The sequence below is a fragment of the Notolepis coatsorum genome (genome assembly GCF_963971535.1).
Source record: "Notolepis coatsorum genome assembly, chromosome: 16".
NCBI classification, from domain to species: domain Eukaryota; kingdom Metazoa; phylum Chordata; class Actinopteri; order Aulopiformes; family Paralepididae; genus Notolepis; species Notolepis coatsorum.
The window spans coordinates 68,937,855-69,082,033 of NC_140180.1; the positions used below are offsets into that span (position 1 = coordinate 68,937,855).

General features: G+C 43.7%; 2 protein-coding genes across 4 annotated transcripts; both read right to left on the reverse strand.

Annotated features, from left to right (window-relative positions):
• Positions 1–23,647: 23,647 nt before the first annotated feature.
• smad5 (SMAD family member 5) lies at positions 23,648–46,314 on the reverse strand. Of its 2 annotated transcripts, none has more exons than XM_084332260.1 (7): positions 45,697–46,314; positions 41,497–42,495; positions 35,266–35,514; positions 31,680–31,787; positions 29,638–29,859; positions 28,689–28,945; positions 23,648–24,777 (listed from the first exon to the last, which is right to left on the reverse strand). In XM_084332260.1, exons 2-7 carry the CDS (start codon positions 41,897–41,899, stop codon positions 24,634–24,636), a joined length of 1,383 nt encoding a protein of 460 aa, XP_084188386.1. In that variant the 5' UTR covers positions 41,900–42,495; positions 45,697–46,314; the 3' UTR covers positions 23,648–24,633. The 2 variants fall into 2 exon arrangements, with proteins under 2 accessions (XP_084188386.1, XP_084188387.1); XM_084332261.1 differs by lacking the exon at positions 45,697–46,314 and adding an exon at positions 44,998–45,134.
• Positions 46,315–51,722: 5,408 nt separating this feature from the next.
• On the reverse strand, positions 51,723–72,572 carry ap1ar (adaptor related protein complex 1 associated regulatory protein). 2 transcript variants are annotated; one of them, XM_084332265.1, is made up of 10 exons: positions 72,270–72,572; positions 71,562–71,610; positions 71,451–71,477; positions 67,884–67,909; positions 65,386–65,482; positions 65,039–65,137; positions 62,529–62,584; positions 59,116–59,189; positions 56,998–57,120; positions 51,723–55,012 (listed from the first exon to the last, which is right to left on the reverse strand). In XM_084332265.1, exons 1-10 carry the CDS (start codon positions 72,338–72,340, stop codon positions 54,738–54,740), a joined length of 897 nt encoding a protein of 298 aa, XP_084188391.1. In that variant the 5' UTR covers positions 72,341–72,572; the 3' UTR covers positions 51,723–54,737. The 2 variants fall into 2 exon arrangements, with proteins under 2 accessions (XP_084188391.1, XP_084188390.1); XM_084332264.1 differs by having other exon boundaries at positions 62,529–62,590.
• Positions 72,573–144,179: the final 71,607 nt, after the last annotated feature.

Sequence of the window (144,179 nt, forward strand, 5' to 3'; positions counted from 1 at the left end):
TCACCGCCACCTGGAAGTAGCCAGCCGTGAGGTCGAGGGATGAGAAGATTGGCCTGCCCGAGGGCATCTAGGGACTCCTCTATGCGGGGTAGAGGGTACGCATCTCGGTGTGTCACATTGTTTAGTCGACGGTAGTCGCAACAGAATCGCACGGAGCCGTCTTTCTTGATCACTATCACTGCGGGTGACGCCCATGGGCTACAGCTCTCCACTAGGACGCCCTGAACGACCAGGTCTTGCACGTGTCGTTTCACCTCCTGAAAGATGTGAGGCGGTATCCGGCGGTGCCATTGTTTGATGGGATGCGCGTCCCCGGTGGGGATGTAGTGAGTGATCGTGGTAGTGTATCCATAGTCTCCATCGTCGAGGGAGAACACCGTCTTGTGTTTCTCCAATACCTGGTTCAGTCGGTCCACTTGCCCCTGGGCGAGGTCTTGGAGGTTCGCTTGCACGGGCACGGCTAGTCGTCGGGTCTTCTCGTCGGCGGCCGCCGGAGTCGGGTTGTCTCCGGTTTCAATCGCAGTATTTGACGGGGGCGGTGGAGTTCCGCCAGTCGGGACCGGGGCCGGAGCACGATGGCTGTGTCGGTCGGGTTTAACAGACGCACGGGCACCCTCCCATTTAGGGCGTGGGCCACTACGTTGGCCACCAGTAGGCCGGGCGGTAGGTTGGCACTCGGAGTACTCTCGAGCATTACGGGCCGTTGTATCTTCGCCGATGTTTCGCAGCGGCCCTGGACGACCACTTCACTGCGGGGGGGAATGACCACCGGGTCTCGGCCGGCCACTTTCACGTACCCCCTTCTCCCCAGGGCGGTGCACCCCTGTTCCTCGTGAGCAATGGCAGCGATGATGCGGCGCAGGGCGGCGCTCCCAGCGTCGGAGCGATGGCGACCAGTTGGGCGTATCCCCTCCATTCCGATGAAGACGTCGTACACCCCGCTGAGTATGTTCATCCCCAGAAGGCCCGGGACGGCGTTTCCCGCGGAGCTGCAGTGGGGGTCGTCTTTTACTATGAACACACATTTTCCAGGGAACTTCATCCCTAGACACTCCATGTCAGCGAAGAGGCACCCCACCACTGGGATTTCTAAGCCGTTGGCGGCCGTGAGGGGTCACAGGCGTGTCTCTCGAGGACGGCCTTGGCTAAGGCGAGGGCTTCTCGCTGGTCGCTCCGGGCCTGCTCCAGGTACATCGCCTGTTGGTCCAGGAGGCCTGCCTGGTCGTGGAATCGACCCCTCAGGGCCTCCACTTGTGCGGTCAAGTCCATCATTGCTTCTGTTTCTTCTTCTTTTACCTCGGGGAGGCGCGCCGGGCACGTGTTTGCTCCCATAGCGCCGCCTGGGCCCTGCACTCTTCCTGGAACGCTTCATCTTTCGCCGCCGTTTCCTGCGCGGCGCGGGTCTGTTCTTCGGACATCGTTGGTCTCTCTCTCGGTCAGTCAAGGAAGTGGGTTAGGATGTTGATCCTGTTCGTGACGCCAAATGTAGCAGGGTGGATTATCCCTGCTTTATGGGAGTGGATGTACACTGCCACCTGGTAGTGGGAACGCAGCAGATCTGGGTCTGGCTGAGTCCCTGACTGTAGGCCAGGTGTATTGGAGTGGAGGTTTAGCAGAGGGAGTGGATGGGGCCTAGGATTCACTAACCTAGGGGTGGTGCGCTGGTCCTTCTTGCCCTCCAGGGCGACTCACAGTAGTTCCCTACACACCCACACATCCCTCAATACTTCCTGTGCCCTCCCACACCCGATGACAGTAATGATGGATGATATACTTTCTCCCCAAAGCAGTACCCTTCCTGATTGGCGAGTAGAGACCTGTCCCAATGATGCATAGGCAGGGGGTGGGGAAAGGGTTAAACAATAATGAGCATTACCCGGAAAGGAAAGGGTTAGACAGAATGCACATTAACAGACATGCACACAGTGTTCCCATTTAGCTCTCTTTTACTGAAAGATTTATCTCTTAGACATATATTTACACAAGGCACAAGAAGCAAAGCTCTTTCCACACTGGTCAAGACACAGTAATAGAACCCGTCCCTTTAAGGCAGTGTTTCTCAAAGTGGGGGGCGCGCCCCCCAGGGGGGGCGCAGAGGCATGACAGGGGGGGCATTGAGATTTATTAAATTTTTTTTTTTTTTTTATTACAGAAAATTAGCACTAAAGTGCTATCTGTTGCAGCTGCACTGTTCTCCATGAAAATGAAAATACCATTTCTCAAAATCTGAAAATCATTATTTAATAAAACACAGAGGATCACCAAGTTACTCTGGATAAAAAAAAACTTTACAGACAACATTGAGACAAAGCTTCCTTACACATCTCCATCCAAACTCTTGTAAGAACTCTTTGAAATCTCATCTGATACCACCTGGAGAGCTAGTTTCAGAGTGTGGTGCTGCTGAGTACCAAGTATCTCATGATGCAGCAGTTAAGGTGTTGATACCATTCAGCACCACATACAGTATCTGTGTGAAGCTGGCTTTTCATCCATGACAGCTCTGAAAACAAAATATAGGGCCAAGTTGAGCCTTGAGGATGACATGCATGTTGCCTTGTCAAAGACTGAAAGCAATAAAGACTGTTTGCTTATTTCCTATGTTCGCTTTGTAAATTCCCAGTCACTGAGTGAAGATCTGCTGTTTTGCAAATATGTCAAAAACAGAGCGACAGCTGATGAGCTCTTCAAAATGATTGACAGTTACCTGACAGAACATGGACTGAAATGGGAGAACTGTGTGGGCTTTTGCTCTGACGGTGCGCAGGCCATGGCAGGGAAAAGGAGGGGGCTACAGGCACTCATCAAGGGGGTCTCACCAAACGCGCAATGGACGCACTGTAAATTCACAGAGGCGCTAGCGTCAAGACAGTTGATGTTACAAGATGTCTATATTTTTTTAAAAGCACAGTCTTTGAGTGTGTATTGGACTGTATTGTTATGTTGTTGCACAATTGCACAGTTGTAAAGTGGTTGCACAATTTGAAATGTCACGATATTTCAATACATTTAAACATGGCCCATTTCATGACTATTTTGTTGGAGCGAGGGGGGGGGGCCCAAAATATTTTGGTCCGCCAAAGGGGGGCCTGACAGAAAAAGTTTGAGAAGCACTGCTTTAAGGGTTTAAATACTTGTTCATTCCCCCGTAGGTGGGGAGAGAGGGGATGAAGAGGGAGAGGGGTACTGGAGCTACTCAATGGGAATTTTATAAAGGAACACACGTTATCACACCACATTCAACCAAAAGACAGTGGGCCCACATTGAAAACAAAAGGCCTATCTATAGCCGGCTTCCCAAAAATAATAAATGTCGGGGCGCCCCTAATCACTGCTACCAGTGTCAGTTCAAAGTACTGCTTCTCTTCGCCCTTAAAGAGCCCGCTCCGCACAAAGAGAATGTCTACCGATAAAGTTCCAGCACTCGGAGCGCTCACTGTAACTGGCTTGAGTGTACTTAACCAAGGGCGGGCCTGCTCTCACCACCGAACGTCCGTGTGGTGAGATGGCCGTCGAGAAGTCCCGTGATAGCAGTAGGCGGGGCTGGGTAGACGTTAGGCAGGTGACTGCTGTAGGGCAACGGCTCGGAGGGGCTGGAGGTGCGTGCAGAGCAGCGACGTCCACTGCTGGGCTGGAGAGGTGGAGCGACACGCGGGCTAAACTGTGGTGCTAGGCCTAACTGAAACTAAGCTGTGGGTCGGGACGACCCCCTGTCCTGTCGCCTATACTTTAACTAAAACGCAACGTGTGCAATATCTACCACACTCTTCGGCAGTAGCACGTCTGCTTCTTTGTTCACAATGTCTCTTTAGCATTAACTGGAAGCTAAGCTATCGCATATTCCATTACTAACCCGCCTCGTAACTGGGTTTATATTCCACATGCTTGATGTCTGGAGCTCCAGCTCCAAGCGACCTCTTGCTTCTCTGGAAAACGATGAAGAGGAAGTTCCGCCGCAGGCGCCGTGCCCTGAGCCCATTCTTCTTCACCTGTGTCCCCCTGCCCAACGTCGCCACCAGCTCCCCCTGGCGGTACCTGTATCATGTCCCACTATTAAGTGTCAATGTTAGGATATGGAGGATCAAGAGGGGTCAGCAAGTTACACAACGTCATCGCGAACACAGAGAATGCAAGGAATTAAAGTTAGACACATTGAATTATTGTTAGACATATTCAGGTGTCTACATTTACATCAGGGTCCCCCATTTTCAATTCATCATAACTTATATGACATACATGACAGATAGACAGTACTGCTACATCTTGTTTAAGAAGCACAGTGAAGTTACTGGTTTTTATGTGATTGATTGATTGATTGATTGAAAATGTTATTACCAGATTGCAGTGTGAGGTTTCTGTCCTTGCTCTCTCACTCGTTCTGTTCCTTTAACCACCCTCGCTCTGTTTTCATTTGTTTTTCTGTTAATTATTTCAATTCCCTCATTCACACGCTTCTCCCCAGTGACGTCATCAGAGACGTCGCTGATTGGTTCTCTCAGGACCGCACGCTTTTCAATCACATTCCCCAGCTGTCACTGCCTTTCAATCAATCGATCCCTTATTATTTATACCCCGTTTCTCCACTCTAAGTTTGTTGGATCGTCTTGACTTTTCTCTGGTTGCATTTCCCCGTGTTGCTGCTGCTGCTGCTTTTGCTCCTTGTGCTATCTCCAGGAATTTCCAAGAAGCCTACCCTTGGACACCTGTTCCCGTGGCGCGCCCTCGCTCCGCTGTTTGTTCCAGCACCATTACGCATTACGTCTGGGTGAGTTTTTATTGACTGTCTTGATCTATTCCGTTTTTCGTGTGTAACTATTACACTGAAGACTACCACCTTTGTCAGACAGTCACTCACCCAGCTTTTCTATTTTTGCTTGTTCCCTTATGGGATAATATTTTTGGGACCTTCCATCTCCCTCTGTGTGTTGCTCACACCGAAGATATTATTTCACTATTGGATTGTTTTGGACTTCACTAACTGAGTGTATATTACACGAAGATATTCACTGGGACTGTGTTTGGATTTTTGCTAACGGTGTGTACATTACACGAAGATATTCACTGGGACTGTGTTTGGAGTTTTGCTCACTGTGTGTATTACACGAAGAGATTCACTTGGGCTGTTTTGGAATTGTGCTCACTGTGTTTAAATTACACGAAGAATTGTTCACCCTGTTCTCCTGCTCGTTCAAACTGCACTGTGTTGACTCGTTCCCTCTCTCCCTCTCTCGGTCTCACAACACATCTGAGATTCTGCCGAGAGAATTCTGCAGAGCGGTTCAGACGTCAACACCTGCTATCCCCAAGACTACCATCACGGGAGAAGCTGCAGAGCAGCAGAACTTTGCCCCTTGTCCTATGTACCTGTCTTGTTGACTTGCCTTTCCTGTACTCTTTATATTTAGTATCAAATAAACAAGCCCTCGTATTTGGCAACTCTGAATTCCTACTCTCTTGTGTCGTGCGTTTGGGGTCGGTATCAAACCATAACACGTATATTATCGTTTTTTTTTGTTCCAAGTGTTATTTTTGATTACATCACTAACAAAATAATAAAAGAAAAAAGACTAATTTAATCAGATTAATCACTTTATTCAAATTGAGGATTTAGTTTGAGGATATAAAAAAAAATTATAATAAAGAATTTATAAAAATAAATTTATTTATTTATTTAAATGTTTTAATTAAAAAAGAAGGTTCGAACGTGCGTTCGAAGAACCCTGACGAAGTTTGAATCCCAAAAACAGGCTTCGGGGACAGCCTTACCAAACATTATTTATATTCAAATGTCTCTCAAACATGTTATGTTGTGATGTCACAGTATGATGTCATAATCAAACATTCTAGAACATTTGTGATGTCACAGTATGATGTCATAATCAAACATTCTAGAATATTTGTGTTCTTTTTTTTTGTATTTTATTTTTTTATTATTTTTTTAAACATAACATAAAATTAGACATACAAGCATTAACAGTAAACATCCAATGAAATCACCATTTAAATAAATGTAGTATACGAGATATACACCTAATACTTGCTATCTAATACCCTACATACATAATTATGCTCTTGCTGATACGAAACCTCTCGATGTCTCTCTTTCATAGAAGAATTTGTGATATCTGTGGTGCTCAATTGGTATCCTTAATGGGACTCCATGAGCCTTCAAACAAACCAATAACTGTGCGTAAAAATAATATGTGGAACTGGTGAGATCATTTTTTTTATGTATGTCTTTATAGCTACAAAAACCCAGTTTGTTGAAAACATCTCCTAATGTGTGTATGCCCTGCTTTTCCCATTTAGGGTATCTTATAGGTCGTTTTCCAATCAGGAGTGCGGCTTGTTCATGTGGGAGGATGGATGGTGAGAGGTGCGCCGAGTGGCGGCGTCTGCGTCCGTCGGAATTGTGCAGCGAAGACCTGTGTGGGAGTAGTAGTCGGTGGTGGGAGGCGGAAAAATTGGCTGTGAGAGATCAGGAACAGCGAAGGCCTTGCGATTGGTGGCCCCGGCCTGTGAGCGGCTGTCCAGGGTATTGGGAGGATCGTGATGGAAGTAAATGGTGTGAGAAGGGCGAGGAAGATAGCGATAGGGGTAAGACTGGCAAAGGGAAGGAGTCGGGTGGTGACAGAATGGAGTATAGTGGGGAGGAGAGTGAGAAAGAAGAGATTGAGAAAGAGGTGTGGGAAACGGCGGGGAAGAAGAGGAAGAAACAGACGGAGAGGAACGACAGTGATGGGGATAGCCAGGGCAAGGGTAAGGGGTCGGGTGAGAGTAGGGGGGAGGAGAGTGGGGGAGAAGGGTGGAAGAGGAAGAAAGTGAGGGACGATAGCTCAAGTGGGCTGGGAGGCGAGGGTGCTAGTGGTCAGGCTTGAGGGGGAGAGGGGAGTGAGAAAAGTAGGTGGGCTCGAGTTGCCCAAACTCATTGCCGAGCAATTAGGTGAGGTAAAGTATGCGAGAGTTTTGTGGGATGGGAATCTGGCCGTAGGGTGTGGTAGTGAGGGGCAGGTGGAGAGGGCTAGGAAGATGAGGAGCATTGGTGGGGTGGGTATAAGTAAGGTGGCGAGAGTAGGGGAGAAGAGGGAGGGGGGATGTAAGGGGGTGATAGCTTACGCAGCACAAGACAACAGCAGTACTCCCAAGGTTCCAAACCAAGTCACCTATTAGCTATGCGATTAAGAGTCAACGCAAAATTTGCAGATATAACTACCATTAGAGCACAACAAGGACTTGTTACAGAACCCAAAGAGATAAACACGACATTCAAAGAATTCTACTCCAACTTATACAAATCAGATACAACCTTCGATCCAAACAAAATGGACACATATCTTAATCAAATTAACCTCCCTAAACTTTCAGAGGATGACGCTAAACAGTTAGAAACACCAATCACACTAGATGAACTTAGGGAGGCCATATCTGAAATGCGAAGTGGTAGGGCTTCTGGAAGAGACTGTGAGGTTTGGTTGGTTCCCCGCCACACGCTCTCCTGAGGTATGGTGCTGATTGGTGCATTCCCCGCCACATGCTTTTTGAACGATTGCCACTTTCATCACGCAGCTGTCATAGTTTGTGATTAGCGCCCCAGTGGGCTTTATATACCGGGACCTTCCTTCTATCGTTGTCGGGTCGTTCTGGAATACAACTGCATTTGCCTGTTTTTTCCCCGTTGCTGTTCCTGGTCTACTTTCTCTCCAGGACCTTTCTGTGGAGAACCGCTGTTGAGAACCTTGTTCCCCGTTTGGAGCTGCGCCTCGTTTTGCCCGCTTTACACGTTGCGCTTGGGTGAGTGGAACCAAACCCCTCTGGATAATTCTGATTGTGTGTTTTAGAAGAGACACTGAAGACTTCGTTTTGTTTGCACTGACTCAGCTAAGTTGTGTGTTGTGGGGAACACTGAAGACTGTCACTGTCAATTGGTTCTGGATTATTCTGATTGTGTGTTTTAGAAGAGACACTGAAGACTTCGTTTTGTTGCACTAACTCAGCTAAATTGTGTGTTGTGGGGAACACTGAAGACTGTCACTGTCAATTGGTTCTGGACCCAGCTAGGAAGGAGGGAACCACACTGCCTCTGTGTTTCGTTGGACTGTTTCTGATATCTCTCTCTCTCTCTCTGTTTTCCACCTTGAGTAAAAGCTGGGAGTATCTGCAGAGCCGCTGCAACGTCACATGCCAATTCCCCACCACTATCACCAGGAGGATTCTGCAGAGCGGCAGATGACTCTGCCGAAGGCAGTCTCCCTGTTTGTTTGATTATTGTACTTTACCCTTTTTTTGACTCTGTAAATAAATACGTCCTAGCATTTGGCTAACTCTGAACTCCCTGTCTGTGCCATTGCGTTTGAGGTCGGTTACAAACCATAACATTACGACCCGACCATGACGACCTCAGCCGACACAGACAGGGTCAGAACAGCGTTGGCGGTCCAGATTGAGTTAACCAACGACCACAGCCTACAGCTAGGTGCGGCTGCGGCTGCTGTACAGGAGCTCCGAGACCAGGTCCTGCCTATTCAGGAGTCCCTTGGCTCTCTGGCTAGCCTGCAGACAGCCCAGGGTAATCAGCAGACTAATATTCTCCACCAATTACAAGCGCTGAGTGAAGCCGTTAACACCTTGCTTGTAACCCCAACTACTACAGGAGCCTCGGCCGGAGCATCACCCGCAGCCGTGGCAGGCCCCGCGCCTCCCGATCCCGCACCTCGGGAGCCCCGTCTCTCCGAACCACGGTTGTTCAATGGTAACTTCGAGGATTGTGCCACATTCATCATGCAATGTGAGTTGGTTTTTCGTCATCAACCCAGCCGATTCACTTCAAGGGGAGCCCGAGTGGCTTACATGACTAACCTGCTCTCAGGCCGGGCAGCCCAGTGGGTTACTGCCTCCTGGGCAATGGGGGCTGATTTCTGTTTTTCCTACCCAGACTTCGTGGCTGAGCTCCGCAGGGTTTTCCACAACCCAGCCCGTGGCCAGGACCCTGGAGCTCGGTTGGGCACCTTCCGGCAGGGCAGTGGCGGGGTCACCGACTACGTGCTGGAGTTCAGACTGGCGGCAACGGAGAGTGGTTGGAACGATCAAGCGCTTCGTCTCACCTTCATGAGGGGGCTCAACGACGCTGTCAGGGACCAGCTCGCGACCCGTGAGGAACCTGAGTCCCTCGAAGACCTATTCAGCCTCGCCATTCGCATCGGCGTACGCCTCCAGGAGAGAAGACGTGAGAGAACCCGACCGGGACCTCCAGAGGTTCCCCAGACCCCCCGTACCCGTGACGGTACTGCGGTCCACCCTGCTCCCAACACAACTGGTGGTTCCTTCCCCTCCCGTTCGGTGCCCGGGGAGGAACCCATGCAGCTGGGAAGTTCACATCTTAGCCAAGCTGAACGGGAGGCGAGGTTCAGGTCCGGCCTTTGCCTCTACTGCGGTCGGGAGGGACACCGTATCGCCAACTGCCCCACCCGGCCAAAAGACCAGGCTCGCCGGGACCCCGGGAGATCCTGGTGAGCCGTTTTTCTCGTTCCCAGAGCCGTGCACCACCTAGCCGTCTGATGAGCGTCACCCTGGCCTGGGCGGACCAACGGGCCACGGTGGAGGCACTCATTGACTCGGGTGCTGACGAGAGTTTCCTAGACTTCGAGTTTGCTACCCGGGCCAACGTTCCACTAGAGGACCTCGTGAGGCCATTGGAGGTGTTCGCATTGGACCAACACCGCCTGGCTGACATCACTCAACGCACCTGTCCTGTCCTGCTCACCATTGCTGGTAACCACGTTGAGAGACTCCAGTTTTTTATCACCAGATCCCCTCTTGTCCCAGTAGTCCTGGGCCGGCCCTGGCTCGCGCTGCACGAGCCCCACATCGCCTGGTCCTCCGGTACCATCAGGGGGTGGAGCTCCTCCTGTCATGCCCAGTGTCTTCAGGCGGCGTCCTGTCCCTCGCCCCCGAGATCCGTTTGTGAGCCGCCTCCAGACCTCTCGACCATACCCCCCGAGTACCACGACCTCGAGGAGGTTTTCAGTAAGTCCAGGGCTCAGGCCCTTCCGCCTCACCGGCCTTACGACTGTGCCATCGACCTCCGCTCAGGGGCTCCCCTTCCCGGCAGCCGCCTCTACAGTCTGACCGTCCCTGAGAAGGCAGCGATGGATCAATATATCTCTGAGTCCTTGGAAGCAGGACTCATTCGGCCTTCCTCCTCCCCTGTGGCGGCCGGTTTCTTCTTTGTTGGGAAGAAGGACGGAGACCTTCGACCCTGCATCGACTATCGCCAGCTCAACGAGATCACCATTAAGAACAAGTACCCTCTTCCTCTCATGAACTCCACCTTCGAGCCTCTCACCCAGGCTACCGTCTTTACCAAGCTGGACCTCCGGAGTGCCTACCATCTGGTCCGTATCCGAGAGGGCGATGAGTGGAAGACCGCTTTCAAGACTCCCAGGGGCCACTACGAGTACCTGGTAATGCCGTTCGGCCTCACCAACGCTCCGGCGGTATTCCAGGCGCTCATGAACGACGTCCTTCGTGACATGCTGGAGGAGTTTGTGGTAGTATACCTAGACGACATCCTCATTTTCTCCAAGACCCTCGAGGAACACATCCAACATGTCCGCCGTGTGCTGGAGCGCCTCCTCCACAATCGGCTCTTCGTCAAGGCAGAGAAGTGCCGATTCCACTCCGACTCCGTCGATTACCTGGGCTTCATCGTGGAGAGAGGCTTGACCCGAGCTGACCCTCGCAAGATCCGGGCCGCGGAGGAGTGGCCGGAACCCACCTCTCGGAAGGAGTTACAGAGCTTCCTCGGGTTCGCCAACTTCTACAGAAGATTCATCCGGAACTACAGTCAGGTGGTGGAACCGCTTACCAGGCTGACCTCTCCCGCCCTGCCTTTCGACTGGTCCTCAGCGGCGTGTGCTGCGTTCCGCTCCCTCAAGAAGAGGTTCACTTCCGCCCCGGTCTTGCTCCATCCAGACCCCAAGAGACAGTTCATCGTAGAGGTGGACGCCTCGGATACTCGACTAGGAGCTATCTTATCCCAGTGGTCGGCAACGGACCAGAAGGTACATCCGTGCGCCTTCTACTCGCGTCGTTTCCTCCCTGCCGAGAGGAACTACGACATCGGCAATCGGGAGCTGCTGGCGGTTGTGGCTGCCTTGGAGGAGTGGCGTCATTGGCTAGAGGGGGCCGAGGAGCCACTTACCATTTGGACGGACCACAAGAACCTGACGTACATCCGTGCTTCCAAGCGCCTCAATGGCCGGCAGGCAAGATGGGCCAGCTTCCTCAGTCGGTTCGACTTCTCGCTGACGTTTTGCCCTGGTTCCCGCAACACGAAGGCCGACTCCCTGTCCCGGTTACACTCCAAGGGGGCTCCAACCACTGAGGACCCGACTCCCATCCTCCCAGAGGCCAGGGTGGTAGGAGTAGTCACCTTGGGCATCGAGGGGGTGGTAAGGCGTGCCCTACGCTTCCATCGCGCTCCAGGCAATGTACCGGTTCATCGTCTCTTCGTCCCCGACTCAGTCCGGTCCCGGGTCCTCCAGTGGGGCCATACCAGCCGGTTCGCCTGCCACCCAGGCGTTCATCGCACGTTCTCCTTCCTGGCTCGTCGATTCTGGTGGCCCACCATGAAGAACGACGTCAAGGAGTTCGTACTGGCCTGCGCAGTCTGCGCCCGCAGCAAGGCCTCCCACCAGGCACCCTCCGGGCTATTGCAGCCGCTTCCCATTCCGAGCCGCCCTTGGTCCCATGTGGCGTTGGACTTCGTCACGGGTCTTCCTTCTTCCCAGGGGAACACGTGCCTACTGACCGTGGTGGATCGGTTCAGCAAGGGGGTTCACCTCGTGGCCCTTCCCAAGCTTCCCTCGGCGGCCGAGACGGCGGACCTCCTGACACGCCACGTGTTTCGCCTCCATGGGTTTCCCCAGGACGTCATCTCGGACCGGGGGCCCCAGTTCACTTCCCAGGTATGGCGGGCTTTTTGCAAGGGATTGGGGGCAACGGTCAGTCTTTCCTCTGGTTATCATCCCCAGACTAACGGACAAACGGAGAGGATGAACCAGAGTGTGGAGTCTGCTCTTCGGTGTGTGGCTGCCGAGAAACCCGCTTCTTGGAGCCGTTTCCTTCCCTGGGTCGAGTACTCCATCATCCGCCACCGGCCTCTCACCTTTTGAGGTATCCCTGGGCTACCAACCCCCTCTTTTCCCTGCACAGGAGTCGGAGGTGGCAGTTCCCTCCGTACAGGACCACCTCGACCGGTGCCGTCGGGTCTGGGAGATCACCAGGACTGCGCTGCTCCGGTCATCGGAGCGCGCCAGTCGTGGGGCTGACCGGCGCCGGGTCCCTGCGCCGACGTACCACCCTGGGCAGAGGGTGTGGCTTTCCGCAAGGGACCTTCCGCTTCGGTCCTCGGCCAAGAAGCTTAACCCCCGGTTCGTCGGTCCTTTTGAGGTTCTGAAGGTACTCAGTCCGGCGGCGGTGAGTCTTAAGCTTCCTGCGTCCATGCACATTCACCCCGTTTTCCATGTGTCCCGGGTTAAGCCTGTCTCTCTCAGTCCCCTGATGCCTCCTGCTCCGGAACCACCTCCTCCCGTGATGGTGGACGGTCACCCCCAGTGGCAGGTCCGCCGGTTGATGGGCGTTCGACGGCGGGGTCGGGGGTTCCAGTACCTGGTAGACTGGGAGGGGTACGGCCCAGAGGAACGGAGCTGGGTCTCCCGCCAGCTCATCGTGGATCCCGGCCTAATCACCGACTTCCATCGTGCCCATCCGGGCGAGCCGGGTCAAGCTGGTCGCCGGGTGGCTCCCGTGGAGGGGGGGGTACTGTGAGGTTTGGTTGGTTCCCCGCCACACGCTCTCCTGAGGTATGGTGCTGATTGGTGCATTCCCCGCCACATGCTTTTTGAACGATTGCCACTTTCATCACGCAGCTGTCATAGTTTGTGATTAGCGCCCCAGTGGGCTTTATATACCGGGACCTTCCTTCTATCGTTGTCGGGTCGTTCTGGAATACAACTGCATTTGCCTGTTTTTTCCCCGTTGCTGTTCCTGGTCTACTTTCTCTCCAGGACCTTTCTGTGGAGAACCGCTGTTGAGAACCTTGTTCCCCGTTTGGAGCTGCGCCTCGTTTTGCCCGCTTTACGCGTTGCGCTTGGGTGAGTGGAACCAAACCCCTCTGGATTATTCTGATTGTGTGTTTTAGAAGAGACACTGAAGACTTCGTTTTGTTTGCACTGACTCAGCTAAGTTGTGTGTTGTGGGGAACACTGAAGACTGTCACTGTCAATTGGTTCTGGATTATTCTGATTGTGTGTTTTAGAAGAGACACTGAAGACTTCGTTTTGTTGCACTAACTCAGCTAAATTGTGTGTTGTGGGGAACACTGAAGACTGTCACTGTCAATTGGTTCTGGACCCAGCTAGGAAGGAGGGAACCACACTGCCTCTGTGTTTCGTTGGACTGTTTCTGATATCTCTCTCTCTCTCTCCGTTTTCCACCTTGAGTAAAAGCTGGGAGTATCTGCAGAGCCGCTGCAACGTCACATGCCAATTCCCCACCACTATCACCAGGAGGATTCTGCAGAGCGGCAGATGACTCTGCCGAAGGCAGTCTCCCTGTTTGTTTGATTATTGTACTTTACCCTTTTTTTGACTCTGTAAATAAATACGCCCTAGCATTTGGCTAACTCTGAACTCCCTGTCTGTGCCGTTGCGTTTGAGGTCGGTTACAAACCATAACAGAGACGGTATCCCACCAGAAATGTACATCTCTTGTTGGGACATAATTGGACCCTTATTACTAAATATGATTTTATACTCAGTCAAGGAGGGGAACTTCCATAAAAATGACAATATTGCACTCATAACAGTCCTCCATAAAAAAGACAAAGACCCCACCGAGTGCGGTAGTTATAGACCTTTAAGCCTCCTCGGAACCGATATCAAATTGTACTCTAAGGTATTAGCCATCAGACTACAAAAGCATATGACGTCTTTAATTCATCCGGACCAAACTGGCTTCATAAGAGGTCGCTTGATCACTGATAACATAAAACGATTACTACACATACTAGATGCCAACAAGGAAGACAACACACCTAAGGCGATACTGTCCCTGGATGCAATGAAAGCTTTTGACAGGTTGGAATGGTCGTATCTATGGGCAGTATTAGAAAGGATGGGGTTAGGAAAAGGATTCATTGATATCATTAAAGTATTATACAAAGACCCATCGGCCATGATTACAACAGGTACAATCATCTCCGAAATCTTTCCGGTATCACGCTCAGCTAGACAGGGTTGCCCTCTTAGTCCCTGACTTTTCGATCTATCATTAGAGCCTTTAGCACAATATATAAGACAATCCCAATCCATAGAACCAATCATAATCAAGGGCACACAACACAAAATTAGTTTATATGCGGACGACGTAATACTGTTCATGCAAAACCCCAACACCGCATTGCCTCATCTTCTCAAGCTGATTGAGGACTTTGGAGATCTATCGGGATTTAGGATAAATTGGCCAAAATCGGCCTTCCTCCCACTTAACGCCTGTTGTGAAGGGCCAGATTAAACTGAATATATATATGTATCGTTTGATATACTTTGTATATTATTTATATATATACACGGAATATCCCTTTACCTGCGTTCAGACCAGAGTAATATTCGCTCTCCTATTGGACAGCGCCCCCAGGCGCCAGCGCGCAAGCCCCCAGCGGCAAGTTCAAAGACAACTGCAGGCATGTCAGAACATGCCCAGAGTCAGCGTAGTAATACGAGACAAGGACTGAGGTTGGGACTAGATATTCACTTAAGTATATATATTGGTGCAGGTGTAAACAGCAGTACCTTACCCACCTTCACCACGAGTCAACGTGCAGTGAAGTGAGCAACCTTGCGTCTAAACAGAGCATTGAGAACCGCGTGCGAATAGAATGTTAAAGTGTCAGAGTTTAATGAAGTAACGTTGAGTTCGACTTAATCTAATGTGAAGTAAATAGTCGATCATTTATTGTATATCGTGCGGCCACAGTTCTTCTGTGTGTAGCATTACCCATCGGTTCGTCGTGTCTTTAGCTAGTGCACTTAACCAGGCTGTGTGGCCTAAATACGTCGCCCACACCCGAGGAGTCCTAGGCGGAGAACCGTTGGACATGTACACAGGAGAATCGGCACCGGCGATTGCAGAACCATTCCTGGTTGGATTATATTGATTTGGGACGTGACTACCGGAGAAGAGCATCGTTGATTTCCACTATCGTTTGGGATTTAACCTCGTGAGGATTACAACTCGGGCCTGCCTCTTGGACGGGGCTGGCTAGCTGTCATCAATGCTGTCGAGCATTTTGGATTACAACTATTGCTTTTGCTGCTGATCAAGGGAGTTTACAAGAACCGACTCCTGTACCTGGAGTCTCTTTATTCCTCATTGAATCAGACAGAGTACCTGAACATTCCTCTACCCTCCAGGCCTTACACCCCGGAGGGAACCCATTGTCTCCAGTTGGTACCAGTGTTGCCCTATATAATTGCTACTATACAACAGGTGGCGTCAGCTTAGACCCATCGTAGGATTCCTGCTATTCTTAGTGACTTATGCTCTTGACTGACTTTACGTATATTCTTCGCCATACAAGCGCGACCCTAATTCTCATTCTGTAACCTAACGTTGCCTAATAATAATAAATTACCCTCCAATAGTATTTCTGTGTCAATGCCGTGTTCTTGTGGGTGTTCACCATCTATATTTGATGTACTGTCTGGCCAGTAATTAAAGTACATAACTAGCAGTGGTTTAATCTATCACAATCTTTAATACAGTCAGGGTTTTGTAACCCCTCAGTTACAACGCCCCTGCAAAAAGAAATATAACCCTCCCAAAAGAGATACAGATAAAACACTTTAGATGTTTGGGAGTTGAAATATTCCCTACCATAAGCCAAACGGTGAAACACAATTACATAAAAATCCAAAACAAAATCAAAGACGACCTTGTCAGGTGGTCAAAACTTAAAAACTCAGTACAGGCACGGATATCAATAGTTAAGATGGACGTCCTACCTAGAATCAACTTCTTCAGCTCAATGCTACCGTTACCCCCTCCAAAGGGTTACTGGAAAGAATTACACTCCTCCACATACAAATTTATTTGGAATAACAAACCACCACGTATAAAAAGATCCACCGCACAGAGAAACAAAGCAGACGGAGGTATGGCATTCCCAGATTTCTACCACTACTTTAAGGCGTACACTTTAAGACAACTAACAACATGGTTTGATCCCCAAGCATCAGTGTCCTGGAGAAATTTAGAAGAAAATATAGTAGCTCCACATAGGATGAAGGGCATAGTATACACCAAATTATCAATTAAGCAATGCAAACAGAAATTTGGCCCCATAATCACTCATGCGATCAGGACATGGCGTGAAACACAAAAAAAATATTCTATCCCACATAAATGGCATAATCATACTCCCTTATTCAATAACAATGCACTCTTGATTGGAAAACAACCTATAAGATTCCCTAGATGGGAAAAGCAAGGCATACACTCATTAGGAGACGTTTTCAACAAACAGGGTTTTTGTAGTTTCAATGAAATACGCAAAGAATTTTATCTCACCAAGTCCACATACTATTATTACGCACAGTTATTGGCATGTTTGAAAGCTCACGGTGTTCCATTAAAGATACCGATTGTACACCACAGATACCACACATTTTTCTATGAAAGAGAGACATCGAGAGGTTTTGTTTCAGATTTTTATCATCAATTACTAACGGCCTCGTATGAAACCCTCCATCTAGACTCAGTCTGGAGGAGGGATATACCAGACCTGGAGACAGACTTTGACTGGCAAGAGGCCTGGGTAAATGTACGACTTGCATCAAGGAACCCGGACCATCAACAAATCAATCTTAACTATATTCACAGGCAGGCACGTGCACACATAGAGGCCAAGGGGTGCCTGAGCACCTGCCTTTTTGAGCCTCATCAAAAAAGTTTTTTTTTTTTTTTTTTTTTTTTTTTTACTGTTACGCATATAGACTGCCCTTCCAACTGAAAAATGTCAGGATAGAATGAAAATATTAGGTAAAGAGAGAGAGATGCCCCATATTCCATTGCAGTTTGCAAGGCCTCCTCAGCATGCCTCTCTGCGGACCTATATATTTTATGCATAGCGTGGGTGGTGATGATGATCATGATAGAAACCGCTGTTGAATGCTGGTATTACACTCATTGAGGGACACAAAGAAGTCAAGTCCGATGGGATTTGGGAATCTCAAATACAAATCGGGATTGGAATAAAAAATGCATTTATATTAAACAATACAGAATATACAGCACTTCTTGGGGTCTGTAGGGTAAGCACTTATTCCCTCCCCCCTGAACATTTATGGAGATGTATGGGCCTTTTAAGTCAGTGATAAAAGTGTCTTTCAAGGATAAGTGAGCTCCTGCACTGATTATTATAGTTCAATATTCAAAAAGTATAAAAAGGGGCCCCCCCGCCCGAAAAGGGCCCTTACAAATCGCGCTCTGCGCGCGCTTAATATATACACACAAGTGTAGTGCCCTTTTCAGCCTTTGAGCACCTGCCCCTCTAAAGTCCTGTGCACGTCCCTGTTCACAGGACATACTTAACTCCTATAAGACTGAACAAAATGGGTCTTAAACAAGACTCCAAATGCTCCCTATGTACAAATGGTGACGAAGGGACATTTATGCACATGTACTGGGACTGCCCACCAGTTAAGATATTTTGGAAAGAAGTGACCCAGCAATTATCAAATCTCTTGGATCTGGATATACCTGTACACCCCTCTGTATTACTGCTGAATGATGTCTTTGAACATGCAGTACCTCCACAGCTAAAGAGATTGGTTTTATCCGGTATCACAGTGGCTAAAAAGCTGATAGCATCACGATGGTTTCAACCGGAAAAAATGTGCCGGAAGGTCTGGACTCTTACATATCTCGATGTGATTTATCAAGAAATATCTACAGCAAGAATTTTGGGTCTCAATGAATCCAAAATGGTTAGAAGTGGTGGAGAGAATAAAAGCTAGCATATAATGGTAGTGTCTGGTTAGGAACAAGTTATAATGGTTGGATTATCCAATGGGGGGTCCGGGAGGGGGGGGGGGGTACGAGCTAGAGCATATGTGTGTAGGTTTTTAGATAACAGGTATTAGGGGTATATCCTGTATAAGACATTTGACTAAATGGTAATTTCATTGGATATGCACTGTAATTAATGCTTGTATATCTTATCGTGAGTTGTCATGTTTGTTTATATGTTTGTTTAAAAAATAATAAAAAAAAAAAGAAAAAAAAAAGGGGGTGATAGCTGGGGTACCGGTCGAGGTTAGCGTAGAGCAGCTGGTGGAAGAGTTAAAGGAGGACGGGCGTAATGGCATAGTTAAGAGTGCAGAAAGGATGAAGAGGGGAGCAGAGAGGGAAGTGACGGAGACGGTAGTGATTAAGTTTGAGGGTGGGGTTGTTCCTAGTGAGGTGTTTGTAGGGCGTAGGATGTATAGGGTTAGGGAATTTGTTCAGAATCCTCTTAGGTGCTATAGGTGCCAGGAGTTTGGCCATATAGCTACCACGTGTAGGAAGGGGCAGAGGTGCGCTAGGTGTGGCGGGGAACATGACTATGGGAAGTGTGGAGAGGGAGTGAAGCCGATGTGCTGTAGTTGTGGTGGGGAGCATAGTGTAGCGTTTAGGGGGTGTGAGGTGATGAAGAAGGAGGTCGCGGTTCGGAGAGTGAGAAGGGAGGGTAAGTTGTCGTATGCTGAGGCGGTTAGCAGGGTAGGACAGGGCAGCCAAGAAAGGGTGCAGGGGGTTGGAGGAGGGCATTTGGCAGAGAGGGTAGAGCAGGAGGATAGAGGGAGGGTAAGGGAGGAGAAATTAGGTATTGTGGCCTTCGTGGCAGGGGTAGTTACTGGTATGGCAGAGGCTAAGGGTAGAACAGAGATGGTGAAGATGATTGTTAGGATAGCGGTTCAACATTTGGGAATGGAAGGTCTGGAATGGGAGGAGGTGGATAGGGAATTGGGTGAGGGGGCTGAGAGGGACCAAGCAGCCCAGAATAAGATCGCAGGGGGCAAGGAGGGTCCCGCGGAGGGGGGCTCAGACAGGAAGTAGCAGCATTAGCTGCACTCCAATGGACAATGTAGGGGATGACGGGTTCCAGTAGACTGCGGGAAAGGAAGAAGAAGAAGAGCCCATCAAAAAGAATTGCGGAGGGCAGTAATACGCCACGATGCGTCTACACTGCCGGAAATTCAAATGAGAAGAAGAAGAAGAAGAAGAAGAAGAAGAAGAAGAAGAAGAAGAAGAAGAAGAAGAAGAAGAAGAAGAAGAAGAAGAAGAAGAAGAAGAAGAAGAAGAAGAAGAAGAAGAAGAAGAAGAAGAAGAAGAAGAAGAAGAAGAAGAAGAAGAAGAAGAAGAAGAAGAAGAAGAAGAAGAAGAAGAAGATCTCATTGTGCATCTTTGAACAGTACTGAACAGATAGACAACATAGATTGAAGCCTGCATTTTTCAACCAAGGTGCCTTGCCTACCGTTTTGCTGTGGAAAGGTGAGTGTCCACAACGGCTAGCTAGCTGTTCTACTTGAATACTGAATGTTAATATTGAATCAGACAATATTGAATACTGAATGTTAATATCAGACCATATTGAATACTGAATGTTAATTCAGGTTGACAGTTGACATCATTTGACAGTTGACAGGGGGCTGGAAAGTTGATCTAAAGGGGACATGCATTATAAATGCCTTTTTTCTGTGTTTCACAAATTCAGCCTGAGACGTTCAGAGTCACTCCGGCCCGTGCGCACACACTATTGTCACCTGTGTGTCGTTGCGCTCTGGGTAGTGTATCTGTAGTAGAGCGCTGTGTAGGCTACATCATCTGGATGGACTGTTTCTGTGCAAGCAAGCATGCATACTATGGAATTTAATCCTGCCGGCGCCACTGCCGGCCCACACACCGGCCCACATACTAGGCCACATACCGGCCCACACACCGACTCACACACTGGCCCACACACCGGCCCACATTAGTGGCCCACACACCGACTCACACACTGGCCCACACACCAGCCCACACACCGGCGCACATTAGTGGCCCACACACCGACTCACACACTGGCCCACACACTGGCCTACACACCGGCCCACATTAGTGGCCCACACACCGACTCACACACTGGCCCACACACTGGCCCACACACTGGCCCACACACCGGCCCACACACCAGCCCACATACCGGCCCACACACACCGACTCACACACTGGCCCACACACCGACCCACACCGGCCCGCCGTACAGACCGCGTGAATACTTTCCCTAAGGTGGTTGTCCTTCCGCGTTCGGTTTGCGCGATCAGATTGGCCACTGACGTTTCTGGTCATGTGACATGTGCACCAATCGTGAGACGGCAAGTTCTGCGCCAATTTCCGGGTCTAACAGCCTGCAAACTACCTAACGCCTAGTTTATCACTGGTTAAGCTTAGGCGACTTTTTCGAAGTTGGTTAAGGTTAGAGTTTGGAATCAGGGCTGGTGTTCTATCGCCATGCTCTAAGACAAACTCTAACCTTAACCAACTTCGAAAGAGTGCCTAAGCTTAACCAGTGAAAGAACTTGCCATCACACGATTGGCCGCAGATGTCACATGACCAGAAACGTCAATGGCCAATCAGATTGCGCAAACCGACAACCACCTTAGGGAAAGTATTCACGCGTACAGACCATGTAGTCTGGGAGATGACTGAAATCACTGCAAGAGCTAGTAGGCTATTTTTAAGCATCTTTCTGTGTCAATTTTCATTTTTACATCTAACTTTTTCAGCCCTACCCTACCAAAGTGGGCCGATCGGAGTGGACTAAATGGGCCAGTCGAACCCCCCCATCAAAAAAAAAATTATTACAAAAAAAAAAATTTTTTTTTTTTTTTTTTTTTGGACCAGCCCACTTTACTTCCGGCCCATCGGGATTCGTCCCGAACGTCCCGATGGCCAGTCCGGGCCTGCTTCCGGGTTGGCCGACCGTCCATACTAACACAATTGGCAGTGTTAGCGGGTGGGAAACCCAGCCAGGGTGGGTCCTGGTCGTTGTAAACAGCGACTCCTACAGTTCGGTCGGGGCGCCTGCACAGCAAGGGAAGGATCTGGGAGAGGTAGTGTGACCTTCCACACGTTACACTATCCCAGTGAGAGTCCGCGCTGCCAGGTGAAAAAGAAGCGGTGGGCTGGGTACACATGTGTCGGAGGAAGCATGTGATAGTCTCCGCCCTCCCGGACCGACGGTAGGGGGTAGAGTGCGCAACAACCTGGAAGGGGATTGGGAATTGGCATAACGACTAACATTGGGATGAGAGAAAAATCGGAAAAAGATAATAAAAAAAAAGAAAAGAAGCAGAGTGAAGTTACCTGTTGTTATTTGATTGATTGATTGAACATTTTATTAACAGATTGCAGAATGGGTACAATACAGTACAGCTCAATACACACAATTGTTAAGGGGATGCAGACCAGAGAAAGACTTTCGTCTTGTTTACATCAGGGTCCCCCATTTTCAATGCATCATAACATATGACATACAGTACTGCTACATCTATACATTTATGACATACCAGATTTACAAATACAGTACTGTTTGTGATACAAGAGTATAAAAAAGAGAGTATATACATTTGACGAAGAAACTGTACATTGGAGGAGGTAGGAGATTGGTAGGTGGGGTGGAGGGGTATTTCGTATAACACACTCCACGTGACCCCAGAACCTCAATGTAAATAAATACACCATAATCACCCTACAAAAACAGTACTGTATTTGTAAATCTGGTATGTCATAAATGTATATATGTAGCAGTACTGTATATCTGGGTTTAACATGGTTTGTGGAGCTCCCTCTGGTGTCTACTAGTGGATCTACTATTGGATCTACTTTCTCTGTGGATGGTTTTGTGAATAAATCTCCATTATGCTTCAATAACTGTGTGTTTATTCTATAGCAATAAGGTTGGGTGAATTCGGCCATTGTATAAAAGACCACTTGTAGTCGTGTGTTATAGGAATTAGATCATGCCTAGGGGGGTCTAACGACCCTCCGCTGCGCATCAGGCCTAACAACCACCCCTAGGGCATGATCTAATTCCTATAACACACTCCTGCGAGTGATGTAATGCTTAATTACAATACACAGGCATAAATGTCAAGTCGAAGGACTTTTTGAGACCACAGGGGAACATTTTAGATGAGAAAGCCTTTATTTTAAAAAGTTGCCTTTTAAAAGATTTTGTCTTCACCTGAAAAGGGTTGTTTTAAGACTATTGACAATTATTCACACAGTGGCCATTTTGCTCTTATGTCATGCTCAGGTTGGGATTCCTTTCCTCCCTGTTCCCACCCTGGTGGCCACCGTATGAATATGGTCAATTGTTGCTAACCTAATCACATATTTATTGGGGAGGAAATAGTAAGTGAATGAGGCATCATTCAACAGCCACTGGAATGAGTCGCATATTATGGAAGAAAAAGCTGGTTAAAGGAATAGGTCAGATTTATTTTTACCCCTAAACCTTAACGTGTGGGTAAAGCAAATTCAAAGATTTGTTTCTAACCACATTATACATGTTAGAAAATAGTTGCTGAAAACATGTGAAAGGACTTATGTAGTACTGTACTGAATTGTTAAAGACGGTTAAACAGTTTTTCTTACCTAGTTTGCTGGTTAGTCAATTAGTCAAGCTTTCAAAACAAGTAGATTTGATAGATTTTGTAGTTCATAGCAAAACGTTTTAGTGACCGAAGTGTAAAAATAAAATGACACTTAAGCTGAAAGAGAACGGTGAATCAAACGTGATCTGACCTGGCCCCCACAACCCAGATAAATGGTCTCAGCAGCCAGATGAGCCGTTTTTGAGCTGAGTTTTAATAAATCAAAGTTGGCTGGATGGTTAATAAGTTATAACACATTTGTCTGTGGTGTGAGAATTTTCATTTTACCCCAAGTTTAACAATGATAATGTTCAATGGTAGACTAGAGTCCTTGCTCAACACAATCCATGCTATTCCACATACTAGTTACAGTAATACTGTGACTATTTCTTCCGTAAAAGGAACATGCCAACATTATGTTAAAGTTCAAGTTCAAGTTAAATGTACTCACCGTCTTCTCCAAAGACAAGATGATAAGATAACAATTTCCTCTGTGTAGAAAGCCATCTGGCTGCAAGCTAGCCTAGCACAGCACAAATGAATGGAATACGAGCCACTAGCCTAGCTTGAAACTCGGGAGGTGTTTTGAACCAACAGCTATGCTACCTGGTCCGTATCCGCTTCCATTAATTTGTGATAAGCTACAGCAGGCTAGCTTGGAATATCTTTCAGCTCAACAGGGATTTATGAAAATGTACATTTATGAAAGCACCATTCAATAATTTGATGGAGACACTGGTTTTAGCATTACTTTCAACTCATTAGTTTCTACCCAGAAACCAGCAAGAGGCCAACACAGGACCAGCCCTCGCCTGCTTCCATTACACTGCCAAACACCTTTGTCAAATAATTTTTTACCATCGATAATTAGACTTTACAATAGAAAACAGACGTAAAAAAAAAACAACAGTCACCAAATAACCTGTTTATTTCATTGTGCTAATGAAGTCAATTACCTATCTTCATAATGCCTTGGGTACCCACACCGAAATTGACCTTGCATCCACAAAATCCAACGAGTGCACGATATTGTTACATATACAGTGAGTTTGTAAAATACAGTCACTCTTTCACTTGATAGTACAAAAGAAGAATGAATCGGAAGTCCATTTTCTGATCATATCACAAATGACTACTTTCTATTGCAGTAGGTGTGTAACATTCAAGATGTTAGCTTATGACATGTTAAAGTGATTGATTTCCCATATGCAAGACTATCGGTTTGGCATACATACTTTATTCAAGAAGGCAGTAGCTCAGTGTTTTGTTTCTAGCAGTAGAGACTCTAAAAAAGAAGCACTTACAATATCTGAGCCTAATAGTAAACATAACTGTATCTATACCTTTAGGTGTAAATATCATGTGTAGACGACAATTTAAGAAGGAAAAAATAAAAGAAGTTTCTTTTGACTGATGTAAAAGTAGAGTAGTGATACACAATTCGGTTTCATTCAAAAACTACACATACAGAAAGAGATAAAATCATATGAAAAACAAAATGTGTAATCAAAAAAACAAACAAAAAACCAACAGGTTAAAACGCGACAGTGTCTTGTTCTTAATGCAGATGTTGGTAGCGTCATCAAGCAGTAGTGCGTCCATTTCGTTGCCGTTCCATTCTCTAAAAAGGTGTTTCGCATTGTAACGTTATTTTTATTTCTTTTTAATTTTCTTTTTTAACAATTCAAATCCTGGTCGGTGCTGTTGCTGCTACTGTTGCCGCTTCCCAGGCCAGAATTCAACATCCCCTCCCACAGTAAGTGTAAACAGTTCAGCCATTAAGACCACCTTAAATTATAAAATCACGGAGGGAAAAAAAAAGTTTAAAAAGTTACTCGTTAAAAAAAAAGGTGAAAAGAACCTCCCGAGCTCCCAGAGGGGCAGGGGGGGCCGTCATTAGGACACAGAGGAGATGGGGTTGAGAGGAGAGCCCATTTGCGTCAGCACCTTATCCAGCCACTGGAGGGGCCCGTGCAGGTGCACCTCTATCCAGCAGGGGGTGCTAGTGACATCCTGCCGGTGGTACTCTGCTCCCCAGCCCTGCGGAGAGGAGAGGCAGAGAACCAGTTAGAGGGGTGGGCAATCTTTTGAGGCATGACATTTACTTTGCCCATTTCCGAGGCTTTAAAGATCTACCATCCGAAGCCAAGCAGTCAGAGAGAAAATCACCACCACTTTAAGTCTTATCATAGCCTGGCTAATAAGAATAATGCAAACATAGGATTTGTTCATATTTTAATATATTATGATTATCATTTCACATCATCATTAATAATAATAATGTGTAAAGTCTTACTATCTGGGTTGACAAGCATATGCACATTGATATTATGAAACAATAAAAAGAAATGATGGGACCTGGTGATTGTAGTACTTGCTCCAGTTTCCTGATTAGACCCCTGTGGATTAATTAGCCCATTGCAAAATATTCTACAAATCTAAATATCCCCAAAGGGATCAATAAAGGAATATCTTGTCTTATCTTAAACATTGTGGCTACTTTTTAAATTAAGTTTTAAAATGCTGCACAAAAATGCAACGAGTGCAAGCATAACTTTCAGACCCCTGTCTGTATTAAGCCTAATACTGTTATTCTCACAGAACAAATGGCACTCGGTGTCGACTCATAAAAAAAAATAAAAACATTTAGCTTATTATATAGGATGGGTGGCAACCTTCCCTCTCCTCGAAGAGCACTCAGACAGCCACCTCTCCCGCCCGGAATAGAACATCCATCACCGCCCTCATATTCTATATCTTTATATAATTTTATAAACCATATTTGGAGGTGGTTTGAAATGAAATTCCAAAATCGGATTTCTACAGACGTGTCTCAGGCCATGGTTAGACTAGTGTATTTGTGGCGTTTTTTTTTATACGTTTTTGAATACGTTTCATGTCCCTATTACACAGAAATGCGTTTTTTGGCGTTTTTTTGTGGATACGGCTGAAACGCAAAATTGTGTTTGCGTTTTGGAGAAACGCTAAAAAACGTGCAGACAACAGCGTGTAGTCTGCATGAGCCGTTGTTGCGAAAACGCCCATGCGCAGTAGATACCATCTGCGTGCCCTTCCAGTGACAGAGAGCTGTCCCAAACCAAATAGCTGCAGCTACTATGTGTTGTCAAGTTATTGTTATAAGGACCCCAGTCCAAGCTACAACAGTCTGCATTCCCTTAACAATTGTTTGTATTGAGCCGTATTGTATTGTACCCATATGCAATATGTTAAAGAAAGTTTACATCCATTCATTCTGCTAGCATTACCGATTGGCACTGCCACTGGATAACATGAGCTAGTGTTAGCCATCAAACCCTGTTAGCTCAAAGCTCCTCTTTCAACTTAACAAGCATTAAACAAAATGGCCCAGTCATCTATTCACCTTTGTTTAATACACACAGCGTTGTCTCTAATGTTATCTAACCACTGATAGCTCCCGATATCATCAGTTTGGTGCTGGCTAAGTAGCGTGAGCTAACGTTAGCTTCTAGCCACAATGCTATACTGTTATAATGGCAAATTCCATTGACGTTAGCATGCAGCTAACAATGCTACCGATCGTTTTTTAGACTAAACTATCCGCTCTTGGTGGTCACTTGTGTTGATGTTAGTTTTGTTTCATCAACAAATGACAGGCAGAACACACAGTGAATGTATCCGTTTTGTTTATTGCACTTTTATTAGGCTTTGCTGAAAAAGAATTGCTGCATTGAGTAAATAGGCAAGATGGTGGCGCGGCATAGGCGCCTGCCTTATTGACATTTTCTTTGCTGGAGCTTCCAGGAAGTGTATTGGCACATTCAAGTTCTGATTGGTTGAAATTGCCTTCATGTTTGCCACCTACTGCCACCTACTGCTTTGGCAGTGTACTACATCAGTGTGCTCGGGTGACAAAAACGGAAAAAAAACTAAAGTGTGACTCGAGGCGCACAACGTCGTGGCGAAACGCATATGACAATGATACGAAAATGAAACGAAAGGTGTAACCGCACCCTCAGTCTGGTCGCTCTGGCCTCAACGTGTCTTTTGCATCACTCACAACTCGTAAAATCATATCAAGAGTCCATCAGAGCGGCTAAGGTTAGCGGATAGTTAGCTAACCTAATCAGTTTGTCCAATGGCAAAAACGAAATTACCGCCAACGATAAGCTTTCATTACCCCATCATTAATGTTAGTAACGTTACATATCGTTGGCTAACAGCCTATCCTTATAACTAGGGATGTCCGATATTATCGGCCGATATCGGCATTAAAATGTGATATCGGAAAATATCGGTATAGGTTTTCAATTATTATTATTTTTCTTTTTACATTTCTATAACCTTTATTTACCCAGGCAAGCAAGTAAGAACAAATTCAGATTTTATTTATAGTCAAAAGTATGCATAATGTTGTGTTAATTCCACAACAAGAGATATGTAATGTTAATTACCTGAAGTTATTCCGTTTTTGGGGGGGGGGGGAAACCCTGCATATATCGGTATCGGTTGATATCGGTATCGGAAATTAAGAGTTGGACAATATCGGTATAGGTAAAAAAGCCAATATCGAGCATCCCTACTTATAAGGGGTGTCAACTAGCTAATATCATTACCACAGCAACCCATGCAGAAGGTTGGTGATGTCTGGACACACAAATCCGATCTGATCACTTGCAAGATTCGCCTGCAGTATGAACAATGCCTTATTGACCCTCAACACCTACACAGGGTTCCTGCATGTTTCAACAAGTTAAAGACTTTTTAAGACGAAGAATTGAATACCTATTTGAAGGATTTGGGGTGCTTTTTCAATGTATGTGATGTATAGATTGGGGGGAGATGATCACAGCTAAAACGGGGAGATCGAAATGGACGGTGGAAGCAGGAGACGGTGGTTCAGTAGAGCAGGGTGATTGTTGTGAGCCACACTGTCAGCGAGAGAATGTTTGTTGACATTCCTTGGAAGAACATCTGAGATAAGAGCGAGTGTCTCCCAGAGCAGGAGGGAGAGAGGTTCATCTGAATGAAACGTTTAATGGTGTGAAAGGTTATTAACGCAGTTGTCATGACAACACGTCGCATGACAACCAGAAGGCGGGGCCGTCGTCGCGACGACGAACATCTATAAGTCGAACGGTGTTTCTGGGTGTAGGGCAGAGTAGAATCTGACCAAGAGCGAGTAGGACTGAGATCACACAGAGGACACTCTCTCCTCTCATTGAGAGGGGGGGGGGGAAGGAAGAATGCCACATCAGCATTAGCTTCGGCTACCACGAGGATAAGTTAGGGCCTGTTCGTTAGCCTAACCGTTAGGCTAACGAACAGGCCTGAACACTATTGGACTGAATAACAAAAGGACGATAGACGAACACACCGAAAGATCATTAGAATAGACTCTTCAAGGACGATACAATTTGATAACATCTGATAACATCTGATTATGGGGTTCTGTTTATAGCAATAAAACAACGCTTTTCCTCATAAGGTATTTCACGGTGTCGAAGTGTCGAATTCTTACGGAGGTGGAGAATTAGTATGGTTTATGGATTGCACTAACGGGGGAGATAAGGATCTTATCTGCCAGTATCGGAGACGTCAGGACCATTAAAATGACACAACGCAGAGGAATTGGATGGAGGGCCAAACAGACGAAGACGTGATACTGGCCAGTTTGATCAGGATCTTACAGTTTCATGGCCATACTGGCAAAAAAGTAAAATTACTATTAAAGAAGCAATTGGGGGGGGGCTGATAGGCTATTACCGTACTGCTTACTTTGCAGCCTGGACCTTTCCCCAATACACATTTAAATGATAGATAAGTTATTGCAAAATAAAAGTAACTTCCTAAATCTAATAAATTGGATATTTTTTACAACTTTATATTATATATAATATTGCATATTTAAGACCTTTTTAAAACGTGTTAAGGGCCAACGGTAACCCTGGCTACACGAAGACGGCTCTCACCTTGACGAAGCTCATCCTGATGGTGCACATCTTGGTGAGCTCGTAGACGGCCTCGAAGCCGTGGTTCACAGACTGGGCCAGGAGCTGAGCGAACTCCTGGTTGTTGAAGATCTTGAGGCTGCAGCCGCTGGGGATCTTGCAGACGGTGGTGGGGTGGAAGCCGTGGTGGTAGTTACAGTTGCGGCTTTGAACGAAGATGCTGGTGTCGCTGAGGCACTCTGCGTAGACCTCCCCGCCCACGTAGTACAGGTGCACCCCTGGTCAGAGAGGACAGATGCCTGCTTATCAAAGTGTCTCTCCACACATCCAAGAGCAGCACTCTCCATCGACTAGCACTCTCCATCGACTAGCACTCTCCATAAACTAGCATGGTAACATCTTTTAAATTAATGGGTTTTTTTTTCAGAGAGTGAGTGAACAAAGCCTAATCCTCGAGGCAAACTTGTGCTCAGAATGCCTTCCTATGTTTCTAATGTGTTGTCTATAGGGCTGCCTGCAACTAACAAATCTGTCGACCATTACTTCCATTAATCGGATTAAAAGAAAGAATATTATGCACAATGCTCTTTCAGACAACTTGCAAATCGATGGTTATGAAACAAAAAGCAAACATACATGTATGCTATACAGCTAGAGTTTGAAAGGAGTTCAAACTGTTTAAATAAGAGTTTGAAACAAGTTTAAATGATAATAAAGGAAAACATAAAAACACAAACTAAGTGTTAACACAGGCTTTGCTGTGAATCAAATGGCTTCAACAACAGGCTATGGAGGTGCATCATGACACAGACCCAACTAATGGATTATAAAAATAGTTGCCAACTATTATTTATAATCGATTAGTTGTCGATTAGTCGTTGGAGCTCTAGTTGTCTGTGTCCTTTAGCGAGTGTATTACAGGTGTACTATGTATATAGTATGTGACGACAGCAGCGGCAGGAGGACGTACCTTTGCCGATGTGCCGGCGGGTGTTCTCGATGGTGGAGTTGCGGTTGACGTTGGACAGCAGGCCGAGGCAGAAGCGGTTCTTGTTGTTGGAGGGGTCTGTGAAGCCGTCCACCAGTACGCTGGTGGAGGAGGCGTGGTAAGCCTCACCCACGCGGTTGTTGAGCTCGTAGTAGACGATGGAGCACCAGTGACTGGGCTCTTCATACTCCACCGGCTGCACGTCTGGGGATGTGGACAGACGAGGTTAGACGTGGAACAGGAACGCAGTACCACCATGCGTTTTAATTTTTTTATTTAGAATTTGCAATGGAAGCTTGGGGCCAGCTTGGAAACAGACATATTATCATTGTCTAATATGAGATTGCTCTGTTCTCTGGTCCACTGGGTGTGGGTGTTTCTTTTCGTGTTCAACGTTAAACTATTGTGCAACCTTATAGGCTGTACTTAAATCTTTTTTTTCTCACCCTGGTGTTTGTAATTTTATTGATACGCGTTTTTAAGTTGCAGGAAATTATTGCAAATGTTGCCCCCTCCAGACCACCCCTAGTTGCGACTCAGTGTCATCTTCTTTTAAACCCCTGGGCCCAGGAGTTCAAAACTTGTAATCCCCATCTGATTGCATCAGATTTGTATTCATTCATTCATTTCAACTCATTATGAATTGAAAATGGGGGACCCTGATGTAAACAAGACGAAAGTCTTTCTCTGGTCTGCATCCCCTTAACAATTGTGTGTATTGAGCTGTACTGTACTGTACCCATTCTGCAATCTGTTAATTAAAATGTTCAATCAATCAATCAATCGGGATTCAATGTTTTGAACTCCGGGGCCCTGGGGGGGGCCTGGGGAAACCCAAAGGAAGGATCATTTAAAGCTGCAGCAGGTTGTTTTGAGGACAACAAAATGTTGTACCTCTACAATAACTAGCTACAAATGCTTGAAAATGTTAAAGAAAATCTCAACCCACGCCCCAGCCTTTGAAACAAAGTGAACCAACATTGCTCATCATGAACATTGCTCATCATCAACATCATACTTTATTTGTGTGCAGAGCAGCTGGCAGCACCGCTCCGACATCTCTTCAACCTCTGGAGAGGGTGCCCCAGCTCTGGAAGACCTCCTGCATTGTCCCGGTGCCCAAGAAGGGACGACCCAGCACCCTCAACGACTACTAGTACAGGCCAGTCGCTCTGACGTCACAAGTCATGAAGACGTTCGAGAGACTGGTCCTGCAACACCTCAAGCCCCTGGTGTGACTCCCTCGACCCCCTGCAGTTTGCATACCAGGCAAACATCGGGGTGGAGGACGCCATCATCTATATGCTCCACAGAGTGTACACGCACCTGGAGAAGCCGCGCAGCTCAGTGAGGATTATGTTCTTCGACTTCTCCAGTGCCTTCAACACCATCCAGCCGTCACTGCTAGCGGAGGTGGCCTGGATCAAGGACTACCTCACCGACAGACCGCAGTATGTCAGACTAAAGGACAGTCAGTCTGACGTACAGGTGAGCAACACCGGCGCCCCCTAAGGAACTGTGCTGTCAGTCACCCTTCCTCTTCACCCTCTATACCTTCTGCCACAATTCAAGCGGGTGTCGCCTGCAGAAGTTCTGACGACTCCATCGTAAGCTACATCACCGACGATGATGAGGAGTATAGAGCCCTGGTGGAGAGCTTTGTGGGGTGGAGCGACAGCAACCACCTCCAACTCAACACCAGTCACAGACTCGAGCACAAAACATTTAAGTCCCACCGCACGAAAGGAAACACCTGCCGATGTCGCTACAGGAACAAGAACCACCATCCTGCCTTCAGTGAGCTACACTATTAGTGACGTTGCAACTATTAGCCCACGGCGTTGCAGTTTGCATGCGCTGTGGGAAAAAAAACATACTTGCCACTCTGTAAAACTCTTCATCTCGACTGACTAAGCTTCTGTAACTGATTGCACATCAAAACGGAAGAACAAGTACAGTAATATCAATGTCTTTTGTATGCTGTGCAGAGGGAGGGGAGGGGAGGTGTGTATGCGTGTCCTCACCTCCTCTGGGCATGTTCTGTGGCACCACACTAGTGCTCGTCTCCATGGACTGGCCCTCCTGCCCCACCTGCTCATCAGGGGGCATGTAGGCTGGGGGTGGGGTGTCAGCTGAAACACACACAACACACACACACACACACACACACAATAAATCAGATCAGTTAAGAGAGGATGAGGCCAGTTGCTTCTTTTGACAAATGGTTGCGCTCTCTCTCTCACACCCAAGTCTCCAAGGAGCCAAACAATCATGGGAGGATCGGTCCCCGGAACCAGGTGTCAGATTTCACACATCCGTCTCATGCTGAACCACACATGCTATTCCAAACAACCACTGCCGACACAGAGCCGCAGCTTAAAGCTTTCACCAAACCCTGTCCTGTACACCAGGAGGGGAGGAGAACGGGCCTACATCCCGAGCCCCCAACTCGGCAGGAAGTGGGGAAAATGTGGCGATTACAGTGCATGAATTTAGACAATGATGAAATAGGGCTATTCAGCACAATTAAGGCCAACCAGAGTTGGAAGCTGCCATTAAACCTTCAGCTTGCTTCTGCCTGACTGCCTGCCTGCAGCCACTGGATGTGTGCATCAGCAGATCTAGGAGCCAGCAGAACAGAGGCAGCCAAACACACGCGGGGCTCGAAATTAAGGTTATCCTAATGTCCCGGGGATGATAAAAAAAGATAGTGTCTGGGACAGATGGTCCCTAAATCAGCTGTATCCCACAGTAGCCTAAAACACCTTGTTAACGTCCATTAGTTTGCAGTGTTCTTCCTATACGAGCGCAACTCTCATTGCCTCTTGCCAGTCTCCAAGATGAGTCTCCCCACATTTGTCCAAATTCAAGTGTTAGGTGCGTTCACACCCAAGTTAATTTGAAATGGTTATAATCAAAAGTGAAATTGTTACTTTTGTTGCCATTTTTATCGGTTCAGTTATGTTTCACATAAATGTAATCATAACATGACATAATAATAATGCAATACTATACATTTAGCATTACATTTAGCATTTAGTTTCTTTCACACCTCAAACCAACCACTCCAGGGTTAAGTTGGAAGTGGAGCGAGACCATCTCAGACAGATGAACCAGCGTGTGGTTATTTGGACCTGTGTTTGATTCCGGTGTTGTTCACACCAACCCAAATTAAATGCAATGCACTACACTACAGGGATAAACTCTCCAGTGTTCCATTCAACCAGAATACACAAGGCTGGTGTGGAAGCACCCTTACAAATGAGTCAAACATATGAAATAGATTTGTATAGATAGGCATTAGAAATAGCCTTGTTGGCTCCACCTGGTGCCTTGTTGGCTCCATCTGGTGCCTTGTTGGCTCCATCTCATGCCTTGTTGGCTCCATCTGGTGCCTTGTTGGCTCCATCTGGTGCCTTGTTGGCTCCATCTGTACCAACTGTACAGAGCTTTTGTTTCGCTTCAGCTTGAAATTATCCCAAACTTTGGGCACTTTGTCATGTTCACTGCCTGTCTTTTCCCTCTATCTATGTCCACACATAGATATTTCTAAAAATGCATTTTCACCCCTCCATTTCCAAATAAATTTCTGTCCACACCAATGGTTTTACAAAATCTTTTTGTCCACACAACACAAAAACGCTCATATAAATAGACCTGATGGCAGGCTGCAAGGGATCTCTCCATGGTCCTGAATGCAGAGAAAATAAAAAGTCTATATACGTGGACAGGGGCATTGGTCACAATGTTCCTCCGTCCACAAATATAAAGGCAAAACGGAGTTTCAAAAAAATCTCCACACTGGAAGGCTCTTCAAAAAGCTCAGCTTTCAGTGACCCAAAAATCAGAAGATACGTTTTTAAAAATATCTGTATACAACATATCTCTCTCTTCCTCCATTTTTCAATCCCCACCATCGGGGAACAAAATAAGCACCCACCAAAGGCGTGTAGATTTCCTCTTTGGCTGGTAAATTACAGAAAATAATTGGGAGCCATATGAGCATATTAGAGTATTATATCAGGGCTATACAGTGCAAGCATTTCACTCGCATTTGCCTCTAAAAATAGATTTGTGCGAACCGGAAAAATCATTTAGGAGCACAGTGTGCGAGTAATAGTCTTGCGTAGTGGGCGTGTCAACAACTGCGCAATTGTCATTTCATAATAGAGACGAAGCAGCATGGATCAGCTCTGTAACAACTCATCTCGAGTCACGCTGCTTCTATGTGCAACGAAAACTCTGCGAGCAGCAGTTACAATTGTCTAACATGCTTTGCATCCTCGCCAGTTATACCCACGTTGCGTTAAAAAACAATAACTACTGTAATGTTATCTGCTAACTGAGTACTCCAACTAAGCTAACCTGCTAACGCTAATCACTGGGGACGCTCAGAGGCATAGTGAGGGAAGGAGGGGCTGAGAATCTGTCTCTCTCCGTCTATCTCTCTGTGTGTGTGTGTGTGTGTGTGTGTGTGTGTGTGTGTCTCGCTCTCTCTCCCTCTCTCCATCTCTCTCCTGAACCCATTTCATTCAAAAGGAAGATATTGATGGACAGTAGCTATAGTATAGCTCAGTAGCTGTAACAGAATAATTGTATTAATTACTATTGATTAACTATTATTCAATAGCGTTTAAATTATAATGAATTCAATAATTGTATAAAGAATTTTCCATGTTCTGTCATCTAATAATAATATATTCCATTACCTTTCCTATCTGTATCAAATGTTGGTATTGTGACAACAGTACAACATACAAAAGCAGCTTGACAACCGATATCCTTTGTGTCTAGTAGGCATGGGCCAATGTGGGATTTTGGTGATATGTGCTATTGCACAGATGTTGACCCTTAGTATGCACACGCACGCACAGTATAATATGCATGTAATAAATAGTTTGTTAATAAACTCGGTTACTTGAAAAAATGTCACTGTGCTCCTAATTTTTATTTTATTTAGGAGCACATGTGCTCCCTGGGGAAAAGGTTAGCGTAGAGCCCTGTATATAGTAATAATAATTACACATGGTGATATACTAAAAAGTGAGTTCTAATTTTTGGCTGGTAAAAAATCTGCCTGGCTGGTAGTTTTTTTTAATCTACCAGCCACCTTGGCTGGTAAGCCAAAACGTTAATTGTTCCCTGGATCACGTCTTATTCGCGTATCAGACAGCGTAGTGGTTGTGTGACAGTAATAACAATCTGTGTGAAACACAAGCTCGCTCCCTCTCTTTCAATACTCACCTCTTTTTTTGGTTTCTCCTGGGACCAAGTAACGGAGATCCGTCTTGAGACAGAGAAAATGCTTTCTATTTGACATTTGCGTCTGTGTGTGTACATGTTGTACCAGGGAGCTGGAATGGGCAGTAATGTGTATATATATATATATATATATATATATATATATATATATATATATATATATATGGCAGTAATGTGTGTGTGTGTACATGTTGTACCTGGGAGATGGAATAAGTAGTAATGTGCGTGTACTGTACTGTACATGTTGTACCTGGGAGCTGGAATAAGTAGTAATGTGTGTGTACTGTACATGTTGTACCTGGGAGCTGGAATGGGCAGTAATGTGTGTGTGTACATGTTGTCATGTACCTGGGAGCTGGAATGGGCTGGAGGGTCCCGAGCTGGCGGGGGAGTTGGGGTAGGTGCCGCTGCTGGCCGGGGAGGGGGGGTAGGGCGAGTTGGGCGAGATAGGGAAGGAGCCCCCCTGCTGGAAGGACTCGGGGAAGGTGGCATTCAGGGGCATGTGCGGCTCGTTGTGGGTGAGGTTGCGGAACTGGACCAGCAGGCTGTGCTGGGGGTTGAACTCGCTGTGACGTGGCACCAATACAGGAGGGAGGACTGGATGGAGGGAGAGAAGGCAGAAAGAGAGGAGGAACAAGAGAGTGTGGGGGCGGGGAGGAGATGACAGGTAGAAAGGAGAGGTTGAGAATTGACATTCTTATCAGTTAGAACGCTCACTGGGCTCTGGGCCCATGTCCACCGAAGCCCACCGCTAGTGGCGCTAAGCACCATGGCTCCAACAGTTTTTTCTTCCCTCAAGTTGAAATGTTTTAAGTGTTAGTACCCAGCATGCAGTGCTAAAAACACACTCAGGTCTTAGCGCTGTCAGTGTCTATATGGCCAGTGCCCAGAGATTGCGTTGCGGTTCAGACCCGTGCATCGAGAACCACAAGCAGCACTCTGCTGTAAACACACCTGCTACACACTAAAGAATGAAGCCAAAACAAACACTCCAGACAGCGTTCATGCCAATGCCTCCTGGCCACATCGCTGGCCTTGATGGACATCTAGCAGCTCATATCAAGTCAAGAGCACATATCTCTAACCATGACTAGATTGGCCTCATGGTCCATTGTCCCAAGGCCATCCCCCTCCCAGACACAACCCAGTGAGCGGGGGGGGGGGTTATGTTGCTAAAGAGAGTGACATGTGATCCCTGGCCTTCAATTCGGTCAATAGAGAACTGCCAATCCCCATGCCAGTTAGCCACTGTCGCGAGGCAAATGTCAGGAAGCCTGGTCTTAAGCAGGAGACCAAGTAATGTGGATAATGTGTGTAACATATTCTGTTTCTGGGTCACCTTTGAGACTGTGGTGTATATGAGTGAGTGAGTGAGTGAGTATTTGTATTTATTGGTTTAAAATACAGAGACAGTGCATATTAAGAAACATTTGACTGTAAATATGCCAGTTTAGCCAAGTTGGCTAATTTTCAACTGTAGTCTCTGGGGCAGGTGACATGAGCACAACAATAATTAAAACATAGTACAATAATTAAAACACAGTAGGAATCAATATAGGTTGCAATACACTAAAATACATACAAATAAATACATTAAAATACAACCCCTCAGTTAAAAAACATAGTACAATAATTAAAACACAGTAGGAATCAGTATAGGTTACAATACACTAAAATACATACAAATAAATACATTAAAATACAACCCCTCAGTTAAAATGGTCGCACACTTGACCATCTCTCAACCATGATTTTAAGTTAGTTTTAAATGAGATGTAACTTTGATACTCCCTGAGCCGTGTTGGCAGACTGTTCCAGGTGTGGGCTGCTCTCACGGAAAAGGCTGTCTGACTAAAAGCAGACCTCCTGTTTGGGACTACACAGTCCCCTCTGACTACAGACCTGGTATATCTATCAGCAGATGCTTTCTGTTTTATGAAAGTACAGAGGGGGGGAGGAGCCAAGCCGTGTAGGATTTTATAGGTAAGGCAGGCATCTTTGAATTTGACAAGATTGTCCCAGCTCAGTAGGTTCTGGTTTGTTATGCTATGACAATGGTGGTGGCTGTTTGTTTTCCTGTCCAGAACTTTCACAGCCTGATGGTAAACTACCTGTACAGATCGTAATGTTGTACAGGAGGCTTGTGTCCAGCTAGTCAGACAGTATGTTAAGTGTGACATAATAATGGCATTAAAATACAGTGCTGCTGCTTTTGTTGACAGAGAGTTTCTGATGTGACGGAAGTTTGATAAGTGAAACTTTGCATTGTTTACTACCGATTTAATTTGTTTTTTAAATGTAAGATTGGAGTCCATTTTTATCCCAAGGTATCTATATTCGGATACAACTGTCAACCTTTCTCCTCTGACATAGACATCAGGTGAGACAGTATTCATCAGCCTCTTTGTAAAAAACATGCAAACAGTCTTTGTGTTTAAATGCAGACATGAGTTAGTCAACCATTCAGTGACCGATGTCAACACCGCTGTTAACTTGTTTGAGTGAGTCTAGTAGATGTTTGAGTGAGTCTAGTAGATCAGACAGACAGACAGGCTAGTGTTGAGGATTGTAGTAAAGAGTCTAGTAGATCAGACAGAGACAGACGGACAGAAAGACAGACAGGCTAGTGTTGAGGATTGTAGTAAAGAGAGTCTAGTAGTAGATCAGAGAGACAGGCTAGTGTTGAGGATTGTAGTAAAGAGAGGCTAGTAGATCAGAGAGACAGGCTAGTGTTGAGGATTGTAGTGTAGAGAGGCTAGTAGATCAGAGAGACATGTTGAGGATTGTAGTGCAGAGTGGGGTGTGCTGTACATGTAGCACGCTGCTTTCTGATACCACACCACACCCTGTTTGGAGTGCCTGAGGCATATAATCTAATAAGACTCAAAAAGAGCTAGTGCCATTGATTTTCTGTTAAATGGGGGAGGGGGGGGGGGGCTGTGTGATGGGAGCCTTGCCTCCTGACCTCCAGCTCAACAGCTTTAGCTTGGGGATGTACACAACTCCATTGTTATTGACAATTATACACCATCGCAGTTACCAAATTGCTGACGTTTGTCCCGCCGACGTATTAAATGGTAAATGTATAAGAGCAGTTTGCCTTTACAATTCTCAAAACACAGGAGTAGCTTTCATTTATATCTGGCAAAACATAATGTTGGAAACAGCCTGGCTAAAATTCACATTTTTGACAAAGATATTTTTTATTATGAAGCCCTTGATCTAAACATAGTTTGCTTGGAATCACACACAGCATTTTTTTTTCTTTTTTAGATTGTAGGCTATATGTGGTAGGATAACAGCCTGACTCTGTTTAGAGGGTTTTAGATGGTATATGTGGTAGGATAACAGCCTGACTCTGTTTAGAGGGTTTTAGATGGTATATGTGGTAGGATAACAGCCTGACTCCGTTTAGAGGGTTTTAGATGGTATATGTGGTAGGATAACAGCCTGACTCCGTTTAGAGGGTTTTAGATGGTATATGTGGTAGGATAACAGCCTGACTCCGTTTAGAGGGTTTTAGATGGTATATGTGGTAGGATAACAGCCTGACTCCGTTTAGAGGGTTTTAGATGGTATATGTGGTAGGATAACAGCCTGACTCCGTTTAGAGGGTTTTAGATGGTATATGTGGTAGGATAACAGCCTGGCTCAGTTTAGAGGGTTTTAGGTGGTATATGTGGTAGGATAACAGCCTGGGTCAGTTTAGGGTTTTAGATGGTATATGTGGTAGGATAACAGCCTGGCTCAGTTTAGAGGGTTTTAGGTGGTATATGTGGTAGGATAACAGCCTGGGTCAGTTTAGGGTTTTAGATGGTATAACAGCCTGGGTCATCATTTAACATTTTAGTGTGGAAAGGAAAACAACACCGTCCACGTTTCTCTCTCAGTCTATTAGTCATTTGTTGTGATTCTTTTGTACATTCTGATGAAGTTATTTCCTGGAAAATGATAAGCACATGTCAGATGTCACAAATACACTCTGGTCTAGTGGTGCACGATATGTCGGCCGCCAATACAATATCGGCCGATAGTCATTTTTTTTTAATTTAATTTTTTTACACATCTGTATTGTTCCGATATCAAAATAGGTCAGATTTTTTTTATTATTATATATAAATAAAAAAAAGGATATATTTTTTTTTACTATTTATTTTTAATCTAACATGTTTTGGTCTTAAATTATTTCAAAATAGTCATTTCTGAAAATAAATTACAAAAGTAAAAAATATTAATAAAAAAGCGTTTTCTATACAGAGACATCGTTATCGGCCAGAACAGCAATATTAATATCGGTTATCGGTCACAATTTTCACATGGGTGCATCACTACTGGTCTCAAATAAAACACTAGATTGAAAGAGATACCTCTGCATGACTAACATTAGGACATGCAGTTCTACCGATTTTTCATGAAATGTAATATTTGATTAGTCAACAAAATCAAGTCAACCAAGATTTTCTATGTCAAGAACAGCCCTGACCCAGTCATCTCGCCATCTTTTGACATACTAGACCGTTTCAGTGTTTCAAAGCAATCGCAAAATATGTGCGCATTCACGCCTTAACACTTTGAGTGCCAGCCACGGCATAATTCGTTATTTCATGCCAACCGTTGAGTGCCAGAAATGAGATATGCCGTTTTTTTTAATCGTGATTTCCATTCATATTTCATCAATCTAGCCTCACGTTACCACTGGCACTCTCTCCGAGCTCGAATTGGGAAAATACCGCCCCTATCGTCTCTCCGGATGGTACTGCACCCCATTGGATTAGACTGAATGAAATGGATGGGGGGAAAAAAAAGAGTCCGGATTCCACATTTTACTTGTCAGGCATGTAATACGAGCCGATCCCATTCATTGCCCACCACCAGAACAGCGTGGAATATATGTTTCCAGTACCCAGCGTTGGATCAATAAACGCGATCGATATTTGGAATGGCGATCAGGAATTGGGATAATCTTTTTGGAGAACATCAGATCTGAGGTAAGGAATCTATTTGACCAGTATTGGGATAATCAGAGCTGTTTTCACCTATAAATTATATCAACGTGTCCCATATGTGTGTGTGGCTGTGAGTGTGTGTAGCTGATCAGGAAATAAGAGAATCAATTTTTCAGCCCGCTTCTATAGCGTGCATAAGTACACATATACTATCGATAATCTAGCGTTTATTTGAAAACTATTCATAAATAGGCCGAAAAATTACAACGTGTGCGTGTATTACAGTAACGCGCGATTCCTGCAGAATCTTTTTTCCCCCCTGAAAGTTTAAAAAAACGAGCGTTTTTCAAAATGGTATAAAACCTAAATGAACAGATTAAAAAACAATCCGTTTCGACTAGGGATGCTCGATATTGGCTTTTTTACCGATATTGTCCAACTCTTAATTTCCGATACCGATATCAACCGATACCGATATATGCAGGGTTTCCCCCCCCCAAAAAACTGAATAATTTCAGGTAATTAACATTACATATCTCTTGTTAGTCGTGTAATTAACACAACATTATGCATACTTTGACAATAAATAAAATTATAATTTGTTCTTACTTGCTTGCCTGGGTAAATAAATGTAAAAAAAATTAAATGATTTTTTTTTAAAAACCGATAGATATTTTCCGTAATCACTTTTTATGCCAATATCGGCCGATAATATCGGTAGGGATGGGTACCTTTCACATTTGAACCGATACCGGTACCTGTGAATCGATACCGGTACCCAACGGTACCTTTTTCGGTACTTTAGTCGCAAGAAATTTAATTTACCTACCTCAGTCGTAAAAAAAAATCCAAACTTCAAATAACTACAATTTCGACAGTTTTCGGCTTGCCATTGCTCCGACTGCTTTGTTGTTGAATCAAGTCAAATCCTAGGTAAGCATATATTGTGCGTGTGAACGTTGACATGAAAAGAAAAGTTAAAAAAGTTAAAAAAAAAAGGTAAAAAAGTATAAAAAAAAAAAAAAAAAAAAAATAATTGGTTTCTCACTTGATTCGATACTCGGTAGTACCGACGTGTTTCGGTTCGGTACCTCAAAAGTACCGAATTCGGTACCCATCCCTAAATATCGGACATCCCTAGTTTCGACAATGTTGACTGCAAACAAGTCATTGATAAGCGACGGTCGTATTAGACACATAGCCATAATTTAAGATATCGTTTATGCGTTCACAAATGCGAGTGCTCTGTCATTGAATAGAGCGTCGGCACTCAAAGGGGTAAATAGGACACGGAGGCCGGCACTTAGTGTTAAGATGGTCCTCTGAAACATCCAGTATGGATGGAACGGATGCTCTAGACCCGGGAGTTTGCAGATGGTGTCCTGTTCTATTGTGTCACTGCTACAATCCACACCTTGCTTTTCATTAGGGAATAAAACAATAGTCAATGTGTACCTGTTAAGAGGGAACATCCTGCCACTGCAATAAGCTACTAAAACGAATAGAAAAATCGCACTGTAAGAGTAGAGTTACAGCACCAGATGTTTGATTGTAATATGGCTACCTAGCCTAACTGGAAACACGATTGAATCAGGTCCACATTATGGATAATGAAAAGTCACAGACTACCTACCGGGGCTCTCCACTCTCTTGTAGTGATAGGGGTTGATGCAGACCTCCTTCTGCTTGGAGCCGAACGGGTATTCGCACAGCTCCAGGGGCTTGAGCTCGTGGTGGGACTGGAGGTCGGGCCATCGCCACACACGGCAGTAGATGACGTGCGGCAGGCCCTTCCGGTGAGACACCTGCAGGCGGCCGTCCAGGGACCTGGGGATGGTCACACACTTGCTGGGCTGCCCGGGGCTGCTCAGGGCCTTCTCCAGGTCCTCCATGGCACCCTTCTTCTTCTTCAGCTTTTTTACCAATGCGTCCACCGCCTTCTCAGCCCACTTCTCCTCCTCGTCGCCTTGCTTCCAACCCAGGAGGCGCTTGACCGCTGGGCTGGTGAAGGAGAAGAGGCTGGACATGGTGGTCATGTCTGCGGAGGTTAGGAGTGCCCCCCCCCACTCCGAGGTGATTCCCTTAACTGGGAGGATCAACAGGTTTGACCTACTAATTGACAGATTACTAATCCACTGGTTGCCACTCCAGACAGAAAATAAAAAAGGGGCTGTATGAGTGTGTGTGGTCAACAAGTGAGACTCTGCATATATGTGAATGTTTATCTGTGTGTGTGCGTGGGGTGGGGTGTAGGAGAGGCCAGCAGAGATGAAGGGATGGGGTGGGGAGGAGGAGGCTTTGGCCTTGTCTGACCAAGGACAGGAAGCGCAGGGAGGGGAGGCGGCAGAGCAGGAGGAGCAGGACGCAGCTGCTACAGCTCAGGAAGAGCCCTGCAACAGCCTGGCCAGACCCGGGTCACCACCGTCGCTGACAGGAGGGCAGGGGAGGAGGGGGGGGGCTGTCCACAAGGGGTTGAGAGCAGGACCTGGTGCTCCAAACACACGGGACACAGGATTTCCAAAGCGCAAAGTCAACAGGCTCGGACAGAAATGAGGGGGTGGGGGGTGAACGATGGTTTTGGGGTCGACTCTCCCGCCGAGGCGCAAGTCACCCGCTCTGGTCCATAGGCGTCCTGTAAACAGAGCGGCAGAAAGAGACCGTCAGCGACTAACATGATGCAGGACCAGCGATAGAGGGACATCTGTTTGGTCAGTGTGGCGTTTAAACCCGGAGTTTCTGATATCGCTGACAGAAGAAAAAAAACACAATCCTGGCCTTGCTGAAATTTGCTTCAACACACAATCCTGATTGTGGAGCTACAGCCTGGCTTTCAGATCTGACTCGTAATTTCCATAACAGGGCCTGTACGTGTCTTGGATGAAACTATGACTCAAGTATCTGATGGGCGATGGTTCATCTAAAACCTGCACATGGACGTAGGTGGCTGAGGGAAAGACAACAAATGGCCTACACATCGCCTTAGTTGCTTTTCATAATTCTCAAATTGTTATTCTGGGGAAACTATACAAACAATCTCTGGCATCATAAGTAACCTTCACAGATATGCATTGGAGGCATTGGTCTCCGACCAACACTAGGTGTAAAGAGGCAATTTTACATGATATTTATTCAAGTATTGTAATAATATGCAACGCCGTAATGCAAACACCACAAAAGCTTTTGGTACAAGAACTTCGTCAGAACACCAGAACACTCTAGTCTCCACGTATTCTGGTGAAGGTCTTAACCAATATATTTACAGTGTTGGTGTGAGGCTGTTGCATGGAGCCTCTATTATTATAATACATTCATATTTTTTCAAATGTTGCACCCGGTTTACACATTCTTGGTGCAGAGTTCCCTTTTTTGCTACAGATACATGTTATTTATTCGCGAAACAAAAAATATGAGAAAATCTACTTTACAGAGTTGTCGACCAAGTAGAACACCATAACAGATGAGTTGAGATAATTCTCTGAATAATAGTGGACTAAGTAGCAAATTTGTCTTTAGTCAGGAGGACCAACCCTCCCAGACTGATCCAGAAAGACACAGGCGGCCCACAGCGTTCTCCAGCAGCTGTTGAAGGGCTTGTGAGGCTCCGGGTGAAAAGGATGTGGCCACAAAGAGCTGCTTCCTCCCTCATCCCATCTCTACCCAGATTTCCCTCCCTCCCAGCGCCGCACAGCTGTCCGACAGTATTGCTGTTCCCAATTCCGTGGCTCATTGTTTCACATTTATATGGAAGCAGAGGGAGACCTCCTAAATGCATCCTAGTCACGCCTAAGAACAATACGCTGTCCGATTGTTAAAAAAAAAAAGATTGTGACTCAAGCTCTGCTCTTCACTAGATTAGGCTCAAGGTTTCTCCATCTTTTTGGACTTGGGGACTACACAACTTAAGTCCTCAATAAAAATTAAATTAGGGGGAGACGTGGGTTGATATTGTAAGAATACATTTTGTAGCCTTGTGTTAGCTTTTTCTGCCTCATCATTGATACAAAAAAAATGTATGTGATTTATACCACTGCTGGTCTATAATATCCAACCCTGGAACCGACAAACAATGGTAATGCCACCTAAGAGCTTCCTGTAGTGTCAATAGAACACCAGTTTACATTAACACCAACACTAGAATACCCTATGAATGTGTCAGCTTGAGGAATCGAGTCACTCGGACCACTATTCTAATGGGTCAGTACCACAAAGCAAGCACAACTATGCATAAAGGAAGAGCAATGACAAGAAACAGAGCCTGTCCGACAGTCAAGAGAACATGGGGGATTTGATCTGAAAACCAGACATAACTTGCCCAAAAAGTCACTGAAAATGTGTGTCCATATGAAGCTAGTTATATCTTTAAAAAAAAAGATAACAGTTCACTCAGACTCAAACAGATCTTGACACACAGACAATGCTGCAGTGCAACTCAAGAGGACAGGACACTGTGATCCGGTTTTGGACAAGTAAAAACAAATCTGCTTAAAAGGCAAAAACATCTGAAGGAATCCACCAGATCTAGCAGTCTGCATCATCGCCACCCCTGGGCTACAAACACTTCAAGTGCAGATACGTGGTGTTAAGAGTAGTGTAGAATGAAGGGGATATTCAGGTAAGAATATGGGACATTTAAGGTCATTCTAAAAACGGCACCAATGTCTCTTCTCACACTTTCCTCTCAGACAAGGCATCAAGAAATCACACTCATGTAACACCGATGTGTGCCCTGGTGTCACGGATCAGTCATGGAAAAGCTTTAGGTAATTCAAAAAAAACACACAGGGAAAGCATTACAAAGACGAACTTCCTAATTGTGAAATAGATCTCCCACGATTCCTGACCTGCCGAGCGTTGAATCCGGGAAGCAGACAACATGGAAGGTGATTTCGGGACATGTTAACTTCGGCATAATAACATCAACACCGTTCCCTCCCCCGAGACAGAGATAAGAGAAAGAGGGAGAGCAATCCAACTACTAAATGTACACAGAATCCCACCAAGAGATATATAAGGATTTAATTTATAAAACCCTACCCTGTTAACATGTATACAATGTCAGCTGATGTTAACAAGCGGTGGGCACTGTAGCTAGCAAGTCAGCTTCAACTAAATAAAAAGAGAAACGTTTGCTTACATTGTAAACTCGACTGCGCGATCATTCAGCAGCCGACGAGAGACCGTATATATAAGATACACTCGTCTCAATTGTGTAACTAACTGTTGTATTATTGATCCCTCTTGTGAATCCTAACGTTAAGCTAGCTAACATTAGTAGTAGTCGCTAACTTCACTCCTCCTCCACCATTCCACAGAAACTTTTTCAATCACTCCTCTCGGCTAACTCAGCTAGCCAGCCCACCCCTACCACCAAAGGCCCTCTCGAGAGAAGTCGGTTCACTCCGTCGCCATCTTGATAAACGAAAACTTAACAAAACCTGACCGGTTCTACACATGCGCATCCCAGTCGTTTCTGCCAGTTTAAGTTACCATGACAACCACTCAAGCAAAGATCGTTCAGTTAAAACGAATATTTCACCACATTATGCATGAATTGTAATCCAACTCAAGATAAAAACAACATCACATTTAATTATGTTCTCCGAATATGATTCGTTTCATAGCAAAGTAGTTTCGTTGTTGCCGCCATCTTTAGCGTGGGCTTGTTCGTTCAAAACTCCCGGAGTGCTCCGTCTCCTCTGATAGACTGTCTCTGGCAGGACGACTACGAGGGAAAGTGGTTACCCAGCCTAGATTACTGATGTAACAATGTGCACTTCTACACTTTGAACGCCTTCTCGTATAGAAGAGGACAATGTGCCGTTTAATCGCATACCTTTTAAGAATGGACACGAGCTTCCTTAATCCTTCTCTCTTTGGCTAGCTAGGCTAGCGTCCCCTTCTTCCATGGAGCTGTTTTCTTCTTTCTCGTCCCCCACAGCTCTCCTCTAGTAGTAGTCAGTAGTCTCCCATGTAGGCTGGAGAGGCGGAGCGAGTATTCCTCCGCCAACACGAGAATGTAGTACTAGCTGCGTCGTCCGATGTTGTGACTCGTTTGTGATTTAAATATGATGTATCCTAAGTGTAACACTTTAATTCTCGCAACATCGTTACAATTGCATGTGTGCAAAAATACGTCGGGAAAATAACTGGCTTCCATGGACAGCCAGCGTTCGTTGACGCTGTGGATACAATCACAATCACTGTACACTATAAATAATGTTTCCGTTAGAAAGTCCTTGCATTTTCCATACCGATCATTTCTATCAACATTAGCAAAACTACAGTTATACACGCCTTTTCAAATTGTATAAAGTCCAGGGTTGTGCTGCGGCACCGAAGTTGTCTCCACTCTGTCTGCAGCCGGGGTGTTTTTATTCGGTTGTCTTGTCCCTTGTACAGTTGTCCTGAACGCCAGCACTCATCCACGTGGTTCAATTACTATTAACATGAATTATTCAGCCGCAGAGCTATTATTCAAGATGATCCCGAGGACATGGGAGGCTATACTACTCTTCTAAACTCCGAGTAGCCAATGGATTCGAGATGACTGCGAACTGCAGCTGACATGTTGAACCGCTGGTGGGCATCCTAGTACTTACTCTAGTGCACACCAGAGTTCTTGAACCACAGCAGCCTCACTGCATAGTGCAATATAGAGGCTTCCTACTGACTTGACATTGATAGCCTTTGTGTCTTTTCTAGTCATGCGGTTTATACTCAGGTATAAAATCAATTATATTGACATCAGTCATTGTCATCATAAATAGATCCCACATTCCCACCACCCTGACCACAGGTATGTCCCATCCACAGGTCTTTGGACACTTTTTAAAATAAATAAAAGAGAGAGGAGACAGAGCTAACAAACAATAAATGAAATAAATTAATTAAAGGGAAGGTGGGGGTCACTGCTGCAATAGGACACGTATGAGCTCCACCATATTCCTTATCAAGGGGTACTTGTATGCAGTCATAAAAGTCCAAAAAGGGCCTCCATGTCTTGACCAAGGTTTGATAGGACCCTATTTAACATCATTGACCCAGTGAGAAAAGGACAGAGGGGTATGTTTCCATTTGAAAAGGGTCTCGCTATAGGAGAGCAGTGAAAGCTATGACCACATAGGCTTTATACGGTAAACGAGCACATGATTCCGAAGAGGGCACAAACTGGGTCGGGTCAAATTGGATCGCAAACATCTCACTAAAAGCTTTGAAAATATTTATCCAGAAGGTGGAGAGATTCGGACACAACCAGAACATGTGCATTAAGTCTGCTGGCTGGCCTTTGCATCAAGGGTATAACGGGTCAATCTTTGCCAACCAAGCATTAGTACAATTGGCTCTGTACACTACTTTCAGTTGTATCAAGCCATGTTTAGCAGAGGTAGACTACATTGTGTATTAAGTTTAGGATAGAGTCCCACTGGTCATCTGTTAAAACTATTCTGAGATCGGAATCTCAGGCCGTTCTTAAATGTTCAATGGAGTGTGGATTATGTCATCAAAGAATTCATAGGTCCATGAAATCAGTCTGAGTTCAATTCAAGGATATGATTGAAATCAGATTTTATGGGCTTATTTGGAAATTATTTAAATGTATTTTGTATAAAGCTCCTGATCTGTAAGTATAAGGAAAAGTATAAGGAAATAAATGGTCATAGGATTATTATAATTGATCAAAAGAAGCAAATGTACTTTCCATAGGTTATTAATTGATCAAATCCCTTTATTAAAACAAAGTGAATGCAAGGTCTGTACAGGAGGGAGTGACCATGTGATTGGACTTAATGGGGGAGAGGGTAGAAATTCTCTGCAGCCCAAAATGTCTTCTAAACAGCCTATATTTCTATTGAATGGTTAACTATTATGTTTGAACTTGAGTTGCTATTAACACTTTCAGTGCCCAGCAGGGGGCGCACATTTAGTGCTTGAATGCCCACCATCCACTTCAATGTTAGCATTAATATCGCCTAATCTATGTTTTAAATTATGGCTATGTGTCTAATCTGCCCGTCTCTTATCAATGACTCATTTTCCAGTCAACATTGTCGAAGCGGATTGTTTTTTCATCAGTTCATTTCCGTTTTATAGCATTTTGAAAAGCCCTCCTTTTCAAGGGGAAAAAAAATAATCCGTGATAAACGCCCTGTACTGTAATATTCTAGAACGTTGTCATTTTTCGACCTATTTATGAATAGTTTTCAAATAAACGCTAGATTATCGATAGTATATGTGTACGTATGCACGCTGGTGCCGCGAGCTGAAAATCGATTATCTTAGTTCCTGATCGCTCGCACAGTCAAACAGCCATATCACATATAGGGGAAAAGCTTATATCTCCGTGAAAACAGGTCTGATTATCCTAAGACTGGTAAAATAGATTCCTTACCTGAGATCAGATGGTATCCAAATGGATTATTCCAATTCCTGATCGCCATTCCAAAAATCGATCCTTTTATTGATCCAACGCGTATACTGTAAAACACATATTACACGCTGTGCTGAGGGTCCACAATTAATCTGATCGGCTCCGGTTACATGCGTGAGAAGTAAAATGTAGATTCCGGAGTTTTTTTTTCTCATCCATTTTCATTGAGTCCAATCCAAAAGGGTGCATTACCATCTGGGAGACGATAGGGGGCGCTTTTTTCACATCTGAGCGCCTGATGAGGCTGGTTTACCAACGGTAGACTAAGGTTGATGAAATATGAATTCAGATCGCTAATAAAAAAAAAATCTGATAACCCGAGATATCTCGTGATGGGCATTCAAAGTGTTAAGGGGTAAGGCTGCACAGATGACTGAACCCATGGTGATATCGGGCAAACTCACAGTCCGCCCTTTCTACAATTGGTTCGTCCTCGAACCAGTGAATTCACTTCTGGATGTTGCATGCCCAATAAAAAAAAAAAGGAGGTTGGGTAAAGCCAAACCTCCTGAGTGCTTTGGTCTTTTATTCGTGATTAGTCTAGATCTATTCCCCCATATGAAAGAATAAAATGTTTTTAATTAGAATTGGGATGTTTTGGAAGAGATATAAAAATTTGGGTAATACTATCATTTTAATTAGATTAATGCAACCTACTAATGATAATGGTAAGGTGGCCCAATGATCCATGTCTTGTTTACATTTATTAAAAAGAGTGGTGAAATCTTTTGTGAATATAGCTTGGAATGAATGAATGAATGAATGAATGAATGAATGAATACTTTATTTAACAGATTGCAGAATGGGTACAATACAGTACGGCTCAATACACACAATTGTTAAGGGGATGCAGACCTGAGAAAGACATTTGTCTTGTTTACATCAGGGTCCCCCATTTTCAATTCATATAGACATTTATGACATACACAACATACATGACATTTATGGCATAGGGACATATAGGTATTTAGTACGGATACATTTGTGACATAAACGGTATTCAAATATCCATATTATACAGTACTGTTACCCCTAGATCCTGACAGAGTATATACATATGATGGAATGTATATGTATATGTTTGCCTCTAGGATGGAACCCAGGTAGGTAATTTCGTCTTTCCTTGTGACAATATTGTCACCCACTGTAACTGAGAAGCCGTCGGTCTTGCTGAGTTTGTTATTTGAACCGAAGAGAATGGACTCTGTTTTGCCCATGTGTAATGATAGTTTGTTATCAGCGAGCCATATGCAGATTTCGCCTAGTTCCGAGCCGAGGGTTTTTTCAACCTGCAACTTGTTCTTGTCAGAGACCAGCAGGGCTGAGTCGTCCGCAAACAGGAACAAGTTGCAGTCACAGGCTGACGACATGTCATTTGCATAAATTAGGAAGAGTAGCGGTCCTAGTATGCTTCCTTGTGGAACACCACAGCTCACTGTGAGGGGGGGGGGGGATAGAGTACCGTTTACCTCTACCATCTGTTCTCTCCCCTCCAGGTAGGATTGCATCCAGCTCACTGATAAACTATCAAAACCAATTGCTTTTAGCTTGTCAATCAGAATGGAGTGATTGACAGTGTCGAAGGCCTTTTGTAGGTCCAGCATGACCATGCCGCAGTATTTGCCCGCGTCCACCTCTTGTTTGATGTGGTCGTTCAAATAGAGGAGGCATGGGTCAGTGGAGTGGGACGTTCTGAAGCCAGATTGTAATTCGTAGATTAGATTTTTTTCCGCCAGGTACTTTTCGACCTGTTCGTAGACTATTTTCTCCATGACTTTCGAGATGGAGGTAAGAATAGAAACAGGGCGGTAGTTGCCTGGGTCTAATTTGCTGCCCTTTTTGTGCAGAGGGGTCACTCTCGCAATTTTGAAGTCCTTGGGGACGTGTCCCTGTTTTATAGAGGTTTATTATGTGTGTGATGACTGGGGTGATGGCGGCTGCGGAGTCTCTGAGGAATTTGGAGGGGATGTTGTCATGGCCAGTGGCCTTGTTAGGTTGGAGGGCGCTCAATTTTTTGAGTACCTCATCGGTTGTTACCATTTCAAGTTTGAAGTAGTCTTTGTGGACCCCTAGGTTTTTGTAGTATGCTACTATGTGTTCTACCCCATAATGCCCTGAGTGGGAGGGTAGTTTGTTTACCAGTGTTGTGGCTATGTTTGTGAAGAAGATGTTTATGTAATTGGCTACATCCAGCTTGTCTGTGATGAGCGTGTTGTCCGTCTTTATGTTTATGTTTGAGAATCTGGTTTTAAGTTTTTTACTGCAGCCTAGTTGATTAGTAATTTCCAAAGTTCACAGGGTTTGTTTTTGTTTTCCTCAGTTTTGTCGTTGATGAAATGTCTTTTTGCGGTTTTAATCATGGTGTTTTTACGTCATTTCTTAGTCGGTTTCTTTGAATTTTTAGTTCAACCACGTGGGCTTGGAGTTCACTGTTTGAGCTTTTGGAAAGCTTTGTCTGACTTTTATGAAGGAATGGGTAATGGGTAATCCCGATTCCCAGGTATTTAAAACATTTTAAAGGGGAAAGGGCTGGAGGGAAGTACTTTCTTCGGGATTTAAGGCTAAAAGCTCACTCTTTTGCTAATTTAATTGAGTATTTTTCAAATGAGGTCAGAATGTTTAGAATGTCAGGGATTGATAGAACTGGGTCAGAGATGTACAGGAGCAAATCTTCCAGATAAGAGACCTTGGATTCAAGGCCGCCCTGACGTATACCTTTAAAGTCCTTACAGAGTTGCTCGGTTTTCAATACAACTGAAAATAATAGTTTTCTTTATGACAAAGAACTGGAGTAGAATTTAAAATGTGAATTTTTTTTGAAGTGCATCATATTATTTTTTTTGTTTAATTTCTTTATTACAGGAAAAGTAGTATGTACATTTACATTCGTCAGTATTATACATTCTCCATCTTTTCTTCCCCTTTCCCTCCTTCATACCCACCCCAGCCCCCCCCCACATCGAGGTTTTTGAAAACACATCTGCAAAACATCCAAACATACAGCATAGTTGCTACTGGGAAAGAAAAACAAAAAACAGTAATAGTATCAATCAGACCTATCTGTATTATGCACAAATATTTAGATACAAAGAAGCAAAGAAAGAACTAAAAAACACAAAGAAAACTCTCCAGCACGGCTGTGGAAGAACTTAATCAATGAGGTTATTTCACTCCTTTCCCTACCCCTGCCCATATTATGTGGTTAAGTGCATCATATTATTAACCTTTATTTATTCAGGTAAAATACAGCCCAATAGGTAATCGGACCCAATGGTTTGTTTCGCATGGGTCCTCACTCCCCCCAGATGATTTATGGGTGCTGCCATCTTGGCCATGGGTCTCTCTTGGAAAATAGGTATTATATCTCAATAACACTTCCTGGTTAAATAAAATAAAAAAATAAAAAAAAAACTGCTGGACACAGAACAAGATATTTTTTGTAAAGAGTTTATTTTTTTAGTTGCACTCATCATTGCACTCAAATTAAACCTCAAGTGCAGCATGCCACCCATTATATTACATCCTGTTGCAAACAATAATTAAATTGAAAAAAAAATGATTGTGCCAAAAACAAAGAAAGAATCCTTGCTTGGAAATATGTGCTTGTCACTATAGGGTCAGTGAGAGTAGATTGGGCGGAATAACTTAACATAGTATGATATGAAAGAGTTGTAAAATATGATATGAGCATGATGATATGAGCATGGTGATATGGGCATGATGATTCGAGCATGATGATATGAGCGCATGGTACGGCAGTTCTAATTTGATCAGCAGAAGGAATTACTCGACTGGCACAATTTTGCAACATTCTATTACGAGAGATAATTGTAATATTTACGGTACAATGAGTAGTTGGAATAAAAAAAGGCAAACGTGTAACCAGTCTCTTCAAAACGCACACCAGCAGATAACGAAGAACAGAATAGTTATCCAGTGATGACATTTCGACTGATATTAGGTCCAGAAATCATCAGTGACAGATTTGGCAGTGAGATCTACGTGCTACCGGTGGAAAGATGTGGTTTTTACAGTAAATGTTGATGTTTTGCACCCAAAGTATGACACAAATAATACATGGCAAATAGCTAGTGATGTTTCAATAACAATATTCAACACTGCAATTATTTATTTGATTCGATTAGATTCTTTGCAGGTTTAAAATTAGAATTCAAGTAACGTTGGTAGAAATGACTGTTTCCGAGTTTATTTATCCATTACAGGAGTATTCTAAGCAGAAGCCAATATCTGTGGTTACGTGTTCATGACCATAGATAGAGGTATTTGTTAATGTTCTACTGAAGTGGAATATTGCTTTAAAATTGAGGCCCCTAAAAGATCAGTGCGGAACTTTACGAAAGTGCACCCGTTTATTGGGTTTACCGCAGGCTCCTGGGTTGGTGTTGGTTGGCCTGGCCGACGAGGGCGAGACACACAGTTGAGTAGAAAAGACAGTGTGCAACTAGACAAGAACAAGTGTAGATACTCTATTTGTGGTGGTGGTGGGCCTGTCCAATATTGTGGTGGAGCTGCCATACAGATAAAGCTCTGTATGGGAAACACTGCTCCACTTTTACCCTTGTGATTCAATGCAAAGCTACCGTCTACCTCAAACGTGGAATGAGCTGTGACCAATAACAGACCATAAACAGCTGCTGTATCTTGTGACAACTAAAAATATCTCTTGTACTTTTATTTCAGACATCTTCTTTTAGACAATGTCAAACCCATACATTTTTGTTCCATTTGCGTTTTAGGATTAGCAGACGAATTTTAATGTTAAGATAAATAATTTTCTCAACGGAACAGTCTGTGATGGGGTATTCCAATTACAGGATTTAAACACCATCTATATTAGCTGAGGAGTTGAATATTCATTACTTCATTGTTGTCTTTAATCCGTGCTTGCTACACTAACACAGAAATGTGCAAAAGGGTGAGTATCTTCCTATTACTAGTGTGACTTACGGATAGAAAGTTTTATACACAGAATGAATACAATCCACTAATCAAGAGTGACATCCACTACAGCAGAAATGTACATATCAGAGGTAGTGTCACGCCATCTTCCAAGCTAGATGATCTGTTAATATGTCATATAATATCACCTTTACCTGTAGTTAAAGGTTGTGAGGAACAAATTGTAACGCGCTTTGGATAAAAGCGCTATATAAAAATGCAGCCATTTACTATTTAGTTATAGGAGATATTGAAACAAAAGCAGATCATGGTGATTGAGACTTCAGTATGACACATGAAATGTACAAAACCCTAATGCTACTTTTTCCACTATATCCCCTAATGTATATGAAGCTATTACTGATGGTGCAAAATTATTATAACCATTAACTCTAATCCTATGTGATGCCCAAATTATTTGTATTAAATTAATTTAATTAATATCTCAGGCTCACCGTGACCAGGAATGTAAAGTTCAAATGTTTCTCACAGAAAACTGCCATGATTAAAAGGACAGAATACAAAAACACACTGAACTGTCAAAAACAAGATGCATAAGCGTTAAAAAGAATCATCCTTTAGATAAGATCCACTCAACTCTTCACAAATGTAATAATTAATGAGCTAAACTTTCCACACAGCAACCCATTTCTTTTCCACCGTCTTGACGGTAATACATGGGAAAGATTTCATAATTCATACTGATATATTGAATTTACCTCAACATATACACACAACAGACATTGTCAAGACTGAGAGTGGAACTGTTCGCAACACATCGCAGTCCAACGGAAAACCACATACATTCAAATGCAACCAGAAAAATGGCCCTTTAATTGAATGATGATCTGATTGGCTGTGAGAAAATGCAGCCACCTCTTGAGTTTAGGCTCATATAGGATAAAAGCAGTAGTACCTGGTAACAAGGAAAGGAATGCCTCTAAAGTTCCTAACACACATAGAATGATGATTGGTGAAGCATTGGTCAGAGAATATTAATTGATATCAATGCAAAAAAATGCCTCATGTATACATTTCTTGCTGTAAATAACGGCATAGAGCGGAACCTTTGTACGGTGTTACATTTTCTAGCATTCTCATACTTACACAATAGAAAGGTTCCTCAAGTAGCCTAACTACCCTGTTCACAACCTGGGCTTTTTGCACTGCACTTAGAGAGTATTTCCAGTTATAATGCATCAAATGGTAATTCATGTTTAATTAAGGTAAGATGCTTCAAATGGTACGCTTCAGTCACAAATAAAAGGCACTGAAAAAACAAGGAATTGTTTTGTCAATTTCATTTTACGCCATGGTATTTGTGGTGATATACCGTACACAACCCTCGGATACATTCCCGTAGCACAAGTTCCAATGTGTATGAACAGAAATTATGTAATTTTCTTTTTGGTGAGGCAAAAAGCTGGTGGGCTTTGACGTGAAAAAGAGGACTCTGGATATGCGATTCCTTTGGTGTCTGACGGACACTATCTGTCCTGGTTGTCCGACCTGAGGCTTGTGTCCAGCACCTCCTCAGAGGGCGTGTCTAGGACAGGGTTGACGAACCCCTCGAACTCAGAGTCCGCGTTGTCCTCCATGTGGGTACTCACAAAGTCATTCTCCCACTCAAGTGCGTTGGAGTCCTCGGAGGCAGAGGGCGGACCGCTGCCCTGGTGTTTGCCAGCCGCGGGCCTCAGTGCGGCTCTCAGGATGTCCTCCTCCGTCCGGGAACGTTCCCATGCCGGGAGCGCGCGGTTGATCCCTACAAGACAAGGGCCCCAGCTTTTTGTGATATATGGAAGACATTTCTGGGTAATTGATAATACAGTATGGACAGTTTCAAAGTGACAAGAATAACATTCTAAAAAGGACCCAAGTGTATTTCCTGTTGCAATGTTTGCTAATGCAATGGTTGACAGGAAATACACTTGGGTCCAAACTGTTCCTTAGCAACAGAATTTCAGTGTAACCGTCTATAGTGGATAGCTACAGGACAAATTGGGGGTGGGTGATTGACGGTTGTTGTCATATAATAAATAAGTAATAATAATAATAATAATGAACTGCACAATTAATTTCGAGTCAGCATTGCAATGCACTATAGAAATCAGTGGGGGTAGTATAACTTAAAATTGTCTAATGTCTACATGCACCAGGAAATACGAAGAAGAAACTGAGGAAAACACAACAAAGAATGATGGAGAATGAATGGCGGCAGAACGCGATGACGAGGCAACAAAGACCCATACTTTTAAAGGTCTGGTATAGAGTATATCACCAGCCAACCAAACTAAATAGTAGGCAACAATTCAGCATCTGCAAAACTGAATTGGCCATTCACAGCACCACTACAGTTATGGACAAGCATCTAAAATGCAAGCAACCTGGAGCCACCATGTCTCCTACCTGGCTTTGCAGTGTTAAATTTGCCTTAAAGGAACACGGCAACTTTTTGGGAAATTCGCTTATTTGCCATCTACCCTAGAGTTAGACAAGCAGATACCCCTTTCTTCTCTGTGCATGCATTAGGCGTAGGGAACAGCCGCACCGTTAGCCTAGCTTAGCGTCATTCACTGGAAGTAGGTGTGCCAGTGTAGCCTAGTTCCCAACAGTCACGAAATACACTCCAAATACAACTCCAAAACTTTCCTGTAAACATGTTGTGACCTATGTATTTACCACGTGGATAAATAAAAAATAAAAAATTTGACATTTTCGAGTATATATCTGCCTTGTCAAATTATTTTAAATACACAGGTCACAACAACATGCCAGATTTTGTCCCAGTATTTCAAAGCAATTCAGGATAGGATCACCCTGATCCAGACTTTTCAAGGTGACTAGATCCTGAATATCAGTGCTTTAATCCTACCAATCTCCATCTAGTGGATATGAAAAATAATACAAGGAAGACAAGAGACCACATTGCAGAGACATCTATAAAGTCTAATTATATTTTTAAATACAAAAAAGGACATAAAATCATAATGGAATTGTAACAACAACAAAATATTCATTCAAAGGCAGCTGGATCATCCAGGCATGCTTTGAGGAGCTGAATTCTAAGTGAGGTTTCAGTTTGCTGAAGGTGATGACAGATGGACTTTTTTTGTTCTTAATCTAAATGACATTTGTGATTGATAATCTTTGTTGTGATATTTTTATGAGCATAAACATTTATGTCATCAACATTTGGTTGAAAACAAAATAGGCCACCACAAACATGACATTCTTTTTAAATAAAATGTATTTGCCATGAAGGCAAAACATTTTGTATTATTTTAGTTAACAAACTTTGCCATCTTATTTATATTGAAACATATTTTTAAATAGATTGTAAAGTACATTTTGCTCTGGTAATCCACTGGAAATCCACCCCTCTGGTGGGATCAAGATAATCCAGTTTTTTGGGATCAAACTGATCCCAATCCTATGTTGTCGGTTTGAACTAGCCGTTTTGAAGATTTGATCCAGATTAAAGCTTGGATTTGATTTTCTGATCTGATCGGATATCAAAGTGATCCTAATCCTGTTTTTCAGATAGGGATTAAAAGTGTTGAACTATTGGCCCCAGATTATAAAATATGGTACAAAATATTTTGACCTAGTTTTGGTTGACAAAATCTGCGGAGAGAACTCATTGACGAAGAGGGAAAATCCAAAAACAATGTGATGATGAGTCAATCGTTCTTGCATGCAAGTGCAACAAACTCTCCTTCCATTGTGCCTTTTGACAAAAACACCTACCTTCCTCATCCTCCCATTCTAGATCCAGGGAGGTCCCGTCATCTATAGTGGAGCGGGTCTTGGTGGTGAAGTCCAAGCTGCTCTCAGTGTTGGGGGTCACAACGTTGGTCTCAGAGGACAGCCCTGACGAGGAACACATCAACTATCAAAACTGGACGGATAATAATGTTGGTCTCAGAAGACAGCCCTGACAGCCCTAACAAACCTGGACGGATAATAAGGGCTGAGGGTAATATCTGTGTCATCATATCACAGGAACTCTTATTATTTATCGGAAAAGAGTCCTTCTGAATAATGTAAATAGTTTTCCATATCAGCTAGAGTTCTCAGTTTCAGTCCAACCCCGACGAGGCCGGAAAAAACCTTTCTGGTATGGCCGGGTTTTGGCCAACAATTTATGCTAATTGGTCAGTTCGGGTAGGGCTCGGGCTACGCAAAACAAAAAACAATACACAGTGTGATGTACAGTATTATGTACACTAATAAGAGTAGGTATGGGATATACAGATATATGGTGTGTATATATATCATTCAATATATATATATATATATATATATATATATATATATATAGTAATGGACAGTAATAATGAACCAGTAGGATTTATGTCAATAAATTGTCTCCATCAAAAATACCTTCTCTACTTGATAAAATGTAGCTATTTATGCTCACATTTTAAAATGCAGATTAGCCTACTGAAGGAATCCTTGTTTTTCAATGTGTATATAATGTAAATATCTGCAGATGACGGCATCTACTCGTAGATATTAGTTGTAAGAGGACAGTATCAGTCACTATGTCTGCCTCCGGTGAGGCTGCAGACGAGGGCCTGTTATCAGCTGAGCTCTCAAGTGAGCCAAGGTCATTGTATGCAGGGGCACTGGGCTCTCACATGGTGGTGCGGCCACCAGGGTTTCCGTTGTCCGGTAATTACCGGTTTTTGACCGGCAAAATCTGTTGAAGTCCGACATATTTAAATCTCTCCGGTCATAATGTCCGGTGAAAATAATTCCCTCTAAGCACAATTTGAATTGTATTAAAATAGTTACATTTGTTTCATTGTTGCTTCACCAAGCAGGTCTAATAATGACAACGATGTGTGTTCTATTATGATATGTGTGTAGTGTTCTGATAACGACTATTGGTGAAGCGATGTCGAGATTAATTTGGTTTGGCAGCGGGAGCTAGAGTGGCCACATCGTTTAGTAATATCAACATCGCTGTTGCTGTAGTGATTTGGGTCAAAAGTGCCGTTGCCATAGTAACAGTCACGAGAGAGAGGTCAACATTGCGAGACTTGAAGACGGTAAGCTGTGGGGTCTTCAGGAGACTAGTTAGATTGAGACACGACGCACAGGCGAGCAGACGCGTTGATCAGAGACTTTGAGATCCCTCCTCACCCTCGCTGGGTGGGGGAAGGGAATATGCCACATCATCGCTAGCTTTGGCTAACAGGGGAGGTTTTTGGCTGACGACGAGGCCCAGAACCATTGGACTAATAGCATAAGAGATGGTGGAGAAGAATGAATTAAGACTGTTCAAGCACATTACAGAATTGGTTACATCTGGTACGAGGCTTTGTTTATGGAATAAACAACGTTTTTCCAAGAAAGGTACCACGTTTGCCAGTGTCGAATTCTTCTGATTACGGATTGCATTAACGGGGATGAAACAGTTGTACAGCCAGTATGAGAAGGTCGACTTCGGAGTAAGAGATAAACACAATGCAGAAACTTCACAAACACAGGTGACGAGGTGATACTGGCTGATTATGACCGAAATCTATCACTACTGTAAATGCTAATAGCTACTTAGACTAAGTAGAGAAAGTCTTGACCCCAAAGTTGGCAATCAAAATCTTTAAATAATTGTATTTGGTCCGTCTTTGGCTCAGTATTGGGCTTAGGCTTTAATTTCCAGGCCCATTGGGAACTCTAATATCAGCCTGTCCTAGATATAACTATTGTACTTCTCCCTTTAGTGATCTAGTATAATTTTTTGCACACATCAACTATCAGTAAGCAAATGTTGAAACACTGAGCAGTTTTGCTACCGTTTGTATTTCCGTAGATATTGCATACATGTATAGTTCATGCACAAACAATATAATTACTTACTGCTGCTCCTGAAGGCTTCCGATTGGGCTTTCACATTTTGTAGGTAGACGTCAAAATCTTCCCCAGGGGTATGTCTGAAACAAATAACCACAAGCCTCGATAACAAAAAAACAAACTCAAACACTGTTACTGCATTCAAATAAGTAGCCAAACATACTGTACAGTAAGAACTAATCGATGCATCGTGATGAACTCATAACGTTAAATGCCAAAACCACATCTCCTGTAAAACTGGAATAACAATAAACTGAACACAATGTGTATGTTTGTTTGTTATAATTAATTTATCACCATAACGCTATTAACTAATTAAACTAGGTTTTATGATGCATTTAATTATTTCCCGTTTGAATTTAATCATTGGCCCCACGGCTGGACTGGTAATCTGGCATACAGGGCATTTTCCCGGTGGGCAGACGCACCTTGGGGCAGATATAATTTGATTTATAATTTTCTTTTTAAAGTTTGGTCAACGACCAGCCCATAAAGGAGGGGCAGCGGCCCATTTGTTCATTTTCTATACTGACACTGGGCTGGCCCAATCACATTTCTTTCTCTCCGTTTCTCGTATCAGATCAGATGCCGCTCAGAGGCAGTGTGTGCCATGCCATGATGACGATGCTGATGATTAATTCAATTAAATGTCGATAATAATATGATAAAATACTCGTAACGCTATCATGAAGTGAGACCGTCAACTACTGCTGGTGGTCAGTCAGTCAGTCAATGTCAAATAGCGCAGCATAAGCTATTGGCATTGTTTTTGTAGCTTAGCTGCTACTGTAGCATAGTTCCCTAATGCAGTCGCAACTCCGGCTGATTATTCTAACGTTAACTAGCTAATGTTATTTTGTCAGCATCGCGTTGGCTAAGCCCAGGTTGCTGTGCCTGTGAGTGACCTAGGTCCATATCATCATATTATTAAAATCATTAGGATAAGGGTTCCCTTGATAAAGATGAACGTAAAGGCTGTATAATATACAACACCTGTAGCTCAACTGCAACTGCAAAAACTGCTCAACTTATTTTCAGCCAGGTATGGTGGTAACGATTAGGATATATATGGTATGGATTACTTAATGTTATTACTATCTGTGGTAGCTCTCCACCTACACAAATAGTTTTTTTTGCTTGTCCATTGAGCATGCACCTTCACGTGGTAGGCACATTAACTGTAGGTCAAACTCCCCAAACAAACAATCACACATTGATTTAATTGCCATATAAATCACATACAAAAATATCGAACTATTACTCCATACATCCTAAGAACATGAATATAAAACAAAAAGGTGATCTATTAACTGTGTAAACCTTATGCAATATTCATCATTGATATTTGGATACTTGAAATCTGTATGAACTGAGTAGTTAGTATCAAATTAAATAAGATGGAACAGCTCCATGCATTAATTGAATAAACAGCTATTTTCTCATTACCAGTATGATATTGTTTAAATTGTACAGCTTTTTGCACATCTTTGTCAGGGAATTCCAACAATTCTGGACCTGAATGTACCAGTTAATTGTAATCATCTCTCTCTCCTTGTGTCTAGTCAAGCCAGGTTGTGGAGGAGAGAGACAGGGAGGCTGTAGACTACTTTGCCCGTCCTGAGCCTGCTATGATGCAGGTGTTTTTTTTTTTTTTTTTTTGGTCTTTTCCCCCCTCCATTTTCCTCCGATTTTCTCCCATCCCAATGTTAGTCGTATGCCAATTCCCAGTCCCTTCCTGGTCGCTGCGCACTTACCCCCCACAGTCAGATCATCTGGGAGAGTGGAGGCTACCACGTGCTTCCTCCGACACACGTCCAGCCAATCACCGCTTCTTTTCACCTGGCAGCGCGGATTCTCATTGAGAGGGCGTAGCGTGTGGGAGGACCACACTATCCCCCTCAAGTCCAATCCGCGCTTAGCAGGCGCCCCGACCGAACTGTAGGAGTCGCTGTTTACAACGACCCGGACCCACCCCGCCAGCTTTCCCACCCTCTAATACAGCCAATTGTATTAGTGCAGACGGCCAGCCAAGCTGGTGACAACCCCGGAGCTGTGAGCTGGATTCGAACAGGCGAATCCAGCTCACAGCTCCGGGGCTGGTGACGAACGCAATCTCCGCTCGGCCACCTAACCGCCCATGATGCAGGTGTTTTTACAACCACCACCCAAAACAAGATTCAGCCAAGAGCGAGTGAGTACACTGGTACACTTGCACTGGTACACTTGTCCATGGCACTTACTACCCAGCTTTGTAGTGGTTTGGGGGAATAGTACAGTAGGTACGCATATTTAAGGGGACCGCAAGGATGGTGTCCGACCGATTGTGGTGGGCCGGTCTGGGCCAGAAATGCCAGGGCCGACTTTTTGTCCCAGTGCAGCCCTGGTTGGCCCCTACTCAGGGCCTAAATGTAGGGGAGACCTTGCTGGTCAGAGGGCACCCACGGTGGCTTCGCAAGTTGCACACGTTGCCAAGATGTGGAGAGAAAACCTTAAGAGAAAGCCTTTTTTCTTTCTCCATTTTCTCTCGACACACAACTTTCCAAAAATCATACGAAATATTTCCAGGGGTCCAAACGGAGAGGCAGGGCAGTCCTACGGGTAGTTTTCTGACAGCAAACGCAATGGGATGAATTCTGCCCACATTATGGTGGCGGTGTCAATGTCAAGCCCTGCATTGCTTGAAAGATTCTAGGTTCAGGGTCTCGGAGTGTAATCTTCAAGTGTATGGTGCTCAAATGAAAGACAAAAGGAATCTTGGAAATATGACATTATGCGCCTACCACCGTTTCAATATCGGTGGGAATTTGGAATATCTTCTAGTGCATGCCAGGCTAAAATGGCATATGTACTCCCAGTTCGTAAACGTTTTTTTTACTGTTGGGTGTGGGGTAGCCAGGAAGGGAAGGAACTGATTAATTTATTGTTATGTTTTATGTTATTCTATGTTTTAGTCTTGCCTATTTTTATATTCTTTCTTTCCTTTATTCTCGCTAGTTTTAAGTTCTTTTAACTAGCGCTTTGAGATTTGCCCCGCAACTGTAAAGCGCATTACAAATAGAATCTATTATTATTATTATTATTATTATTATTATTATTATTATTATTATTATTATTATTATTATTATTATTATTATTATTATTATTATTATTATTATTATTATTATTATTAATTAACTAAACATTTGGTGTGTGCTATACCCACCAGAAACTGTGCGTTCAACAAGGAAGAGGTGCTAGAAAATTAATTATTCATATTTGATTAGATTTAGACTAGTTTCTTTGCAAGAAAACTAACCAACATGTTCCACAGATCCAAGGAAGTGGTGTAAAATGTTTTAAGATACATATATAATGTCCCCTTCAAGGCAACATTCAGTTCTCAGCTACAGAATTATTCAGGCGTTCAACATAAAACTCACTTCTTTTGATGACCTTCCCCACCAACATCGGTTTTACTCCTCGTCCTTTTGGAAACCTGTTGCTTAGGAAAAACAACAACATAACCCCATAAGAATTGTTTCAATCATAGGTTCAAAAGTAAAAAATCCAGCATTGTTAGTAAAAGCCTTTTTATGAACACCTGTGTTGCCATCTGGCGAAACATGGACGCAAATGGGTTCAGCAAAACAAACGTGCAGAAAAAAAGCAGTGCAAGGGGACGTGAGAAAAAGAAAAACAAATCGCAATTCCAACAATACTGACGGAATTCATCCCCAGCCCTCGAAAGACATCTGTCCAAAAGATACGCGCAGCAAAGGTGGACACCAAAATCCTACTGGTTCATTATTACTGTCCATTACTGTACAATTTATCTATATCTGCATATATTCCTGTATATATATATATACACACATATATATGCTGATATCTATATATGTATATATTACCTACTCTTATTAGTGTACATAATAATAATAATAATAATGTAATAATTGTTAATGAACTTTACTGTTACCTTGCATTCTGGTTAGATGCAAACTTATTTTCGTTGTACTGTACTTGTGCTGTACGATGACAATACATTTGAATCTAATCTAATTTAATCACTCCGTCAGAGCTAAATACCATCCTATGTTAGCCATGCTACATATGAGCAAGTAAGACCTTCCGTAAATGCAGGAATCGGAGCTTGGTGACGGAGCAATGTATTATATTACAGAATGAGATGTTTTAGGAGTATGCTATTCTAGACTGGCAAAATAAAACTAAAAGTAAGTAACTTCTGACCACTAAGAAATGGAAATAACTTTAGATGATATAACTTCATGTTGGAAGGGATATTATGAGGTGAACTGAAGCAGGGGCTCTTCCAAAAATGTTCTAGTTGTTATTATTACTATAACTTGATTTGCAGTAACATGTTTTACTCTGACATGTTTAGTTTTACTCTAACATGTTTAGAGTTAGTTGACGAAAGAGAGGTCCTGTCCAGAGACAATCCCTAAACCCACAAGATTACCAGTTATTTTACCTGGAACTTCTCTAATATTGCAGGGACTATCTTCTGTATTAGCAGCACTTCAGTTGTCCAAGAGACAACCTGTTTGGGTTTAAATTGTAGCTAGCCTAACAAAGTGGTTTTAAACGGACAATAAAGGATTGCAAAAAGTTACTAAAGTGCCAATGTAGAAAACATTCTACCCCCATTGAGGCAAGTACAGGCTAATAGAGAAAATAGAAACCAAAATTCAAAACAGTACTCCTTATATAAATATGAAATTCAAAGCAGTACTTCATAAATAATATCACATTCAAAGCAGAACTCTTATACAAATAATATCACATTCAAAGCAGTACTGCTTGTAAATTAGAGTAGAACTGGGGATGGGGTGGGATGATGACGACTAGGGGACACTGGAGAAATCTCTGCACAGGGCCAGTGAGTTAGAGAAGGGGTGGGTTAGCAAAGCATTAAAAAGGAACACGCCAACATTATGGGAAATTAGCTTACCGTCTTCTTCAGTGTGAGACAAGAAGATAGATACCAGTTTATGTGCGTTCAGTAGAAAGCAATCTGTCTGCATGTTAGCCTAGCTTAGTACAATGAATGGACGCAGACAGTACCGGTAGCCTAGCTTAAAGGGGAACTCCAACATTTTGGGAAATTAGCTTATTTAACATCTTCCCTGGAGTTAGACAAGAAGATACATACCTTTTTTGTCTCTGTGCGTGCATTTTAGCTTTGGGAATAGACGCTCCGTTAGCATAGCTTAGCTTCATCACTGGAAGTGGGGGAGATCCGGAGCCTTACAGTGAATTGCAAGGTCTGACATTGACCAAATTTGATATGCATGCTCTAGGTCAACTCCTGAAAAGGGGGTCAATGTCAGACTTTGCAATCAAAAGTTAGGGGGCTAATAACCCTTGCCATAATTTCAGTGCGCCCCCTAATTTTTGATTGCAAGGTCTGACATTGACCCCCTTTTCAGGAGTTGACCTAGAGCCCACCAAGGTCATGCATATCAAATTTGGTCAATGTCAGACCTTGCAATACACTGTAAGGCACTGTAAGGCTCCGGATCTCCCCCACTTCCAGTGATGAAGCTAAGCTATGCTAACGGAGCGTCTATTCCCAAAGCTAAAATGCATGCACAGAGACAAAAAAGGTATGTATCTTCTTGTCTAACTCCAGGGAAGATGTTAAATAAGCTAATTTCCCAAAATGTTGGAGTTCCACTTTAAACTACGGGACAGGTGTTAATTGGCCACAGCCTACGGCTAACCGGTACTGTCCGTTTTACTAGGCTAACGTGCAGGCGGACAGCTTTCTACTGAACACACAGAGGGGAAACCGGTGTTCATCTTCTCGTCTCACTCCGGAGAAGGCGGCAAGCGGATTTCCCATAATGTTGGCATGTTCATTTAGGTGGGAGCCGGCCGCAACAAGGCGAGGAGCGGGAAGACATGGGCGCACTCAGTGCCGCCTCACCTCTTTCACTTTCCGCTCACGTGACAACCTGGCGGCCTCACGCTGGGCGGCATTTCTAGCCTCCTCTTCTAGCCTTAACTTCTCCTCTTGTGCCTCTAACTGAGCAGAAATAACAAAAACAAACAAAGGAACAACAAAGGTTTAACAAACTGAAATGTAAAACAATGCTGCAAATTAAAAGTGCAAAGATACGTATAAAAACACAAATAAAACCTATGAGGAACATACAGTAGTTATTCTATGCGTGTGTAGTTACGAACAGGAAGATAAAAAAGCTTGGTAGCTTCAATTAATTGAGCCTTCAGCTACGCTCCCTTCAAAAAGACATATGTAGTATGTAGTATTACCTCTGCTTGTATTTTCTGGTCTACCAAGGCCTGATGGTCTGTAATTGCAGCATAGCGGTGTTCTTTGAGGTGGACGATCTCTTCTTCGCTGATCGGCCTATCAAAACAACAGAAAAAGTGCTTACGGTCGCTTTCACATCCCAAGTTTGCCAAAAAGAGAAAGAATTAAGATCCTTTGATGGGAAAAAACCCACACACACTTTGAATAGTATAAAAGACTTCAACAAAACCTGTCCAATTAGCGTCATTAAAGGTGCTACGTGGTATTTTCTTTGTTAAAATAATATCTACATTCCTACAGCCATCGCTGATATCGAGTGTTTGGTCAGTAACATGGGTCTCTCAGTCCCTCCACTCTGCAGTAAACAGAAAATAAATGTTCTGGTTCCCACTTTATCCAACCAATCAAATCCTTTATTTAACCAGATAAGCATCATTGAGATTAAAATCTCTTTTTCAAGAGTGATCTGGCCAAGCAAGGCAGCAGAAAGTTTCAACATAAAAAAGAACATCACAATAAAATACAGATAAAACATTCACAGCAAGCTCCAATTTCAGGCAAGTTATCAAACAGGCAAATGATCAAACACAGTTGCACTGTCCGAGGGAACAGAGTTCGTAGGATTTTAAAATGGCTTTGAATTCTCCGAGGGTGACCAGACCTGGTAATTTTAGGTCCTCCTGTATCTTGTTCCAGGATGAAGGAGCAGCATATTTAAAAGCCCTTTTTCCCAATTCAGTTCTCATATGGGGAACTTCCAGTGTTAGAGCAGCTTGAGAACGAAGGGCATACTTATATTGCTTCGTGCACAGAAGCACACTTAGGTACGAGGGAACCAGTTTAAGCAGAGCTTTGTGCACAAGAGAGAGCCATCGAGAAAATCGTCGTATTTGAAGAGATGGGTAACTTGCAATGGCATATAGGGTGCAATGGTGCACTCGATTTCCATATCCCGTGACAAAGCGTAAGGCAGAATGGTACACAGTATCCAGCTTTCTAAGGTACTGATCAGGTGCATCACCATCCGAAAATTGGCCCCTGTAAATGTCCAAACCCAACCCCCTCCAATGTACAGTCGCCCCCCACCCCACCATCTCCAATGTACAGTTTCCCCACCTACCCAACCTCCTCCAATGTACAGTTTCTTCCCCCTCAAATGTATATACTCCCTTTCGTAAATCTTTTTGTATCGCAAACAGATTTGTAGATCTGGTATGTCATAAATGTCTAGATGTAGCAGTACTGTCTATCTGTATGTCATGTATGCCATATTATGTTATAATGAATTGAAAATGGGGGACCCTGATGTAAACAAGACGAAAGTCTTTCTCTGGTCTGCATCCCCTTAACAATTGTGTGTATTGAACCGTACTGTATTGTACCCATTCTGCAATCTGTTAATAACATTTTCAATCAATCAATCAAACCATAATCGAGCAGTGGTAAGAAGGTGGTCGAGATCAGGTGACTTCTCACTTTAAGTGCAAAACAGGACCTGTTTCTGAAAAAGAAGCCAAGTTTAAGCTTCAGCTTTGACACAAGTTTATCTATGTGAGATTTAAACGTAAGGTTCTCGTTCACTGTAATGCCTAGATATTTGAACGTACAGTAAGGTTCTCGTCCACTGTAATGCCTAGATATTTGAACGTACAGTAAGGTTCTCGTCCACTGTAATGCCTGGATATTTGAACGTACAGTAAGGTTCTCGTCCACTGTAATGCCTGGATATTTGAACGTACAGTAAGGTTCTCGTCCACTGTAATGCCTGGATATTTGAACGTACAGTAAGGTTCTCGTCCACTGTAATGCCTAGATATTTGTAGGAAGCAACCCTTTCGATGTCAGTCCCTCCAGCAGTAACACGTGTGGGAAGATCAGCTGGGAGTCTCTTCCCATTTGAGAAGAGCAACAAATCAAGAGAGAGAACTCACTAGGGTTCTCTCTCCTGATTGGATAAAGTGGGAAGGGATACCAGAAAATGTATTTTGTGTTTACTGCAGACTAGCGGAGGGGCTGGGAGACTCATGTTACTGACCAAACACTATATCAGTGATGGCTGTAACAAGAAAATACAATTTACAGGACCTTTAAATGCATGATTTACTGTAAGGCTATTATCCTGCCTTTGGTACAAATACATCGCTCCTGGGTTAACTTGGAAGCGGTCAGGACTACCTCATACAGGCAGATTGTTTGGTGTAGACCAGAGTTCTCAACTCCCAGAACAAATGGAACCAGGGGGTTAAACGATCAAAGGGTTGATTAAACCGGGTCGAGGCTGGTGTGAAAGTGCCCAAATACAAAGACTGGGCAAATAGGCTATTAGCACCATCTTGTGATCCATTCTGTCAAAGACATTCTGTCATCGTTGCGGGCAAGACCACCCGCATTTCATTGTATACTTGTATGCCGTGACAAATAAAACTCTTGACTTGACCAGTCCATAATCAAATATCCACAGTACATTCTAAAAACATAAAAGTTCAGTTTTACATACCTAGGGCAAGGCTGTGGACTCTCAGCCTGAAATGGAACATACATAAAATATTTCACAGTTAACAGATATCAATTCCAACATGAACTTTGATATTCTGCCTGTGGAATTTAATTAAAATGCTAAAATATGGACAATTGATGGAGTTAAGGAGCACTTCACCCAAAAATGATCATTTGTATATCAATTATATCAAATAACCCTATGATGCCTTGAATTCCTGGGTGTGTAACTGATGTACAAATTATAATTTTTGGGTGAAGTGCACCTTTAACTGAATCCTGAGACTAGCACCAAATTAATGTGGCTTTAAAGGGCAATACCACCCCTATATAAAAAGTAATTTATGACACGAACATGAACAACTCTTTCCCAAAGCCAGAAACCGGTCATCAGATATGAAGTTTGAAACTGCTCCATAAACAGTGAATAGAAGACTGTCTGAATTTGTGTACCCAAATTAGCTTTATTCTATAGTAGCGTCACCCTCTTTGGTGCTCTTCCCGTCACGATTACCATCTTTCCTGTTCTCTGTGGAACAGCTCCAGAACTTAATGATGACATCACAAGAATGATAAGCTAGCTGGCATCTGGCTTTCTGAGAGTTGCTCGTGTTCATAAATATTGATTGTATTGTCCTAGAGCAGGGGTGGCCAACCCGTGGCTCGCGAGCCGCATGCGGCTCTTTGCCCGTCAATGTGCGGCTCTTCCATCCAGAAAAAAAATAAAAATAAAAAAGATTATATATATTTTTTTTTTTATGTCACTCATTCCACAAGGACGTAGAATAAACATTTAATTTCTTTTTTAAATGGTCCATTTGCATGTTCTTGGTATCTGAATCTAGGGAATTTCTCCACCATTTTTCATCATATTGCAACACCGTTTTTTGCAAGACGTTCACAGAAAGGTAGAGAAACTAACTGCGTTCTGTTTTATGGCAATAACGTTCAGGTTTGTGGGAGATAATCCCAAAAAATAAGAGAAATAAAAAAGTTAATCCAGAAGTCAGATGATTGACAGGGGCTGGTGTGAGCTGGGTAGGGTCGTTTTTCAAAATTTGAAAGCCCTGCGTCTCTTCCTTCAAAAGACTACACTCACTTTTGGATGTGCCACTTCCTCCTGCGCCGGTTTCCGACTCAATGCCCTGAGATTTCTATAATCTTATATTTCACTAATAACAGTTAAAATAATTGGTAAACAAACGTAATGCTGAAAATATACACTTTTACTGTATATCTCGGGCTTAAGAGGTTAACCCTGTGAGGCCCAAATTAAAAAGACATTAGCAACTTCAGAGGCCAGAGGGTGGGACATAATAAACACATTTACTATCAAATAGCATTGTGAGGCTGAACAACAGGACCAATTGACTATACATGTGCTTAAATGGGAACTATCTTATAAATGGCCTTTTCAGCGTTTAGCATTGTTTCCTAGCTATGTGGACTTATATTAATATGATCTATGTCTCCAATTCTCATATTGGCGCATTCTTCCAATTCTCCTCTCACAATATTCACCCTCACTGAACTGAGTCATCTGAAAATTTGCATATCTGTGATGTCAGAGATTTCTCAGCTGCATAATAATGTGGCAGTTGATGTGGCAGTTGGCACCAGGCCACACAGTGGTTGGAGCCCAGCCTGAGTCAAAACGGCTTAAGATCTTGAGATAGAAAAATGCGGTTTTTGAGTACTTGATTAGAAATACAAACCGTACGTTAAATCTAGAGGAAGGAAGGACGTGGTACTTACCTCACCATTTGAAAAAAACCTAGGTGTTCCATAGACTCACATGAATTGTATAAAAGTGCCCAAATAGTGAAAGAAATAGTCAAATAGTTCCCCTTTAACATTTTTTTAAATAAAATTCTTTTTTTAAATGGCTAAAAGTGATTTTGTAATTTTGCAACCGTGGGTCTCACAGGGTACTTTTAACCCTGTGAGGCCCAAATAAAAAAGACATTAGCAACTTCAGAGGCCAGAGGTGGCCATCGGCGTATTTAGACCACTATCAGTAGGGCACGTGCCCTACTGATGATCATCTGTGCCCCACTGATTAAAAAAAATATATATATTTTTTTTTCTTTTTTTACAAATGTTTTTTATTTCCCCTTTTTTAACATGATCAAATGATCATTTAACATGATCAAATAATTATTATAATATTTTTTACTTCACTTTGAAATATTATAGTGAAATATTTTGCAATGTTGTCGCATTTATCTTGTTGAAATCCTCCAACAGGCTCTTTTTTGTAAGTTGACTGGTTTGCACACCAATAATACAGTGCAATAATAGAATAGTAGAATAGATAGTAAAATTATGCAATAGAATGGCCAGAGTAAAATAGTACTACAGTACAATCAACAGCGGGGTGTATTAGAAGGCTATGGTGAAGAGGTACGTTTTTAGCTTATTTCTGAAAATATTAAGAGATCTAGCTTCCCTAATGTCCATAGGTAGTGTGTTCCATAACTTTGGTGCATAGTTAGCAAAGGCTGCATCCCCGATTTTCTTTAGACTGTGGCTTGGAACCTTCAATAGTAGATGATCGCAATGTTTATACTTTGTATATAAGGAGGAGGACCTTGAAATCAATTCTAAATGTTACCGGAAGCCAGTGTAGGTTATTTACTTGTAACTTTGGGTTTGATCCAAGGAGTAAGTTGCCCAATATTGCTCTGTAACATTTCTCTTTTTGTTATAGGACCGACTAGTAGGATTTCAGTTTTGCCCTCATTTAATTTTAGGAAGTTGTTCGTCATCCATTTGTTTATTGCTAAGAGACAGGCGGAAATGGAGTTTATAGCTGTGTGATAATTTGGTTCAGCGGAGATGTACAATTGTGTGTAATCTGCGTAACTATGGAAACATACATTGTGCTTTCTAATGATGTCTCCTCAATGTTCAATGTTCAATGCAATGTTCAATGCAAGTAAAGCACTTTAAAGTATGACTAAATGCTTTCTTGACTATATATATAGTAACTGTTCCAAAATGCATAGATTTCTATGTATTTTAGGGGTTTGGGGGGCTAGCTCTTTTTAATATAAATGTCAGATTGTTTTATTTATTTCATAGATTTCTATGCATTTCAGGAGTTTCGGGGGCTGGCTCCCCCAAATAATTAAATAACATAACCCTAACCTAACCCTAAAACCGAAATAAAGTTTAAAAAAAATAGTTACAAAATCCACCCATTTTCGCCCACAAACCGGCCAAATTTTTTTCACGGTCGCGCTACGCGCTCCCTCTTCATCGTTTTTGGTGCCCTTCTGTGCCCTACTGAAGTGCTGGGTCGAGATACGCCCCTCACCTATAAACACATGAAGGGTGCCGTGACTGAAAAAAAAGGTTGAGAAACGCTGGTATATGGTGTGGCTCTTTGTGGTACCACAGTAATTTTTGTGGCTCTTAGTCTCTGACTGGTTGGCCACCCCTGTCCTAGAGCTAGGCAGAACCATAGTAATAATATCAATGCATTAAAGTGTGAGGTGTCCTCCTTAACTGAGATACATATGTAAGGACACATTGAACGACAAACAATAACGATGATCACACTCACCTCATCGCTCTCCACAAGGTTTTCAAACTGAGAAAAAAAGAGATTCAGATTAGTTGAATAAGATTGACAAATACCATTCATCCATTTTTTTTTTAAATGTACAACTAATACCTCTATGGTATAATGCTCCCCAGTGGTACTGCTTCTGAAGTATTTTGACCTGTAAATATGATTGAGAACATAAGGGCAATGACAAAAACATATATTTAAATTAGTGTAGCTATGCTAAATGCTATGGAGGTTAGGCAAACTATACGGTTAACAGATTCATAATAGAAATGCAGTTTAATAACTAATACGTTTGGCTACAAGACAAGTGATTACTGAAGGACCCTTTATCTGATGATCACATAATTTATCCTGACAGTCAAAATACACTTATTTCACATCCCCATTTGTAAACTGCCATGGCCTGAGCAGTACAGTGCAAATGAAGACATGGCAGAGAGGCTGTCCTACATGACGTCACAGTTTGATAGTGACACAGCAGCAGGACCCAAAACACAAGAGGGGTGGGGTCAGCCCCTTCCTTAGCCTAAACGGTGACACAGGTTGGAGTGTTTCCTCATACAACAAGTTTTTGACAAAAAGACCAACGTTACGAGTACTTGAACGAATAGATATTATTTCCCCAATTAATTAGACAGCTTAACTGCGTAAAATGGTTGGAAAACAGCACACTGTGTGAGGCTATAGGATACGGTGGCTAGTTAGCTTCCTCGCTAGCAGAGCAACCGCAGGAGGCGATGATTCATGAGCCGAGCCGAGCAGGCTAATGTCAGCTCATGTTACCTACACTGTGGTACCTGTTTCACTTACCCCCCTCCTCTCTGTATCCTGTTGACTTCTCGTCTGAAGAAGCCAGTGCAGTATGCCCAACAGTTACCCATCGCATTGTCAAATAGCACTATTATCTAACCAGCTACCTAGCCACTGAAAAAGGTTAGATTGGCTCTAAAAACAAGACATATCATCATCGACTCCTAAAAAGAAGACGTGTAACGTTACAGTATATATAACGCATATAATTAACCAGCAAAGATAGGTGAGGCTGGTGGTGCAGTAATGTGTTTGGCTATGTTGTCCAAAGAGACTTCAAAGCAGAACATCCTCCATGGTATCCTCAGGTTCGCGACATCTCAGAAAGTACAGCATCACTCACTCCTCCCCCTTGTGACCGAGGAAACTATCACACAAGGAAGGGTCGTCGCGTCACAGACTCACAGTGTAGCGCGTCACACTGAAAACCTCTGCCGACATTGAGTTGAACAGGTTATTACATACATCGAATGTCATAACCATCGGCACTTTGTTGCATTGCGTTGTGCGTGTATATTTCCTCAAATAGCTTCCAATCCATAGGCTTCTTCAATAGATTCACAGATTAATTGAAAATGGGGGACCCTGATGTAAAAAAGACGAAAGTCTTTCTCTGGTCTGCATCCCCTTAACAATTGTGTGTATTGAGCTGTACTGTATTGTACCCATTCTGCAATCTGTTAATACAATTTTCAATCAATCAATCAATTGGCACCAAAGTCTGTTCTGACGTAGTAACCTCTATATCTATGGTAGACAGTAACTCTTCCTGCTTTTATAATTTCCTTGCTTATGACCCGGAAACACCAGTGTAGCCAGCTGCGTGATTACCAAACCTAGCCGCATTTCTCGGAGACGCTCTCTGATTGGCCACTGACGCGTTTGCCCAATCCGTGACGAGCTGTGTCTTTGCCCATTTCCACGTCAAACAGCCTGCAAAGTTTGCAAACTACCTGGCGTTCTATCGCCATGCTCTAAGACAAACTCTAACCTTAACCAACTTCGAAAGAGTGCCTAAGCTTAACCGTCGAAATAACTTGCCGTCACGCTCGACAAACTCTAACCTTAAGTCCTTAACCAACTTCGAAGAGTGCCTAAGCTTAACCAGTGTAGAAACAGGCGTCGGCCAATCAGAGAGCGTCTCCGAGAAATGCAGCTAGGTTTAGTAATCACGTAGCTTAACCAGTGTAGAAACGAGTAGGGGGTATCTGCAGAGCCGCAGAGCCAGGCTGGACGGGTTGGAGGCGGTCTGGACAAGTATTAGTAGTCTGGACAAGTATTTGCACTACTGCGCACCATTTTCAACTTCACTTTCGTCTCGTTTACGTAGGTACATAGACAGTAATGTTACATCTAGACATTTATGACATGTAATAATAGAGTAAACTTGTAAATAGACAGTAATGTTACATCTAGACATACCAGATCTAGTAATAATAATAATAATAATAATAATAATAATAATAGTCCCTCAAACTGCAGGACATGTAAACAGTCAAGTTGCAGAACAACTGTTTGCACAAATGAGAAAGAACAATTACTTTTTAACGCAGCAACTATAATCGACCATCTGTTCCTGATGAGAAACATCCTAGAACACTTTAACAACAACAATAACAAGAAGCGAATGGACAACATCTAAAAGTGATTTGGGACGACAGCGGTGGCAATAAACAGCTACCACCAGGCTGTATCAACATTTTCTACTTGCACTTGCATTAAAGATATTTAATGCATTAATCCTGTTTTTAATTGATCTAGGAAATAATGTATATGTCTTCATTCATCAAGTTCACTGTTCCTTACTAAGCTGTGTTTGTCATCTGCTTACAGTGTCACAGGAAGCAGTCCTTGATCTATCACTGGAAGCAGCTCAAGGTGTGCTCCCTGAAGCGGGTTCAGGTCTGCCCCCAGCAATGACAAGTAAGTGGAATTGCATGCCTGGGTCCTTAGAAAGTCTTAAAATGTCTTAAATTCAAGTTTAGCCGCCTATTGACTGAAACCACGCATGATTTGTCCAATAATCTTATTAAACTGCCACCCACCGCCTTAAATAGTGAACTTCACTGTTCCTTGGTAAGCTGTGTTTGTCATCTGCTTACAGTGTCACAGGAAGCAGTCCTTGATCTATCACTGGAAGCAGCTCAAGGTGTGCTCCCTGAAGCTGGTTCAGGTCTGCCCCCAGCAATGACAAGTAAGTGGAATTGCATGCATGGGTCATTAGAATGTCTTAAAATGTCTTAAATTCAAGTTTAGCCGCCTTGACTGAAACCATGCATGATTTGTCCAATAATCATATTAAACTGCCACCCACCACCTTAAATAGTGAACTCTTAATTGCTCCAAGTCAAGCGTGCTAACTATTACACCATAGAACCTGGCTTCTGCAGCAGAAGCAGGCCTATAAAAACCTATGCCTATAGTAATTCTTACCTCTACACTATTAGTTTTATTAAACATTGTTACTATTTCTCTTATATTTTTGTGTATGTCCATCCCTGTAGAACTTGAGATTCCAGTGGACAATGACTACTCACCAGACCAACCCTGGGCGAAGTCCCGAAACCCTATCCAACAACAACTGGTAGGCAAATTTCTACAAATAATTACTTTCTATGTAAAACTACTCATCTGTATCACAACAATGGTTATTATCTTCAGCTCAGTTATGTCCTGGACCGAAAGAGGCCTTCGGAAGAAATAATTGTGAAGGAAGGACAAATTTGTTTGACACGGGATGAGTTTTGGAGCCTTGGGTTGAACAGCTATATGGATTCAACTGTGAGTAGTCACATGGTCTAACAGATTAACATTTATTACCAAAGGGAGAGTTTCAGTCATGTTCACTATAATGTCTTAATTGTGATTTCTTGCAGATTGGAAATGCATGCCTGAAGCTCATTGGTGAACTGGCTCTGAAACGTGTATGACCTCTTTTTTAATTACACATTTAAAAGTAACTTTTGGTACTGAAGGCAGACTATTAATAATCATGTTTGTTTTTTCCTCATCAGGACATGGACATTTATATAGAAGACATGTATGTTGTTCCTACCTGGAAGGACCGAAGTATCAACCCGTTAGCTTCATTTCCGGTAAGTGTAATTAATTGATGAAATAAATATAATTATTCAGTTAGTAAATTGAATAAGCATAATGGCACATCCCTACTCTAATGGCAAACTCATGTTTCATAAATATTAGGCTGACATGAAGATGAAACATGCAATAGTCTTTCCAGCCTGGACCGAAAACCACTTTGTGCTATGTGTAAGTGAAATTAGTAATGCATGTCTTATAAACTTAATCATGTCTGCCGTTCTGGGAGAATAGCAGAATCCACATTCCCACAGAAACCTGACTGACATGCTGTGCTTATTTTTACATACCCATTATAGGTCTTGAAGCCACGCATACAGGAGATTCTATTATTGGACTCGAAATACATAGAGCATAGAGCTTTGGCGATGAAGACTACAGAACTGTTTTTAGGTACACAGATGAGAGCTACTTTTTGTTGTGTTCATATGGCATTTAGATGTGATGGTTCACCGATGAGCGATGCTGCCCTTGGGGGAGGGAGTGCAGACACTCAAACGCATCAGCGACCCAACTAACTGCGTGTCTGTCTGCATGAATAAAGACTTCTCAAAGTCCAGTTATTATACTGATATCGAATAATTAATTCTGCTCCCTCCCTCCAACCTTGGTTGCTATGCCCACACAAAACCGCAAAACTTCACCCTGGACTCCGGTTTTCAAAGACCGGGGTTGCAGTGTAGCAAATCCCCGGTTGTGTGTGGCCGAACAGTGCAACTGCGCACATACAATCATGGTTATATTAAATCCAGCGCTCGTGTGGACTGGGCCTAACTTGCCTGCCATTACGTTGCGTTCTGAAAAGCGAAACTGACCCTGAAAACGAAACGAAAATGGCCCTGTGTGTAACTGCAGCCGTCTCTGTGCTAACAGTCACGTTTTTAGTACGAGAAGACAAGACAAAACTTCTTTCTCTGGTCTGCATCCCCTTAACAATTGTGTGTATTGAGCCGTACTGTATTGTACCCATTCTGCAATCTTGTTGAAATAAAGTTTTCATTCACACTCAAAATCTGTGTTCATTTTTTATTTTGCATACTAATGTTCTGTGTCTTGAGTCGTACTTGTATTGAAAAACTGATTTTATATGTCTGAGGAGAAGACCGGTACTCATCATCTTCGTCTCCACAAAAAGAAAAATTACATGTGAAGTATGTTGTGTGCCAGGTTCAAACAGTGCTGTATATGTACAGTTTATTCCTACTCCTATCCAAGCTCCGGGAGGGTCATCAAAGAGAAGTCGGGTCATCAAAGAGAAGTCGCCTATTCTTAGTCCTTGCCCCACAATGGTGGAATGAACTACCCACCCCAGTTAGGACAGCCGAATCCTGTCTAATCTTTTGCCGTCGACTAAAGACTCACTACTTCAACCATTATCTAAATAAAAAAAATCTAACCCTAACTAACCTTACTGTCATGCACTTGTCCTAATAAACTAACCTACACTGTAGCACTCAACACTTTATGAACATTGTTACTGAGACGAAAGTTAAGTTTACTCTATTATTACTAGATCTGGTATGTCTAGATGTAACATTACTGTCTATTTACAAGTTTACTCCATTATTACATGTCATAAATGTCTAGATGTAACATTACTGTCTATGTACCTATGTAAACGAGACGAAAGTGAAGTTGAAAATGGTGCGCAGTAGTGCAAATACTTGTCCAGACTGCCTCTTGTTCCTGTTTGCGGACGACTCAGCCCTGCTGGTCTCTGACAAGAACAAATTGCAGGTTGAAAAAACCCTCAGCACGGAACTAGGCAAAATCTGCATATGGCTCGCTGATAACAAACTATCATTACACATGGGCAAAACAGAGTCCATTCTCTTCGGTTCAAATAACAAACTCAGCAAGACCGACGGATTCTCAGTTACAGTGGGTGACAATATTGTCACAAGGAAAGACGAAATTACCTACCTGGGTTCCATCCTAGAGGCAAATCTTTCCTGTGACAAAATGGCATCCAATGTAATAAAAAAAGTCAACCAACGAACTAGATTCTTGTACCGGATCTCCTCTCTGGTAAACAAGAATACCCTGAAGACTCTGGCAGGAGCACTCATTCAAGGGTACTATGACTATGCGTGCACCTCATGGTACCAAAGCACCTCAAAGGCGCTTAAAACAAAATTACAAACATCTCAAAACAAACTGGTCAGACTACTACTTGACCTGAACCCCAGAACCCACCTCACCCCTGCCCACTTTGCCAACCTAGGATGGCTTAGAGTAGACGACAGAGTACAGCAACTTGCAATGGGCCTGGTCTACAAGATACACTATACGACCGGGGTGCCCATGTACATGTCAAAATACTTCCCAAAGGTCAGTGAATACCACAACCACTACACCAGAGGAAGCTCAACAAATCATGTTAAACCCAGATTCGGCTCAAACAAGGGACTAAACACGTTTCGCAATTATGCCACAACAATGTGGAACGCCCTACCCAAAGCTGTAAAGGAATGTGAATCCCTGCCCACATTCAAAACCGCCCTTAAAGAGCACCTACGGGAGGCTGCAATTCGAAACTGGCCACCGTAAATGCCCAAAACCCCCACCACCTCCTAATAGACAGTCTCCTCCCCACCGCATGTATATATTCCCTCCCCGCCGCATGTATATTTCCCTCCCACCCACCCACCCCCTCCTAATGTACAGTCCCCTCCCCATCATATGTATATACTCTGTCAGGATCTAGGGGTAACAGTACTGTATATTTGAATACCGCCTATGTCACAAATGTATCAGTACTAAATACCTATATGTCCCTATGCCATAAATGTCATGTATGTTGTGTATGTCATAAATGTCTATATGAATTGAAAATGGGGGACCCTGATGGAAACAAGACAAACGTCTTTCTCAGGTCTGCATCCCCTTAACAATTGTATGTATTGAGCCGTACTGTATTGTACCCATTCTGCAATCTGTTAAATAAAGTTTTCATTCATTCATTCATTCCAACCCGTCCAGGCTGGCCGCGTGTAACTGTTCCGCAACAGTAAGTGACTTCCGGGGTAGGCCTGATTGGCCCCGACAGGCACGTGACGCGCAACTTTCTCTGCCGCGCGGCACGCTCCGCGGAGCCGAGCGGCAGAGCTTACGGAATTACGTAACCGTCCAAATACGCCATGACTCTCATTCGGCGCTATAGCTCACCTGGCAGAGCAGCGGTCCTGCGATCCTGCGGTCCGTTGTTGGTGAGTTTGAATCCCATCAAATCTTTTTTTTTTTACGTGATTTTTTTTTTAACGTGTATTCTTTCGCCGGTTAAGGTTAGGCATGGTTATGGTTAAGGTTAAGGTTAGGCATTGTTTCGGAGTTGGTTAAGGTTAGAACGGTTAAGTTTAGGCGCTGTTAAGGAGCTGGTTAAGGTTAGAGTTTGTCTTAGAGAATGGCAATATTCTTTCTATGGTTAAGGTTAGGCATGGTTAAGGTTAAGGTTAAGGTTAGGCATTGTTTCGGAGTTGGTTAAGGTTAGAACGGTTATGTTTAGGCGCTGTTAAGGAGCTGGTTAAGGTTAGAGTTTGTGTTAGAGAATGGCAATAGACAGCCTATTTCCGCGCGACAGCTCTCAGCAGCCTCGTTGCGCGTCCTGAGTTTGCCGCGTCACGTGCCTGTCGGGGCCAATCAGGCCTACCCCGGAAGTCACTTACTGTTGCGGAACAGGTACACGCACGCTGGCTGCCTGTACGTTAATGCCAAGCAAGCAGTGCAAAAATGCTTCCGCATTCGTCACCGCACGCTAGTGCGGTAAAGCGCCCTTCTTTTCAGACAAATGCTACCGTGCGTGCACCGGCGGCGGCGTGCTCGCTCAGGTGCGTGCGTGCGCCGGCGTGCTCGCGCGAGGTGCCCGCGCATGCGACACGAGCGGAGCTCAATATATATAAGTCACCGCCCCTTATTCAGTATCCAACAAATAGCTCAATTGGCTAGGACACATGGCTGTGGATCCTATGGCTTGTTTGCTGGCGAGTTCGAATCCCATCGAAAATATTTTTTAACGTGATTTTTTTTTAACGTGTATTCTTTCGCCGATTAAGGTTAGGCATTGTTTCGGAGTTGGTTAAGGTTAGAACGGTTAAGTTTAGGCGCTGTTAAGGAGCTGGTTAAGGTTAGAGTTTGTCAAAGAGAATGGCAATATAATTTCTATGGTTAAGGTTAAGGTTAGGCATTGTTTCGGAGTTGGTTAAGGTTAGAACGGTTAAGTTTAGGCGCTGTTAAGGAGCTGGTTAAGGTTAGAGTTTGTCAAAGAGAATGGCAATAGACAGCCTATTTCCGCGAAAATGAAAGGCGCATTACTGCATGCCACTACGGTAAATTTTTGCACTGCTTGCTTGGCATAAAGCTACACGCAGCCTGCCTCTGCGGCTCTGCAGATACCCCCTATTGGAAGAAACAGGCGTCGGCCAATCAGAGAGCGTCTCCGAGAAATGCGGCTAGGTTTGGTAATCACGCGTAGCAGCTGTGTGCGTCGCTGCTCAACAAGTGCATTGACCCGAACTCTGACCATACATACACACGCACGCGCGCGCACACACACAGACAGTAGTTCAGGCATAATTATAAGAGCTTAATGATAGTCATAGATACATACTTTATTAATCCCCTTGGGGAAATTCAGGGTATCTCACAGCTCACACAGCATACAGATGTTGGTTGACAGTTCACATTCAGTTTCACTTATGTCTGCATCATGAATAAAAAATAAGCACATGATAAAATCCAATTAAATCATATCTATCAATAAGAGTGTGGTGAGATAAAAGCAGGTGTATGAAAACAATTGTGTAAAAACAGGTGTATAAAAACAGGTGTCTAAAAAGCCGGTGTATAAAAACAGGTGTGTGGGGATTTGGGGAACAGGGAACAGGACAGGTCAGAGGTAAAGGTCCCCCACACTATACTGTTGTACAGTCTGATGGCAGTGGGGACAAAGGACCACCTATGCCGCTCAGTCCTCAAGTACAGGGAGATTAGCTGTCAGCTGCGACTGCTGCTCTGCCACACCAGGGTGTGGTGGAGAGGGTGGCTGGTATTGTCCATAATGGCCAGCAGCTTGTTCTGCGTGCGGCTCTCCACCACGGTCCCCAGTGGGTCCAGTCTCCTCCCCACCACTGAGCCAGCCTTTTTCACCAGCTTATCTAGCTGCCTGGCATCCCTGGCCGTGGTATTACTACCCCAGCAGACAGCGGCATAGAGGAGCACACTTGCCACCACTGCCTGATAGAACATGTACAACATTTCCCCACACACATTAAAAGACCTGAGCCTCCTAAGGAAGAACAGCCGGCTCTGTCCTTTCTTGTAGAGCGCTTCCGCATTTGCAGCCCAGGCCAGCTTATCGTCCAGGTGCACACCTAAATATTTGTACGTCTGCACCGTCGCTATGCCGTTTCCTCATATGCTGACCGGTTGCAGAGGTGGTTTCGACCTGCGAAAGTCCAGTATCATCTCCTTGATTTTCGTTGCGTTCAGGAGAAGGCCGTTCCGTTTGCTCCAGTCACCGAAGGCTCCCACCAGGTCCCTGTACTCTCCCTCCTGTCCCTTCCTCACACACGCCACAATCGCAGACAGTGTCATCCGAGTATTTTTGGACGTGGCAAGACTCCGAGTTGTAAGTGAACTCTGCCGTGTAGAGGGTGAACAGGAACGGAGCGAGAACAGTCCCCTGTGGAGCCCCAGTGCTGCTGACCACTGTCTCAGAGACAGTTGCCCATTCTGACAACCTGTGGTCGGTCTGTCAGGTAGTCAGTTATCCAGGCCTTGTAGGGGTCCGCCCCCATCCTTTCTAGTGTAACGGGGAAGCCCGTGGGTATGTCCACAGTCACGGAAACAGGTGTGTTGACGAGTGACTGTGGCAGTGCGGGCTGGTAAATTAAACTCACTTCCCCATAACAGGGTTAACAGACGCATAGGTACGGTAGTTAGGAGTGAATTCACTTCTTAGTGCAGCGGCCTGTGTCGTCGCCCGCAGACGCGGGAGCCCCCTGTTCGACTCCCCCTCGGGACATTCTCATTTAACATCAAACACAACGCAGACCCAGTATGAACCGTCACAGTGGTGCCCAGTGACCCGGATGTCCTGAGGGGCGTGAGTTTAGGGAGGTGAGTGTAACGGGTAAGCCTGTGGGTATGTCCACTGTCACGGAAACAGGTGTGTTGACGAGTGACTGTGGCAGTGCGGGCTGGTAAATTAAACTCACTTCCCCATAACAGGGTTAACAGACGCATAGGTACGGTAGTTAGGAGTGAATTCACTTCTTAGTGCAGCGGCCTGTGTCGTCGCCCGCGGCCCCCTGTTCGACTCCCCCTCGGGACATTCTCATTTAACATCAAACACAACGCAGACCCAGTATGATCCGTCACATCTCCTTGAGTAGCAGAGGCTGTATGGTATTAAAGGCACTAGAAAAATAAAAAAAACATAATCCTCACATAACTCCCTGGCTCATTCAGGTAGGAGTAGGCCCGGTGGAGCATGTAGACTAGGACCGCGTCGTCCACCCCGATGTGCTCCCGATACCCAAACTGCAGGGGGTCAAGGGCGTGTTCAGTCTGTGGCCTCAGATGGTGTGTAGAAGCAGCCTCTCCAGCAGTGGCGGACTCAGGCTGTTTGAAGGGCAGGGGCGAAAAGAAAAAAAAGGCACCTACTGCACAACATGGGACCCCATCAGTGAGCAAAAAGATATGATGCGTCATGTATGGTGAGATAGTCTTCATCCTTGATTAGGATTAACATTAGAATAACATAGACAATCCAGATTAATAGTATAACCACACCTCTATGATAAAAACACAGGGAACAATACACCTTTCAAATGTTTATTCACCTCATTGTCATGGTGTTTGAAAAGTAGATTATCATGGTGTTTGAAGGCCTAATAAACCATTGCTGCAGTGGTACATTTCTCAATGCTAAAGATATCAGTGAGGAATATAAATATTTGGGAAACAGCATTTTAATATGGTCTGGGTTGAAAAATAGTGAACCTATTCTTTAAAAGCTATTTACAACATATATGTTACAGGATATAAAACAGTTTAACAGTTAAAGTTAATTTGAGTGCCGTTGAGCTTCTTCCTTTCTCTCTAACTCTCCTTCTCTCCTCATGTCCTCTCCTTCTCTCCTACTCCCCTTCTCTCCTCCTGTAGTGTACTCCCCTTCTCTCCTCCTGTACTCCCCTTCTCTCCTCATGTCCTCTCCTCTCCTTCTCTCATCCTGTCCTCTCATTCTCTCTTCTATCTCTCCCTCCCCCCTCTCTATCTTCCCCATTCTCTTCATTAAAGTTAATATATTGTACCTGGATACTGGCTGGATCAGTGGGATATTTTAATGGCAAAAGGAGAGCATTCAAGTTATTTGATTCGTTTGAATCATTTCTCTCCCTATCATCATTTTCATCCTCGCTTTCTTTAGCATCTCCATGACCGTCTTCATCATCATTTCTCTCCATAGCATCATCTGCATTATCTTTCCTCAACTTCTTCATCATTTCTCTCCATAGAATCATCTGCATTTCTCTTTCCTCCACTTCTTCATCATTTCTCTCCATAGAATCATCTGCATTTTCTCTTTCCTCCACTTCTTCACCATCTCTCTTCCTGATATCATTATTTCCCTCTTGAATATCTCCATCTTAATTGTCTGTACTGTCTTTATCTAAGGTGGAACCAATAATATTTGTTTTATAATAGTAATATAATTGTACTGTATATAATATTCGTACTGTAGCCTACAATGTTATAATTGTATTATAAAATAATATGTCATATAGCACTACCACCACTAGCCCTCTTGCCTTGATTGGAATAAAAAGGGGTCTATGGTTGGTCAATTTAAATGTTTAAGACACATTTTTTTGTCCAAAATAAGCATTATTGACCATGTTAGCACCAGATTCTCAGTTATAATCCAAACTATGGCCCTGTGAGACAAGCTTGTACACGTATCTAGTAGTGAGGACAAATACCTGTATCCTTATCTCCTCCCTTACGATTGTTGCTTTGGACAACATTTTTCAAAGAGAAGCATTTTTCAGCTGCTTTTTAATATTCTTCCTATTTCTTTCTCTCCTTGGCATTCTGTAATCATAGAATATAGGCCAATGCTAAACCCACTTAGCCTCTTATCAGTTGGGGGCCCACATGTGGGCCCTCTTGAGGACAATTTGCCCACCTGCACTTTGGCGACCTCTAGCGGCTCGGTTGTGCATATTTTTTAATACAATATATAATATATATCGAATTAAAGCCTGTCGATAGCCCTTTCAGGTGACAAAATCCATTCAGCAGTTCTCGAGTTACATGCTGATATGTGAGGCTTGCACGAAGTACACGGTATTGCGCAAATACTACTCCTGACTCTTGGGGCTCTAGTTCCGTCAATCATTTGGCGATCTCGAAGATGATTGGACAGGGTTGTAGCCAATGAGTGTGGCTTTCCAATGATACCCCAGCTGGGGATGTACGAATCAGGGATCTAGGTGAAACGTCACGAGCGAAAACAGGAAGAGAAAAACCGCAGAATTAGTTGACGTCTATGAGAAAACTGAGCTTTTCTTTTGTACACAGTTTACCAAAATCACTCCTAATCACTAATTTCTGAACGGATCTTTATGATCTACATAAGACTTCAGGCTATGGATCTCGGGTGTTTTTTAAGCCTCCAGTCATTCTGGGGAAATACACTACTTCTGGACTACTACAGAAAAACATGAGTAACACGTTTTTCTACAACTCAAGTTCAGACCTATATTACTCTATTTCATTAGCACTAAAGGTGAGGTTCCCTTATTGTATCAGAAACTCCAGAATGTCATCTTTCAAAAGAGACCAGGCTCATGCATGTGGTATAAGTATAAAGTATAGTATTTTGGTTTGCAAAAAAAGTATGCAGTCCTCAAAAACGAAAACTAAAATGGCCAATTTTGGGGTTTACTACTCTTAAATTAGCTTTAAAAAGCAATTCACACTGAAATTTTAAGTGCTATGGGTATATTTTGTGTAAATAATACTAAAATTATTTTAATAATAATAATATTTCTAAATTGAGAAGACAGGTTAGCATAGAATCAGCTAAGCAAGGTACCTGTTTAGTTAGCTACAGTAGTAATACAGCTAGCCTAGGCTAAAACATACTGCCATCAATAAAAGCACTTGCAGTGTACAAAGATTGAGTTTGTTTTACCAATTATGCATTACTAAATACTAATAGTGTATTTAGTAATGCATAATTGGTAAAAACAAACTCAATCTTTGCTACTTCAAAGAAAGCTTGCTGTATTACCTACCTCACACACAGCAGTATGATGCAGAGTTACAGCTCAGACTGCATTAAGCCCTCTGGCATCTGAACATTCAAGAGGGGATGTGTCTAAACTGAACATTTAAATGGATGGAATGTTGTAGTGACGGGGGCCGGGCTGCTCAGAGTTGTAGCTAACACTTTTGCGTGACATTATTTAACCGCGTCTGGGTCAAGTTTAGACCATTGAAAGGGCACCAATGGGCACGTCCTCTCATTTTGGCCACTCAAAATGCCATTTTAGCGTGATGTTTTCAGCTGTGGGGGCACATAGTCAAGTTTAACCATTGGAAGGGCACCAATGGGCACGTCCTCTCATTTTCGCCCACTCAAAATGTCATTTTAGCGTGATGTTTTCAGCTGTGGGGGCACATAGTCAAGTTTAACCATTGGAAGGGCACCTCTCGCTTTTGCTACTCAAAAGGGCACTTTAGGTTTAGCGCGATGTTTTCAACTGTGGGGGCACATGGTCATGTTTAGACCATTGGATGGGCACATCCTCTAGTTTTTTCACTCAAAATGGCACTTTTGCGTGATGTTTTTCAACTGTGGGGGCACATGGTCAAGTTTAGACCATTGGAAGGGCACCAATGGGCATGTCCTCTCATTTTCGACACTCAAAAGGGCATTTTAGCGCAATCTTCTCAACTGTGGGGGCACATGGTCAAGTTTAAACATTGGAGGGGCACCAATAGGGCACGTCCTCTCGCTTTTGCCACTCAAAAGGGCACTTTAGCGCAATGTTTTCAACTGTGGGGGCACATGGTCAAGTTTAGACCATTGGAAGGGCACTAATGGGCACGTCCTCTAGTTTTCGCCACTCAAAAGGGCACTTTAGCGCAATGTTTTCAACTGTGGGTGGGGGCACATGGTCACGTTTAACCATTAGAGGGGCACCAATAGGGCACATCCTCTAATTATTTCCACTCAAAAGGGCACTTTTGCATGACATTATTTAACCGTGGGGCACAAAAGCACTCAAAATTGATGTTTTTCAACTGTGGGGGCCCATGGTCAAGTTTAGACCATTGGAAGAGCACCAATAGGGCCCTCTAATTTTTCGCCACTCAAAAGGGCACTTTAGCGCACGTTTTTCAACCGTGGGGGCACCAGGGGGGGCCCCCGCCCCTCCCCTGAGTCCGCCAGTGCTCTCCAGTGTCTTCATGATGTGTGACATGAGGGCCGCCTGTCTGTAGTCGTTGAGCTCGGCCGGGCGCCCAGCTTTGGGTACCGGCATAAGGCATGATGTTTTCCACAGGACCGGCACCCTCACGTCCCGCAGGCTCATATTGAAGAGCTTCTGGAGCGGCTCAGCCAGTTGGTCTGCACAGAGCTTCAGCTTTTGAACCAATGCACTTATGTGTATTGTGAGAATATTTTAATATAGTAATATAGAGACCACTACTTCACCACTAGACTACGGCTGAAAGTTATGAATTAGATTAATCTTTTCTTATATTTAAAAGTTAAAAACATCCTACCTGCTACAATGCTATACATTTGAAGACATTAACACCAGAGACAGTCTATGTAATGAGGAGAGAGAGGACTGTGGCAATTTTGAATGGCCACTCCAGAACAAAGATGACAGCATATTTAAAAACATTTAAGTCCAATTTCCAAGTTGTCCTCCTTAGCTAAAATCCTATAATCACTAGTGAATACCCAACTCAAAACATTTCTCTCTAACCACTCTGTTCTAAGCCCCCATCCATCTGGTTTCAGAGCCAACCACAGTACAATCTCGCTACCACTTTAGTTATAAATGATATAGTTTCTGCATTAGACAAAAATAAACATTGTGCTGCCCTATTTATAGAGCTGTCCAAAGCATTTGATATGGTTGATCATTCTCTTCTGTTGAATAGACTGTACAGTATTGGTTTTGATGGAATTGTTTGCGGTTTGTTCCGGAGCTATTTATCAGGCAGAAACCAAACCAATGTGTGAAAGTGGGTAAAACCCAGTCAGAATTATTACCCATTACAAAAAGTGCCACAAGGATCGATCCTAGGCCCCGTTTTATTGACTATTTATATTAATGATATTATTTTGTCCTTGAAGGGCTGTCAAGCCCATTTATATGGGCTTGACACAATTATCTACTGTACCGCGGATTCTGTACAAATAGCTACTGACAATCTACAACGTTAATTTAATGCTTTAAGCTTGTACTAAATGCAAGCAAAACTAAATCCATGGTGTTCTCTCGGACCAGAAATATTGATCACAACAGTTTGCTTATATTGACTAGAAATGGGTCGGACATAGAAAGGGTAACTGAATATAAATATCTTGGAATCTGGCTCGATGATACATTTTTGTTTAAATATCATATAGACAACCTTGCCAGTAAATTGAGGCTAAAAATTTGTTTCCTGTACAGGAATAATCTTTTTTTTCTTAATTTATCCTTAAGGCCATTAACGGGAAATTACCTCCTTATCTCACATCACATGTGGTGTGAGTGGTACGTGGGCTGTTTGTGTTTTCCTTTCGGTCATGACATGCTTTATCAGGGGGTGTGCCTTGGATGGGGATGTGGTGGGAATTGATGTGTGGGGTGTTTGGGGGACTGGCTGTTCCGAGGGGGGGGGGTTCACATGCCTTCGAGCAACACTGTACTTATTGTACTTATCTTATGCCTATTCTTATGTCTGCATGTTCTATGTTCTACTTTTATTGTCTTTTATATCTATTCTTATGTCTGCACTTTATGCATTGTTTTTATTATCTTTTCTTATATTTAAAAGTAGTAAAGACTGATGCACACGTCACCTTCAGTTTCTTACAAACAGGTGCATAAGAGAAAATGTCCGTAAGCAAGAGAAGAGAACTCCTGCACACCATCCTTTTAATTGCAATAGGCATTATTTTAAGTACAATGTTTCGGTCCTTAGACCTTCATCAGGTAAAAAATAAAGAACAGAGACTATAATAGAGCAATAGGCTAAACCACCCTCGGAAGCCAGCCTCTTTGATGTGGGACCAGAGTTAAGGGCATGGCTACAAGATACGGAGTTGGACCTCTGACGTTACACGAAAGAAGAAGAATTTAGGACAGGATAAGTTCCAGTTTAACCATCTCAGGTGGGGTTTATTCATCAGGGAAATGGTGGGTGTGTGTGTGTGCTGCAACAGACAGAAAGATTTATCAAATAATGGATACTCATATGAATAATCTCAGTCTTAAATGCAACTAATAGTTATATAATAATAGGCCAATTAAATAGACTTGAAATATCTCTTCCCAAATTAAATACAATTTATTGAATGTTGGCTATTGTATGCGTATTGGCTAGAGCTAGACACCATGACGATCCTAACACAGACTACACATTATATACAGAAAGAAGGAATAAAACGCTGTCAGACAGGATCCGTGTTTCAAGGAAGCAACGTTTTTATTTTGTGAAAGGTCACATATCAGTCAATCACTCAGCTGGTGTCAATTAATCAATCAGTCCCCACTCACACTGGGATATTGGGATAAGGATGACGTGAGAGCACACTCATGTCAACACCCCCACTTGCTCTCACCTGACCAATCTCAGTGTTGAATTCAGTGATGAGATCTGTTGCCGTCTGACCACGCCAGGCTTCTAGCAACGAGACAGCTCAGGAGACAACGCGTTTTTTCACAAGTGAAAATGCAACGTTGTGTTTTCCCCTCGTGTTACTTCAGCCTAAGATGGAGAAAATAAAAAAAACAATTCAATAACAATCAGTAGCCTACACTTTTTATAACACTCTTTTACATTCCGGCGCTCCAGTAGCACACCACATAGCGCGCTGACGCTGAGTCACGAAGCGGTCGTCCAAGGTTCGTTTCCCAGACCCGGTGACCATATGCCGCATGTCTTCCCTTCTTCTTCTCCCTCTCTCCTCTGTCGGTCCTGCGTGGCCAAGAAAAAGCTGTCGGTCCTGCGTGACCAGAAAAAACCGAATAAAGAATACAAAAATAAAAAAATAAAAAACTAAGGCTGGCACTGATATGGTTCCTGTCCTGAGTGAAACAAGAACATAAATCATTCAATTTCATTATTTACAAACAGTCTTCAGTTTTTCACTGGCATTCTCCTATAACAATTTGAAATAGAACAAGAATACAAAAACTAAAATCTGACCGCTTGGTCACTACTCAGAACTTGCTCTTAGGGGGAAGGAGGAGTTCTGATTGTAGCCTTGTTGTTATGGGGGGAAACGTCTTTCAGCTTTATCTATCGAAAACACTTAAATATATCAACTTTTAAACCAAAGGCATTGATACCTGTTTTTGGGACAAATTACAGGCCCTTAGACAAAAGGTTTGGTTGTTAGTCAGTTCTGTAGTGTCCTGGACAGGCTGTGCGTCCAAGGAGTTTGTCCTGTTCTTGTGTGATCATTTCCCCCACCTGCATTTATTTTTCAGTACATTTACTACTCTGGTGTTAGTTTTGTAAATGCCTTCTAATGTACAGCATGGTGAAGTCATGTGTATTTCAGTATTAAATATAGGAAAACATCTACCTAAGTTATCAAGCTCAGCTAGTCAAGTGGTTACCAACAGGTTTCCCAAAGCAGTCTCACAATCCTAAAACTATAGGTTTGAATCCAGACAGGACCATTTCTTTCATGACTTTTCTTAGCATTTCCAAACATCAAACATCTAAGATAAGATGAGAAGGATCTTTATTAATCGCCTTTGGGAGTGTGGGAGAGGTTCTCCAGCGTCTTTCTCATCTTCCTCTCTGCAAAGATTGTCCAGTTTGACTCCCACGAGCTAGTTTTCCTCACCAGCTTGTTCAGTTTGTTCTGTATCACACTAGCTCCCGCTCAGCGTCTCATTGCATATATCTCGCTTCAGCATATATACACTGAATACATTTCAAAATGTACCTTTAAATGCCAGCATTCATCTGGCCACACCCCCATCCGCTTACCTATATAAGCAGGGGTGGTGCCACACACTCATCTCCTTCTCAAATTTCATCACAAGCAACGTGTTGCTCATATGCCCACTTGACGTGGAGAAAAATATTGGCTGGAAGAGCAATGTTTACGAGGAAAGGAAGAACAAGGAGATACGTTGACATCATATCTTTATTTTCTCTCTCACTATTTTCGAGAAAATACGGCGATATTGTCTTCGTCACTGGAGTGTTTGGAAGATGGTGATCATTCTAAAATCCTCCACCGGTTTTCGTATTGGGAGCACGCCGCTGCATGCCTCTCAACTGCAGTTCCTTGCTGTGTTGGTTGGGGTGAAACCTTTCAGGACACAGCTGAACTGTAGGACGCGCCGCTGTTGTGAGAAGCGGTGGGTTTCAGGTTGGGTGAGTACTGTTTGCTTGCGGCTCCACTTGTCTGTTAGTGCTATGGGGGCTAACTGACAATGTTTACGAACACCGGCCCCAGATTAAGGTCTTTTGTTCAGCCTCTTAGGCAGCAGCGGAAGACCTTGATCTGAAGCCCATTATAGTTTAACTAGTGGGCCACGACCATTAACACTGGTGATCCCTGTGTTTTCTGGACGAGTGGATGTCTCTCTGTCACCGTGTTAGGCCCCATCTTTCATATCCAAATGAGAGTATTCCCTCACGAGGAGATATGGGCATAGATGTTCATTAGCGGAAGATCTGTGTTCAAAGTCAGCTACACAGGCCAGTTGGGTATTGTGCTGGCTCCGTCGGGTGTTGGTAAAATCACCGTTGTAAAACTGTGTTAACATCTTGTTTCTCTTTTCTCTTAAAAAGTGAGGAGGGTTTCAGAACGGCGGCCTGTCTGGGTGAGTGTTATATCATTGTGTACAAGTTCAGGTGATAGCTGCTTAGCTTACGTGCTAGTGGTGGCCTACTGTTAGCCAGTCAGCTGTTAGCTGCGGCGCTAGCCTGCTGTGATCACTAGGTGGCCTATCTAGGTTAGGCTAGGAAACGTTAGCTTGCTGCTATCGCTGCTTAGCTTACGTGCTAGTGGTGGCCTACTGTTAGCCAGTCAGCTGTTAGCTGCGGCGCTAGCCTGCTGTGATCACTAGGTGAGTAGGTGGCCTACCTGGCTAGGCTAGGAAACGTTAGCTTGCTGCTATCGGCCGAGGCCCAGCGCGGGGTGGCTCCGGCTCCTCGCGCGCCGCCGCGGTTCCCAACTCCCCTCTCCCTCACGGGGAGAGGCGGGGGACATTCGGCTCCCCTCTGGTCGCGTGCGCCGTAGCGTAGCGACCGACGGTTGGAGCGGCCGTTAGCTTAATGCTACTCTGTTGAACGTGCTTTGATTATAACATGTTTTAACACTCTTGACTACGACGTCATCTTTGACAGAGGATGTTCGTCGACCCTGCCCTGAGCCAGGACGGCAAGGATTGCATCAACAAAGGGGACCGTAGCGACGGGTTGGAGCGGCGACGCTGGCCGGGTCGGCAACACAGAATGGCTGTGTTTACTACGGTGCCTTGAGACTGCACTTCGTTGATCTACGCTCCGGGTAGGCAAGGTTTGGCCAGACCGTATACACTTCTTCTGGCTTTCCCTTCTAAATGTTTTGTAAATAACGATGTTTTCCAAAACGAGTGTTGTTGCACTACATTTAGGATACGACGCGAGTTATGTGTGAATTGTCTTGTCACTGGTATTTAGCTTCTCCATGCAAATCGGGTTGTTACAGATGTGAAAATGATCTGGTTTGTTGTGTTGAGAAACATCATGTGTGTTTATGTGTACCGTGTACTCACAACTAAGGGGGTTAACTAACCTATAAAGCTATGCTTAGTGACAAATGAGTAAAGAATGATTCTTTTCTCAGCCTGTAATGACAATGAACAGTGTGTTCACATATTAACAGGTTTTCCTGTTTTAACTGGCCGTATTAAGGGTAAAGTAGGAGGATTGTGTTTCCCCCCGGTTCCCTGGGGACTTCTTCATCCTCCTATCAGACATGTTGTTGCACTACATTGTGTCACTGTGTGGTAGGGATGCGATGTAACCCTTAGCTTGATTGCTGAGGTTGTGCTACAACTGCTGGAGAAACTTTATTTTCCTAAAAGAAAAGATTGTTTGGTCGCTTTCGTGTGTGCTTAGCAAGGCCTGTGGCCGATACTAATCGAGAATTATGTATTCTCTCATTATGAAAAACGGCGTTCCTCTGTAGTGTGTTTTTGCCATTTTTTGTAGGTGATGATGGGTTGTGTGTGTCATGTGACCTACAACTGGGTTGGACTGGCCACAGAAGCACATGTGTAAGTTTGGTACCGGGGCTCTTGAAGAGCCCTCTCTATTCTGTGTTTTTTCCTTAGTAAAAATCAGATAGCAGGTTAGCTCATGCGCTGTGTGAAGCTGTCAGACGCTTCATGGAGCTGACTATGACTGTGTCATACTCTCTTTTTGTCATTACATCGTATCATGGGTGTGGGGTCGTAAAGGGGTGAACTGGTAACCTTTCCTCCCTCCTTTTTTCTGTTGGTCAGGGGTAAACCCCCTGTCCTTCAAGGTTCCTGTCACGTTGCGGTTCGGCACATTACAGGGTGAGGGGGGGGGGGGGGGGGGGGGGGGAGGGAGTTTCCTGGTCCCACGGCCTGGAATATTGGGCGTGTGCACCGCAGAAATTCCCCCGCCATAGAGTACGTCACCGTGCGCATCTCTGTTGGTAGGACTTCCGTGTGCTGTTCAGGTCCATGTGATGGATCTGTTTTGGGGGGGTGGTCAGGGCTCCTCCTCACCAAGCTCCTATTCGGGCCTTCTGTGAGTTGAGAATCCTCCTTCCATGTGAGGGAGCCTCCTTCAGAGTACAGAGCCTCCTCCTCAGATTGTCAAGGTGAGTGGACCCTCAAGAAGGAGTCCTACTCTATTGTGTATGTATTCGATTCAATTCGATTATTGAGTGTGTATGGGTTCAGTGCCTCCTCCCCGGAGAGCCCTAAAACCAATTTTTTACATGGCTCAAGGTGCAATATATTCTTTTCAATCTGTACAGCTCGCGTGGGAAGTCTCTCTGGGGATTCCCGTCTCCTTCCTATGGGAGGGTGGTGGGATGTAAAAATGTGAACAATCTTTACCCCCGGCTGTGTATACTGGGATACATACTGTTGGTGCTTCCTGCTTTTCTATTAAAAAGAGTTGGAGTTAGGAAGTGTCACACCCCTCTTGTCGTTCCCCTGGGCGCCTTGGGGATTCAATGACAGGTCTAAATAGCCTGTTCATTGATGTGGGTGTGTCCCGACGCACGTATAGTGCTAGCTCGGGGTGTTCTGTAAACAGGCGACTGACTGGCACGCCTTGGTTGCTTGAGGTTAAAACGGCGTTTTTATAAAGCAACTGGGATGGAGGTTTTTCCTTTTCCGACGACCAAATCCGACGACCTGGTTTGGTTATCGACGGATTCTCATTCATATCTGGGGGATGATGACGGAATGGATCTGAACATATGTAGAGGGGTCTCACGCCCTGGGGGTGGGCCACCGGGCGCGGTTCGCCCGAACGTCTGGGTGGCGCCTTCTTTTCATGTTTAAGATCAACACGCATATCTGCCCCTTCTCCTGGAGTAGGCATGTCGGCGTGGTTAGGGCACGGGACTGGTTCTGGTCACGCTGGTCCGGATCAGTTGAACCCGTTGTCCGCCGGGGATGCAGATCTGCTGTTCTGGTACCCTGAGGGACTTGGGCTTTTTTCAGGGGGAAAAATGCCAGGTCGGTCCGGGTGTCACAGGGTTAAGCACTATGGAAACCCTGGTTGGGTACGTTTTTTACTCAACACTGTCGTAATGGCTTACGGCCATGCCAACCTGTACACGCTCGATCTCGTCAGATCTCGGCCGCTACACAGGTTGGTCCTGGTTAGTACTTGGTTGGGAGACCGCCTGGGAATACCAAGTACGGTGTGCTTGGGGCTGGTTCTCCATTCTTTTTCGCTCCTCTCTCACGCATGGCGAAGAGGGGCCTGTTGGGGTGGTCTTTGACCTCCTCTGGTGACCCTGTGCTTCCCGTATCGCCGGGCCCGGTCCGAAGTAATGTTTCGTCGACCCGTAGGCCTGGGTTAACCCTTTTTTGAAAAACTGAAACACTTGTACTGCGGTATAGCCGGTGTATACCCGCAGGTGTGTTTTGGAGTTTTTTCTTGAGGGGTTATAGGAACAACCACCGCATTGAGTAACACCAAGGTGGTTGATTCCCTGGTGTGTTGGAGCAGTGTCAACTCCCGGGTTCACCGTTTGAGGGTGCCCCTGCACGTTCATGACGTCTGCCAATCGTGTCAGCCTTCTCTGCCTCAACCCCTCGGGGTGGGTTTTTTTTAATGGAGGCTTGGTCATGCAACACCGCCAGCTTACGCCCCTTCCGCCGGGGCGGCTGTGTTCAGCTGTCTCCTCTGGCGCCTGTCTCGTCCGCAGTCTCCAGGCTAGGGTTAACAGCCTGTTGCCTGGTTTTTCCCCGGTGCACTGCCTGCTTCCGTTGGTTAACCTTTTTTGTGTGCTTACGGCCATGCTGACTGCCTGTTCTGTAGGGTCAGTGTGCCAGGCGGTGTACTATTGGGGGGACAGGGCCCGCTCGGCTGAGGGGCCTTTGTCCGAATACGCTGGCGATGTGGGGGGCGGGGTCACTAAGTGCCCACCTGGTGGGGTCTTGATGCTGGCATCATGGACTTCTCCGGGCCCCCGTTCCAGGGAGTCCAGTCCCTTTGGTGGGTCTGGGTCTTCCTTCGCGCTCCGCTGCTACGGCCTTGCCACGGGGTTGGGTTTGCCCTTGACCCCGTGATTCTGGGGGCAGTAACGAGGTTGTTTCCTCCGTTCGTTCCCGGGTGGCATGCGGGTTGTGCGTGTGTGTAGTCGTGGGGTCAAGCCACGGTCTGCTCACCCTGTGCGTTGAGTTGCTTGAGTGCCTCTTCGCACGGTCGGGTCCGTCGCCCTCCCGGGAAACCTCTAATAGGGGGGGTGCCCTCCATTAGGGGGGGTCGGGGGGGCTCGGCCCTCCCTGTTCTGATGGTTGTGGGGGGCCTTCAGCGGGGTGTATTTGTCGAGCTTCTAGCTCCCGCTCAGCTCCTATTATGCAATGAGACGCTGAGCAGGAGCTAATGTGATACAGAACGTTAGGTTATGACTATAACCAAGTTCTGTTAACACTAGTGGACGCTCAGCGTCTGGACGCTCAGCGTCTAGACGCCGCTGCGGCCCTTGATTTTTCATTGTGGTGAAATTTGTTGGGAAGGAGATGAGTGTGTGGCACCACCCCTGCTTATATAGGTAAGCGGATGGGGGTGTGGCCAGATGAATGCTGGCATTTAAAGGTACATTTTGAAATTTATTCAGTGTATATATGCTGAAGCGAGATATATGCAATGAGACGCTGAGCGTCCACTAGTGTTAACAGAACTTGGTTATAGTCATAACCTAACGTTAGTGTCTCTTGAGTTTGAGTTAATGTCACCCCCCCCCCCCCACCCCCCAGCATAGTACGGCAAAAAAAAGGACGCTGGCTATACTACAGACTGGTAAAACAGCAGCAGCCTATTGCACACGTTGAAGGACCCAAGTCTGCTCTGTCCCTTCCGGTAGAGGACCTCATGTTGTCTGACCAGTCCGCATGTATGCTTTTACCAACGCAGTTGTGTTTCCGGGTTCCAGTTTTTTTTGATTGGCCACTGACCTATACGCGTACGCCCCCCTCGCTATCGCCTTTGGGGCGTGAGATATGAAGACAGATTTAACTGGGTATAGGAAGGCAGTACCATACGAGCCGCAAATTGAACATTCTCGAAGTCAACTTCCTGCCTGTTGTTGCTACGCAACTGCAGCGTGGGGGGAAACTGCCCAGCCTGGTACATTGTGTACGGTTCATTTAGTGCAGAAACGGATGGTTAAAGCGGCAAATTAAAGACAATCAAGCGGAATTTTCTTCAGTCCTTCACAATGCCAAAGATCTGCTGTGTTACACGTTGTACTAATGACAAAAACAGAAATCCAAATCGCAAGTTTTATACCATCACGGAGGAAAAAGTGGCTGTGGCTAACTTTCGGCTAACTCGCTCTGCTGTTGTGGTCGTGGTAGCTACATGCTAAGCTAACGTTAATCACATCATAGCGAACCGATAGGAGCTTATTTTATCTAATCTTACATGGATGTTTGATCGGGTAGTGGCACACGTGGTACCACCACGTAAGATTAGATAAGATAAACTATCGGTTCGATATGATGTGATTAACGTTAGCGTAGCATGTAGCTACCACGACCACAACACCAGAGCTAGTTAGCCGAACGTTAGCCTCCGTGATGGTATAAAACTTGCGATTTGGATTTCTGTTTTGTTTTGTTATTAGTACAAAACGTAACATAGCAGCTTCAATTTGGGTATTCGAGAGATGGCCATGTCTGTATGTGTTTTGTATGGACATTATGTCAAGTCAATCAGGGGGAGCTTCTTTGAATCATATCTTGCCTTAGAATCACCAGAAAGGCTTTCGAAATAGTGAAATGCCATGTTGGCCTCAATATTTTCAAAACAAATCGTATGAAAATGTTATGATATGAACAAGAATGTGATAAAACATGTAATAAAAACGGACCTCAACACATGCATTTGATACTAGAAATCCGTATGGCCCCCCTATACCAAGATGGCGGCGGTCTCGTGACATCAGAGTGTCTTCGAGAATGCAGTGAGTCAACACATTCAACCCAATAATAAACACTCGAAACAGCTATTACCAGACAATTACAACAGCAGTGGTGCCTGCTTCAAATGTCACGTATTATAGGCTATAAGCCCGAGCCTGTGTAGATCTATTCGGAATAATAAACATCGCCACCCTCTAGCAAAACATGACACAATGTGATCCTATCTCCGATAGAGCGGCTGGTGTGTTCATTCAACTCGCGTCTCTGCGACCAGCCGCTCTATCGGAGATAGGATCACATTGTGTCATGTTTTGCTAGAGGGTGTATATGTTTATTATTCCGAATAGATCTACACAGGCTTATAGCCTATAATAGATGTGACATTTGAAGCAGGCACCACTGCTGTTGTAATTGTCTGGTAATAGCTGTTTCGAGTGTTTATTATTGGGTTGTTGTCGCAGACTCACTGCATGTTCAATTTGCGGCTCGTATGGTACTGCCTTCCTATACCCAGTTAAATCTGTCTTCATATCTCACGCCCAGGCCCGGACTGGCCATCGGGAGCACCGGGAGTTTTCCCTGTGGCCTGGCCTGCACAGATTAAAAAATTATATAAAAAGATTTTTTTTTTTTTTTTTAATTATTATTATTATAATTTCTTTGCCAGGCCATTGTTTCTAGTTGTGGCGGCGGCGCGGCGCGATAGTTAGATAACCTAGGTGGGTGGGGAACAACCAGGATTTCACTGTCTGCGACAGAGTTGGAGAACTATCTGACTCTCTCCCTCACGCGGATCACACACACACAAGTTCAAGTTTCAAGTTTTCAAGTTTCTTTAATAGTTGTCATACAGAAGTACAGAATACAGAAGTACAGAATACTTTTATACAAAATGCTTCTTACTGTTACGCTCCAGAGACTGTGCAAGACAAGATATGGATGGACAATGGAGCCGTGCTGCCGCTTGTGATTGGTGGAGGCGGGACCAGGCGATACAACTGATTGACAGCGGAGGCGGCGAATGGAATGGCAGACGGCACTCAGATGCAGAATAACAGCCAGGCAGTGAGCCAGGTAGTGAGGGACTCGGGAGAGATACAGTAGAGCGAAAGTCAATTAACGTTGATGTCAAGATGGACAGTGGAAGAAAGAGAAAGGGTGGAGGAGAGAGGGATAAAACAAAGAAAAAGAAAGGCCCTTACAGGAGAGAGTGGTTAACTGTATTATAATAGTAAATAGAAAAATATGTTGTGCTCTTGCTTTTTTCTTTTTGAAGGTGAAGAGAGTAGCTAGTGCCACAACAGTTTTATTTGAGGTCCATAACAAAAAAAAAATCCTGGTGGGGGACCCCCAGACCCCCGCTTAAAAAGTGGCCTGATTGGGGCTATATTTCGCGCTATATCTCCCGGTATGAATTATTTCCCCAGTCCGGCCCTGCTCACGCCCCAAAGGCGATAGCGAGGGGGGCGTACGCGTGTAAGTCAGTGGCCAATCAGAGCGCAAAACAGGAACCCGGAAACACAACTGCGTTGGTAAAAGCATACACGCGACCAGTCCAGTTTATTGTTCAAGTGTAAGTCAGGAAATTGACTGTCAGTCAGAGGAGAACCCCCCCCCCCCCCCCCAAGGGAGATATTAGGCTTACTAGGCTTCAGCGAATTAGCGCTTGTGAACGTGTGCACATGGATGGGTTTGGTTTCCTAGGGTGCTACACCCCAGAGGGGTCCCATAGTCTGTGCTCCTTGTCCCACTTTGTGCCCTTGAGGAGAGGGCTGTACCACAGGCAGAAAGGTCTATTTCAAAACAGAGTATAGGGGAGTGGAAAGACCCAGATTTCCCAACTGTACAGTTACCCTACTTTTTGATAGAGAAGGTGCTGCTGACACAGTTATTCTCTCCCCTTCCCATAACCTTTCCCCCACTCTCAATATCTCACCCCCAACCACCCCCTCTCCCTGTCTCTCTGCTTCTCTTTCTTTCCATATCTTGTTTATTGAATGTTGCCAGCAACAGCCAAAAGAAAATTGAGGATGCTAAATCACTAACTATTTTCAAAAGTAAGCTAAAAACGTATATCTTCACCTTAGCCTTTTAATACATTCTGCCACTTAAACTCATTACATCCATACTGTGATTATTTTACTATAAATGAAAGCTAATTTATTGCACTGCTTTTATTCTGTCTATTGTCTATTGTCTATCTCTGTATATTTCATGTCCATCCTATTTTACTGGTGAAGCACTTTGGGCTGCAATTCTTGTATGAAAGGTGCTATACAAATAAAGTTCTGGTCTGGTCTGAGGTGATATTATTATTATTATTATTATTATTATTATTATTATTATTATTATTATTATTATTATTATTATTATTATTATTATTATTATTATTATTATTATTATTATTATTATTATTATTATTATTATTATTATTATTATTATTATTATTATTATTATTATTATTATTATTATAATAATTATTATAATAATAATAATAATAATAATTATTATTATTATTATTATTATTATTATTATTATTATTATTATTATTATTATTATTATTATTATTATTATTATTATTATTATTATTATTATTATTATTATTATTATTATTATTATTATTATTATTATTATTATTATTATTATTATTATTATTATTATTATTATTATTATTATTATTATTATTATTATTATTATTATTATTATTATTATTATTATTATTATTATTATTATTATTATTATTATTATTATGTATGCAGTGCATGGGAGGGCATTTGTCCTATAGGTCCTTGAGTGTCCAAGTCATCGGGTATCAAGTCCCAAATTAAGTCCATGTCCAAGTCAAGTCGACATTGAGAAATCTTCACTGTGCATCCTATGCAATAGATTATTTCATCCCCACGTTTCATTGAATTAATAATGGGAAAATGAAATAAAATCTATAGTTGATATAAAATCTAAGTATCTCATTAAAGTCATTAAATGTAGGACTCGAGTCCCACTTGAGTCCAAGTCACATGACTTGAATAGCAGGATCTAGGCCAGAACCATTGATGCCTGCTCATCAATTTTCTGAGCTAGTCTCATTCATTGTCCACTAGATGGTGTTGTACACCGATTGCAATGTTGCTTCTTGGAAAATATCTAAATTTCTCTATTGTGTTAGGATGTCTTGTTGAAAAGTAACTCGACATATAGATATTTTTTCACTTCAGTGTTTTCAGACATAACCAATGTAAATAAACCGATTAAAGTCACAAATTACAGTGAATACAATTATAAATTTATATTTACCTGTAGTCCTTGTGTCAATCAACTAGAGAATGAAAAGGTGTGTCCATTACTATATCTTATTTTTTGTGGTGGGGTTTTACATTTGGATCACTGATTGGACCTTTAATATAATGTTAGACATACTTCAGGGGGAACACAATACCGCCATGGATATGTAAATTATAAAAATGTGTTTAATTTGATTTGGAATATTGCATCTACTCTTTTTCTAAGGAACCTCTTCCTACATTGTGTGAGATGCTCAGAACCCAATATACTGCCACCCACACACACACACACACGCACACGCACACGCGCACACACACACACACACACACACACACACACACACACACACACACACACACACACACACACACACACACACACACACACACACACACACACATACACACACACGCACACGCACACACGCACACGCACACGCACACACACACATACACATACACAACCCTGCACATCTCAAATCAACAAAGCAGCCCACATACTACACTTGCTTGTAAGCAATCCCTGTGTCATCTGGGTCAAAGTCATGCAAGCAAGTGCCAGCTACAGAAAATGGAATGGTGTGTAAACAGAGAGAGAGAGAGAGAGAGAGAGAGAGAAGAGAGAGAGAGAGAGAGAGAGAGAGAGAGAGAGAGAGAGAGAGAGAGAGAGAGAGAGAGAGAGAGAGAGAGAGAGAGAGAGAGAGAGAGAGAGAGAGAGATTGAAATGAGACACAGATCCTTTCAAATGGACTGGTTTAAAATTTTTGGAACAATGAGGCTCCATTTGTCAGAGGCAGATAGTTAAGAACTCCCTGTCCATCCCCAGCTATTGTTGTAAACATCTGAATCAATTTAGTTTCTTTTCAATGTATTAGCCTACCTGTGTTGGTTTGTATAAACAAGGCTTTAAACCAACAAGGTTATTACAGCATTCTTTGGGTTTTGCAGTTATCTCTTCTGACCCTTACCAATTACTTTTTTTAGTGCATAGATAACACTTTTATGTAGAGTAATCGTAAGAACATCCACATAGCTTTTAGAACGGTGTGGAATAAAATGATTAATTCCCCCTCCAAAAAAAACATTGATTAATGAATTTATCATTTTATAAATGTTGGCGGGTCCAAAATAACATATATGTTATATATTATAATAACAATAACTGGTGTATATCTCTGAATGAATATGGCAGGGATATATAATAACTGGTGTATATCAAGAATATGGCAGAGATATATAAGAAGTGGTGTATATCTTTAAAGAATATGGCAGAGATATATAAGAAGTGGTGTATATCTCTGAAAGAATATGACAGAGATATATAATAACTGTTGTATGTCTTTAAAGAATATGGCAGATATATATATAATAAGTGGTGTATATCTCTAAAATAATGGTAGAGATATATAATAACTGGTGTATATCTTTGGATGGATTTTATAGTTAATTCCAGATTTATGTTTTCGATGAGTTTAGGAAGCTGATGTCAAAACATAGAAGTGTTCTCTTATCATGAAACAAAAATATGAACGGTCTAGGAAGGAGAGACCCATTGAGTATGAGATGCAGACTTTTAATTGTGATGGTCCAGTTCATATAATATGGGGACCTACTGTAAGGAAGAACTCTCAGGATCAAAACGTTGTCCCTCAAATAAAAATAATTGTATTTGCAAGCTGTCTGTGGGCCCGTTTTCTCCTTCCTAAGTACCTTCTCTCTGAGGCACCTGTTCCCCATGTCTCTCTGAGGCACCTGTTCCACATGTCTCTCTGAGGCACCTGTTCCCCATGTCTCTGAGGCACCTGTTCCCCATGTCTCTCTGAGGCACTCAGTCAAATTGAAATCCAAGGCAGAAAGAAAATATGAATGCAGGCAATCATCCATTCTGTCATAATGGACACATAATTTCAATATGAAATGAGTACTACGAGTGAGGCTGGCACATGGGAAACACTTGGGATTCAGTCCAAGGTCAGGTGCATGTAGTGCCAGAGGCTGGGGTCTTTAGCACCGCACCACAACCCCTGCACAGCATGAAGGACAGTAACAGGGCCTGTTTATTACAGTAGCGTAGCTGTAGCTGTCACAGTGCAGTTTAGGCAAGACCAGAGCACAGATTCATTAATGATAGTGTACAGATGCACATAACGTGTGCTGGCATCCAGACAGCAAATATGCTCTTACAGTAGATTGAATAACATTTTACAAGAATATATTGTGTCACTTATTGGCAGTTGTTCAGAATTGCCATATACTGGAATAGACATCTGAAAAGCATGTTAGTGATGTGTTAGTGACATGCAAGCAGAACAGAAATAGCAGAGAAAGCAGTCACAGAGGCTCTTCACTTAGCAAGAGCAAAAGGCCTCTCCTCTGTCCTGATTGTCCTTGATCTGTCAGCAGCCTTTGACACAGTCAACCATCAGATCCCCTTCGCATCCCTTGCAGGAATGGGAGTTGCAGGATCTGTGCTGACATGGCTGTCATCCTACCTTGACAAGTCCTACCAAGCACTCATCCTACCAAGTATCATGGAGAGGAATCCTACAGACGGGTGTCCCCCAGGGCTCGGTCCTTGGACCCCTCCTCATCTCTCTCTACACCAAATCTCTGTTTGTGCTGAATAAAGATGTAAGTTCAGTGGAAGTTCCTGTGTGTTATTTTCTATATCTCTCTCATTGGTTCGAAAATAGTACATGGCTGCTCTAAATTGGGCTGCCCAGTAATAGAGCTTCATGTTAGGTAATCTAAGCCCCCCACGTTCATATGGCAGGTACAGGAGAGGAGGAGAGACGCAACCTATTGTTCCATATAAAACATGTGAAATTCTTTCTTGTCGAGAAAAAGGTGTCTGGTAGGGGGAGTGGAATTGATTGAAAGAGGTATTAGAATTTTGGCAGTATGGACATCTTAATAATATGTATGCATCCTACCATAGAGATAAGCATTGAGCTCCATTTCTCAAGAGATTCTCCCACCTCTTTTCATATTGGTTGATACAGTATTTTCAATGTCTGGAGTAATCCTAATCCTTAGATAGGTAAACACACTTTGGGGCATTAGCAAACTGTGTGTGGACCTGGATTCATTCTCTCTCCTCCTTATTTAACCATTTTTAAACTTGAACTTGAGGACTGCATACTTTCTTTGAAAAGCGTATCTTTATACTTTATACTTATAGCACATGCATAAGCCTTGTCTCAATTGAAAGATAACATTCTGAATGTTCTTACACAATAAAGAAAAATCACTCTTAGTGCTAATGAAATAGAGTAACATAGGTCTGAACTTGAGTTGTAGAAAAACTTGTTACTTGCGTTTTTCTGTAGTTGCAATATCCAGAAATAGTATATCCAAAAAAATTGGTTTGATTGATTGATTGATTGATTGAAAACTTTATTAACAGATTGCAGAATGGGTACAATACAGTACAGCTCAATACACACAATTGTTAAGGGGATGCAGACCAGAGAAAGACTTTCGTCTTGTTTATCTTTATCTTTATTACGGATCCCCATTAGTCATCACCGCAGCAACAACTAGTCTTCCTGGGGTCCACACACAACAAAAACAGTACATACATACATAACATTATAGTAGCATACATTTAAAAATATATTCCAATATTCCTACATATAAAAATATTTCCAAATAGCATTACAGTACACAAACAGAGTATCAGATCACAGAAAATACAATAAAAGGGATTAAACACTCTTAATGTAAACTAATTTCTTTTTCTCTCAATGCTCTTTTCAAATTATTTTTAAAACTCATCTTACTGGTTATCTGAGTAAGATGTACTGGCAGTTTATTCCAATATGACATGGCTCTATATAACACAGTTTTCTTTGCTGCATTGGTTTTTGGTAGTAGCAGTGTGAACGTTTCCCGACAGGCATGCCTAGTATTATACTTATGTCGATCATGTGTACATGTTAGCTGTGAATATAAACAGATAGGTTCTCTTGAGATATATATATTCCTCATGAACAAGATCAGGCTGCAATCCAGTCTGTCTTCCACCTTCAACCACAACAGCTTGGTATGCATCCCCTCCACACTGTTTCTCATTGAGCAGTTCAGGGCCAGACGGGCCGCTCTGTTCTGAGTGAGCTGGATCTTATTGAGCTCTTGTCTTGAGGCATTAGACCAGACAGCTGGACAGTAGTCAAGGTGAGAAAGAACTAATGACTGTATCACTTGCTTCAATATCAGATCGGCTAGAAAATACCTACACCTTCTGATAATTGAAATACCTCTGCTCATGTTGGCAACCACATTGTTGGTGTGAGTTGACCATGAGAGTGTTCCATCAAGTGTGACACCCAACAGCTTTGCCTCTCTAACTTGCTCAATAGCTGTTCCGTCTAAAGATATACTTAGCTTCACGTCTTTTCTTATAGTATGCTTGGATCCCAATATTAGGCTCTTGGTTTTTGAGATGTTTAACTTCAGCCTGTTTTCAGACAACCAAGTGGACACTAAGTTCAAATCTCTCTGAAGGACTTCATTAAGCTCTTCTGTCTTGTCTGATGATGCATACATTGTAGTATCATTGGCGTACATAACCATACATGTATTTTCTAATACCCATGGCAAATCATTTGTAAAAATGGCGTAGAAGAGGGGCCCCAGGCAGCTTCCCTGTGGAATTCCACACTGAAGGGATTTAAAGTTGGACAGGGTACCATTAAACACAACACATTGCTGTCTGTTACATAGATAGCTTTTTATCCAGTTAACAGCTGCAGTTCTGAATCCATATGCAGTTAGTTTTATGAGCAGCAACTCGTGATCTATGACAGGGGTGGGCAATTATTTTTCCCGGGGGGCCGAATGAGCAACTGAAAATATGTTGGGGGGCCGGGCCAAAATTCCAAACTCAATTATGCATAATATAAATTTTATTTCTATATAAAAAGCAGTAAATGGCATTGTTTTGACCCCTGGTAAGAGTGTATGTTATTATTTGGCAATTAAAAGGTGAGGTTAGCTTTCAAAAATATAATTTATTCAAATAGAATTTATTTCCAAAATGATAAACAAAATGTGAAACATTAATAACAAAGGGCATTTTGAGTTTCATATACTATTGAAACAAGGATTTTCTTAGCTTTCTAAAGACATCACATCATCTTATAGCAAAAATAAACAAGACATGTCACTGAACTGTGTAAAGAAAAGTGTCCCAGTTTTGTAGCCTTTTTTACTTTACATGCCTATATTAAACATTTAATGTTTTCAGAACTGTGCAAAAAAAAGAAAAAAAATATCAAGTGTCCCATTTCACTTGTTATATTTCCACATTTTAGTGTTCTTCAGTTCTTTTTTTTTCATTCAGTGTGAGAAATCCAGTCTCTGTTGAGCTTTAACAAGTCCATCAAAGTCAGGTTGCATGTCTGAGGTGGAGATGCGAAGCACAGCTGCCAGATGTTCATCAGTGAGAGAGGATCTGTACCTGGACTTGGTAAACGTCATGGTAAATGGTAAATGGCTGCTTTTTTATATAGCGCTTTTATCCAAAGCGCTTCACAATTTGTTACTTACATATTACCCATTCACACACCGACAGTGGAGGCAACCATGCAAGGTGCCAGCCTGCTCATCGGGAGCAATTAGGGGTTAAGTGTCTTGCTCAAGGACACATCGACACGCTGCCCAGGAGTGGGAATCGAACCGGGAACCTCCGGATTGCCAGACGACTGCTCTACCTCCTGAGCCACTGTCGCCCCCATTCTCATGACTGAGAATGTCTGTTCACATATGTAGGTGGATCCAAAGAGAACCAACATCTTCTGAGCATGTATCCTAAGCATATACTGTGCGTGTGAACGTTGACATAAAAAAAAAAAAAAAAAAAAAAAAAAAAAAAAAATATTAAAAAAAGATATTTTTTTTTATTTTTTTTTTATTTTTTTTTATTATCGTGTAATCTTTCGCGGGCCGGTCAGAATCATCCCGCGGGCCGCATCCGGCCCGCGGGCCGTACAATGCCCAGGTCTGATCTATGAGGTCAAAAGCTGCACTGAAATCCAGTAGTACAGTACCCACCATTCGCTTCCTGTCAATTTGTTGTAGCCAGTCATCTGTTAATTGTGTTAAAGCTGTACATGTAGAATAACCCTCCTTATATGCATGTTGGAATTGAGAATTTATACTGTTTTCAGGGTCCCCCATTTTCAATTCATCAGGACATATATGACATACATGACATACAGATAGACAGTACTGCTACATCTATACATTTATGACATACCAGATTTGCAAATACAGTACTGTTTGTGATACAAAAAGAGTCAAGAAAAGGGAGTATATACATTTGACGTAGAAACTGTACATTGGAGGAGGTTGGGTGGGGTTGTGTGGGGGGGGGGGTTGGGTACATTGGGATATTGACAACCATACTGGGTAATTTACATTAGAGGCGGTTGGGGGGGGGGGGGGGAGAAACACTGTATAAACAAGCAAAACTGTACATTGGGGGGGGGGGGGGGGGGGAGACACTGTACAAACAAGCAAAATTGTACATTGGAATATTGACAAAACCATACTAGGTAAATGACTGTACATTGGAGGGGGTTGGGTTAGGACATTTACAGGGGCCAGTTTAGAATTGCAGTCTCCCGTAGGTGTCCCTTGAGAGTGGTTTTGAAAGTGGGTAGTGATTCACATTCCTTTACAGCTTTGGGTAGGACGTTCCACATTGATGTGGCATAATTGCGAAACGTGTTTAGTCCCTTGTTTGAGCCGAATCTGGGTTTAACATGATTTGTGGAGCTCCCTCTGGTGTTGTGATCGTGGTATTCACTGACCTTTGGGAAGTATTTTGACATGTATATGGGTACCTTGGTCGTGTAGTGTATCTTGTAGACCAGGCCCATTGCAAGTTGCTGTACTCTGTCATCTACTCCAAGCCATCCTAGGTTGTCAAAGTGGGCAGGGGTGAGGTGGGTTCTAGGAGTAAGGTCAAGCAGTAGTCTGACCAGTTTGTTTTGAGATGTTTGTAATTTTGTTTTTAGCGCCTTTGAGGTGCTTTGGTACCATGAGGTGCAAGCATAGTCGTAGTACCCTTGAATGAGTGCTCCTGCCAGAGTCTTCAGGGTATTCTTGTTTACCAGAGAGGAGATCCGGTACAAGAATCGAGTTTGTTGGTTGACTTTTTTTATTACATTGGATGCCATTTTGTCACAGGAGAGATTAGCCTCTAGGATGGAACCCAGGTAGGTAATTTCATCTTTCCTTGTGACAATATTGTCACCCACTGTAACTGAGAAGCCGTCGGTCTTGCTGAGTTTGTTATTTGAACCAAAGAGAATGGACTCTGTTTTGCCCATGTGTAATGATAGTTTGTTATCAGCGAGCCATATGCAGATTCTGCCTAGTTCCGAGCTGAGGGTTTTTTCAACCTGTAACTTGTTCTTGTCAGAGACCAGCAGGGCTGAGTCGTCCGCAAACAGGAACAAGTTGCAGTCACAAGCTGACGACATGTCATTTGCATAAATTAGGAACAGTAGCGGTCCTAGTATGCTTCCTTGTGGAACACCACAGCTCACTGTGAGGGGGGGGGATAGGGTACCGTTTACCTCCACCATCTGTTCCCTCCCCTCAAGGTAGGATTGCATCCAGCTCACTGATAGACTATCAAAACCAATTGCTTTTAGCTTGTCAATCAGAATGGAGTGATTGACAGTGTCGAAGGCCTTTTGTAGGTCCAGCATGACCATGCCGCAGTATTTGCCCGCGTCCACCTCTTGTTTGATGTGGTCATTCAAATAGAGAAGGCATGTGTCAGTGGAGTGGGATGTTCTGAAGCCAGATTGGAATTCGTAGATTATATTTTTTTCAGCTAGGTACTTTTCGACCTGCTCGTAGACAGTTTTTTCCATGACTTTCGAGATGGAGGTGAGAATAGAAACAGGGCAGTAGTTTCCTGGGTCTAATTTGCTGCCCTTTTTGTGCAGAGGGGTCACCCTCGCAATTTTGAAGTCCTTGGGGACGTGTCCCTGTTTTATGGAGAGGTTTATTATGTGTGTGATGACTGGGGTGATGGCGGCTGCTGAGTCTCTGAGGAATTTGGAGGGGATGTTGTCATGGCCAGTGGCCTTGTTAGGTTGGAGGGCGCTCAGTTTTTTTAGTACCTCATCTGTTGTTACCATTTCCAGCTTGAAGTCGTCCTTGCGGACCCCTAGGTTTTTGTAGTAAGCTACTATGTGTTCTACCCCATAAAGCCCTGAGTGGGAGGGTATGAGCTGGAAAACACCCTGGGTCCATAGCCTGAAGTCTTATGTACATGTCCAAAGTTCATACAAATCTGTTCAGAAATGAGTGATTAGGAGCGATTTTGGTAAACTGTGTAAAAAAAAAGAAACTCTCCAGGTTTCCTTTTCCTCATTGACTTCAATTCATTCTGCGGTTTTTTCTCTTCCTGTTTTCGCTTGGGACTTTTCACCTAGATCCCTGGAAAAATTGGAAAGCCACACTCATTGGCTACAATGTGTTTTTTTGCGATCTCTTTCTTGAACAGTGCTGTGTGTTTGTGTGTCTTCTATGTCATGGATGTCTTGATGAAACAGTACTGTATATTTGTATGTCATAAATGTCTTGATGAATTGAAAATGGGGGACCCTGATGTAAACAAGACGAAATCCTCTGTGCAAGTTAAGAGGATAATAAAACAATGTCATCCGCAAAAAGAGACAATGTTCTGTCTGGCCTATTGTTATACCTGTGATCTCAGCTGATTGACATATTGCCATGGCCAAGGGTATATAGTAATTTAATCCATTTAAGATATCCCTCCCCGAATCCAAATCGTGCATGTTTCAAAAAGGTATTTCCACTCAAACCTGTCAAAAGCCTTCTCAGTATCTAATGACAGGATTGAGTGTCCCTTTTACATACAAAATATTCAGCAACCTTCGTGAATTGCCTGTCTGCCCAATGCAAATCCTTTTTGATCATTATTAATCAAGTGTGGGATGGATGTTTCTATCTGTCTAGCCAGGGCCTTAGAAAGTATTTTGGCACAGGACACAGGCCTATATGAAGCTTTATCTGAGGGAGGTTTACCTGTTTTTAAAATGTATTTTAAAGATATTTTTTATGGCATTTCGTGCTTTATTGTCAGAGAGAGAAATCGGGAGAAGAGATGGGGGAGGACATGCAACACATTGCAACACCTTGCGATTACACAGCATGCGTCTTAACGTGGTGCTACCCGGTTTTAACAATAGAGTGATCATCGCAGATCTTAAAGATGGAGGTAACACTCTCTTCATATGATTCATTAAACATTTCAAGAAGGTGCGGCAACAATTTCTCTGAGAATCTTTAGTATATTTATATCGGTAGACCATCCGGCCCTGGAGCCTTTCCACTGTTCATATTCTTCACTGCCTCCACTAGCTCTTCTATACATACATTTTTATCACAATAACTTTTCCCTCCTCAGACAATGTTGGAAACGATAGGTTATGTATATAACCTAGTTATATGAGTACTGGCTAAGCGTCCCGCTCTTAAGCCATATCGAGATATACCTCATCTCCTGTACATACTGTACTCCATGAACGAAAACAAAACACCCAAAACACTTGACCAGGCCCCGCCCCAGTGGCTTACTATAAGACACCGGGCGTGGCCGCGTGGTCACCACTCACCCTTCCTCTGGAAGAGTTTTCCATCAGAAACCCCCCCCCCCCAAGGGACCTCAGGGCACGCTTAAGAGCGGGACGCTTAGCCAGTACTCATATAACCAGGTTATATACATAAACTATCGCTATATACTCGTACTGGCATCGCGTCCCGCTCTTAAGCCATATTGAGATATGGGGTAGAGCGGACGCGAGGCCCGACAAAGGTACACCCTGAGGACCCGTAAGCCCACATCAGGGGGGAGGGGAGTCCCGTCACCCCTCCTTCCTAGTGAAGAGGGGGCGGCAGTCAACTCCACCCAAGTGCGAAAAGATGGAACTAGAACCTCCAAACGCACAGCACAGGCGGGACCACGTGTGACACAACACCTTGCGGTCCACACCCACACATCCCTGCTAACCCACCAAAAGGCGGGAAGCAGGGGAGGTTCCAGACCTCAGAACCGCCTGGGAAACAGAATCCCCAGTCATGTTCATGAGGTAAAACCTTACGAAGGGACCCGGGGGGGACCATGAGGCCGCAGCACAGATGTCCTCCACCGAGGCCCCTCCTAACAGGGTGGCAGAGGCCGCCACCCCACGAGTGGAGTGCGCCCTGACACCCCCAGGGGGGGCCAGCCCAGCCAACGTGTAGCAAAGGGCAATGCCCTCGCACAACCAATGGGACAGGCGCTGTTTCGACAGTGCCCTACCAGTGTGAGAGCCACCGTAACAGACAAAAAGCTGATCGGTAGCCCTGAGGTCCTGAGTCCGGCTGAGGTAAAACCCCAAAGCCTGGACCGGACATGACAGGTGAAGGCTCGCCTCTAACTCACTAGCGTGAGGAGGCGGATGAAACGCCTTAACCACAATATCCCTGGAGCGAAAAGAGCTCCGGATATTTTCTGGCACGAAGACTGGATTAGGCCGCAGAGTGGCACCGCTATCGACACGAATAGACAGGCACTCAGGCCGCACCGAGAGAGCACAGAGCTCACCCACACGCTTAGCGGAGGTGATGGCCAGCAGGAACGCAGTCTCGAACGACAGCTGTTCCAAAGGCACTTGCTCAAGAGGCTCAAACGGGGCCTCGGACAACTGACCGAGGACCAATTGAAGATCCCAACTCCGAGACAGAGAACGTTTCACCGGCTTAAGGCGCCGAGCGCCAAGCAGGAAACGCTTCACAAGAGGGTGGCTGAACAACGTACGCCCTCAAACCCCTCATGACAAGAGGATATAGCCACAGCATATACCCTCACCGTCGAAACCGACAGTCTATCAAGGATACACTGAAGGAAGGTAAGGACAGCGTCCAGGGGGCAGGACACCGGGTCCCGGCCCCCCACCTTACACCACTCTTGGAAAAATACGCCACCTACCCGCGTAAACCGCGATAGTGGAGGGAGCATGCGCGTTCCGGATGGTATCAACCACAGAAGGATCCATCCTCTCCAGACTCAGCCTCTCACCAGCCAAACCATCAGCGGCTGGCCCAGCACAGGGAACTGGCACAGAGACCCGTGCACTTGAGAGAGGGCCCGCGATGACCAAGGAACAGGCCACGACGGGGCTACAGAGAGCTGGAACAGGACCGGGAACCACACAGCTGCGCCCCGGTCCGGCGCAATCAGGATCAAGGTCCTGCGCTCCTCAACGTACATGCCCCAACAACTGACCTAACAGATGTATGGGGGGAAAGATTCCCAGGCGGCCACGGCATCTGCCCGCCCGCCTATGTCTGGACGTAATCCCCACTCGTCAGGGTGAGGACCGCCCGCGACATCACACCTGTACCCACATTCACCCTGCCGGGGATGTGGAGAGCCCTCAGGCTGCGCAGATGGAGAACGCCCATAGCCAGCCGCCCGCCGCCCGGTGCAGACGGGGGGAGCGTACTCCTCCCTGTCTGTCGACATACGACGCTTGACATCGTATTGTCCATCCTGATCAAAACACAGTTTGAGGACCAGAAGGACCGCCTTCAATACCAACACATTGAACGTAGCGCAGACCGGGCAGCATGGCTTGCCAGCTGCCCCCTACTGCGTTGGCCCGACGCGTCTCCAGCGAGGAAGGCGTCGGTGAAAACATGACGTGTGACAGGGGGCGAGGTCCCCCAGTACTGACACCTTGGGAACCTTAGCCGCTTCCACTTGCCTCTCACCGGGTCTATTTCCATATTGGAAAAAACCCACCTCCGTAACCTCCCCCTGGGGTGAAGAGGAGGCCAAGAGGGACCACGGAATGAGCAGATGCCATCATACCGAGCAGGCGTATCACGGACAGCGCCGTAACCGTCCTAGGACGGAACCTCCCGAGCGTGTCGATAACACGCTCTGAGAGGGATGCCCATAGCACTCCACCCGTTGACTGGGAAGCGGAATACTCTACTTCCAGTCTACAGCAAACCCCAAGCTGGTAGGAATTCCACCACCTGCCTGGTCTGAGACCTGACGATCCACCTTGACTGCCAAGGACCAGAACGTCGTCAGGGCAGAATACACTTCGTAACCCCTGACGACGCAGAGGCCCCAGTGCGGCCTCCACGCACTTGGTGAAGATGCGGGGAGCCAGAGAAAAACCGAACGGCAGCCTCTGGTACTCATACGCTAAACCCTGCAAAGGAAGCATAGGTAAGCCCTAGGATGGAAGATCGGGGATGCGAATACGCATCCTACAGGTCTATGGAGGAGAACCAGGTCCCCACCTGACAGTGTTCAACAGGTAGGAGACGATCCAAAAAATGCTGAACCTTCCCATGGGACAGGTCCAGCATGGGTCTGACACCCCCCCCTCCCGAGTTCTCGGGCACCAGAGAATACCGGGAGGAAAACGCCACGACGATGGCTTGCTTCGTCACAGAGATTGGATCTCGTTGACCAGAGCTGTCACTGCTGGTGACCCCGACAATAGGGTCTGTACCAAACCTGAAAACGGGTGGGGTTGTGTAAATACAAGTCCCCGCCTCAGCGTTCTCTCCATCCACTTCGACATATGGCACTGCTGAAGCCATATGTGATGATACTCCCAGAGCGCACCCGCCGCCATACGGCGCTGGTCCGCAAGGAACTGTAGATAGGCGGCCCGGTCCCTCCCGCTGTGCGTAGACAACTCTGAACCCGCCAACCGTGCAGGCAGGGTGTTCCGTGGAATCGGGACTGCGGTCCCTGATACAACCCACGAGGCAATCGCACCCAAGGGGGGACCCCGACAGAAAGGGCCGGTTTGATACGGGGAAGCTGACATCATACCAGGTGACAAAAGCTCCCCCACTGAACACCCCTCCAGAACATGCTGAGGAGTTGTTCTGCAACTAGACATGCAAGGTGTGAGGCCCCCATGGGTTCCTACACACCGTAGCCCTGCAGTGATATTACTACCACCCAAATCACGCGCGCCTGCGAAACCATTGCCAATCTTTCAGGAGTGGGAGGCACCAACGTGATACCCGGCCTGGTGAAGGCGAGGGCGGGGAAGCCCGCACTGGGTGCCTCAAAAAAAGGTCTCGAGCCCCCCTGCTGACAACACTTGTAGTTGACAGACGTAACACCAGGCTCAACCAAACACAGCTTATGGTGTGGGAGCCGCTTGACAGCACAACATTCTCACGGACAGACTCAGGCTCAGCCATCAACTGGGTGTCAGCCCCTGTCCCCATGAGAAGCGAAACGTGGGGCCGCATGCGCTTCAACGAAGGCTTGCGGCCAATGTTCCCCCTAAGGTGCGCCCGTGCGCGCACGCACATGGCAAAACGCTCCCGTGCACATCTGAAATCTGTTGCGCACAGAAACTTTTGTGTAAAATATGCATGTAGTTAAATTGACTGGCGCGTTGCACCGAATACTACGGTAACCTGTTGCGTGTGATGTTACCAAGAGAAGCCTCGCTTTCAGTGCTTTGTGGGCGGCGCTACTGCGCGCTCACACAGACACACACAACAGAGCAGGAAGCGGACAGATCCGACCAGCATCGCTGGCTCCTTACAATGCAAACGCGAAAATGTACATTACAGATTAACTGCAGAGAAAATTCCCAATTTATCGTCCCGGTCGAGACTAATTGGAAACGGAGTGCAACGCATGCAAAGCTTGACCATATGTTTCTGTGTCTAATAAAAGTGGTGGCGATCTCAAAGCTCACATGGACACAGAAAAACATTACAAACAAAGCAGTGCGAGGCGAGAGTTTGATGGCAAAGTTGACCGAATTGATTGAAGCATGCAGCTATACAGAGAGAAAGAAAATAATTGAAAACTATTTTGATGCCTCAAAATGATGTTTTGGTTATGATACAATCATTCTAAGGATTATGTGTGTAATACATTTGTTTAGTACACTAATTGCAACAAATCTGAAACTGCATAGTGCACTTTTAAATTAGTATCTTTGTGAGGTTACTGTTTTATAATTTACATTACATTGAAAAGATACAAAGATATATTTTTTAAGCTGGATTTTCTAATACAGAAGAGGTATTATTTAGAACATTACTTCATATTTTTCTTGTTATTTATTTTGTCCAGTAAGACTTGAAAATATATATTATTTTGTCATAGGTTGATTGTTATTTTCTTGAGATTTGTCAGATAGATTACTTTAGGCATAATACAGCATGTTGAGTAACTTTGGCTATAGAGAGATATTATTTTGTTATATAAAATAATATAAACAATAATTTTATATCCATACAGAGCAGGCATACTTTAAATATATTATAATGATAAGGCATCTTTGAGTAAACTTTGAGTATCATTAAGTATCTTGAGGCTGAAGGCAGAGTGTCCTCTTTAAAAAAATATCACAATATGGTCACCCTTGAAGTCGCATGATAATTCACTTAATAAAATAATGACGAGTCAGCCTCCTAAAAAGACAAAAGTTAGTGACACGACTCACACCGCCGCCGCCAAAGTAAGGACTTTGCTCTGTATCATCAATCAATGGTCAAATAAATATTTGATTAAGGAATATAATATGCCTTTTTGTATTATTTCTCTGTGTATCAGCAAAATTTGTATATTTCTATGTTAGACATTGAGGGAAATTAAGATTCTCAGATTTTTTACAAACCGCCACTTATCAACTAACCGGTTAATCGGCAGGTGATGTATGTTGCTCAGTAGTTGCTGATGTCTGCTCAGGAGGTTTGAGTGTTTTCTCAGACCGAAAATAAATTAGAGGGAACATTGCTTGCGGCCCGCAGCCAAAGGAAACAAATCAGAGCCTCTTTTCCGCCGGTGTTGGGGGAGGGAGTGATCGGAGAGCGGGCTGCTCGCGGCAGGACGGCGACGGTTTCTCAGGCCGCGCTCATCCAATATGGCCGATCCCTCGGCCGCCAAGGCTGTCGGCCTCGTGGACTGTTGACTCAACGCCCAGGGTACCTTTGGCGGGGGAAAACATGGCCGCCTGTCGAGGGCCTCGCCCTAGTCGCTGACGAGGCCGTGCTCTCACCTCTGGCTGCACGGCGTGAGGCGGTGTGGGGCCTAGGACAAATACCGCCCGCGCTCCAGCGGAAGACCAAAGATCCTCTGCGGAGGGGAGCCCTGAGGAGGGAAAAATTATTTTGAACTTCTCACCCCCTCAAAGGGAGACTAATCCAACCAAGATGTCTGTAAACAAGCGTTGACAGCATCCTAGCCCTCCATCCTAGCTTGCGGCTAGGTCAAAGCTAATAACGTCAAAAACCCCCGATGTTTCGACGTCGGCTGGCCCTCATGGCCCCGCCACCAGACACCATTTTTGACAGAAAAAACAGCAATTCAAACAAAGTCACTAATCGCTGCCAATTCTATACCGTGGCGGTATAGCCCACCAGCCACCCGCCGGGCCGACTCACCTCATGGTGTCGGCCGGGCGAGGCACTGTTTCAACATGCCAGAGGCAAAGGACTGATGCCACCTGCTTCATAAACACGGAGCACCAGTGGTGGTTGCAACCAGCAACCTCCACTGTGGTGTGCACCCATGAAGGGATTAATGAATAAATGAACCAAAAACACCACCAATACACTGTAGAATGGGCTAGCCCATACACACAACGTTAAGGGGATGCGGACCAGAGAAACCAGTCCTGCATCCATTCATAATATTCACAAAAAAGCACACCAGCCCTAGACCTCAGCCCATTCACCCATGAAAAAGGTGTGGTAATATTGAGTTGAATTTCATAAATAATATGTGTGAATAATTAGAGAGTCATAATGTAGGAGAGACAGACATTTCACACCAACCCCCTCGCATGAGAAGGCTGCATACCCCAATGGTATATAGGGGAATAGTTACAAGTCACAAAGCCCTCACTCAAACTGACTGTATGTAAATGCTGATTACATGCTGAAGAGTCATGGATCTATTAATCAACTGTTTAGTATCAAAAGAGTAAACCATAATATTAGAAATAAGGTTTGAAGGGTGATTACACTCGTGTTAAAGAAGTCATCACAGCTACTCTGCCAACTAGCAGGGGTGACGAGAGCTACTCTCCACCCCCACTCTGTGATCAGATTAGTACTATATGGTAATTTGGCCAAAAGGGTCAAAGTGTATTCACACCCCCCACCAGAAGGACATCAGGGCAGCCCCCCCCGTGAGAAGACACACAGAGAAACCCAGAGGGAGGGGCTGCCAGCGCCCGCAGGACACCGCTCACAGAAGGCGCCCACAGGAGATGCATGATTGGATCAACTGTAATAGTGAACTGGATTCTATTTTGGCTAGAAGTTGGGTATATAAGGAAGAGACAAATTGTAATTCGGGAGCTCTCAGACCGGACCACCCCAGGGGGTCTGGGGGCTCCACCGCTCCTTCGACCATCGAGAGACTGCTGTGCTGTTTGCATTTTATGTGAGTAAAATACATGGGAAACACCATTTGTTGTTTAAAGTTTAGTGTAAATCCTTAATATCTGAAACCAGATTTACTCATGTATAATGTGTGCAGCATGGTCAATGTATGTTCAGATTATGTTACCGACTGTTTCATGTACATTATGGAGGTTTGAGATGCAAACCTGATTGTGATATTTCTGTACAACAGACAGCCCTGTTAATGTTCTCTGATAATCTTTTGTATGTAAAAGTCAACCTTTTATTCACCCTTGGCCCTGACTCAAATAAATCAGTTGAGTTGAACTACAGTTCTGGTTTGTCTGGCGTACACGTTTTATTCCTCATCTGCTTAAGTCAGATGAGGAGACCAACAATTCTATCAGTATGAATCCTTCCTCCTCCTTCCAGATAATCAATCTCATTGTATTGTACTACAATAACCTCAAATTATTGTAGAAAGTCTGTGGGAATTTACCACAGAAATGGTGCCGTTCTTCCCATCCTTTGTGTCTCCCCCTGAAAAGGTGCGGTAGGGTCTTGTCATATGTATCATATCTGGACCTTGCTGTGTGTTGGGGACACGGGGCAAAGAGCTGGGGTGTTGCTGCGTTTGGAGTGATAGACGAGGGGCTTGTTGTCTGAATGGAGGAGGGAGAGGGACAGGATGAAGGTTGGTTGTGTACGCCACTGTTTGGGGCCCACGGTGAATATGGCTTCTGCATGCAGGGTTGGGGGTGCGGTGTCTTAGGTTAGGATGTCCGGAGGTATGAAGATCGCGCTTGTTGTGCAGTGAACATGCAAACGTGGGCTTTTTATGTTTGTATGTTTGTTCAGACACAGGAGGCCGGTCTCGGCCTATGCGGGCCACGGGGGTTGAGTCTCGTATGGGATATACTTTATGAACTATACGAGGGGGGTTGCACCAAGATGAGGCATCATGTAATGTGAAGACGTATTGGGGGGGCACAAACTATCTGGTTATGGGAAATGGTCATAGCGTCGCATGGCGACAGATGAAAGGCTTTTCTGGCCAGGAAGCGCGGTAGTCTGGTGGCGTGCGACAGGAGCGCGTCCTGAGTGTATAAGGATCCCTAGAATATATTCTCGGGAGAGGGCGCTGTAATGATTGATAATTTGATTGTTCTGAAGGGGGAAAGAGCCGTGTATAAGATGGGCTCTGTTGCTATTTAGAACATGCAAATCAGGTGTGGTAAAGATGATATAGGACCTGCGTAATCGGGGAACGTGGTTTGTGCGATTACAGGATTATCACGTAATAATTGATATAAGCGGGGCCGGCGTGTTCATGAAGGCTCAATAATGAATGGTTTGCTGGCTGATCGCGTGATAGACAGGACGTATCTGCAGGAACCAATCGGCCGAATTAAATGAAGATATAATGTTCGTCCTTAGGCATAATATCGAATTGGGTCCGGAGATCCCTTTTTAATCTTGAGCAAACCGGCGTGTTGATTGAATTGCGTGCGCTGTGATACAAAAACAATTCGGTCGAAATGGCTGATAAGTACTTAGTGGGAATTCAACGGAGCTATGGTAAGCTTAAACATTCAGTAATGGTTGTATGGGGGACTATGGCTATGGTTAGGAATTGTATGGGGGACTATGGCTGTGGTTGGGAATGATTGGCGTAACGTAGGAGCTTATTGTTATTTTGTTATGATATTTTAATAACCAGCGAACATAGGTCGGATGCGAGTCCTACTGTTGGTTGGGGCTAGCTAGCTTAGCTCTGTGGAAAAGTCCGCGGTGAAACTGGGGACGTTACAATGGCGTTATGGGAGAATTGTTTGAACACTGTGGCGGCGATTACAGGTAAGAAGCGGACCGAGACGTAGACTGGCGAAATTGTGGCCGTTTTGAGGGTTATTATTGATGCGGTAACGATGGTATATGATATTAGGGATTCGCTGCTTGATGACGTCATGGTGTTGTGGAGAGTATGTAACGTTCGCGGTGCTATGAAGTGAGGCGGAGTAGGTAGGAGAAAGGATTCGTGTTGAACTATATGTGCGGCGCTGGTTGGTGAGAATGTTTTAAAAATTATTTTCTGTTAGAGTGGTTGGCTATTTTAAGCTTGTGTGAATTGTTAATGCTTTGGTTGGTACTGAGCGAATTGCGTGGATGAACGGATCTTGAAAGGCACGGCTCCCGTGAGGGCCTTGAACGTCGCATTAGAGCTGGCTAAGCTAGTTAGCTTGCATGCCGTTGTTTTGTGGCGTTTGCGGGCGGCAGATGTTACGTTTCGAGTTTTGAGAATGATGTTGGGGAAGGGGTAGGGAACGTGATGAATGTCGTGGCAGATTATGAATATCGGGGCATGTTATGAATGTCGTGGCAGATTTTGGTTGTCGTAAGCGACGTTATAGCAGTCGCTTCGGTTGCCACTGCGCATGCGCGGTACAACGTGGATTGGGTCTAGTGCATTCGGAGTAGTTCGCTCGGGGGACAGAAATAACGGGTAAGAGAATATTCTGCATTATGTAATATGGCGGTATTTGTATATTGTGCATTGTGTTTTTGTGTAAGCAGGGGAAGGGATGTAACATGTATGGTGGTTAGATTAGGGGAGATAGTCATTGAGGGTTTACTTAGGCTGCAAACAGTACAGTGAGCCTATTGAGGAATGAAATAATGGATACATTGCCTATGATAGATCTGGGGTTCACAAACCGGCTATACTGGGTAGATTGTATTATTGTCTTTGATGCACAGGGGTATATTTTTAACCAGGGGGGAATGAGTAGGGATTGATTAAAAATAAGTACAGCTCAATACACACAATTGTTAAGGGGATGCAGACCAAAGGAAGACTTTTGTCTTGTTTACATCAGGGTCCCCCATTTTCAATTCATCAGATAGTCAGTACTGCTACAACTATGACATACCAGATTTGCAAATTCAGTCACCCGTGTTAAAATACATCATAACTTTGATTGCATACATGGTACACAGATAAACGGGAGTTTGAGAGTAGCTATAGGCTGAATTTGGAAAGTGGCTCTACACTAGAGTTACATGTTGCTTGCAGTAAAATCAATTTATCACACGTGTATGAAGAAAGGAGCATTTAGGACTAACCACTATAATGTTATGCTGAAATGAATGATGCTTACATGTATAATAATTAGAGTTGATGGACATTTCCAGTTTTTTAATTTGTGTAACGTGTACAATTGTAAGCTTGGAATAATGATGTTGTGTTTTATGTAGCTTGAATTAAGATGCTTGTATAGAATGCATTGATGTTGAAATGTCAGATGTTGATACTTGTTATAGCTTTAATGACACTGTTGATTTAAATAGGATAATGTTTATATTATTTGCTAAATGTTTTATAGTGGAATTTGATACAAGCCCAGTTGTGAAGCAGGATAATTTGCTGATGCTTGTTTTAGATTGTTAAATCTTTAATACACTGTTAAAATGTTGACACAAGCCTCCGACTTGTAGGATAATTTATTGATGGAGGCTTGCTGCAATGACAAACCAGTCCTGCATCCATTCATAATATTCACAAAAAAGCACACCAGCCCTAGACCTCAGCCCATTCACCCATGAAAAAGGTGTGGTAATATTGAGTTGAATTTCATAAATAATATGTGTGAATAATTAGAGAGTCATAATGTAGGAGAGACAGACATTTCACACCAACCCCCTCGCATGAGAAGGCTGCATACCCCAATGGTATATAGGGGAATAGTTACAAGTCACAAAGCCCTCACTCAAACTGACTGTATGTAAATGCTGATTACATGCTGAAGAGTCATGGATCTATTAATCAACTGTTTAGTATCAAAAGAGTAAACCATAATATTAGAAATAAGGTTTGAAGGGTGATTACACTCGTGTTAAAGAAGTCATCACAGCTACTCTGCCAACTAGCAGGGGTGACGAGAGCTACTCTCCACCCCCACTCTGTGATCAGATTAGTACTATATGGTAATTTGGCCAAAAGGGTCAAAGTGTATTCACACCCCCCACCAGAAGGACATCAGGGCAGCCCCCCCGTGAGAAGACACACAGAGAAACCCAGAGGGAGGGGCTGCCAGCGCCCGCAGGACACCGCTCACAGAAGGCGCCCACAGGAGATGCATGATTGGATCAACTGTAATAGTGAACTGGATTCTATTTTGGCTAGAAGTTGGGTATATAAGGAAGAGACAAATTGTAATTCGGGAGCTCTCAGACCGGACCACCCCAGGGGGTCTGGGGGCTCCACCGCTCCTTCGACCATCGAGAGACTGCTGTGCTGTTTGCATTTTATGTGAGTAAAATACATGGGAAACACCATTTGTTGTTTAAAGTTTAGTGTAAATCCTTAATATCTGAAACCAGATTTACTCATGTATAATGTGTGCAGCATGGTCAATGTATGTTCAGATTATGTTACCGACTGTTTCATGTACATTATGGAGGTTTGAGATGCAAACCTGATTGTGATATTTCTGTACAACAGACAGCCCTGTTAATGTTCTCTGATAATCTTTTGTATGTAAAAGTCAACCTTTTATTCACCCTTGGCCCTGACTCAAATAAATCAGTTGAGTTGAACTACAGTTCTGGTTTGTCTGGCGTACACGTTTTATTCCTCATCTGCTTAAGTCAGATGAGGAGACCAACAATTCTATCAGTATGAATCCTTCCTCCTCCTTCCAGATAATCAATCTCATTGTATTGTACTACAATAACCTCAAATTATTGTAGAAAGTCTGTGGGAATTTACCACAGAAATGGTGCCGTTCTTCCCATCCTTTGTGTCTCCCCCTGAAAAGGTGCGGTAGGGTCTTGTCATATGTATCATATCTGGACCTTGCTGTGTGTTGGGGACACGGGGCAAAGAGCTGGGGTGTTGCTGCGTTTGGAGTGATAGACGAGGGGCTTGTTGTCTGAATGGAGGAGGGAGAGGGACAGGATGAAGGTTGGTTGTGTACGCCACTGTTTGGGGCCCACGGTGAATATGGCTTCTGCATGCAGGGTTGGGGGTGCGGTGTCTTAGGTTAGGATGTCCGGAGGTATGAAGATCGCGCTTGTTGTGCAGTGAACATGCAAACGTGGGCTTTTTATGTTTGTATGTTTGTTCAGACACAGGAGGCCGGTCTCGGCCTATGCGGGCCACGGGGGTTGAGTCTCGTATGGGATATACTTTATGAACTATACGAGGGGGGTTGCACCAAGATGAGGCATCATGTAATGTGAAGACGTATTGGGGGGGCACAAACTATCTGGTTATGGGAAATGGTCATAGCGTCGCATGGCGACAGATGAAAGGCTTTTCTGGCCAGGAAGCGCGGTAGTCTGGTGGCGTGCGACAGGAGCGCATCCTGAGTGTATAAGGATCCCTAGAATATATTCTCGGGAGAGGGCGCTGTAATGATTGATAATTTGATTGTTCTGAAGGGGGAAAGAGCCGTGTATAAGATGGGCTCTGTTGCTATTTAGAACATGCAAATCAGGTGTGGTAAAGATGATATAGGACCTGCGTAATCGGGGAACGTGGTTTGTGCGATTACAGGATTATCACGTAATAATTGATATAAGCGGGGCCGGCGTGTTCATGAAGGCTCAATAATGAATGGTTTGCTGGCTGATCGCGTGATAGACAGGACGTATCTGCAGGAACCAATCGGCCGAATTAAATGAAGATATAATGTTCGTCCTTAGGCATAATATCGAATTGGGTCCGGAGATCCCTTTTTAATCTTGAGCAAACCGGCGTGTTGATTGAATTGCGTGCGCTGTGATACAAAAACAATTCGGTCGAAATGGCTGATAAGTACTTAGTGGGAATTCAACGGAGCTATGGTAAGCTTAAACATTCAGTAATGGTTGTATGGGGGACTATGGCTATGGTTAGGAATTGTATGGGGGACTATGGCTGTGGGTTGGGAATGATTGGCGTAATGTAGGAGCTTATTGTTATTTTGTTATGATATTTTAATAACCAGCGAACATAGGTCGGATGCGAGTCCTACTGTTGGTTGGGGCTAGCTAGCTTAGCTCTGTGGAAAAGTCCGCGGTGAAACTGGGGACGTTACAATGGCGTTATGGGAGAATTGTTTGAACACTGTGGCGGCGATTACAGGTAAGAAGCGGACCGAGACGTAGACTGGCGAAATTGTGGCCGTTTTGAGGGTTATTATTGATGCGGTAATGATGGTATATGATATTAGGGATTCGCTGCTTGATGACGTCATGGTGTTGTGGAGAGTATGTAACGTTCGCGGTGCTATGAAGTGAGGCGGAGTAGGTAGGAGAAAGGATTCGTGTTGAACTATATGTGCGGCGCTGGTTGGTGAGAATGTTTTAAAAATTATTTTCTGTTAGAGTGGTTGGCTATTTTAAGCTTGTGTGAATTGTTAATGCTTTGGTTGGTACTGAGCGAATTGCGTGGATGAACGGATCTTGAAAGGCACGGCTCCCGTGAGGGCCTTGAACGTCGCATTAGAGCTGGCTAAGCTAGTTAGCTTGCATGCCGTTGTTTTGTGGCGTTTGCGGGCGGCAGATGTTACGTTTCGAGTTTTGAGAATGATGTTGGGGAAGGGGTAGGGAACGTGATGAATGTCGTGGCAGATTATGAATATCGGGGCATGTTATGAATGTCGTGGCAGATTTTGGTTGTCGTAAGCGACGTTATAGCAGTCGCTTCGGTTGCCACTGCGCATGCGCGGTACAACGTGGATTGGGTCTAGTGCATTCGGAGTAGTTCGCTCGGGGGACAGAAATAACGGGTAAGAGAATATTCTGCATTATGTAATATGGCGGTATTTGTATATTGTGCATTGTGTTTTTGTGTAAGCAGGGGAAGGGATGTAACATGTATGGTGGTTAGATTAGGGGAGATAGTCATTGAGGGTTTACTTAGGCTGCAAACAGTACAGTGAGCCTATTGAGGAATGAAATAATGGATACATTGCCTATGATAGATCTGGGGTTCACAAACCGGCTATACTGGGTAGATTGTATTATTGTCTTTGATGCACAGGGGTATATTTTTAACCAGGGGGGAATGAGTAGGGATTGATTAAAAATAAGTACAGCTCAATACACACAATTGTTAAGGGGATGCAGACCAAAGGAAGACTTTTGTCTTGTTTACATCAGGGTCCCCCATTTTCAATTCATCAGATAGTCAGTACTGCTACAACTATGACATACCAGATTTGCAAATTCAGTCACCCGTGTTAAAATACATCATAACTTTGATTGCATACATGGTACACAGATAAACGGGAGTTTGAGAGTAGCTATAGGCTGAATTTGGAAAGTGGCTCTACACTAGAGTTACATGTTGCTTGCAGTAAAATCAATTTATCACACGTGTATGAAGAAAGGAGCATTTAGGACTAACCACTATAATGTTATGCTGAAATGAATGATGCTTACATGTATAATAATTAGAGTTGATGGACATTTCCAGTTTTTTTATTTGTGTAACGTGTACAATTGTAAGCTTGGAATAATGATGTTGTGTTTTATGTAGCTTGAATTAAGATGCTTGTATAGAATGCATTGATGTTGAAATGTCAGATGTTGATACTTGTTATAGCTTTAATGACACTGTTGATTTAAATAGGATAATGTTTATATTATTTGCTAAATGTTTTATAGTGGAATTTGATACAAGCCCAGTTGTGAAGCAGGATAATTTGCTGATGCTTGTTTTAGATTGTTAAATCTTTAATACACTGTTAAAATGTTGACACAAGCCTCCGACTTGTAGGATAATTTATTGATGGAGGCTTGCTGCAATGACAAATTTTGATATGGTTGTGTTTACAGTGATCGAAATGATTGTTTTTGTTAATCCTTAATGAGTTTCATTGCTATGTTGAAATACTGTTAGAATGTTATGTCTTTAAATGCCATTTGCAAATCCTTGGGTCACAGTGGGATAATTTAGTGACAGGGGGTTGTTTAGAAGCTGCTATGATGTAAGATTGTGTTGTAGCAGTTATTATAAATGTTTGATAGATGATTTGTGTATGAAATGATTAATCCTTCTGTTGAGTTACAGGGAGGTCACGGAAACTCACAGGAGTGACCCAGGCTATCTTTACTAAGCAGTAAAGGGCCCAAGGGGGGTCGTGTATACAGCTGCTTACAATGGCGGTTCTTATATGACAGGATGGCGTGAGATTAGATGCAACAGGAGAGAGGTCAGAGGTGAAGATGCAGGAGACAGTTGTAGAGTGAGAGAACAGTTGGCAGTTATTTTTTATGACGGGGGAAATGTTGAGACAGGAAGCGTGCTAATACAGAACACAGCTGATGGAGGAGTGAGCACAGTAATTGAATTAGGATAGCCAGTTCAGATGAGGTTAATTACATTGGGGGGCTACCTGTTTGATTAGAAGGATTAGCTTTGGCTCTCAGGACACTGGGTATGTTTTGGGGTCTATCGCTGAGGGGGTTCCCAGACTTCCTCTGGATGTGAGGAGTAGAAGATACAGTGAGGACTGTATGGTGAGAAAGTGTGTACTGGATTAGCCTGATAATGAGTGTAGCCTGATGAGAGAGCTGAAGAGGGAGGAACAAACTAAACCATTGTCGGTCTGTGGTTGATTAATGAGTTGTATGAGAGAGAGTTTTGGAAGTGTTTGTTTAGTTTCAAATGATCAGTGTGAACGGTAGAGGATTGTGTGCCAGGTGGGTTTTGCTTTTATTTCTTTTCTAACTCTAAATGTTCAGGATCGAATGAATGTGACTATGAGAAATTGGATGAAAGCGTTTGATTAGGTCATATTCAAAGTGTTAAGTTTTATTTTGGTACAGATACTACTTTTATTTAAATTAAATTTTTGTATGTATGTGTGAGATTGAGATGTCCTTTTGATTTCAGTGAATGATTGAGCGGGGGATGGGGGCCAGGAGGCCTTGATTACCCATTCACACACAGGCACACACACACACACCCATTCACATTTACACACACACACACACACACACACAGACACACACACACGGACACGCACACACACACACACAGACACACACAGACACACATTCACACAATTTGGTCACACATGCATGCACACACGCAACTTAGCTTTCACTTAAGGTGAAACTGGTCTTAAGAATAACAAAATGTGTTTAAGTATGATATATCTGTGTTTATGTAATCAATTGGATGAGGGATTGAATTAGATTTTTAGAGTTCTTTTCTATTTTTAATCTTTGAATTTAGCGTTTAGATTTCTTTTCTTTTCTTTTTAAATAACCATTAAGGTGGTCTGCGGTTGGAGCTGGTTAAGTTCATTGATTTGCTTTCACATCTGTTGGAATGTTTTTTTGATTATTTGCCTTTTGTTTCTTAAATTTCTCTGTTATGAGCTGGTGAGAGGACGGTTGAAGCGTGAGGATACATTGGATCAGATCGATGGCAGTTAAGTGGTCCCGTCACGTTTGCATAATGGTTAAACATTTGGCTTCTCTTGAGAAATATTTGACATATTGTGTAAAGAAAATTTGTTTTGTGTTTTTGTTCCCTTGCAGTTCAGTCGGAGGGGGAGGATGGACCATCACAAGTGGAGGGATCATGGGGAAAATGTGTAGGAATACATTTCATTAGATTATGACATGATGGTGTGAACCCGTTCAGTCAGTTCCTGTGGGAGATTGTTGGATTGTGAAGAGAGGTCGCTTGTGACGCTGCCCCTCCTTCAATATAGCCCCGGATACAAAGGCCGGGGGTTTGAGACAAACCTCCAGACTGACAGAGTCGTTCGTCTGTAGATCCATGGAAATACAGTCATGGGACAGAATATAACGAGGTCACAGGCCTACAAACATTGGCTTCAGCTGAGGCTGGCCGACATGGGGTGGAGGGGGGGGGGGGCGAAAACGGTCAGAGACTGTGCAACCAAAGCGTTGAACAAGGGCCTCTGTGTGATTGATTGGTATGTTGGACGGGAGGTGACTGAACGGTAACAACTGATATAGATTATGACACAACGCAAGAGTACTAAACTAGACACATACACATAGGTAGAATATTAGGTGTAGGTTATGGCCGACATGGTGAACAAATTTTTTCCTTGCGTGATGCTCCGCCCTCCCTGTCGACTGTGCGCTGAGGTGGTAGGTGTTGTTATGTCCATGGGATGTCCATAAAAGGGGGGAGAGATGAGAAGACCAACTGAGTTGATTATGCAAAATGTGATTGGGCTGACTTGGAAAAGGAATTAACAAGAGAGGAGAAGCAAAATGTATGAAAGAATGAATAATAATTTCTGTGTTCTCCCCAGATCATGTAAACGAATACTGTAATTTTAAAAAATTGTGATTGATTAGACTTTAAATGTGTAATGTTTAGATTGGAAAAAGAAAAAATGGAGAAATTTTGAAAAAATGAATTTTAATTTTGGAAAAAATGAATTTTATTATGTATGGTTAGAATGTATAGAAAATCAAGTCAATATATCATATGTGACGATAAGAATCGTCAAAACGGGGAAATGTGGTAATATTGAGTTGAATTTCATAAATAATATGTGTGAATAATTAGAGAGTCATAATGTAGGAGAGACAGACATTTCACACCAACCCCCTCGCATGAGAAGGCTGCATACCCCAATGGTATATAGGGGAATAGTTACAAGTCACAAAGCCCTCACTCAAACTGACTGTATGTAAATGCTGATTACATGCTGAAGAGTCATGGATCTATTAATCAACTGTTTAGTATCAAAAGAGTAAACCATAATATTAGAAATAAGGTTTGAAGGGTGATTACACTCGTGTTAAAGAAGTCATCACAGCTACTCTGCCAACTAGCAGGGGTGACGAGAGCTACTCTCCACCCCCACTCTGTGATCAGATTAGTACTATATGGTAATTTGGCCAAAAGGGTCAAAGTGTATTCACACCCCCCACCAGAAGGACATCAGGGCAGCCCCCCCCGTGAGAAGACACACAGAGAAACCCAGAGGGAGGGGCTGCCAGCGCCCGCAGGACACCGCTCACAGAAGGCGCCCACAGGAGATGCATGATTGGATCAACTGTAATAGTGAACTGGATTCTATTTTGGCTAGAAGTTGGGTATATAAGGAAGAGACAAATTGTAATTCGGGAGCTCTCAGACCGGACCACCCCAGGGGGTCTGGGGGCTCCACCGCTCCTTCGACCATCGAGAGACTGCTGTGCTGTTTGCATTTTATGTGAGTAAAATACATGGGAAACACCATTTGTTGTTTAAAGTTTAGTGTAAATCCTTAATATCTGAAACCAGATTTACTCATGTATAATGTGTGCAGCATGGTCAATGTATGTTCAGATTATGTTACCGACTGTTTCATGTACATTATTGAGGTTTGAGATGCAAACCTGATTGTGATATTTCTGTACAACAGACAGCCCTGTTAATGTTCTCTGATAATCTTTTGTATGTAAAAGTCAACCTTTTATTCACCCTTGGCCCTGACTCAAATAAATCAGTTGAGTTGAACTACAGTTCTGGTTTGTCTGGCGTACACGTTTTATTCCTCATCTGCTTAAGTCAGATGAGGAGACCAACAATTCTATCAAGTATGAATCTTTCCTCCTCCTTCCAGATAGTCAATCTCATTGTATTGTACTACAATAACCTCAAATTATTGTAGAAAGTCTGTGGGAATTTACCACAAAGGTAAACAAAACTCCCCGCAATACTCATAACAGTAGACACTGATTGACCGTCAGCATGAATGGTTAAGAGGAGGGAAGACCTTGTATAAAGACATCCCTCAGCGGGGAACCAAAAACAGAAACAGTACCCAGCATATAGCATAGCGTTAGCCGCGCGCTCCAGGATACCCGGGAAAACAACAACGTTTACCCAGATATCCTGCCCCTTGCGCCAATACACAACTCGGTTGTCTCCCGGGACAACTCGAGCAACATCACCAACGCCAGCATTGTTATGCTATAGTGACATCCCACAGCGGGGAACATTAGAACAGTGACCCAGCATTATAGCATTAGTATTAGCAGCGCGCTCCAGGATAGCCTGGAAAATGTCCAACTCAGAGGGACGTTTACCCAGACATCCTGCCCCTTGCGCCGATACACAACTCGGTTGTCTAACAGAACAACAAGCAGCATTACTAACACCAGCGTTAATGCCTGATGGCACAGAGCCTACCTGTGTGCGAGGTAGCTCGATAGCTACACATCGCACGTCGTCCCTCTGTCTGCTGTCAACAAGACGAGGAAAACCCCAGTTACAGTCCCGACGCGGATGCATCGAGATGCATCCAGTTGCAGGACCGCAGGACCCATACGCGCGCCGTCGGAACATGCTGAGAAGATTCCAGGGGCTGGCAAATCTCCGGCATTGTTCAATTTCTCTCTGCAGATCATAAACGCTAGTTACACAGGGTGCAAGCATCCGCCATGATGGAAAATGAAAAAGAGGAAGGGTGAGTGGTGACCACGCCCGGTGTCTTATAGTAAGCCACTGGGGCGGGGCCTGGTCAAGTGTTTTGGGTGTTTTGTTTTCGTTCATGGAGTACAGTAGGTACAGGAGATGAGGTATATCTCGATATGGCTTAAGAGTGGGACGCGATGCCAGTACGAGTATATAACTGTAGTTGGTCCAAAAACTAATTTTGTTTTTCTGGGCTATATGGATATTCAGTTTTATACAAATCCTCATAGTATTTTGTTATTTACTTATTTATTTAGACAGGGTCAACTATTTATTTTCCATCTTCCAATTGAATGGAGTTGATATAGCTCTATTTTTTTTTAAACGTTCTTGATTCTCCATGCTAACAGCTTTCCTGCTTTTTCTCCTTGGTCGTAGTATGTTTTAACCACATCTGATTGGAGGCTATTTTATTGGTAGTTAGCTTGTTGTATTGTGATTTCAATAGTAGGAGTTCTTGTTGTTTTTCTGGGATATCATTGTGATATAATTGTTGTTCCACTTCCCTAACTCTTTTCCAAGGTCCTCTAATTGTGTAAAGTGTATTTTGCATTTGTATTTAGTAGCTTATTATTCCCCCCCCTTATAAATGTTGTGAACGCCTCCAATTCTATTGTAGCACTAGTTTGGTTTGTGTTTATAGAGAAATAATCTTCTATCGTCTATCTTTCCATCAATTTCACAAAATCAGGGTATTGGAATTAGATTGAAAGCTAAATCTAGGTGGTGAGGAAATTATATCTGGTATTTGCATTATTAATGAAGTTGGGGCTCTGTCTCAATCAAGCAGGAGTGGATCCAGGTGTGGGGAGTTTCCGTCCCGCTTCAACCTTTGGTGGCATATTTTGAGCAAACCTTTTCAAAACCTAAAGAAGTGTAATTAGCCTTCAGTCATGTTTCTTTTTTAAATATTTTCCCGAAAGTTAGTAGCGAGCCAAGTTTCTGCAGCTTGTCAGTGCTCTGCATAACTGGAGCTGCACTGGCTTCCCATTGCCGTACAAATCTGCTTCAAGGTCCTTGACCTGGAAATTGGCATAACGTGCAGCGAGGGGAACGGCTCCCTCCTACCTCCGGTCAATGATCTCTTACACACCCTCAAGACCCCTACGCTCCACATCTTCTGGCCTCAGACCCACTCCCATCTGAGCTCCAGGGGGGTCATCAAAAAGAAGCAGGCTATTCTTGGTTCTCTCTCCACAATGGTGGAATGAACTTCCCACCAGTCAGGACTGCTGAAACCAATCCAATTTTCTGCCGTTGACTAAAAACACACTTCTTCAATCAATAGAAGATAGACTTCATACTGTCTTTTACTATCATGCACTTTTCTACTAAGTCATCTACTTTGCCTATGCTAATCTGTTTATACTACTATGCACTCAAGACTGTAGCACCCAAGTTCAACCCTGTTTGACGAACAATGTTATGCCAAAGTTGTACCTTTCCTGATGACTTGTTGTACAGAACTTGTCAAAAGCGTCAGCAAAATTACTAAATCTAAATGTAAATATACAAATCTTTCTAATGTATGTCTCTACACACAAGCATGTTTACCGTCAGCCTGTTATTTGCATCTGTAATGAAATATTTGCCAATGTATATAAGGCAATTTTCTGCACAATAAGAGGAAAGATATTGGTACTTAATGTCTATTCTATAAAACATGATAAGATACTTCCCCTTTGTATTTAATATGTCAAAGAGAGAAGGATTTAAAATGAGTAAATTACTTTAACCTCCTTAAGAGTGGATTATTAGAGTGAGTTATTTCAAAATAATGATCTGCCTGCCATCTCCCCAGCCACCTGGAGAAGAGAATGTGTTCCAGCATCCTCGTCTGATTTTGTCAAAGAACCCATATGTCTTCCAAATGATAGCATGCATGATAGTGTGACACCTGTAATGAGCCATGAAAGAGGTTCCATTTCTCCTGCTCTCTTTGACCAGGAAGCAGGTTTCACTGGGGCTTTTGTGTCAATTTCTCTTGCTTTATTCTGGGATAATACTGCAGATTTATTATTCAGGGTTGCAAATAAAAGTGTTAAATAAGTTCAAATAAGTGGCCCGGATTTTATGTTTAGATAATATAAAATGCTTCTGAGTTCATTTCAGTCTGTGTTAATTTCCCACGGCTGTGATATGAAGCTATAGCAAATCATAAAGAAAGTAAAGAAAGGTACAGTATACTGCTGTCCTGTGCTTTATTAGCTCAAATTCAATAAGGTTTCACCCAGGAAAAACCTGGTTATACACATTCAGCATAATGAATGTGTTATGAGCCTGTTATTTTTTTTTTCACAAGTATAATCCATTGATACTGTAGATTATTTCTAAATGTAAATCGCCACCAAACTCATTATATTGTCCCAATGTGGTAAACCCCACCCATCTGGTATTCCTAGCCGGTTAAAACAAACGGTATAGATTATTATATCCTGAACAACAGTGTTGGGATATTATGGATTTGTTTTTGTATTAACGGAATAACTTGAATAACTTTCATTCTAATCTTTTCAGATTCACAATGCACATTTATGACCCCTAGAGCAGGGGTTCCCAAACTTTTCAGGCCGCGACCCCCAAATAACGGTGTCAGAGAGCCGCGACCCCCACTATTATAGGAGATACATTTTTTTTTTATTTTTATTTTTTTTATATAAATGGAAATGTATGGTTGAAACATGCAAACATTCAAACGCACACACACTAATAAGCATTGGAGGCTTTTAACCAGGGCCGGACTGGGGAAATCATTCAGGGCAGGAAATATAGTGCAAACTATAGCCCCAGTCAGGCCACTTTTTAAGCAGGGGGTCTGGGGGTCCCCCACCAGGACATTTTTTGTTACAAAGACTTCATTTCCTGCATTCTGGTGCAGGAATATTTTTATTTGTACCCTTTAAATGCCAGTGTTTGTGATGGCATCACAAATTATTGTTAAAAAACAGGCTAGCATATGTATGATTAGCAACAACACAGATTTTTATGGATTTTCAGTTTTTTTGTAATTGATAAATACAATCTTTTATTCAACTTCAGCCCTGATCATAACACCACATATTCATTTTATAATTCTAATACAAAGCACATTTTTCTGGGGGGGATTATTACAGGCTAGCATGTGTCAATGATTAGCAGTTTTTTGTAAGGGTCCCGCCTCCACCAATCACATGCGGCTCCCTTTGTGTGTGTGTGAGAGCAAGAGAGAGAGAGAGAGAGATAGTTCTCCAACTTGTGTGAGTTGCAGTGATCTCCTGGTTGTTCCCCACCTAGGTTATCTAACTCTAACTATTGCGCTGGTGCAACTAGAAACACTGGCCTGGCCTGCTTCTAAGTTCAGTGGCCTAACTGCATAAAAAAAAATTTGGGTCACGACCCCGACTTTGGGAACCCCTGCCCTAGAGCACTTTGACGAACAATCTTACTTACCCTCAGCTGCCAGTGTTGTACCCTTCCTGCTGATTTGTTGTACAGAACTTGTAAGTCACTTTGAATAAAAGCGTCAGTTAAATGACTGTACATTTAAATTACTTCATCTCCTCATCCGTTTATCATACAGCCATGAAACTGGTATCCAGAGATGCTCAACAACTTTGCCATAAGAACCAGGGACCATATTGGAATTTCCACCATCTTGAATGATTGGAAAACCACTTATTTCCCTACTCCCCCCTAGCCTGTTCACCTGAATCTCACCAAACGTGCTGTGTGGAATCTGGGGAATAACATCTTCAAATGTGTCAAAGATAATTGTTACTTCTCAACGGCTCGGGTTAGGGGCAAGGTCAAAGGGTGGATTGAGATTTTGGGCTGTTCAGGGAATAAACCTGCTGATGATCGCCAATAGAATCTTCTAGTTTCAAAATACCATTGGACTCAGGTTTGGATAGAATCTGTTCTTCTCTGCACTGCAGAACAAACCTGATTTGGTTCTCCATCCATAGGCACACAGGTTTTCTATGTTCAGGTCACTTTCAGGTTCACAATTCCTTCCTACATGACCTGTGTGGTATTTTTGTGATGCGTTGCAAACTTGCAAATAATAATGTTGGTTATGAATATCTAATGAAAAAAGGGAAAATGTTGTTGACAAAGCCTAAAACATTTTATGAATGTATGTTCAATTGATTTGATTTGGTATTATTGTTATCTTTTTCTGTCTTGCAGTCAATTTACTTTATTTAATGTAGTGCTTTGTTTTTTTAAAGAAAGCCTCTAAATATAGGCTGTTCAGAACCATGCCCACTGGCAATTAACTGAATAATTATTTACATGGTAAGAGAAAATCCTCTGCTTGACATGAAGCACAGACATTGTGTGCTTTCCACCATCGGTGTGTTAATGTGTGAGTGAATGGGTAAAATGTGAGGAACAAATTGTAAAGCGTTTTGGATAAAAGCACTATAGAAATGCATGCAGTAGCAGCAGTAGTAGTAGCAGTAGCAGTAGCAGTAGCAGTAGCAATAGCAGTAGCAGTAGTAGTAGCAGTAGCAGTAGCAGTAGCAGTAGCAGTAGTAGTAGCCGTAGTAGTAGCAGTAGCAGTAGCAGTAGTAGTAGCAGTAGCAGTAGCAGTAGCAGTAGCCGTAGTAGTAGCAGTAGCAGTAGCAGTAGTAGTAGCAGTAGTAGTAGCAGTAGCAGTAGCAGTAGCAGTAGCAGTAGCAGTAGTAGTAGTCGTAGTAGTAGTAGTAGCAGTAGCAGTAGCAGTAGTAGTAGCAGTAGCAGTAGCGGTAGCAGTAGCGGTAGCAGTAGCCGTAGTAGTAGCCGTAGTAGTAGTAGTAGCAGTAGCAGTAGCAGTAGTAGTAGCAGTAGCAGTAGCAGTAGCAGTAGCAGTAGCAGTAGTAGTAGCCGTAGTAGTAGCAGTAGCAGTAGCAGTAGCAGTAGTAGTAGCAGTAGCAGTAGCAGTAGCAGTAGTAGTAGCCGTAGTAGTAGCCGTAGCAGTAGCAGTAGCAGTAGCAGTAGCAGTAGCAGTAGCAGTAGCAGTAGTAGTAGCCGTAGTAGTAGCAGTAGCAGTAGCAGTAGCAGTAGTAGTAGCAGTAGCCCTGCTGGTCTCTGACAAGAACAAGTTACAGGTTGAAAAAACCCTCAGCTCAGAACTCGACAGAATCTGCACCTGGCTCGCTGATAACAAACTATCATTACACCTGGGTAAAACAGAGTCCATTCTCTTCGGATCAAATAACAAACTCAGCAAAACCAACGGCTTCTCTGTTACAGTGGGTGATAATATTGTCACAAGGAAAGATGAAATTACATACCTGGGTTCCATCCTAGAGGCAAATCTTTCCTGTGACAAAATGGCATCCAATGTAATAAAAAAAGTCAACCAAAGAACAAGATTCTTGTACCGGATCTCCTCTCTGGTAAACAAGAATACCCTGAAGACTCTAGCAGGAGCACTCATTCAAGGGTACTATGACTATGCCTGCACCTCATGGTACCAAAGCACCTCAAAGGCACTAAAAACAAGATTACAAACATCACAAAACAAACTGGTCAGACTACTGCTTGACCTTACTCCTAGAACCCACCTCACCCCTGCCCATTTTGACAACCTAGGATGGCTTAGAGTAGACGACAGAATACAGCAACTTGCAATGGGCCTGGTCTACAAGATACACTACACCACTAAGGTACCCATGTACATGTCAAAATACTTCCCAAAGGTCAGTGAATACCACGACCACAACACCAGAGGGAGTTCCACAAATCATGTTCAACTCAGATTCGGCTCAAACAAGGGACTAAACACGTTTTGCAATTATGCCACATCAATGTGGAACGCCCTACTCACAGCCGTAAAAAAATTTGAATCCCTACACACCTTCAAAACCGCTCTCAAAGAGCACCTACGGGAGGCTGCAATTCGAAACTGGCCCCCGTAAATGTCCAACCCCCCCCCCCCCCCTATGCTTGCACTCCCCTCCCCCCCCACCCACCCACCCCCTCCCAATGTACAGTCTCCTCCCCCTCGACATATATTTTCTGTTAGAATCTCTGTAAATGTCCGAACACCCTCCCACCCACCCACCCCATTCTAATGTACATTTCCCTCCCCCTCGTATGTATATAATTATTTACTGTTAGGATCTGTTTAACAGTACTATATATTTGCATATCTTGTATGTCACAAATGTAACAGTACTGTATATCTGTATGTTGTGTATGTCATAAATGTCATTATGAATTGAAAATGGGGGACCCTGATGTAAACAAGACGAAAGTATTTCAATGCTGAAACAACATTTGATAGGCTTAAATGGTCTTATCTTTGGTATACAATACATAACATGGGATTTGGTGATGTGTTTAAGAACATTATATATTACAACCCAACAGCAATGGTTTTCACAGGGAATCCATTCACAGTTCCCATAGTATGTGGCACAATGCCAGGTTGTCCATCCTCAGCATTACAGTTTGAGATTTCTCTTGAGCATTTAGCTAAAAGAAATTGAATGTCTCAGATGGCTAAGCCAATAAACATCAACAATACACATCTTAAAACATCTTCATTTTTTGTTATTTCTTATATACATTATATAGATGTGTTATTATTACATTGGGTCAGGTATCTACAACACTTCCAGTCATTCTTGATATATTTCCTTTTTCTTCTTTAAGATCTACTTTAAGATCAACTTGACTAAGTTATCAATACCTCTGAATACAGCAATGACAGATCTGGATATAAACACAGAAATCCCATTCATGCAAAAATCTCAGATATCTAGGAATATGTATCCATCTTTAGATGCACCTTTAGAACCATAATCCATAATTATGAATATATGAATATTAAAGTAGGTCAATTTAACAGCATCATTAGCAGGACTTATTTCAATAGTGAAAATGAATTCCCGTTGCTAGTATGCTCCCACTACCACCTCCACCTGGATTTTGGGACAAGCTTCAAGGTCGTGTCTTGAAATACATCTGGAAAGGACAGTTCCCTAAAATGAGAACAACTACAGAACATTGGGGGAGGGAGGGGGTCCCAAACATTGGGCCTCATTCAACAATACTCTCTTATTATTTGTCTTATATTCTTGCGTACCTGTCTGATGAATCCCACTCATTCTTACTGAAATGCGCGTTCGCGCTCAAATTCATTTGCATACAGACACGGCCGCCATCTCCTTATAAGGCGAATGAGGCGTGTGTAAAACAGCCGTGGTTCGGCATCTGATCCCTTCAACAGGAAGCGATTTGCAACTGATCTCAAAATGACACACACACACACACACGACTCGCGACTCAGTGCATGTATGTGTTGCTGTGGGTCGCTCATCGCATGTGTGTGTGTGTGTGTGTGTGTGTGTGTGTGTGTGTGTGTGTGTGTGTGTGTGTGTTAATCTGATGACAAAAGACTTATACTTGTACTTATTGTACTTGTACTTGTACAGATGCAAGATGCAAGTGGAAAAACGTTGTTGTTGCCCTATGCGCCAGCCGGCGTAATGGGGATAAGTAAGTAAGTAACTTGTACTTATACGTATGCGTACTGTATAGTGCGAAATAAATTGTTACAGCAAAGTAGGCTTTGTCAATACTGAACGACTGTGTGCTCGTCAAGAACCAATTGCGCAGTACTGTACATTAGTACACTGCATATATTGTATATTATATGGTAACTCAGAACATTGTACATATGTCTATACCGAACACTGTGACCTCATTTTCTTCTTCTAAATTACATGCTATACTATGTTATTTGATACTATCTTGTCTAGCACAGTCTCTGGAGCGTAACAGTAAGAAGCATTTTGTATGAAAGTATTCTGTACTTCTGTATGACAACTATTAAAGAAACTTGAAAACTACTGAATTTGATATGTATATGCCGTTGATCCCATGCTCTCTCTTTTCAGAGAGAGATGACAGGTGGTTCGGAAATACCGGATCTGTCACCTCACTTGCTGTCATCTCTCTCTGAAAGGTCCCTGTGGGCTGTGGCTAAAATTGCGCTCAGAACTTGTAAGTGTGTGGAGCAGAAAAGAGAAGAGAGGAGAGGAGAGGAGAGAGGGGAGGAGAGGAGAGGTTGTAAATATGCGTTCTATGCGTACAGCCTGGCCAGCCAGCATCTAACTGTTCTAACAGCAATATATAATCCATTTCAGAAGCAGAACGCACGCAATAAGTTATAATAATAATAATTATTGAAAAGTTCTGGGTTTATACAGTCGTATTTGGGGGTATTTGGGGGCAATTGACCAATGGTTTGCTTTCAACACATGAACACCTTCCTACTCACCTTTTTATATATATATTTTTATTTTATCTACTAAAACTGTATTGTATTATATTGTTTGTTTTGTGAAGTGTTTTTGAGCATTAGTATGTATATATTTTCTGTTAGGATCTCTGGGTAACAGTACTGTATATTTGCATATCGTATATGTCGCAAAAGTAACAGTACTATATACCTGCATGTCATGTATGTCCCTAAGTCATAAATGTCATGATGTCATGTATGTTGTGTATGTCATAAATGTCACTATGAATTGAAAATGGGGGATTTTGTTAAGGGGATGCAGACCAGAGAAAGACGTTTGTCTTGTTTACATCAGGGTCCCCCATTTATTGTATTGAGCCTTACTGTATTGTACCCATTCTGCAATCTGTTAGATAAAGTTTTCATTCATTCATTCATTCATTCATTCATTCATTCATTCATTCATTCATTCATTCATTCATTCATTCATTCATTCATTCATTCATTCATTCATTCATTCATTCATTTATTCATTCAGGAAAAACACTATATAAATCTGATGTATTATTATTATTATTATGAATGGTAGGCTTTTTTTTTTTTTAATGTTTCTCATCTGGGTAAGAGTTTCTTATCTGGGTAAGAGTGCTCTCGATCACTCTTAGAATTTGGTCTTGCCTGAGAGAAAAGCAACAATAAGAAAACATTGCTGAATCCCAGGTAAGAACAAAATAAGAGGAAATGCTAGTTAAGAACGAAATCTGTTCTTATATCGCTTCATGAATGAGGCCCATTGAATTGTATTACAGTACAATGGCTTCACTCTCCACCCTTTAAAACATTGGTTTAATGATAACTCAAAGGTGCCATTTTACATTTACATTGAGTCATTTAGCTGATGCTTTTATCCAATGTGTCTTTCAAGTTCTGTACAAGAAGTCAGTAGGAAGGGTACAACCCTGGCAGCTCGGGTAAGGGTAAGTGCTATTTTTCAAACTTGTTTTTGAACTTGAGTGCTACACTCTTGAGTGCATAGACATATTAGCGTATACTATAAGTTAGGTAGTAAAGTGCATAATAGTAAAGACAGTACGAAGGTTAGTATTTCTTGTGAACAAATGTTTTTTAATTAAAATTTTTTACATGACATGATGATCCGGGTTACGTGACGATAGCCGAACGTTTGCCCAGACTTCAGCCCAATCAAAATCGACTTCCAAGTCTGGTATATCCTTCCTCCAAACTGAGTCTAGGGGAAGGATTACATACGAAGACGTAAGTAAGTGACGGTAAAAGTCCGAGACAAATCCTCTCGATGTCTCCCTGTTATGGTTTGTAACCGACCCCAATCGCACAACACAAGACAGGTATGAGAGTAAGCCAAGAACAGGGCATTTATTGAATACAAACAAAAAGCGGCACTGTCCCTTTAAGGGAGAACACAAAATACTGGAAACAAGAATTAGGGAAAATTGGCACTGTGCCTTTAAGAGGCGAGCAGGCTAAGGGGCTAAGGCTAAAGGACTGGGCCAGGGCAAAGGACAGGGCAGGAACAGGGGCACTGGAGAGGGGAACAGGGACAGAGGCCCGCGGAGGCGGGCTGGAGACAGGGACAGAAAAAACAGGGTTAAGGCCTTGGACAGGGCGAGGGCTAGAGCTGCTTACAGGGATGGCAGGGTTCAGACGACGGAGGCCTGGCAAGGAGATCCTCCTTGGAAGCGAAGAGACGCATCCTCCCGTAGAGGATTAGGAAGCGATGCGCGTCTGGAGTGGGAACGCGTCTGGAGTAGGAGCGCGTCTGGAGTAGTAGCGCGTCTGGGGTAGTAGCGCGCCGGCTAGAAGAGCGTGCCGGCTCGGGGGTCTGGAGTGGAGCGCGTCTGGGGTAGGAGCGCGTCTGGAGTAGTAGCGCGCCGGCTAGAAGAGCGCGCCGGCTCGGGGGTCTGGAGTGGAGCGCGTCTGGAGAAGAGCGCGCCGGCTCGAAGAGCGCGCCGGCTCGGGGGTCTGGAGTGGAGCGCGTCTGGAGAAGAGCGCGCCGGCTCGAAGAGCGCGCCGGCTCGGGGGTCTGGAGTGGGGCGCGTCGGCTTGAAGAGCGCGCATCCCCTCGTAGGATAGGGAGCGATGTGCGTCTGGAGTAGTAGCGCGCCAGCTAGACGTCTGGAGTGGGGCGCGTCGGCTTGAAGAGCGTGCATCCCCCCGTAGGGTAGGGAGCGATGTGCGTCTGGAGTAGTAGCGTGCCAGCTAGACGTCTGGAGTGGGGCGCGTCGGCTTGAAGAGCGCGCATCCCCCCGTAGGATAGGGAGCGATGTGCGTCTGGAGTAGTAGCGCGCCAGCTAGACGTCTGGAGTGGAGCGCGTCGGCTTGAAGAGCGAGCATCCCCCCGTAGGATAGGGAGCGATGTGCGTCTGGAGTAGTAGCGCGCCAGCTAGACGTCTGGAGTGGGGCGCGTCGGCTTGAAGAGCGCGCATCCCCCCGTAGGATAGGGAGCGATGTGCGTCTGGAGTAGTAGCGCGCCAGCTAGACGTCTGGAGTGGGACACAGGAAAACCTCCCGTAGAGAATTAGAGAGCGCACCGGCTGTGTCCCACTCCAGGCAAACGGCGACAGGTGGCGATGGCTGGCACCTCGTCTCACGCCGGAGACGAACCAGCATACAGATACAGATAAGATAAGGATACGGAATAGAGAATAAAGAACGACCCGACCAGGACTGAAGGGGAAGTCCAGGTATTTAAAGCCCTCTGGGGCGCTAATTAGAACACACATCAGGTGCGTGATGGTAATTGATACTTGACTTAGAAGTGTGTGTTCGGCACGGACCAATCAACACAGAATCCTCACAGTACCTTAAAGCAGGGGTTCCCAAACTTTTCAGGCCAGGGCCCAGAAAATAAGGCGTCAGAGAGCCGCGGCCCAATACACTTTTTTTTTTTTTTTTTTGCCAGGCGACCGATTTTTTAAGCCAAATATCACTTCAATCCTATTAAGTTAGTTCAAGTTAGTTATTCATTTATATGTGCTATTTATGAGAGGGCTAACTTGTTGCAAAATAATAATGATAATAATCATAGCCTCATTAAAATACTATTGTTGCTTCGGTTGTTTTCAGCGTTTTATGTGCATAATCTGTTATTTAGTTTGAAATGTTCGTTGAAATAAGTAGATTTTTCGTTTTTGTTTATTTAAGTTAATATAAAACCATATAGTCACATTTTAGAATACAATAGAATAGAATTTTAGAATACAACTAGAAACACTGTCCTGGCCTGCTTCTAAGTTCAGTGGCCTGACAAAAAAAATAAAAAATAAAAAAATAAAAAATAAAAAAAATATTTATTTTTTATTTTTTTTTAATCATCTCGCGGCCCACCCGTGGCTGCTCGCGGCCCACCTTTGGGTCGCGACCCCGACTTTGGGAACCACTGCCTTAAAGGAACTGAGCGAGGCAGGGAATGCAATAAATCAACAACGCGAGGGTGGGGGCTGGTGAGGTGAGGAGACAGGGAATTAAAGGTCCAGGGAACAGGCGAACCTCACACTCCCTTTCATAAAATAATTTGTGATATCTGTGGTGCTCAAGTGGTACCTTTAATGGGACTCCATGAGCCTTCAAACATGCTAATAACTGTCTATAGAAATAATATGTGGAACTGGTGAGGTTAAATTTGTTATGTATATCTTGATAGCTACAGAAACCCCGGTTGTTGAAGATATCTCCCAATGTATGTATGCCATTCTTTTCCCATTTGGTAAATCTGATAGGTCGTTGTGCAATAAGGAGTGCATTGTTATTAAATATGGGAGAGTGTCTATGCCATTTATATTGGTTAGTAAATGTTTTCTGTGTGTCACGCCATATCCAGATCACATGTGTAATAAGAGGGCCAAATTTCAAGTTGCATTGCTTAATTGATAAGTTGGTGTATACTACATCCTGCAGTCTCTGTGGTGCCACTATGTTTTCTTCTAATGTTCTCCAGGATACAGATGCTTGAGAATCAAACCAGGTGATCAGTGGTCTTAAAGAGAACGTGTAGTAAATTCCCAAACATAGACTCATGATTAACTAATGTGTGGAAATATTTAGGCCTCAAAACAATAAGAAATATGAATGTGTGTATGTTTACTTAGACGTGATTGCCATTGTAGGCCACACGGGTCGATTCACACATGAAGTGAGTGGTCAAATTTCTAGCTACGACAGGCACCCAAGGGCCGTCTGCTATGGCCTGGGACAATGGGCTCTGTAAAGATCAAAACAAAAGACAAAAGGTCACATAGACATGTTATCTAGCTGGAGTATCCTGTCACACACACAGACACTCACATACTCACACACACACATACACTCACACACACATTTTCACATACACATCCACACACACACACACAGTGATCAAAGCGCCCATGAAGTGTTATCTGCTTACGGCCTGGGGACACAGACAGACACACACACACATACTCACACACACACATTTTCGAATACACATCCACACACACACACTCACACACACAGAGACACACACAGAGACACACACACACACACTCACACACATTCACACACACACACACACACACACACACACACACCCAGAAGATCTCCAAACTAACTATTTCCTGGTATATTGTTAAAATAGTAATTTGAATAAGTAAGTTAAAATATAATTAGTGTTTGGTCATACTAAAATGTCTACAATTAGTTAATGTGTCTGTGCTATTTTCAATAAATGTTCAATATGAAAATGTATTCTATTAAGCTAACAGAATGATTAGATTTGTTAGATATATGTTCTGAAAGTCAAACAGACTTATGAAATGTATTCTATTAAGCTAACAGAATGATTAGATTTGTTAGATATATGTTCTGAAAGTCAAACAGACTTAGTAATAAAGCTGTGTTTAGGTAATCAATATATTTTGAGGTTCATCAAAGTATTAACAAGTCAAGTAATGTGTTTAAGTAAAATTATAGGTTAGATATTATAGGTTAGATATTCTCTGGGTAACTGTGAAGAGGGTTTGGCCTATAAGCCAAACCCCTATTTTCAAATACCAGCTTAGCCGGTTTGTGATTGGGGCAGGAATGTGATGATGTCATCAACTCGGAGACACTGGCCTGGGCTATAAGATGGGTGTGTGATGTGGGGAGAGGGACTCAGAAAACAACAGAAGAACACTCTGAACCAACCAACACCACAAGGACAAGACCTCACCTACCATCTCACCCATCTAAAGCAGGCAACGAGAACAAAAGGACTTTTTGGAGGGAAAACCGACTGCTTTGTTTTGTCAGCCAGGACAACACAAAGACCAGCAACAACTTATCAATTATCATTCTTTATACTGTAATATTAGGCTGGTTGTATCATCTTACGGCATAGTGTTTGTGATCAACAACCATAGCATCTTCTTATTGTAATTTGTATACATTCTTAAAACTTTGATTAAACAACTGTTAAACTATCTTTCCTCCTAAATTCCTTCTGCCTTTCGGCCTGCTCAGTCAGTTTGAAGAGAAGTGATTCCCAGCTTTAAGGTATTTAATCACAACGCAGAGTACTAAGGCAACCCGGTTCTGAAGCAGAGCAGAACCGAAACAGCTTGGGAATCCACTTCATTTTGGTGCCGTACTTCAGTGAATCTAGTGCTCGTGTTATCACCACAACAACAGAATTTTTTTCTCTACACGCCGGTCGACGAGGAGAACAACTGGTCGATCGTCTTCAAAGTGACTAGGAACAGTTACTAAGAGGTGAGTGTGATAATGTATGGGCGCTCTATTCGAACCGCGGAGGGGGTTGCTAAGAATTTAACCTCATGTAATCATGATGTAAGGGTAAATTAAATAGAATATTCTGGCTGGGGAGGGCGGCTCTGTAATCACCGGCGTGGTATATTTTATAGTAAAAATGTTAGCACTATGAACGGGGCGCCGTTGCCAGTCGGAACAAGTAAGGGGATAGGAACATGTCTTAGATTCGTGCTCAGAGTTAAGCCGGGATAGACACCGTGCATAGTATGTCTTAAAGTAGTGACTGAAGCACGCCGTTGCATAGTATTCTCTACAGTAGAAGAGTTAGCACGAGTAGGTCTGGTTTTAGCCTTGGGCACGGGCGGGCGTGCTGTAACAAAATAGTGCTTAATGAAATGTTTGCCGGTCGCGCCGCGTGCGGCGTTCGAGAGGCGGAAATGTGCGTGAATGCTGATTTTGTATTTTTTAATTGTGTACTTTTTAATTGTGTTAGGAAGCGTGTATGAATGTATGTTTGGCGAATGTTTATGGTTAGGAGTGATTGGTGGGACGTGTGAGAGTATAGTTATGTTATTGTGTAATTTAGGGCACCGATTGGCCGTAGGGAATTTTAGGAAGAACGCCGGTTTTCCGAGGCCCGTCGAACGCAGCAGCCGTTAGCTGTGGTATTAGCCTCTGGACACCGGAGCATGCGGAGCGAAAAGTAGACGTAATTCAAATGTGTAAGGTCGATCGATAGTGTCTTGAGATTACGGGGATATGTAATGCACTTAAAAGTTTTCATGTTCGTGGCGGATAAAATAGTTATGTAATGTTTAAGGTGATCGGGATTTTCTAAACCCGACCCGGAAGTCGTTCTAAGCTAGCCGGAAATGACGACGGAGGGGTCAAACGTAGTGTTTTGATATTATGTTTTTATATTTCTAATTAGATCACTACACTGGCGTTTTGAGGGAAATAGGATTCTGTTGTGGGGTATGTGGTATTGTATTAACGTTGCGAGGGGACGGCCCGCGCGGCGGAACGGGTCGTTGGGAACGTTTTTATGGGATCATGGGAGCAGCTAAGCTAATGCTACTTAGCCGCGCTAACGGCTAAAGCGGTCGCCGGATGTGACGTCGTAAGCGCGCGCTAGGTTGAAGCTAACGAAGCTAATATGCTAAGCTAACATGCTAAGCTAACTGTGCTGACGTCATGGCATGACGGGACTCTCGGTATGTCTCGCGAGGGGGCGTCCATCTTAGAAGGGGCTCCGAGCGTCCATCTTGACGGGGCTCCGGGCGTCCATCTTGGGAGGGTGCCGAGCGTCCATCTTGGTAGGGGTGGCGAGCGTCCATTGTTAAGGGGAAGGTGGAGTTTATTGGGAATACGGTAGGGGGCAGAAGTGTACAGGATGAATATGTTTGGATTCTGCTCACAGAACGTTTTCATTGTACACTCTCTCTCCCCCTCTCTTCCTCTCTCACTCCCCCTCTTCTCTTTCTCCCCCTCTCTTTCTCTCTCTCTCTTCCTCTCTCTCTCTCTCTCTCTCTCTCTCTCTCTCTCTCTCTCTCTCTCTCTCTCTTTCTCTCTCTTTCTCTCTCTTTCTCTCTCTCTCTATTTCTCTCTCTCTCTCTCTCTTCCTCTCTTTCTCCCCCTCTCTTTCTCCCCCTCTCTCTCTCCCCCTCTCTCTCTTTCTCTCTCTTTCTCTCTCTCTCTCTCTTCCTCTCTCTCTCTCACTCTCTCTCTTTCTCTTTCTCTTTCTCTTTCTCCCTTTCCCTCTTGCCTCCCCTCCCTCTCTCACCCTCCTCCCTC

Bases quoted from the DNA above. Each gene is read 5' to 3' on its own strand.
- smad5 (XM_084332260.1), bottom strand. From the start codon at position 41,899: ATGACCACCATGTCCAGCCTCTTCTCCTTCACCAGCCCAGCGGTCAAG. The intron at 35,515-41,496 runs GTAGGTAGTCTG...CCCTCCATCCAG, and splicing joins CAAGAGAGTGGAGAGCCCCG to TCCTCCCTCCTGTATTGGTG. The intron at 28,946-29,637 runs GTACGTCCTCCT...CTCTCTGACCAG, and splicing joins CCGCCGGCACATCGGCAAAG to GGGTGCACCTGTACTACGTG.
- ap1ar (XM_084332264.1), bottom strand. From the start codon at position 72,340: ATGGGTAACTGTTGGGCATACTGCACTGGCTTCTTCAGACGAGAAGTC. The intron at 71,478-71,561 runs GTATTAGTTGTA...TTTTTTTCTCAG, and splicing joins GGGAGCATTATACCATAGAG to TTTGAAAACCTTGTGGAGAG. The intron at 67,910-71,450 runs GTGAGTGTGATC...GTTCCATTTCAG, and splicing joins ACCTTGTGGAGAGCGATGAG to GCTGAGAGTCCACAGCCTTG.